At 41.0% G+C, this 108804-nt stretch overlaps 1 protein-coding gene across 1 annotated transcript; it reads left to right on the forward strand.

Moving 5' to 3' along the window:
- The first annotated feature begins 30023 nt into the window (after positions 1-30023).
- Positions 30024-100217, forward strand: stx4 (syntaxin 4). The gene is made up of 10 exons (XM_036533872.1): positions 30024-30217; positions 37372-37485; positions 39554-39653; positions 49061-49135; positions 49913-49983; positions 77184-77292; positions 78763-78836; positions 82550-82687; positions 83268-83378; positions 100020-100217. Exons 1-10 carry the CDS (start codon positions 30188-30190, stop codon positions 100095-100097), a joined length of 900 nt encoding a protein of 299 aa, XP_036389765.1. The 5' UTR covers positions 30024-30187; the 3' UTR covers positions 100098-100217.
- The last annotated feature ends 8587 nt before the right edge of the window (positions 100218-108804 follow it).

Below are 108804 nucleotides of genomic sequence, written 5' to 3' on the forward strand. Positions count from 1 at the left end.
CAGGCCTTCTTCATCCACCACTGGTTCTTTAGGTCCCTGACCCAGCTTTGGACAGCTACCTTTGCTTTTGCCTGGGCTGCTTTTTTCATTCTGCATTGGATGTCATTCTGCCAGATGATAAAGGCTTGCCACTTGATGTTGATGAGCCATTGGATTTCCAGGTCATTCCTATCAAACCAGTCTTGGTGTTTCTTGGTTTTATATCCCAGGGTGTTTTTACAGGTGTTGATGATTGCGGAACTAAGCATATCCCAGCGCGCTTCAGTAAGTGCTGGATACTGCTTGGGCAGTTCCACACTGAGTTCTGCTTGGAAACTGTTGCTAAGTGGTGGTGTCCTCCATTCATGCGAGGTTGAACTTTGGGCAGCTCTGGTTTTTCTGCACCCTTCTTTTCTGCTGGAGACGGATGGACATAGTGGATCAGATAAGGCGGTGGGCAGTCCAGGAGTCATGTGCTCTGGTCATTGCTTTGGTGTGAAGAACCTGACAACGGTCCTTTGTTTGGACGATTACGTAGTCGATAAGGTGCCAAAGGTTAGAGCAAGGATGCCTCCAGGATGCTTTGAATTTGTTCTTTTGGTGAAAGAATGTGTTGATTATGGTCAGGTGGTGCTCTGAGCACTTTGTTAACAGCAAGATTCCATTGGAATTTGTGTTGCCAACTCCTTCTTTGCTAATTACACCTCTCCACAGAATGTAATTTTGACTCACTCTGGAGTTGAAATCACCAAGCAGGATTAGCTTGTCCTCCTTGGGGATGTTGGCTAGGACCTTGTCCAGGTCAGCATAGAAGGTCTCCATGGCTTCGTCATGTGAGTCAAGTGTTGGAGCATACGCACTAATAACAGTGGCGCTTTGGTTGTTGGCAAGTGTCAGGTGTATGGCCATTAGGCGTTCATTAATGCCCACAGGTAACTTGGCAAGGTGGCAGATGAAGCTGTTTTTAATGGCAAAGCCCATTCCAGAAGAAAGTATAACCCCCTTTCTACTCTTTGAGCTGCCCTTTGTCAGCCAGTCGCATTTCAGAGAGTGCAGCAATATGGATCTGGAATCTTCTTAGCTGTTATGTGTGGTGCACTGTGCGTTTGTGGGGTCTGGGCCACCTGTGTCTTGTTTTCCTCCCTCTCTCCTCTCTTGCTACTCTACTGATGCAAGTATGCAGCTGCAAAGCAGGTGTCAGGCCTGGCGTTGTGTCCCGTCTCCTCGCTCTGGCCCGACCAACCAGAGACAGAGTGCCCCAATTTAAAAATGCTGGATTGTGTCTTGGTTTTGTCTGGGATTGTGTCTTGGTTTTGTCGCATTTGGTTGTCATGGGAGGAGGGCAGGTGAGGTGGGGGATCCCCGTGTAGTGTTTCACTCTGTATCGGGTTAGGTTAGAGGCGTGTGCCACTTTTGTATATTTTGTTTTAAGGCAGTTAGTGTAGTTAGGTTTTGTTTGACTCTGCCACCCTTTTGGTTGTGTTTTCCCGTGTATATTTGTCACTGTAAATAGCTAAATATTATAACATATCGCACACCCTTGTACATTGCTTTTCGACTGTGCACCATCCAAGCCAGCAGTGGTTGGTTGTTTTTTTTTTTCTTTTGTGTTGCACCCCTCACACATACCCCTGGACACCATTACACATCTGGTACGTAACATAAATTGGGGGCTGGTCCAAGATATTTTTTTTTTTTGGAATTCTTTGTTTCTTTCTTTTTTCCAGCCCGTGTTTGGTTCTTTTGTGTTTTTGTGGCCTTGCACATTTGCATGTCTGCACCTAGTGGACGGTGTGTTAGTGGTGGGAGCAATGGTCCAGTTAATTGTTGAGGAGTTCCTTAGTAACCCTACTGTGGAAGGGCTAGATACTTGCCGTAAGGATGACCTCTTGTTGCTGGCTGTGCATTTTGGAAACGCAGTTGGGAGGCAGGCACTAAAGATACTAAGATGGCTGTGTTTGTGTTTGGTGGAGCAGGGAGTGCTTGTGCTGGGTGCGCCAGCGCCTGCTGTGGGAGACGTTCCAGCAGCTGGGAAGTCTGAGGTTCAGGGAGTAGCGCAGACTGGGGCTGATGCAGAGGTGGAGGCCAAAGTCACGCTGCCACCCTTTGTGTCCACTGTGACCAAGAACGAAGGCTCCCTGTCCGGTGGTTGCAATGTCCAAGTGGAGCTTAACTAGAGGTTTGCCAGATGGAGTTGGAGGTAAAAAAATACGGCAGCTCAAGCTTGAGGCAATGAAGATTGCTGTGGCTCCTGTTGCGCAGTCCACTCCTGCTGCCTCCCCCGCCACAGACTCTGCCCCAGTGGTTCCCCAGACCGGGTTTGATGTCAGCAAGCATATTAGTTTAGTGCCGCCTTTCCTTGAGACTGAGGTGGATTCCTATTTCAATGCCTTTGAGCGCATTGCAGCTTCACTGCAATGGCCTAGAAAGGTCTTGTCAGTGCTCCCGCCCCCTAGCTATTGTGTTTTTGTTTTTCCCTGTCCATGTGCTTTTGTTTTCCTTGTGTTCTAGCCCTGCCCCATTCTCCGCCCACCCGATCATCTCCACCTGCCTGCCTACACACCTGCTTCCCATCTTCTCATCAGCCCAGCCCTATATCTACCCTGCTTGTCTCTGTCTTGTTGCCAGTTTGTCGCAGTGTGTTTGTACCTGTCTCGGTCCCGCCGTGTTTTCTGCCTGATCGCTGTTCCCCGAATCGACCCTGCCTGCACTTCGACCTTGCTCCTGCCTGCTGTCCTGCCTTGTTCACCTGATCTTCCTGACTACCTGGTTTGACCCTGCCTGTCCCCGGCTTTGATTCTGACTGCACTTGGACTGCCTGCCTGGTCTCTACCCTGCCTGTTTTTTGGTCACAATTTCTGCCCGACGTCCTTATTAAAGGCACTTGGAATCTGGAGTTCTCGTGGTCCGCGCCTGAGTCCTTGCCTGTGCCCTGACAGGTCTGGCCTTTATTGTTTAAGTGCAAATTTGTAGGAAAGGCACAGGAGGTATGTTCTGTGCTGTCACTGGCCGAAAGCGTGCAGTACGACACTGTCAAGGCAGCTGTACTGCACACATATGAATCGGTGCCCATGACTTATAGGCAGTGGTTTAGGAATCATCAGAAGTCATCGAGTCAAACATTTGTTGAGTTTGCAAGAGAGAAGGGGATTCTCTTTGATAAGCGGTGTGCTTCCAGCAAGGTATCTGATTTTGCGACTCTTCAAGAGCTAGTCCTCTTGGAGGAGTTTAAGAATTGTTTGCCTGAGCGTATGGCTTTGTATTTAAATGAACAGAAGTGCAGTCATTGTCTCAAGCAGCTCTGCTGGCTGAGTTTAGCTTGACACACAAGAATGTGTTCGTGTCTGCTCGTGCCCTGACTCAGAGTGGTGAGAAAACACCCACAGTCACCAAACCTGTGTGGGAAGCAGTTCAGCCCTACTTCGTCACGTTCCAAGGCTGAGTGGAAATGTTTTCACTGTCATGGGGCAGGTCATGTAATTACTGACTGTCTGAACCACAAACAGCAATGACAACAGGTGGACCATTCTAAGAGCGTGGGTCTGGTTAAGACGGTCTCTGGGCCTTCTAAAGGTCCAGTCATTGTTAAACCCACACCTTACCCGAGTTACCCTAGTAAATTAATTTATTATTGACCATAAATTCGACATCCTATGTCTGACTGAAACTGTCTGAATGAATTTATTGCTTTAAATGAATCAACGCCTCCCAGTTACAGTAACTACCAGTTCCCTCGTTCAACTGGTAAAGGTGGTGGTGTTGCTGCTGAACATAACTCTAATCTTTGTGCCACTTTCAAATCTGGTCATAACTTTAATTCATTTGAATTGTTATTTCTTAACTTTGCACATCCTTACAAGACTGCATCTCAGATGTTTACCCTTGTAATTGTTTACAGGCCACCTGGCTCTTATACTGTTTTCTTATCCGAATTTGAAGACTTTCTATCTAACCTGGTTGTCAACATAGAAAAGGTTGTGGTAGTAGGCGATTTCAACATTCATATGGACAATGAACATGATCCATTCAGAACAGCATTTTTGTCCATTATTGACTCCATTGGATTCTCTCAGTTTGTGGATAAACCCACTGCACCCATACGCTGGATCTAGCCCTCACTTATGGCACTGAAATTAACAATGTAGTAACTATGCCACAGAATCCCGTACTGTCGGACCATTACCTGGTGACTTTCAACCTTCCGTTAGCTTGTTACTGTTGTGGAAAATTTCTGATTAAGTGTATACCCCATGTGGAAATTGTAAGCATTGCCACTTTCACCCCACCAGAGAAAAGCGGAGCTTGACGTGGTAAGATTAAGCTTGTTACTTGGTGGAGATAAATTATTGCCAGCAAACATTATAAGCATTGCCAATAGATATTAGTTTTTTATTTTAACTGCAGTTATCGATATATTAACTGAAGTTATTGATATATGAGTCATTTACTCTATTAATTAAACAACCTAACACTATAGGCCTTAAATGAATAATAATGTATCCTATTATACTTTGTATGCCTGTGAGCAGAAACTAGAAAGAAGGGTCAAGAGAGTACAGGAGACTGCGGGAGGGGTATGCAGCTGTGAGATACCTGTATGCCTGTTGTGGGGCTGTTAATGAGAGTTGGACACTGTCCAAGCGCTGCTCGGAGGATGGACCTTTAGTGTAAGATAAGAGTTGGACTCTAAAAAAGGGGGGTCGCAAACAGGGATTCTTTATGGAGTATAGCTAAGGCAGAGCAGGTCAAGAAAGGACAGTTATTTTTTATAGATTAGATATGCGCAGTCTTGGAGATAATAGTGTACAGCCAAGGCGGGGTAATTATTTTTAATTAGACAGGTGTGATCTTGGAAAAATAGTGTACAGAATGTGTGTTATGAAGCTGAAGGAGGGGGTCTGAGTCTAAGCTCCAGGAGGGGCTAAGGGAATATGCATAAAAAGGGAGATGCATTTGGGGATGGGGCTGACTGCTTGGGGGGGGGCTGCTTGCCGGACTGCTTGCCTGACTGCTTAGCTGACTGCTTGGGGGGGGCTGCTTGCCGGACTGCTTAGGGGACTGCTTTGGGGGACTGCTTGGGGTTATAACTGATGACGCTACTGCTCCGCGCGGACCAGCCTGGTTTACTGTATGTTATTTTGAACCATGTACAATAAACCTTTTGCATCAGACTTTGAGGAATATTTTGTATTAATTTTTGGAGATTGTTCATTTTTGCATTTGATATAGCTTCCTTGCGGCGCATTAGCAGAAAACGGCGGGGAGTGGTGAGGTCACCACATTACACGAACTCAGAGTGCATATTTTCTCTCAGACGCACCATCTCTTCTGCTACTGCTAAAGCCGTTATTGATGAGCTCCCTGCATCATACAGTCTGCACAGCGAAGAATATTTAAACTTATGCTCAAACCCTAGTTCGGCTAAAATAAATCAACTCACCGAAAATATTGAGTCCACACTACATAATACCCTAGATGCCGTTGCACCCCTTAAAAAGAGGAAAGTCCCAGACAAAAAGCAAGCACCTTGGTATAATGACCAGACCCATGCTATCAAACAAACTGCACGGAAACTTGAAAGAAAATGGCGCTCCACCAAATTACAGGTCTTTCTCCTGGCCTGGAAAGAAAGTCTTCTAAGCTACAAGCATGCGCTCACAGCTGCCAGATCTGCATATTTTTCTACCCTAATAGAGAAAAACAAGGGCAATCCCAGGTATTTGTTCAGCTTCATCACCAGACTAGTTAAGAGCCCTGCATCAGCCAACCCCTGAATTCCACCAATTCATAGTAGCGATGACTACATGAATTTTTTGACAGCAAAATCATAAAGATGCAGGACACAATTCAAAACCTCTCCTCTAATTCTGCCTCCAGCCTGGCCTGTCCAGCCTCAGATAACGTAGAGATGTCCAATAGGGCAGCCACATGCCTAGACTCTTTCACACCCATTAAATTTAGCGACTTCTCCCTAATTAATTCATCTAAAAATGCTACCTGCCTCCTAGACCCTATTCCAACAATTGGCACTCAGGCCCATCTCAAACCTCCCATTCCTTTCGAAAATCTAAGAAAGTTGTAACAAAACAACTTTGCTCCTTTTTACAATAAGATTCTGGAAGTTTTTCAGTCTGGGTTTAGACCGCATCACAGCACAGAAACCGTTCTCCTAAAAGTACTTAATGACCTACTTCTCTCCTCTGACAATGGCTGTATCTCCCTACTTGTGCTCCTAGACCTCAATACCATCAATCATATTATTCTATTAGACCGACTTGAGAACCTGATTGGCATAAGTGGAAAGGCTCTATCCTGATTCAGGTCTTATCTTTCAGAGTGGCATCACTTTGTCTTCATTAACAATAAGTCTTCCAAACTCTCCAGAGTAAGACATGTAATACCACAAGGATCTGTGCTTTGACCTTTGCTCTTTTCATTATACATGGAAATATCATTCGTAAATATGGCATTAATTTCCACTTCTATGCAGATGATACCCAGTTATACATATTGGCCAAACCTGATGTGTCCTTGGAAATATCAAATATGGAAGCCTGTCTCAAAGACATAAAGACATGGATGGCCCAAAATTTCCTCCTTATAAATTCAGACAAAACAGAAATATTGGTTATCTGCCCAAAGTCTATTAGGAGCACACTCACAAATATTACATTAAATCTTGATGGTGTCTCACTGGCCTCAAGTGCAGCTATCAAAGACCTTGGTGTCACGATTGATCCTGAGCTCTCTTTTGACACACATATAAAAAAACACCTCCAGGATTGCTTTCTTTCATTTGAGGAATATTGCCAAAATCAGGAAAATTCTATCAATACACGACATTGAAAAGCTAATCCACGCATTTGTTACATCCAGATTTAACTACTGTAATGCCCTCTTGTCAGGATGTGCATATGCCTCCCTAAAGCCCCTTCAGTTGGTTCAAAATGCAGCTGCTCGTATTCTAACCAGAACAAAGCACTTTGAGCACATCACCCCAGTATTAGCCTCTCTCCACTGGCTACCTATCAAATATCGCATTGATTTCAAAATACTTATCCTCACATTTAAAGTAGGGGTTGACCAATCATCGGCCTGGCCAATTATCAGATCCGATATTTAGCATTTTTACGATTATCAGCATCGTTTTTTTAATCTGATATCCAATAAAATAAATTCATTTTAAAATGCTCTACTTTGGCTCTGATGCAGCTGCCTATCTGTAGTCACCACTCTGTGGTCTCGAGCAATGTCCTGCCCACAGCGCTATCTGATTAGTTACACATCACGAGTAACAGCCTATCAACAGTGAAGACTACTGTGCCACAGACGGGCACAGAGGAACGCATTTGCAGACTGGAGCAGCTGTGGTGAGCCAGCAGAGCTGTGTTTCGAAGGTAAGGCAGCAGATGTTGCCGAAGTTGCAATAAACATCACAATCCTCTATGCTGAAGTAGCAAAAACACCACAACCTTATGATCTATATCTATTATGACAAGCATGCCCAGTTTCCCTGTTACACTGAAAATGCCCGAATAATGCACTTTGTTGCAGTGATATACAGTTAACTATAACGAGATAATAGAGTTTATTTATGTAGCAATAGCTATATCTTGGAGTAACGTTGATGCCAGTGCAATTGGAACTTATTTTAGCTATCATATTGCGAACGTAACATTACTCATCCGTATGAGTTGGTGTTTTCACATGTTATAGGTAGCCGATGGTCATAATAACGTAAGCTAATGTTGAGTCTCATACAGCTAACTTGAATGCGACAGCGAATGTCACCATAATTTAGCCAGCAAAAAAAAAGATATAGCGTTATTTCTTGCACGTCACTTACCAGGGCTGACACTCTCAGTCTCAACCCACTACTAGTAACTACAGATGGATCATGATTTTCGAATAGTCATTAAATTATAAAAAATCGAATAGTTTATGCGACTATCGTCTTGTCTTAACCCTTTTGCACGTAACTTGCTATGTAGCGGGCCTGTCACTTTATATGGTTCGTTCTGTTTTCATTAGCATTATTAAGCTTCTCATAGTTTTCACCGCCGCATTTGCTATATATTTTTTTAATGTTAAATCGCTGTTTCCTCAAAACTGGAATTAGCTAGAATTTTCTTGTGTTCTAATCGCACCGGTGTTAGCATACGCGCTAAACGGCAAATCATGGGGAGAATGGTCGAATAGTTCCCAGTGAATATCGAATAGTATTTTTGCTTGAAATGCCCATCCCTACTAGTAACGTTACTGAAGTGTGTCCTGAAGCTGTCTCTGACTCTTTTTCTTGTAGAGAGGTCCAGGATATTGTTGTTAGAGACTTTAGACGTATTGGAACTGCATCTAAGGCCTGTGTTAATCCATACATGGTGTTAGCGGTGCGGATGGCGGTCTCGACGTCCCAAAGCGCCGCTGCGACAACGCATCGAGCTGGCAGGACGGTGCTGGGCTCCTGGATGTCTTCGGCCGGAGTGTGCTGGCGTGAGAGGGCGTCAGGCTTACCGTTCTTAGAGCCCGGACGGTAGGACAGGGTGAAATCAAAACAGGAGAAAAACAGGGACCAGCGGGCTTGTCGGGGATTTAAGCGCTTAGCCGATCTGACGTACTCAAGGTTTTTGTGGTCAGTCCACACCAGGAATCGGAACACTCGCCCCCTCCAGCCAGTGCCTCCACTCCTCAAGCGCCAGTTTGATGGCCAGTACCTCCCGGTCGCCGATGTCGTAGTTGCGTTCGGTGGGCGTGAGGCGGTGGGAGAAATAGGCGCAGGGGTGGAGCTTGTTGTCGGCAGGCAAACGCTGGGACAGGACAGCCCCCACTCCCACGTCCGAAGCGTCTACCTCCACCACGTACTGGCTAGCAGGGTCGGGTTGGGTCAGGACAGGCGCTGAGGTGAACCAAGCTTTCAAGTCGCGGAACGCCTCCTCGGCAATCGGAGACCAGGTGAACACTCGGTTAATGGATGTAAGGGCGGTGAGGGGAGCTGCTACCGTACCGTAATTGCAGATGAAGTGGCGGTAGAAATTAGCAAGGAATCGCTGCAGCTCTCTGCGGGAGGTGGAACGAGGCCACTCCTCGACTGCGCGAACCTTCTGCCGGTCCATACGGATACTTCCTGCCGTGATAACGAAGCCCAGGAAGGAAGTGGTGCTCTGATGAAAGGCGCACTTCTCCGCTTTCATGTAGAGGTGGTTCTCGGGCAGACGCTGGAGGACGCGGCGGACATGCTGTACGTGCTCAGGCAGGGAGCGGGAGTAAATCAAGATGTCATCCAAGTAGACGAACACGAACCGGTTCAGCATGTCCCTGAGGACGTCGTTGACCAGGGACTGAAACACGGCCGGTGAATTCGTCAATCCAAACAGCATGACCAGATATTCATAGTGACCGGACGGGGCGTTGAACGCTGTCTTCCACTCGTCCCCCTCACGAATCCTGACCAGGTGGTAGGCGTTGCGGAGGTCGAGTCTCGTGAAGATGGTGGCGCCCTGTAGCGACTCAAAGGCGGACGACAGAAGCGACAGGGGGTAGCGGTTCTTTACCGTGATGGCGTTGAGGCCCGATAATCTATGCAGGGACGGAGGGAGCCGTCCTTCTTCCCCACAAGGAAGGAAGGGCGAGGGACTCCTGGATGTATTTATTCATGGCCTCTGTCTCTGGTGGAGACAAGGAAAACAGGCGCCCCCTAGGGGGGGGACGAGCCGGGCAGCAGGTCGATGGCGCAGTCATAAGGGCGATGAGGAGGCAACGAGGTGGCGCGGGACTTACTAAAAACCAGCTTCAGGTCCATGTACTCCGGTGGCAGTGCCGACAGGTCCGGGAAATCCTCAGGAGCTGAAGCAACCGGCGATACAGGGGCCACGGCGTCCCGAAGGCAGTGGGAGTGGCAAAAAGGGCTCTAGCCCAGGATCCGGTTACCCTCCCAATCAATGTGGGGGTTGTGTCAGGCTAGCCAGTGACCCAGGACCACGGTGGCTTGCGGGGAACTGATGACATTAAGCACGATCTCCTCGCGGTGGTTGCCCGAGACGAGGAAGTTCACCGGGGGAGTGGCGTGGGTGACGCGGACCAGAGGGGCCCCGGTGATCGCGTGGGCCTCCAACGGCGAGTGCAGTGGGATGCGGGGCAGGCATAGCCTGCAGCAAATGCTGCAACTGAGCAGCGACCCCGACGAGGCTGGTGGCGAAGCCGTTAAGGGACCAGCTGGCTCTGGTGCCCCCCCAACAGAGCACCTTGAAGCTCCAGGACTGCCCTCAGCTGTGGGAGGTCCGCTGGGTCCATGCTGGCTAGTTCGTTCTGTTAGCGGCGGAGATCGGGACACAAACGCGGACCGCAGGATGTTCCGGCTCCAGGCGATTTATTGAAAGGGACAGGCAGTTCGTAAATCCAGAGACAGGCAGGGTTCGAAACACAGAGAAGCAGTCCGGGGGCAAATCCAAAATCGGGAGTCAGGGAGAACAGGGTCAGGAATCAGGCAGGTGAGTGGCAGCGATCAGATCCAAACGGCAGGCAGGAATCGTGGTCAGGAAACAGGCAGGATCGGCAATGTAGCAATAACTCTCGAAAAACAAAGCGCAGGGACGAGACAGGTGAAACACACTGAAACAAACTAGCAACAAGACAGAGACACGCAGGGAAGATATAGGGCTGGGGTAACGAGGAGATGGGAAGCAGGTGAGCAGGCAGGCAGGTGCAGGCAATGAGGAAATCAGATGGGCGGGGACCAGGCAGGGAGCAGGGCGGAGCTGGAACACAAGGAAAACAAAAGCACAAGGACAGGGAAAACAAAAACACCGCGGCTTAAGGGGGCGGAGCCCTGACACATGGACTGCATAGATGGTGTACAGATGGCTTTGTCTGTCTGTGTCTTTGTCTGTGATTAGAAAAAAACAGCCAACAATTTTTCAAAGAAGATGTAGAAAGTTATCTCTGGAAACCTTAACTATGGGACCATATAAAGAGACAGGACTATGCCTATATAGCTTTTATTTCACACAAAGTAAGTGATGACATAGGCCTACATGGGGGCAGACATAATATTACTACAGTTTGTGTGTAGGAGGTGATGTAGGTCTCCTTCTGCAAATTAGATGTTTTACTCCTTAAACCACCTCAGTGTCAGGTTTAAGCAAATAGGAACAAAAAGTGACATGTAGTAGCTGATATGAAATTTCTTGAAAACACAGCAACTGAGATCAAGCTAAACCTCAGCAGTCGGTTAAAGCACAGATACCAATGACACAACAATAGGGCTTAAGAAGCCACGTGACTTTTTCCGCAATATGCACGTTTTAAACTGTGTTAAACTCTAAACCGCAGCTAAGCTAACAACAGAGCAATTGCCCATAGATATCAATGATGTAATTATGATAATAGGCTAACATGCTAACGTTTCAGTTTCACCAAACACATACCATTTGAAACTAATGTTAGGGAACTAGCTGGCTCACTACACAATTACAAGACTTAAAATTGTATGATTTCTAATGTGTTCTCTTGTTACACAGAATGAAAGGAGCTCTTTTTGTAAAGGCAGGCTGTGGATGATTTCTCCACTGATGTTGATGGTTAAGTGATGTCTAGTGTTTGTTATGGAGAGAGTTATAAAAAAGGCTGACGCAAAGTGGAATGGAATAAACGCCTGAGAAAAGTCTTAAACAACGTTAACACGTCTGAAACAACGTAACCCATCAGAAAGAACAAGTATTACAGTGGTTAGCATTGGAACCGCAACCTATCATGATGATTTCCAGTGCAAATGCCATTAAAATATAGGGTCACATAAAGGGAATGATAGGCAACACTGCAAAAACTCTTGATCCAGCCAAGACTTGCAATCGTATATCTAGCCCTAAAGTCTTATTGATCTTGTTTTGAGAATAATATACTATGCAAGAGCAGATTGTATAAGATTATTAAGATTGTTTTAAGAATATTTGTCTTTTTTAGTAAATCTTAAATTTAACAAGCTGTTATTTAACAAGCACATAAAGCTAAATTACTGTCATTACTGTCACTGTTTGAGGCCACATTGTGTCTTTTAAGACTATTTTTAGCTGTGAGAACTAGTTTGAAGCCTGCCCTGTAACAACTGCTTAATAATCACAACTAGGATTTATTAAGTCATATTATTGTAATTATTCCAAATACTGTTGTGTCAACATCAGCACATTTATTTACAAAGCAGTAAAAAATCATAGGTATCAGCACCAGACGTGCAGCTGCAGCTGCATTTGCCATCAATGTCCAGGAAAAATGCCACCTGTCCCAGGTATTGCACTACCGTAACTCAGTGTCATTAAGGGTGTTTTCACACTTGGTCCCTTTCAGCCCTCATAACGAACTCAGAGCGATTAGTCAGCATTTTTTGTGCAGATGTGAACACTCCAAACGAATTCAGGGTGTTTTCACATATAGTCCTTTTTAAACAAACCAAACTCAGTCCTCTATATATTATGTTAGCATTTTTTAAATTGTAATCAATAGTAAATTTAAATTAAATAAAATTAGATTTATTAAAAGTAAATCTGATCATGCAATGCAATACTGACAATTCTGAATCTATGGATGCATTTTAAAATCAATCCCATTGTCATATTTTGTAACAGGAATACACACAAAAAAGACTCTAAATGAAGACTTCTTACCTTCTATTTCTTCTAGCAATCCATGGTCATGTGGGTGTCCCAATCACAGCAAGGGTCCATCAAAAGAAATCAGTGACAGTTTATATATGTATGGATTAGGCATGTCACGATACCAGAAATTTAGTAGTCGATACCAATACCAGTGAAATTCCACAATTCTCAATACCCAATTTGATACCTTGGTAAAAAAAAAACAAAACATACACTCCTTTATTAAAAATATTTGAACATTACAAAAAAACAACAGTGGCATGTAGCCTTAAAGTAATAAATAAAAAGAAACAACTATTAACATTACAAAAAAGAACAGTGGCGTGTAGCCTTCAATTATTTAAAACAAACAATACTGTGCTTAAATACAAACAATCAACTTTTTATGATGGCACAGCATATATAATATAATATAATATAATAATGTGTCTCTGAAAAGCTTCTGATATGGTTGGCTGTGTATGTATTTGTTGACTTTGCTCCTGCCTCTCCTGGTCGACATCCTCCTCTGGTTGATACTGTGAAAGGAAAATTATGAGATTTCAGTTATCAGGTATAGCTCAAAGGCTGCACACACAATGTACTAACACACACACACCTCTATATACTCAGAGTGCAAAGCAGTAGTTTAAATTTACTGACATGTTGAAAGATTATTAGCCTGGAAATATTTATTTAAAATGTTAACGTTATATTTTGATGACAGATGACACAGACTGAACGGTAAGGACGGTAGCCTACTACTAACTATGGTTACATTATGTTAGCCTAAACACGGTAGCCTTTGGCGCTTAGCCATTGCAAACGTCATATGGAACATAGTTGGCTACACAGCAATATGCCATCTGTCTCAAACAAAAATAATGGTAATGTGTATTTCAGAATAAGGATTACAAGGATAACACTTTGGATACGTTGTTAATGTAACGTTAACATGAATTGAAACTCACTCACCTTGAATTCTTTGAATAAATCTGGACATCTGTCTTTGAGGTGCTTTGCTACATTGGAAGTGTTTCCTCCTTTTGTGTGAAAGGTTTGATGGCACCGTTTGCATACTGGGTTTTGCGAATTTATCATTAATCCCTGATGACCCGCCTCAAAGGCAAAGTAGGCTACTTCTATACACGACTGTTGTGTATCGGTCGCTGCAGCTGCACCCCGGTAGCTACGGTACTGTAGAAAAACGAGTATTGTCACGTTTTCAGAATTTTGGTATCGACTTGGTACCGAAGTATCGGTTCTCGTGACATCCCTAGTATGGATGTATACAACGTCCTTATGTTGAAGTCCATTTTAATTGGTGTAATTCTGGTGCTATTAGGGCTAGGGGTATAATTCAGTATTATTATTTATTGTCTTTCAGTATTTACACTCAATATATAGGCCTACACCTATTACTCTTTGAGTGGTACCTAATGTAATTGTGACCCTTGAACAATAAACTGGTGGTTCTAGGACAGTGACCATTTTGGTTTAAAATCTTGTTCAGGGGACTCTTGTGAAGGTTATGCTAGTTCTTGGTGATGGACAAAAGGGATGTGTCTTATACTTTTTTTAATGTTTCAGAGCATCAACAGTGTTGTCTCTGGAGTCAAGCAGTATCAAACTGCTCTTCTGAATACATTGAGGGACCCAATGAAGATGATCTTCGAAAGACATTCAGACAGTATGGAGCAGCTTCAAGAGGGGGCACTGGTGACATTGGACAATTTTCAGGATCCTTTCTCCATAATGGCCACTACATACATGCAGGTCAGCACCATTCAGAAGCTTTTTAACCCAGTTAAGCCAGTAGAGATAGTGATGTCTCAAAGGGTTTGTAGAGTTAAGAAAGGACAGTCAAGGGTTCTTGCAATCAAAAACAAAAGTTTTTACTACATACCCCTAACTAAGAGTCTTGAACAATTTTTGTCAACAACCACACCACAGAGCTGCCACAAAGATGGGGTTTTGTATGACATTATTGATGGGAGTCTTTTCAAATCCCACCATTGTTTCCAATAAAACCTTCTGCTTTGCAGGTGATTTTGTACACTGATGAAATAGAGATAAGCAATCCCCCAGGGTCCCATACTCCTGTAATTACTGATGGTTTATTATACTTTATGAAACATAGACCCCAAGTTTAGCTCAAAGCTTGCTGCAATCAGACTCCTTGCTATAGCAAAAGATAATGATATTAATGAGTGTGGTGTTAATGTTGTATTATAAAAAAAATGATAAAGACTTACATTTGCTGTGCAATGGTGTCACAATCTAAACAGAATGGTGGAATGGATTTATTTGGTGCTGTAGTTTCAGTATGTGGTGACACACTTGTACAACATGAGCTTGCTAGTTTCAAGGACGGAGTTGGTTTTGCCTACAGTTAGCTTACGTAGTGTACCTTTGAGGAAATGCAAGGGAATTTTGAGTTTTACTAAAAGGACAGTGGAAAAACACATTAGACAGTGCCTTGAAATAGAAAAGGCTAGCAAAGACTTCTTGAAATCAGCCCTCAAAACCACCTATGGAATAAACAGAAGAAGCAAATTGGTTGATTTTCCAGCCTTTGACCTCATTCAGCAAACTCCACAAGATATAATGCACTCATGAGGGAGTTGCACCCATGGAAATAAGTGTTTGTTAAAACACCTTGTTCTCTCTGGACAGATGGAGTTGGACATGTTCAATTCAGCCATGCAGAGTTGTCCTTTGTCACCAATAGGCATATGTGGCAAACCCTGTCCTATTAGCGTTAGTACCTTGGCATCTAATGATAACAAACTTACAGTCCTCTGGGCAAATGCTGAATTTGTTCAAGATCATGCCTTTTCTGTTCAGTTTGTTTTGGACTTAATTGATATAGTTCAGATACTTTTTCCCATTTTATCTGTGAAAAGTGTATCAAGACTGAAAAAAAAGATTGAACAGCATCTGAAACAGTTCAAGCTACTTTTTTCCTGAGCAACATTACATGCTGCATCTCCTTGCTCAAATTCTCTCTCTGTGACCTTTGACAAGGCATATGTGCATGAGATTTGAGTCAAAGCACTGTTTTTTTTTTCAAACAGTGGTCATATAAATTGAACTTCAGAAATGTCTGTAAGCCACTTGTGGACCAAAATCAGCTTTTTGAATGTTGTCAAAATGAAATGGGCACCGAGCATCCCATTTTTATAAGGGAATTGGGTAGAAGGAATTTGGTCCTGTATAAGAAGTGACAAATATGGAAGTACATTACAGCAAAGATTAGATTTTTGGGGGGATTGATGGCATACAACATACAGTCACAGTAAAGTGGCTTTTTTTCTCAATGGTAACAAGTACATCAGTGAAAGGTCTCTGATAATCACCAATGCAAATGAGAAAGTACCTGTCTTTGGACTTATTAAAACATTTATGTGATGGGCTGTTCATTGTATTGTTTCGAACATCAGCTTTATGAGACTCTGGGTTTGAATAGACATCTTTTAGCATGTGAAGTTGCTGTACCTAATCTTGCCCAGGCAAGAGAGTTGATGGATGCTGAAAAGCTAGTTGACCATACATCATATTATCCAATCAGTTTCAAAAACAGTATGTATGTTTTGACAAAATATAACCTTGATGATGTCATTTCACTGAAAAATGGAAATAACAACAATAACCATACTGGATAAGGTTTGGAAGGAGTGTGGTGAGTTGATAGTGCTCAGGGGTTAAAGGAACAAAATTTTCTGAGCCTGAAATAGGACACATGTAAATTTAGCGTTACTACTGTCGGGGAAGTGAGGATTTAATAAAAATGAAATGGTCTGAACCCAGCAGTCTTAGAAATTAATGCCCTTGTTTATCGTCCGGCACTCTGAATACTGAACACAAATGACAATAATTACTAAAACTCCTCACTTAACCAACATGTAAAATAATTATTAAAAATTGATTTAATTTAATAATAAATATTAAATATATTAATTATCAATTAAAATTTGTTGATAGGAAATGAGCAGTCTGGTGGATCAACCTTTGCCAGAAATATATAATCACAACTGGAATAAATTAAAAAGGTTTATTGAGCAGTTACGCTAAGACAAAGGCAAAATGTAGAGTCTGGGCTACAGACCTGGTCCACTACCTTAACAGACACTAAATTATATAAAGACATTCACAAAACAAGAACATGGATGGATCACGGAATGGATGAATGAATGTGTGAAGAGAAAATTACCCAAGCCAATTGTTTGTCTCCCAAGGAAGAACACAGGAACCACTCACAATAGCAGCAAAACTCCAAAAGGAAGAATCCACAAAGCTGCAGGTAACGTGTATTTCTCAATATAGCAGCAAAACCACCATTTTACCAGTTCCTCTAAGCCAACTCTCTCTTCTCAACCCATGCCTATTAATGTTTGGTGTCATTGCGATGCTCATGAAGAGCTGAATGCAAAAATGATAATCTCAAAAATATATCTGGTATTTCCAGATGTTGGAATCTGAAGCACAAAATTAAGTCCTGAAGAAACTTCCAGGCACTCCCCCACCATAACATTAATTAATTGTGGGTCAGGGAGGTGGAGCAAGCTTCAGGTTTCTCAGGTTTAGAACAGGCCTCTTGGCTCAGTTTTTGCCCACACTCAGCCTTGATGTTAAGCCTTATGCTCAGACGACATTGGGTTTTCAAACATTTTACCCATGACATGAGAAGGGCAAAATATCCTAACAATATGCACAAAAAAACACACACACACACGCTGATTGTGAGCAGGGGGAGAAGGCAACCCTCTGCAGTTGTGGTTTATCTGGATGTTACTGTTTTTAAAAAGTAGCTTTAACATTGGCTGAAAAGGCAGAGTTCTTTAAGATTATATTAGAAGTATCTGGCATCTGAACCCCTTTCACATTAAACCAAACATGACTGTGGCCACCATATACCCAAGGATTCTACATCTGAGGGGCAGATTAATGCTTGCCAATACACAAAGTGGGTGTACCACGCCCTACTTCCGCCTCTATCTGGCAGAATCAAATGGAAACCCAAACCGGCAATCATTAGTTTGAGATTTTAAAGTATCTAAGAATAAAGTATTCTTACAATTCTTAAAGCAATGGCTGCTTATCTTAAGTAGGTATGTGACCTGAGGTCACTGATTTAGGGGTATTTATGGTGGTAGGCCATTCGCCCTCTTGGCTACTATGTGTGTGTATTTGTTGACTTATATGCCCTTGGTCTAGTCCTGTGTAATGAAGGGAACCATAAAAACCCAGACCAGGGCAAGGAAGCATAAAATGCCTGGTACTCTCCCAACACCACAACAGCTTAAATTCAAAATTGTAAAAAAAAAAATTAATAATACAATTATTAACACAATTATGTATTGCAGCACTCAAATTAAAAGTGCTTCATTTTTTAAATGCTGTGAAAAATGAAAAATGCAACTTCAATAAAAGTTGGTCGAGTTTCATCTAACCAAGCCTATCGCCATTTATTTTTCATCTCCCATTCTATTGAGCTTGTGTCTGTGCCAACCTTCACAAGTTTTGCTTCCATGCCCCATCTATTTCAATGCATGCTAGCCTATTGTGCAGTAATCAACTGATACAGTCCCCGCAAATACTTCCTGGCACCGGCGCACAGAAAGTTGAAACTAGTTGCCGATTGGATAAGAACAGTACTCTCGTGCCAGAACGTTGCCTAAACAGGCTTGGTTAAAACTCATCTGAAAAAAAACACCACATCGGTGATAGTTTTAAATAGAATTGCGTTCCAATCTGGTATACGCTAGTAATAATTCATTGCCTCATCTACAATCTCTGCATGCTGGATTTACGGTGTGAGGCCGGAGATCTTCAACCCATGCGGTAAGATTCTTACTTAATGCACCAGCTCCTTCCTGTAGACATGTTATGTTAATATACAATTAGAGTTCAGACTAGCTCACATCAAGTGTTACATAGCTGTCTAACATCATCATGCAAGATAACTAGCATTACATCTTACCTGATGATGAGGACATTGAAACTGGAAGTCCTCAAGCTCCTGCTGCGACATTTCATTTGGGTTGACAGGTGTGTTGACTTCACTGCTGGTCCTTTGCATCCCTCTTGTTTGAGTGATACAATCAGAACAAAATTGATATATCAAAATTGTCACCTCCAACCCTATGTGGCTTAGATGTAGCTGCTGTCATGCATCCACTGGGTGGATGCACATGTAAGCTGTAACACTCTGTCACTAGCTGGATACTTAAGATGACCACGATACTCTAATCCGACTCATAGGAGCGAGGGAGGTTAGTACATGAGGTAAACACACAAATGTTTATTCCCACAACAATAACAACTGGGAAATCAGTTCAGATTCAGCGGTAATGATAATAATCCCCAATGCAATAAACAAAAAGAATAAAAATAAAAGAAAGTGTCCTTTGACAGTTTTTTACTGTCTAATAGCAAAGTTCAGTAAGTCAAGTCCAAAGTTCAGTTGGAATCCATGTCAGTGTGCATGTAGTCTACCCGGGTAGTGTACGTGTGTATGTATGTTACTTCGCGCGGTTCAGGCTATCTCCTCCAGGTGCGACCTTCCAGAAAGGTGATGAAGGTGGAGGAATTTGCATCCTCTCCGTTCCTGCCTCGCCTCAGACAGAAACCCCTGGTCCACTCAACGCTGTCTCAATGTAGACTCAGCAACTCAGCATAGAAAAAAACCAATCGGAGTCCTCGGTTGAAAAAACTAAACAAAGCAAAGCAATTTCTCCGGTCACATCTGTCCAGGCACTCTCTCATGACGATTCAAAACACACACGGACTCGTATCTTTGAAAATAACCAGTACTTTTCCATAAAATAACAAAAATCTCGCTGGTTAACAACTCGTGGTAGCATCGATATCGGGCTTTTTTCCTAGCGTCCCTCCTTCCCAGCATGCATGGCGCGCAATCCTAGACTTCCTTCATTTCACATACATGAAGCGCCCTCTTGTGGCTACTCAAAACAACTACAACCATACATTCTCTATGAATTCTCACAAAATTAAACTGTTTAGCAGGAAACCAACAATAAAATACGTTAGTAAACCCAACTGTATTTTCACAGGGGTTACATCCACCCGCCCTTAATTGGCATGCGTCTCTGCATGTCAACCCACGCTTAAATATCAATAACTGGACTAGTATAAGGGGAAGGTGAAGGGCTTGGTACAAGGGGCAAATCAAGGGCTTCGGTGAAAACTTGGTCAAGGCTATGCAATATGGAATGCATGACCAGGGTCAACGGATTTCCAAGATACTTGTATGATAATCTGTCAGGCTCTCTTCTAGTTCTGGTTGGCCATCTGGCCTCTGGTTCCCTTTCATCCTGAACAGAGTTGGTGTCAGTCAGTCCAATCTCCTTTCTGACATTGTCTCCTTTGTTCACCTCTCTCATTTCTCTCTGACTCTGGTCTGCCAGTTCTGTGTTGACAATTTCCTTTTCAGGTTCTCCAGTGACTGATTCGTTAGGTACTGCTGGACCTTCATCGACAGGTACATTAGCAGGTAGGTCTATTTCTTCCACAGGAAAGTTTGTCTCATCCGGTAAAGTATCCAAAGGTAAGTTTACACCATCCACAGATAAGGGGTCAGCAGACAAGTTAACATCCACATCTGCTTCCACACTTGGAACCTGGGATGTGTTTGAATGTTCCTCTTCTTCCACTCGTTGGGGATGGAATTCCCTAGCAGTCGGGTTGAGATGTGACCCTTCAGGGTTCACATTAAATTTCAAGGGAAGCGTAGTCTTTGTCTTGGGGATGTCATGCACGACAGTGAAGGATGGGTAAGTAACTTCATCTTGACTTCTTGATGGATAGTGCAGTTCCACTTCTTCATCACTGTCATGTAGATGTTCTACCTCCTCAACTTTAGGTACCGGATCTCTCCGGGAGGTTCTGGCAGTTTTCTCCTTTCGGTTACTCTGACTGACTTCATCGACTTCAGCTGACTCTGAAGGTGCGAGGAACCCACAAGGTAGGAGCAGATCTCGGTGCAATGTCCTCTCTGGGCCCTCGGAGGTGAGTGGAGCCACCACATACACTGGGGAATCATCAATGTGTTTCACCACCTTGTAGACCGTTTGACTCCACTTATCTGCAATCTTGTGCTTTCCTCGTATCCCCACATTCTTCACAAGGACACGGTCTCCAACTTGTAAAGTGGATTCTCTGACCTTCAAGTCGTACCTTTGTTTGTTGCGGAGAGCCGTCTTATTACTGTGCTCAACAGCCAGTCTGTAACTCTCCTCCAGTGTTTCTCTGAGTTTTTTCACATACTCACTGTGAGTGACTTTCCTCTGTCCTTCAGGATTTAGTCCAAAAGCCACATCAATTGGCAAGTTCGGTTGTCTTCCATACATCAGTTGATATGGGGAAAATCCAGTAGTGTCGTTTTTAGTGCAATTATATGCGTGGACTAATGGCTGCACATGGTCACGCCACCTCACTTTATCTCCTTCTTCGAGGGTTCCGAGCATTGCCAGCAAGGTCCGGTTGAAGCGCTCTACCGGATTGCCACATGGATGGTACGGCGTCGTCCTCGATTTTTTTATCCCCAGGAGTTCACAGAAATTTTTGATGACAGCGGATTCAAAGTTGCGACCTTGATCGCTGTGTAAACGTTCAGGTATGCCATAGTGTACAAGGAAGTTATTCCAAAGTGCTTTGGCTACTGTCTTCTCCTTTTGGTCAGGGGTTGGTACTGCAACCGCATACTTTGTGAAGTGGTCAGTTATCACAAGTATGTTCTTTGTGCCACGGCCGTCTGGCTCCAAGGAGAGATAGTCCATACACACTAACTCAAGTGGCCGACTGGTCTTTATGTTGACAAGGGGAGCTGTTCTCTCTGCCCTTGCCTTGCGTCGAAGGCACCTTTCACATCTTCTGATCATCTCCTCGACCTCCAAACTCATCCTCGGCCAATAGAACCGTGCACGCACCAGATCTACTGTCCTCTCATACCCCAAATGACCAACACCATCATGGAGATTCATCAGTGCCATCTGTCTGTATTTCTTTGGGAGAACAAGCCGGAAGGTAGGTTGATCCTCACCCTTGCACTTTCTGTACAGAACCTCGTCGCTCAATATTAGCTGACCCTGAACTCTGAGCAGTAACTGCACCTCCCTTTCCTCTTTCTGCCGGAGACGGTAAGTGAGGTGTTTACCTGCTCTGATAATGTCTATTACTCTGCTTATTGTTGGATCATTCCTCTGCTCCACAGCCCAATCCTGCTGAGACATTCTGGGAAGTGTGGTGGATCCAGGGAGCAGGTCGGCTTGAGCATACTCAGGACAGATAGCACCTTCACCCATCGCTAGACACTCCACGATGACAGGTAAGTGACCACATTCTTCCCCTATGTCAGTGAATTTGTCCAGCTGATGTCTCTCACAGACGGCTTTGACAGCCTCCTTTGGGAAAACGTCCTCACTTTCCTCTTCCACAAACCTTGACATAAACCGCCGCGCTCGTTCATCCTCAACTGCTGCACTGTCATCAATCTCTGTTGGGACATGCGGATGTCTTGATAGCCCATCTGCATCCTGGTTCTTTTTTCCAGCCCTGTATTTAATGCTGAAATTGAAGTTGGAAAGGTCAGCAAGCCAACGATGGCCACAAGCGTCCAGTTTTGCAGAGGTCAAGACGTAAGTCAAGGGGTTATTGTCAGTTAGCACGCTGAACTCCACTCCATAGAGGTAATCAGCAAATTTATCCGTGATCGCCCACTTGAGACTGAGGAACTCAAGCTTGTGCGTGGGGTACCTGCGTTCACAGTTGGATAACCCCCGACTGGCATATGCAATAACCTTCATTTGACCATTCTGTTCCTGGTACAGCGCGGCGCCAAGTCCATGCAAGCTGGCATCTGTGTGGAGTATGTATGGCTTCTTGGAGTCGGCGAATCCCAGTACAGGTGCTGTCGTTAATCGCTCGATTAGGGTTTTGAATGCCTCCTCACATGAAGATGTCCATTTGTCGGTAAAGGGTTTCTTTAAGTCAACATTAGAGAATGACCTTTGCCCTTTTGATGTGTTCTCGTGTTTCTTTTTCTTTGCGGGGACGTATCCAGCCGTCAGATCGTTTAGAGGCTTTGCAATCTTGGAGTAGTCTCTAACAAACTTCCGATAATATCCTGTGAAGCCGAGGAACGACTTCAACTCGGATATGTTATTCGGGCGGGGCCATGAGGTGAGTGCTGCGATCTTATTTGGGTCTGTTTCCACACCATTTTCAGACACTATATGACCTAAGTATCTCACAGACTTCCTGAAGAAATGACATTTCTCTGGTGACAATTTGAGACCGAACTCTCTCAGTCGGTTCAGCACCCTCAAAAGCCGCTCCTCATGTTCTTCCAGGGTACTGGAGAATACAATAAGATCATCCAGGAATACCAGCACTTCTCTGTGATTTAGAGAGCCCATACACTTTTCCATAACTCGTTGGAAGGTGCTTGGAGCATTGGTTACTCCCTGCGGCATCCTGTTGAACTCCCAAAAACCCATCGGTGTGACAAAGGCGGTCTTATGTTTATCCTCTTCCTCCATTTCCACTTGATAATAGCCTGACTTTAAATCCATGACAGAAAACCACTTTGCTCCTGTCAGAGATGAAAACGCCTCTTCGATGTGTGGCAGAGCATAAGCATCTTTGATTGTCTGGTTGTTTAGTTTTCTGTAATCTACACATAGGCGGATTTGTCCATTTTTCTTTTTCACGACGACGATTGGCGAAGCAAATGGACTCTCTGACTCCCTTATGATGTTCGCATCATACAGCTCTTTCAGATGGAGACGAACCGCCTCGTAATCAGAGGGATGGATGGGCCTTGCCCTCTGTTTGAAAGGCGTCGGGTCAGAGAGGCGAATCTTGTGCTTTACAGCTGTCGTGTGTCCATAGTCCAGATCTCCCCTTGCGAAGACTTCAGGAATCGAATTCAACTTCCTGATAATCCTGTCTTTCCATTCTTCTGACAGAGGGGAATCACCAAACTCAAACTTGATCAAATTTTCAGGATTTACTTGACCAGCTGTGAAACACTGAGCAGTAACGTTGGTCTGGTTTGAGGTTTGTACTTCCGCTTTAATATCTCTGGTGGGGATCAATGGAGAGATGGACAGCGGCACTGAAAGTTCTGCCAGAGTTCGATGGGCTGGAACTACGATGTCGTGCGCAGACTCATTCTTGAGGAGGATGGGGACTTTAAAGGAGGTCTGACGTGGGCTTGCCATGATGTAACTGCAGGATATCAAGCCACCTGGCAGACAGCCATTTGTGGGGGGCTCCACCAGAAGAGGTGCACCGTGAACAGTGGGAACATGTCTTGCACGGCCATTTACTGCCATTTTCTTTCCAGCCGGAATGACTATAGTGCTCTTTGACTGTAATTTCACTCTGCCCACTGTCCCATCTCGTTGTGTCTTGCTTAAGTAAATGCTCTGCAGGTGTCTGACGAGTGAGGCATATTCACAGTCTGGTGAAATTGTTGTTCTCTCTTCGAAACCTTCATACAAGATATCAAGAGTATTTGTGCCTACGAGAACTGGAACCTCTACACTTGTTCTGGGATCGGGGATAACTAGAGCCAGCGTTGTGACCACCTTAGGCTCTCCTGTGAAATGTTCTGAGAAAGCAATGTCAACTTCAATGCAGCCAAGGTAAGGGACTTGTTGGCCTGCAGCTCCCTCTATGTGCAAGAGGTCCTCTATGGGAGTGATGGGATGAGAAGGTAAGTGGGTTTCATGAAAGGATTTGGTGATGGTCGTGACCTGTGAGCCTCCATCCATTAGACAGTTTTGTTGAACTCCGCCAACTGTGACTCGGGCTACATGTCTCGAACCAACCAACCTGCTTGTGAGCCGATGTGCAGTTTCGGCTTGTGCAGTGCAGCTTGTTGACATTTGGTTTCACATCTCCATTTTGACTTGGGACTCTCCTCTGTGTCCTCGGTTCCAGTAGGTCCCATTACTGGAACCCGGTCCAGTTTAAAGGCTGCCTTGCCTTCCACTCGTCCTGCTTGTGTCTGAGTTCTGTGTATTTCTGGTCTACGAGTGCTTTGTTCATGGGCTTGTCACAGTTCCTGGCAATGTGGCCATCCTCTCCACACTTAAAACAGAACCAGGCCTTTGGCTGAGGTCTTGAAGTGGGTGGATTCTGTGGCATCACATGATGAGCCTGTGCTTCAGCTACTGGTGGAGGTGAGTTATTTGTTGATACGGCACCTTTAGATCCCTGTTTTTTATCTTTCTTGTATTTCTTGCTGTTGAGCTGCATCTGTAACTGAGCGACTTGTTTTCTCAGACTTTCAGTTTCAGAGATGTATGACTGCAGTAAGCTGGCGTTGGAATCACAGAGAGAGATGTCAGGCACAGAGTGAATGTTCACTGAAGGCTTTGTCTTGGAGGAGCCAAAGTGATGTTGCATCCTGTCATGTTTTGATGCTCTCCTGTTCTCTTCAGTACGCACCTGTAGTAACAGCTCTGCAAAGTTGGGAGGCGTTTCATTTTTGAGCTCCAGCTGTAAGACCAGGCTGTGGTCCCAGCAACCACGCTTGAACTGCTTCAGTAAGTGTCTGCATTCACCTGTTTTGCACCACCCCTCTTCACAGCAGTGCACAAGAGACTCTGCAGTCGCTGTAAATAATCAGATGACTTCTCCCCTGGATTCTGATTAGTGTTCAAGAACCTGGCAAACACCTCCTCTCCGTCCTCAACAAGTCCATATGCAGAGTCGAGCAGTTGCACATAATGTCTGGGATGTGCAGAGGTGCCAAGTTGCCTTACCACATCTGAAGCTGGGGGAAGCAGGCTCTCTAGTATCTTCTTCCGTTGTACATCGACTGAAAGACTGTCATCATTAAACATTAACTCTGCATGTAACGACCATGTCTCATAATCTGCCTCACCTGGGGGTTTGGGTATTTTACCAGAGAACGTTCTCATCCACTTGGAGTTGCTTGGTTGACTTTTGATCACATGTTCCACCACAACACGTTGGATTTCAGGTGGGTTTGTCACCTCATTACTCAAGTTGGGGCTTGTGGGATTTGTATGTACATTATATTTCTTTTTAACTGTGCTTGAAGAAGTTGGATTGCGTGCCATGGTAGGTGTGAATGGTGGGGGGGGCTTACTATATTCAGATTTCTTCTTGCTTCTCTGCACTAGAGCTGTGGTGCTGTTGTCTGAGTGAGCACCATCATCAGTCACTGCTGTCACAGGAGTCAGTGGATGACGCAGATAAAACGGCTGTGGTCTGATCAGCAGACGAGGTTAGTGTTGGAACATGGCCTACATGCCACTTCACATTTGGGTTGGTCACATTCACTACTTCCATAGGGAGAAGAGGCTCAACATTGGCTCTTGTAGCTCCCGACTTGAATTCCACGATGACTGTTTCCTCATCAGATCCTCCTGTGTTTGGCCCTCTCTTTATTCCAGCTACTGGGCCATATTTCTTAAGGGAATCAATGATGTCCTGATCTGCATCACTACTGGTAACACCAGACACACACACAAACAACTTGTCATTACTGTCTGCCATTGCTCTCAGTTTAAGTCAGGGGGGGCAAAAAAAAAGGAAAAATTAATGATGGGGATAACCACGTAAATCAAATGGCAATTTCTTATGATCAAAATAACAGTTTATATCGTACAGTTAACCTATATAACCCTCGCTCCTGGCTGTCTCGCCAAAACAAGATGTAAGCTGTAACACTCTGTCACTAGCTGGATACTTAAGATGACCACGATACTCTAATCCGACTCATAGGAGCGAGGGAGGTTAGTACATGAGGTAAACACACAAATGTTTATTCCCACAACAATAACAACTGGGAAATCAGTTCAGATTCAGCGGTAATGATAATAATCCCCAATGCAATAAACAAAAAGAATAAAAATAAAAGAAAGTGTCCTTTGACAGTTTTTTACTGTCTAATAGCAAAGTTCAGTAAGTCAAGTCCAAAGTTCAGTTGGAATCCATGTCAGTGTGCATGTAGTCTACCCGGGTAGTGTACGTGTGTATGTATGTTACTTCGCGCGGTTCAGGCTATCTCCTCCAGGTGCGACCTTCCAGAAAGGTGATGAAGGTGGAGGAATTTGCATCCTCTCCGTTCCTGCCTCGCCTCAGACAGAAACCCCTGGTCCACTCAACGCTGTCTCAATGTAGACTCAGCAACTCAGCATAGAAAAAAACCAATCGGAGTCCTCGGTTGAAAAAACAAAACAAAGCAAAGCAATTTCTCCGGTCACATCTGTCCAGGCACTCTCTCATGACGATTCAAAACACACACGGACTCGTATCTTTGAAAATAACCAGTACTTTTCCATAAAATAACAAAAATCTCGCTGGTTAACAACTCGTGGTAGCATCGATATCGGGCTTTTTTCCTAGCGTCCCTCCTTCCCAGCATGCATGGCGCGCAAACCTAGACTTCCTTCATTTCACATACATGAAGCGCCCTCTTGTGGCTACTCAAAACAACTACAACCATACATTCTCTATGAATTCTCACAAAATTAAACTGTTTAGCAGGAAACCAACAATAAAATACGTTAGTAAACCCAACTGTATTTTCACAGGGGTTACACACAGTTGCAAGATACAGAGCATGTGTTCGTCTGATATGGTAGTAGAAGGAGTTGAAGACACTATATTCTTCGGTACAACCATCAATTCCGCATATAACACAGAAATCTGGATTGCGATGTTCTGTGTTAATATGGCTCAAGAGAGACTTCAATGTTAAGCAGTGTGCGAAATATCTGGTGGCAATCGGGGGGTCCCCCCTACTCATATCTGCCAACATTTAGGTTTGAAAATACGGGATGTTTTTTCAGTGGGGTGGGGTGTGTGGATAATAAATAAATAAGTAAATAAATAATTGTATGTAGTGTGTGGATTGCGTGTGTTGATTGTGTTTGTAGCAAAGGGCGAGAGCAGTCACCCACCCGGCCTCGAACCCAGGTCTACGGGGTACCAAACCAGCAGTCAGAGTGCATACACAGCCGTAGTGACAGCGCTCTGTCACACTGCCCTACCCTTCAGGAAGTGCGCCCATGCGCTTCTCACACAGAGGTGTACCTCGCGCATTCCCCCACCGTACTTTTCCCATCCCAGGGTGCCCCACTCACTAGTGCTTCAACCGTCTCTGGGGTCCCTCACACCGGGGTCAACCTAACCTGGGGGTCCCTCATACGGCTCACACATTGGGCACGCCTCCGATGGCCTCACGGCAAGCCATCCCACTTCTCACAGCACATGTAGCGAAGGGCGAGAGCAGTCACCCCACCTGGCCTCGAACATGGTACCAAACCAGCAGCTTAACTGCAACGCCAAACAGCCAAATTTGCAACGCCAAATTTGCCATGCAATGTGCTTTATTTTATGAAACTGAAAACCTGCGCATGTCTTTTGACCACAACTTTTGAATCATTGCAATGAAAAGCAAATACATTACTTTGTTTTTATTTTTCACACAAAGTGGGATGTAATGTCAGCCCTATGTTGGAGACAATGCAGAAATTTGCTGTGATTTCAAAACCAGATTACTTGACACCTCTTTGTTGCAGGGAAAAACAACATCGGAAAGGGTATGTTCTGCTGTTTATTTTGATACGCAGTACGTTGTGAAGCTATAGGGAATTTGCGACTTATTCAACTGAGAAGCAGGAGTGTGAAAATGGGTGAAGAAATTAGTAAAGATATTACTTTGCAGAAGTTTGTACAAATATGTGACTAGCATCATTACAAAGCTCCGGTTCCGCTCTTTTTTGTGAAATGTGTTCCATATCTATGCAATGACGAGATCATGAGTAATTCAAACAAGAGTAATGGGTGTGGAGATGGATGCAGAGCTATATGCAGATTGTAACTATGATTAAATTTGATGTAAATTCAAAATTATTTTTCTCGCCAACACTTCATCTCATAGACAAGCAACTAGCATCATTAGCGATGAATACTTTGTGAGCAATTCAACTGAGAAGAAGGGATGTGAATTTGGACGCAGGCTGTGTCTGTCAAGCTTTAAGGGTTAAAAGATATTTTTAGTGACAATTGCAAATGACAAATAATTTTTTAAAGATTTTTCCAGGGACCCCCCAAAATTTTGCTGTTCAGGCTTTCAGGGGGTCTCAAGTGTCAATCAAGGGGTCTCGGACCCCCCGAGACCCCCCATATTTCGCAGTTATAGGGATTTGATTGCACAAGCAAGAAGCAAAGAGGGGAGTTATAGTAGTCCAGGTGTGAGAGGACCAGAGCCTGAACCAAGAGCTGGTGTTGAATACATAGTGAGGTAAGGGTAGATCTGTCGTATGTTGTATAAAAAGAATCTGCACACCCAACTCATCACTGCGACCTGAGAAGAGAAGGACAGTTGGCTATCAATCATTTCACCAAGGCTTTCAACAGTGCTATTGGTGATAAGGCTTGTAGAGTCTTGACTGAGGGAGAGGTTTTGAAATGTGTTAATTAGACTTAGACAGGATAAAAGGCAAGACAGGACAAATTGTGTGGTGCCAACGTAGGAGTAGCATGAAAAACCGTGGGGGGAGATGACTGAGCTAACAGATTGCATGTAAAGAGAGAAGAGGAGGAGGCTGAGTACAGAGTCTTGAGGGACACCCATAGTCAGTCCATGAGGTCTAGACAACCCACCATTCCAAGACACTCTGAAAGAGCATCCAGAGAAGTAGGACTGAACCCGACGAAGAGTGGTGTCAACGATCCCCCACGTTACCACTTTAGAAAGAAGTAGATTGTTGTCCACTGTGTCAAAGGCTGTCAAAGTTTTATCACATGTTACAATGCTTTTTATTTGTCATTTAATTAGAAGTGTTAATGAATTATTTTTTCATTTTAACTTGATTTTCCTTTTGAGGCACCTTATGCTTTGTCTACATTTTGTATTTGTCTTTTTATATGATAAGAAATTTGAGCTGCAACTGTTGTTTGAAATGTGCTATATGAAAGAGGTTAACCCATGCAATAATAACAATATCCTAAATATTACATGATTGACAGTATTTTCCTGATTGTATACACTTTATACGTCGTTATACCTCATTACAACCCCTTCTTTATATTTGGGGAGGCTTGAATGTAAGTATTGCCGGTTAGCACAATATCACAATAGAGTGTTGACGGCAATAATTTAGAAGAGTAGCGTTACATGTAGTTAATTGTATTATGTGCAAATACTTTTCAGCTGAATAATTTATCTTATTATGTATGTGTATTAGAAAGTATTTTCTAATATTGAGGGTAGATCGTTTTAAAATAAGCATAATCGAAAATCATGAACGGGCGTCTAAAAGCTTTTATTTTGATATCGAAAACCGGAAATGGCTAGTTTTGTCAGCAACAGTTGCTCATATCACAAACATGACGTTAGTTTAACTTAGTTCAGAACTTCCTGTAGGATGCAGGAACACTTGACTTTGAGGAAACTGGATAAGTTTTCATTTTGATCAGAATGTTTATTTTTTAACTTAAATCTTTTATACAGTTTTGTCTGGCTAAATCCTGTCTCACCATAACGTATACACAGAATTCAGGCTGGGCAAAAGATGCGTGACAGAACGAAAGAACTGGGCAATGTGAGTTTCGGAATGTTCCTAGCTAGCCAGCTAGCTAGTTAGCCAAAACTCTTGTGAATGGAGTAGCCTAGCTAGGTATTGAGTGTTTTGGCTATACTTGCTTATTTTATTCTGCTCAGTGAATCATTTTGCGGTGCATTGGGGTTTTTTGAGTTAGCGAACGATGCAAGCTTCGCTCTCAGCTTGTAACTTGGCTACATAATTAGTCAAAATGAAGTGAACGAAGGCATTGGCTATGTAGTAAATAAAACACTCCCTGCATGTTGACCTAGCTAATGAACGTCCGTTAATCAACTGTTTTAGGTGAAGGCAAGAACTACCGTAAATCGAAAAAGGCTGATACTTGAATTTTATTAAATTAGTCGTGCTATGGAAGCTAGCAAAGATTAGCCACTTCCTGAAAAAGGTTTGTTGAAATGACCGCTTTGTTCACAGGTCACGTTTCGCTACCACTCTACTCCTCGGAGTAGACATTCATATTCAGCACGTTCAAATTGTAAAAAATCAAAAGTTAAAGCCACCATTAATGCTTGCTCTACTTCATTTTTGGCCCTTCACAACAGGCCTGAGATCACAGTGACCACAACAATTACTTATCAACTTTCAGTTGAAGTTCATGTACTTCAATGTTCGTTTGTAGTGGTGGTGTGGTTAACGTTTTTGAATAATTAAAATGATGTCAGTAATAGCCTGTCAATAATTATATCCTGGCATTATAGATTTTGTTTTCACTTTTTTGCACCACGTGTGTTTTCCGCAGTGGTTAGAGTCGCTGGGCTTTTTTTGAATCGGGGTTTTGGTGTTTGGTTTATAATGCAGTATAATGGAATTGGTTAATGGTCAGGTGGGCTCACTGTATCTCTTGACGTACCTGCTTAATGCAAAAATATTTCCGAATGTTCTCAGGAATGGTAAATCATTATGTCGAGTTAAATTATTAATAAGACATATAGTGACCCTGTCTTGTCTCTTCCACTCAGATGAGTTCAGATGTCGACCTGCTCTGTTAGTACAGATCCCTCTAGTTCCAAAATGCAATTAAGTGAGGAAAAAAACAATAGAGGTTCTTAATCTTTGTTAGGTCAATGAAGTTGACTTGCAGAACCTCTGACCTACTCTTACCTATGACATTGGTTCCAATGTGAATGGAGACCACAGGGGAGCCACTTGCACTCTGGTTAGGAGCTCACCACATGCTGTGTAAAGGCTTCCAACCTGGGCATCAGGCAGGCAACACGCTGTTCTGGACTTGTTTTCATATGTGCACAGTACGCTTTCTACACCCCTAATGGCTGAAATCCCATTTGTTGGAGGATGTAGCCTCCTGGGCTGGCAGAATTAGAGCCCAGAACCCACAATTTCTGGAGTATTCTATAATTTCCCTTTATGGTGTGTAAGCGTTTTCTTAGGATTTTGGCCTATGGTCATTTCTATGTTCTCTTCATTCTGTGTACCAGCAATCTAGGCATGTTTAAAACGTGACGGTCAGTCTGCTCAGTGTGTATTCGAATTGAGTCTGTTTGTAGTCTTTGCTAGCTTGCTAATACAAAATACATCTAAAGGGCAATTTATTTAGTTAATTTAAAAACATGGTCCATTTAAATGTTGTTTATATAGGATCCAACAGTTTAATTTGTGGTGGTTCAGGCAGCAGTGGCACCATCATTTTACAGTGGTATTCAAATGAGGCTCTATGGTAAAGATATGCTAATGAGCATTCCCTCATGATTTCCTGTGAGCTGCTGTAGTAAAGAATTTCTTTTGGCATCAAGAAATGCTACTGTCGCACAGCCCTCACAAGAATCAACAAACATATGTAAAACTAGTCATTTGCAAAATTAATGATACATTTGTAGGGGGTGTATACCTTCAAGATCCTCAAGTATTACTTTGGTTGCTACTCATAGATAGGATACCCAGATATGAATAATAATGAAAGACAACAAGTGGGAGAGATTCTTCTGGAAATAACTGTAAAATTTTGTTCACATTTTACACAAGTTCGAAATATTAATGCTGGTCCTCTGAAAGTTAGTTTTAGTCTGGTAACAAAACAATGTTATATCTTTGTTAAACTGTTAATTTAAATTCACATTGATTTTATTGTGGACCATGGTGCCAACAGTTTATATGACTCCAAAAAATAAATAAGGTCACACTGCAAATTGTGAACTGTGACTGAATTAAAAGGGAAGACTTGTTCAGTGCAGAGCACTTGAAAAAAATAGGATTTTTTTTTTTACCTTATCAGTGTAAAAACCTCAAGAAACAAAACCTTTCTGCACACCCTTTTTCACACCGTATGAGTGTAAAAGGTTCTCTTGTCTCTTATCTGCGTTCTCTTATTAAGCATTGTCTATGCCATTGTCTGTAGTATTTTTGTTGTGAGAACTATGCTAGAAAGTTATCTTGCATGCCATGATTGTACTCTCAGTGAATTTACTATTGACATATAAAATGTCTATTATCAAAGCACTTGTTTTGGCAAGGATTAATTGTGTTGAGGAAAATGACTCAGTGACAAAGTTTGAACTTTGACTTTGATGATTCAGTTTATTAGACATTCAGGTGATGATCCTTGCTTTTATTGTATTACACTTTTTAAAACTTATGACCGCAGCACAACATCAATGATCATTCTGCAGAAGACTCAGTTGAGCAACTTTTGAGTATCTTCAGAATTTGGTGAGGTTACTTATTATAATTCAACTGCAGTGATGAACTTATACATTTTTGCAAAAGGCATGTCCGTTTGGATTTTGGATGGTGGTGGAAAGTATGCAAGCCTATGTATTGTCTCCTCTCTGAACTAAGTTTTGTAATTACTGTTATGGGGTTAGCTTGCTAGCTGACTTGACTGTGTGCTGCTGTGAGTTTTGATGTTACATGGTCTGTGGTGGTCTATGTTAGTCATTTGTGCCAGTATTATAGTATTCATGGCAAATGATTTTTTTTTTTGGTTTTGTAACATATTGTGTATTCAGCATCTGTTTCCTCAAGAAACCTGAAAAAAAACACTTTTACATTTGCTTTGTAGCCAAAGAACTAAACAGCTGTCCTGAAGTAGCTACCCCTGCAATGCTGCTCTTTGACTCAGCTGTCAACTAATTGTTGTGAATATTTTTCACAGTATACACTATGGTTAGGATTTTCTTTGTACCATACAGTAGATTGAACAGTGCACATATGTTTATCACTCCAGAGGAGATCATTTTCTATTTGTCTTAGTTGAATGCACAACTCATCCATTTTATTATGTTGAATTGTCTTTGTTAATTGTTTAATTATTTTTCCCCATGTCAAAAAATTAAGTTAATCACTGTCTCCTCCATTTAAAGCTGCCACTTTAATGCCACATTTAGAGCAGATTGTCAGAAAACTGAAGTCTTGCCTGAATAATGCAGACACGCTTCTGTGCATGACCAAAAAGGTGTGTGTTAGCTTTCATATAAAGTCTGACTTGACATGAATCATTCCTTGTCAGGTATATAAGGTTTGTAACCTTTATCTCTCAGATATTGTTCATGTGGTTGGTTTTTGGACATGCTGACCTGATACATTACATGGCATGAAAATTGCATGAAAAAGACCTAAAAAAAATTGTCAGTTCATTGCATAAACAGTTTGATGGTCAAGAGATTGCATGGTGGGGTGATCAAGGGGACCAGGGCAGGAATGTCCTGAATTTACAAGACAGAAATGGCCAGGTATCTTTTCTGCTGAGACAACGTAAGCAGGAACCAGGGGTGCTGGAGCACTTGTTGCTGAGGTGATGTAAGACATCTTTAAGACACGCTTCAAGTCTAGAAATGTGGATGTCTCCACCAGGCATATAACTCTAGCTGCCATAGAAATGAAAGTTTGTTCCATGTTTACAGATCACATCTACAAGCAGTACAAATATGATGCAAGAATTGAACCTTGTGGAGAATTTTTGTTAAGAAAAGGGATATTCAAAATAGGCCCAAAGTTCTTGATTTTTAGGGTCTAAATTTAGTTTCTTCAAAATGGGTAACAAGGAGGACCCTCCACCTATTCCCACAAAAATGACTGACTTGAAAAATGTTTACTAGCAACTTTTTCTGCAATGTATATGCCTATTCAAGTAAGCCCCCCCCATTTTCCGCTTCTCGTATTTAACGAAAGTAGTACCCTATCAGTAAATTCCACGTGAAATTGCTTATGTATAATTGTCTAAATCTATGTGATTGAGCAGGCCAGCCAGGGTGAATAACGACTGGAAATAAACTGCATTGTCATTGTGCAGAGTACAGGTACAAAGTGAATGAAATGCAGTTAGCATCTAACCAGAAGTGCAAAAGAATAGTGTTATTTACAGATAAGTGCAGGTGAAAGTAAGTACTACAGCATAGGTGATGCTATATCTTACAGTATGTACAGTGTTATTGACAGTGGAGAGCAACATATATACAGATTATAATATATGTATAATGTATTAGATGTTATACATAGAGGTAAAGTGGACAGAGTTAGAAAGGGGAGTGTATATATAAGGGTTGTATGTACAGTATAGACAAGATATGTACAGTTGGTTGTATGTACAATATAAATAATAGTAATCTGAACAATTTGAGAAGTTCAACCTGTGCTGGAATGAGCAGTACGAATATTAAAGTACTGAGACATTGTAGTAATGAGTGCAATAATGCTTAGTGCTATGGTGTGGAGTTCAGCAGGGACACAGCCTCAGGGAAGAAGCTCTTCCTAAGCCTGCTGGTGCGGGAGCGGAGGCGCCTGTAATGCCTGCCTGATGGGAGGAGAGATAGTCCCTGGCTAGGGTGGGTTGCATCCTTGATAATGCTTTTTGCCCTGCCCAGGCAGTGTTTGTGATAAATGTTCTCAATGGTGGGCAGTTGGGTGCTAAATTTACTTAGATCGATTTAAATTACTGAGAATAAACTTTTAGGTTAGGTTGAGTGCAATGAACAATAACGTTTAGAACACAGACCTCACAAAAGCTGTGATGTGTCATGAGCATTTAACGTAATTTAAATCGATAAATGCCATCCTTGTTAATTAAACAATCTCACGTTGTAGCTTTCGCAAGCACACAAACTACAGACAATCTGCGCTGTTTCACGAGTATCATTTACTCCATTTACACGACTGGTGTCAATTATTCTGTGAATTATTTGTTTTATTGTTAATCAAGGAGGATAAAGGGGAACGGGTTGAAAGTAATGATAGATTTAAAGGTAATGTTTCAGCCTCCCCTGTTTTCAGCTCACCAGCCGCCACTGCTCGGGAATGAGCAGCATCAACGTGCAGGTTGAAATAATTATGTTTTAACTTATGTTTGGTTTTGCATTTTGTGAGCTGAATGTGTCACAAAGCACACACAAGAAATCCAACAGATATTACAAAGGCATGCGGTTTAGATACTGTCCAAACTTGAAGCTGATGCGTTTTCTTATAGACAATAGCAGAATTGTGCATTTTTGTTTAGAATATCCACACACAGAATGTTCTACTGCAAGAGCAGTAAAATATTTTTGTATATTTTCTAGTACATTTCAAATCAAATGTCATGCACACAACAAACACATCTGGGGCCATGAGTCATATAAGCCAGGTTCCTCACACTTAGTTGGAAAGATTTCTCAAACAATGTGTCATTACTGGGGAGAGTTGCTATTAAACAATAGTATTTGAATTTAAATGTACTTTCTTTGTGTTGATTCTACAATAATTCCCTAATTCTGCATTTAAATAAATATCCATAATTACAAGCTTCAGTCTTAAGAAGAAAAGAGAAAAGCGATTAATTGCAATTAATCACAGCAAATTTTGTGATTAATTAGTTAATTTTTTAAATTGATCGACAGCCCTTGCTAATACTGAGCTGGCTAAGCTTGGAGATCAGCTTGGAGGGGATCACAGTGTTGACTGCTGAGCTGAAGTCAATGAACAGCATTCTGATGTAAGTTTGGACTGTCCAGGTGGGTCAGGGCAGAGTGGAGTGCCGTGGAGATGGTGTCCTCTGTTGACCTGTTGGTGCGGTAGGCAAACTGATGGGGGTCCATGGTAGTGGGCAGATAGAACCAGTCTCTCAAAGCACTTTGCAATGATGGGGGTGAGTGCAACTGGGCAGAAGTCATTCAGGGCCGTAGCAGTGGAGTGCTTTGGCACTGGCACAATGATCGCGGTCTTGAAGCTTCTGGGGACAACTGCCTGGGCCAGAGACAGATTGCAAATGTCCGTGAAGACCCCGGCTTGTTGCCCTGCACAGACTCTGAGCACACGGCCAGGTATTCCGTCCGGGCCAGCTGCCTTACGTACATTCACCCTGCTCAGGGTGGCGCAAACATCAGGGGTGGAAAGTGAAAGAGGCAGTTCACCAGGTGGGAAATCCACTTTGTGGGTGACCTCCTTGTTTCCCTGGTTGAAGCGAGCGTAGAAGTGGTTGAGCTCATCAGGGAGGGAGGCTGAGCTGGATGGGGGCACAGTACTGGGTGGTTTGAAGTCTGTGATGCCTTGTCCGAATGCCTTGCCACATGCGCGGGGGTTCGAGGAGTTGAAGTGCTCTTCGATCCACTGTTTGTATATGTGTTTAGCCTGGGAGATTCCCCTCCTCAGGTTGGCCCTGGCTGAGCTGTAAGCCTCCTGGTCTCCAGACATGAAGGCTGCATCCCTGGCTTTGATCAGGAGGTGAACCTCTTTGTTCATCCAGGGTTTTTGATTGGGGAAAGCTTTTATTTGTTTTTGTGTTGTCACTCTGTCCACACACCTGTTGGTGTGATCCAGGACAGATTTGGTATATGAGTCAATGTTAATCTGAGAGACTGTGGTGGCATGGGCAGCAAACATACTCCAGTCTGTGTGCTGGATTTGGTGCTGAAGAGCAGAGTCAGCACCCTTCAACCAGATCTTGATGGTCCTCATTGTGGGTTTCACATGATTTCAAAATGTCGAGATATATATCGTGTATTGCGATATAGGCTAAAAATATTGCGATATTATTTATAGGCCATATCGCCCAGCCCTCGCTACATGTAAAACGAATTAACTCATTGATTAAATTTCATTGTATCATACCATTTGCACTACTTGGATGAAGAAAGTTTCAGCACTTTTTTGTCTAATGTGACCTGTCACATGCCTGATTTTCATGCCAGCTTTGTATTTTTCTGTAGGCTGCAGAAAGCTCAGATGAAGGTGAAGAGAACAGTCCACTCATGATGAAGGCGAAGACTGTGAGGGCATCATTGAAAGAAGGAAAGGTGGACAATGAAGCTTTCTTTCAAAAGGTAAGACACCAATGCTGAGTATCACACCCACCTCCCCATTTTTTCTCACATTCAGTTGTGAGAAATGCTATACAGGTTCATTCCCCTGAAGCAGACTATTAGTCATGCATTTTAATTGAGAACAAATCAAGTATTTGATACATATACACATACATTGCTATCGGTGTACTGCCAGATGTTTTGAACCATTTTTTTAAATTTATTTATTACTTGTCTGTTCAAAAATGTAAATAATTTGGAATTAACTGTTTTTTGAGAGAAACCTGTTTCTGCTAGGATAAAATTAAATGTGTCACATTGAGAGACAGGGCTGAAAATTTTCTGTCATTAAAAAAATCCATTGTCATTTTCTTTGGAAAGCAAATAATTATTTCAACTGTATCAAATAAAGTATCATCAGACAGACAGAATTAAACAGATTTTACAAACCCTTGGCAATTCTGCTATACTGACATGCTCTATATTTCAGTTTGGCTATGGCCATAACATTTATTGAATTTCACAATGAGTCTCACAAGCAATGGCACGCACCACAGTATGGTTCTGAAATGCATAAAAGAAAAATTCAATAATAATAAGTGAATTCAATACTATTCATTTATTTTAGCTCTTTAATTTGTAGAATTCATTCTCAACATCAGTACCTAACTGTTAAGAGGACATTAAAAAGAAATGCCATTCTGTGCAATGTAACATTTAATGTTTTGAATCTATCACAGGCTCTTTGAATTGCTTGAGGCTGTTGTAAGATCATGAAGTCATTGTCCTACTTACCCCTTTTTGTAACTGTTCAGAGTAATAATTAACATGACTGTAGATGTATAGTCTTTGATTTCAGATCTGCTCTTTGACTGTTAATGGTGTCTGTGACATAGTAAGCAACAGAGTGAACTTGAATGGAGGACCAATATGAAACCTAAATGTGAAACATTTAGGTTTTTTTGTCCAGTAAAATGATAGATGGGAATAAAAAAATCTTCAAAGCTTACAAAATTCAGTCAATGAGGGGTGCTTGTCAGTTAACAGAAACCATGGAGAATATTTGCACTTAAGAACAATATTAGGGTCCACGTTGAGCTGCTGTCACTGCCTGATCTGCCTGCATTGTGCTGCTTCAGACAAATATGAACATGATATAATCTCTGCCTTTTCCGAGAGAACAAAATGTTGTGTAGCTATATTGATAACTACTTGGCTAGCCAAGTAGCTAAGGTAAGCTATAAAGCCAGCTGTAAGACTAATTAGGTGGCTCATTAACACCAATAACTTTATGGAAGCCAGTGGATCTCAATGTCATAAATGAATCCTACTCTTACGCAGTGGTAGATATTATTGCTGTTTGGTCACTTGACAGCGTCTTTTTTTGTAAATGACACACGTTTACTTATGATCAGCCAACCGTTAATGTTGAACCCTGACCTTTATTATGCAAATTACTTTGGCCACATTATGTATACCATACAAATCTTGATATGTGCATTGTTTTTGCATTTGTTCCTAATTTGGGATTCACAACATTGTTCCTTGCTTTCTGTCCTCATTTTGATGTCTATTTTTGTGATTGATCAGTTTGTATTGTCCTTCTGTTTGAAGATGTTAGTGCAGTGAATGTAAGGTGGCAGCAAGTCACTGTGCAAAAATAAGATGGAAGACATTGGGACATTAGGATTTGAAGTTTGTTCTACATTCTGCATTCTTTTGATTGTACCATTGCATGAGTTCTGAGAAAAGTCACAAAATTTTTTTGCACAAAAATGTTTATGTGGCCATTATTGCTTACTTGGTATGTTTCCAAATTAGCTTGTACTGTGGTTCAGTGCACTTTGGAGATGCGCAATAACCAAATTATTAACTATTACTGAAAAATGATCAGATATTTTTCTGTACTGTTGGGAGAAAAAATAAGCAAGGGAAAGTGTCATTGGATGTAACAAACTTGCATAAACTGAATGGATGGCACATGAATACTTCAGACTAAGCACAGTTGTAATAGTATTGCCCTTGGTGCAGTTACTGTAACTAAATAATACAGTGCTGAAAGCCCCTTATTTGTCTCCTTTTTTCCAAGGTACATGAGATCTGGGAGGGTCTGGAGTCTCTGAAAAAGAAGGTTTCTGACCTGGAGAACAAACAGAAAATGGTGTTGGGGGTTGCGCTGCCTGAAGATGGTTAGTCCCTATCCTTTGATCACTGTTACCGCCAAATGACACTGGCAATCATGATGGGGTGGTAGGTTCTATGCATGTGGCCTCCAAGCACGTAGAAATGTGAATGCTTTAAACTTTGTGAACGGAGTCCAGTGTCTCCCTTTGGATTTTTCACAGGTTACCTGGGGGTAGTAGATGGAGCCCCCATCCCTAAATAACAACTGACAAAAACTTTTACACTCTCAGAAACACACAATTCCTACTAACAGCAGTCAGCAGAGCACAACAACAAGGATGGAGTTCTTCATTTCTGAGATGGATTTGAATAGTTTGGGCACTATATTTGATTATTGTGTTTGATGCATGATAATCAAACATAAATTCAGTTTTCAGGACACACAGTGGAAGTGGTAGACCCTGCTTTATGGCAGAAAACAATTATAAATCATTTTAAACTAAGCAGATAGTGTGACCTTTTTCCAGTCAACTAGGCTGCGCAGTGGCGTTACCTTTGAGAGCTAAGCTGATTTTAGTGAGTGAAAACGTGGGGCAATGAAAGTTATTTATATTGCAGACATCTAAATAATCACACCAGTAAGTATTACACTACTAAGGGCAGTAATAATATGAAGGATGGAAGTATGATTGTTACCAAACAGATAATATGCTGCCACAGTATCAATTTTAGGGAGCCAAACGCCAAAGAAACAGCAGTGTTTTTAATGACATTTTTTTTACGTTCTGTAATATTTGGGCAAAAAAACAGGCTGTAAAATCCATGTTTTTTGGCACCTTTTTGGGTATATGAAAGTTGTAGGCCTTAAGCCATGAAATTTTTGCAAACATTGATCTGTGAAATGAAAACTATGAAATTTGCAGCATTGAAAGAATAAGCGCTGGTTGTTTTACATAATAACAATTTTTACATAACTACATTTTCAAACATCTTTTCTTGTGAAACCAAAGTCAGTCATTGCGTACCAAGTTTGCTTCTCAAAATTACAGAGGACCTACATTAATGTACGTATACACTGGTTTGTGTACTTTTTTTGGTTTGAAAATTTATATCTGAAATAAAGACAAAGTGAAATTTTGTATTTTGTATTTGGAGGTCTGGCACATATATATAATGTACACTATATGGACAAAAGTATTCGGACGCCTGAACATTACATTGTAATGACATTGTATTCAAATACATATACTTAAATATGGAGTTGGTCCCCCTTTTGCAGCTATAACAGCTTCCACTCTTCTTGGAAGGCTTTCCACAAGATTTTGGAGTGTTTCTGTGGGAATTTGTGCCCATTCATTCTGTAGAGCATTTATGAGGTCAGGCACTGATGTTGGACGAGAAGGCCTGGCTCGCAATCTCCGTTCCAGTTCATCCCAAAGGTGCTCGATGGGGTTGAGGTCAGGGCTCTGTGTGGGCCAGTCAAGTTCTTCCACACCGAGCTCATCAAACCATGTCTTTATAGTCCTTGCTTTGTGCACTGGGGCACAGTCATGTTGGAATAGAAAAGGGCCTTCCCCAAACTGTTTTGCCACAAAGTTAGCATTAGCATAGCATTGTCCAAAATGTCTTGGTATGCTGAAGCATACTAAAATGGCTCAAGGCTCTCTACTACAGTGCACTCTTTTGTGTTTTACTCGTTGCTTGTCTTATTTTGTCATGGAAACTTAACCTACAGTCGTCAGGAATTGATAGGCATTGGACTTCAGCTTAACACCGAAGTCACAAGTGCCTTCACACGGACTCATAACATCCCACTGGAGATAGCGAGACCGCCGGGAGCTCCGTGGATCGTTGCCGGGCACAGCAGGCGACGGAGGAGGCGCAGAGAGAGGAAGCAAAAGCGGGGATGCAGAGCCGGACTGCTAGCTCAGCTAAGGAAGCAACCGCACAAACCTCTGCTACCATCTATTTTCCTCACAAACGCCAGATCCCTCACAAACAAAATGGATGAGTTACAGTCACAAATTGCCTACAGCTGCCTCATCCTGAGTGAGTGTTGTCTGTTGATTGTGACAGAATCCTGGCTGCACTCGCAAATCCCCGACGCTACGGTGGAGCTAGCAGGACGGACCATCCATCGCCACGACCGGAACAAAGCCTCCAGTAAGGCTTTGTAATAATAGACAGCCATTGCTCACCGGACCTAGAGGCCATGTCTGTCCAGTGCAGACCGTTCTATCTGACACAGGAGCTAACTGTAGTCATTGTTACCGCTGTCTATATCCCACCGGATGCTAACGTTAGCACGGCGCTCGGACATCTTCAACACATCTTTAACAAACAACAGAGGACTCATCTCGACGGCGTTCACATAATCGCCAGGGATTTCGACCAAGCATGCTTATAGACTGTGCTCCCCAAACTCCACCAGCATGTCATGTGTCCTACTAGGGGGGAAAATACACTGGATCGTGTCTATACCAACATTAAGCATGCTTACGGAGCAACGCCCCTCCCCCACCTAGGACAATCCAACCATCTCTCTCTGCTCCTCATTCCGGCCTACACCCACCTCAGAAAGCAAACATAACTGAGCACACAAACCATCAGAACCTGGTCTGAAAATCCTCTCCCTCAGCTACAGGGCTGTTTTGCTTGTACAGAATGGAGCATCTTTGAACAGCAGGACCTAGTGGCATACAGAGAAACTGTGCTTTTCTACATAAAGAGCTGTGCAGAAAATGTCATAGTGGACAAATGCATCCGGGTTTTTCCAAACAGGAAACCCTGGATGACAAATGAAGTTCAGGCTCTGATCAGAGCCTTCAAGACGGGAGACGGCTCACTGTACAGCATTACCAGAGCCAACCTGAGAAGAGGCATCCAACATGCCAAGGAGGTCTACAGGAGGAAGATGGAGGGCTACCTCATGAACAACAACCCTTGGCAGATGTGGAGGGGCATCCAGGCTATAACCAACTACAAAGGCCAGAGCCCATCGACCACCGGCAGCAGCAGCCGAACAGGAGCCGAACAGCTTCTTTGCCCTCTTTGAGACCACCACACACCTGCACACACTGCCTCCCCACAACTCCAGCACCCCCCTCTCTCTCTCTCCAGGAGCATGAGGTGAGGAGGACACTGAGAGCAGTGAACCCCAGGAAAGCTGCTGGACCTGACGGCATCCCGGGGACTGTGGTCAAGGCATGCGCAGACCTCACCAAGCTATTCAACCTCTCCCTGATGCATGCCACCGTCCTTTCATGTCTGAAGGCCACCACCATCATCCCCATTCCTAAAAAACCTGCCATAGACAGCCTCAGTGACTACAGACAGATTGCCCTCACGTCTGTAGTCATGAAGTGTTTTGAGCGGCTAGTCTCTCAGCACATCAGAGACTGCCTCCCTCCCTCCTTCGCCCACCACCAGTTCGCTTATAGAGCAAACCGATCTATGGAGGATGCCATTGCCATAACACTTCACAGAGCGCTGAGTCATCTGGAGAACCGGAAGAGCTATGTGAGGATGCTCTTCGTGGATTACAGCTCAGCGTTTAACACAATCATCCCAGACATATTAGTTAACTGTTCAAACTACAGATCCCCCTCCCCACCTTCACCTGGATCAAACATTTTCTGCCCACAACTGCCCACAATCTGTCAGACTTGGCCCCCATCTCTCCTCCATGCTCACACTCAGCACTGGTTCTCCTCAGGGCTGCGTGCTGAGCCCCCTACTGTACGCCCTGTACACTTATGACTGCACTCCGTCCCACCCAACCAACGGCATCAATCGTTCGTGGATGACACCACCGTGATTGGGCTCATCTCCGATGGGGATGAGATGGCATACAGGGCTGAGATAGGGAAACTGTGTGGTGCTCAGAAAATAACCTGTCACTGAACGTCCTTAAAACAAAAGAACTTATCATGGACTTCAGGGAACACAGACAAGACCACGCCCCTCTCCCCATCAATGGAGAACGTGTGGAAACTGTAACCACCTTCAGGTTTCTGGGCACCCACATCTCTGCAGATCTCTCCTGGACACCCAACACCAAGGCCTTAGTGAAGAAGGCTCAGCAGTGGCTGCACTTCCTGCGTGTCCTCAGGAAGAACAACCTGGACAAGAAGCTGCTGCTGGCCTTCTATCACTCCTCTGTGGAGAGCATATTAACATACTCTCTGGGGGTGTGGTACGCAGGCTCCACAGCTGAGGACAGGAAGGCTGTGCGGAGGGTTATTAACACCGCCCAGAAAATTATCGGCTGCCCTCTGCCCTCCCTGGACGACATATCCAGATCCCGCTGCCTCAGTAAAATTAAGGCCATCACAGGAGACCCCTCACATCCCGCCTATCACCTGTTTGACCTGGTGCTTCAGGTCAATCAAGTCCCACACCTCCAGACTAACCAAAAGCTTCTTCCCCTGGGCCATACGGACTGCTAACAAACACTGACACCCCCCCCCCCCCCCCCCAACCGGCTTATCAATACAACTGTGCAATTCCACTGTGCACTTTAAGTAGTTTTTAAAAGGCCATATTATTGCACAAGTTTTTCTTTATATTTAAAATGTGTCTTATTTTTAAATTTGTATTTTATTGTATTTATTGTATATTATTTCTATACCCAATGTCGTGTGCCTTATTTGTATTGTGTTTATATAAATGTTCCACAGTGCACTGTTGTTGCAGACCACCCACAATTTCATTGTACCCCCACTGTGCAATGACAATAAAGTCTATTCTGATTCTGATTCTGATTAAGATTGCCCTTCACTGGAGATAGCCTAAACCCTGAAAAACAGGTGTGGCCAAATACTTTTGTCCATGTATGGTGAAAATGGTGTAACTTCATGCAATTTTGACAAAAGTAAAGCTGTGAGTGGTGCCTGTATTTATAAGTTGAAAGTTTTTTAAAGTGAAACTTTCTGCCTAAAACTCCATCCTTGTCCTTATCCATCTTTAGGCAGGATGGTTCAGTTTGGCAGCAGACATCGTCACAGGTCATAGGGCCTCCGCCACAGGAAGTAAACAAGACATTGACGCTGCGTTAATTGCATCAATTTCAAATTAATCGCAAAAATTAATGCGTTAATTTTGACAGCACTAATATATATATAATGTAAAATCAAGAGGAACACACAAGAAAAGAAAACCATTAAAGATAAAGTAAGTAAATAAATATATGAATATGGGTATAAAGTGAGCCGGAATCTAAAAGATAAACAGACAGTGGAAGTCGTAGCAGCAAATTGTTCAATGGGAAGCAGCAGTTTTTCTGGGAAGCAGCATTATTCTGTGAAATTACAGTCTTAAAGTGCAGAAGTGCAAAGTTTATCAGTACAGCTGGGGAAAATAATCGTTTTTACGATGCATCGCGATGCGAAAGTGAAAGATTCTGCGTCGATTCAGAAAAAGAAAATAATCGATTCTTAAAAACTGTAATTAACCCTTTCGCACGTACAGTCACACCGGTGTGATTAGCTGTTTAGCGCGTATGCTAAAGCCGGTGCAATTAGAACTAGGGACTAGTTCTAAGAACTAGGTTTGGCCGATGGCTGACAGACATCACAATGTTGAGCCGGCATCGTGATTGTGATCGTGATCGTGAGGAAAAACATCTTATTTAATCACACTATACCGCCCAGTGAAAGCATGTTTTAATTTAGGCGCACGCATTTTAAATTATTTTAAAATTATTTTTAAATCTATGTGGTTTGCACCTACCTCAGGAAATCAGGGGGCGAGTCTATTTCTATTGCGAAACCGAGGATTAAAACTTACCTACAGAGCGAACTCTCCCGTTCTCTGCTATTTGTCTTAAACAAATTATTCCTAATCGTTATATTATTATAAACCTTTTTCACCATGTCTCACCCTGCACATTTAACTATATTTCATGTTTAGGAAAAATATAATCAACGAATTATTAATATTGTAATGACTAGAGGAAACTCTTGCTGATTTTTAGCGTTATTAAGCTTCTCACAGTTTTCAGTTAGCATTTGCTATATTTTTATAATGTTAAAGCATTGTTTTCTCAAAGCTGAAGTGTTGTAATTGCACCGGTTTTAGCATACGTGCTAAACGGCAAACCACACCGTTGTGTACATATATGTGCGAAAAGGTTGAAAAAAAAAAAACTTTTAAACAGTGGATTTTCTTGAACTTATAATTCAACTGAAAAACAAATAACCATAACCGCTAATTTACAATGCACTAAAAACAAAAATGTTTTGTGTTACTGTTGACATATACCTTGTGGTAATTTTACTTGAAAAAGATTTTTATGTTGTATGAATCATGATATGATTTTTGAAAACAGCTGTTAAACAAAAAGTTGTAAACTAAAAACAGTTAAAATCTGAGGGCTTGTATTCTAGTATTAAGGAAAAAAACATTGTGATGCATCGAGAATCTTTATGTAATCAAAACACTACCCTTTGAATCGTAATCAAATGGAATCGTGAGACCAGTGAAGATTCACACCTCTATTTATCAGTCAATTGCAGCGATGCCCTGATGTGTAGTGATAATGCCCTGATGTGGAGTAATGCCATAATAATAGTAGCAGCAATTGTTAAGTGAGTCGCAGAGTTTCAGTCTCACAGCGTCTGGGAAGAAGCTATTCCTCAGCCTGGTGGTTCTGGTCTCGATGCTGCATAGGCTTCTGCCTGACGGGAGGGGGGGGCAAACAGCCGGTTAGCAGGGTGTGATGCATGAGGTCTTTTTCCTGCACCTGCTGCTGTAAATATCACCGATGGTGGGTAGGCTGCTGCCGATGATCCTCTTTACTACCCGCTGCAGTGCCTGTCTGTCTGCAGCAGAGCAGTTACTGTACCACACGGTGATGCAGGACATGATGATGCTCTCCACTACACATCTGTAGAAGGAGGAGAGGACTGAGGTGCCAAGGCCAGCACGCTTAAGCCTCCTTAAGAAGTAGAGGCGTTGGTGGGCCTTCTTCACTGTGCTGGTTGTGTTGATGCTCCAGGTGAGGTTGTCAGAGATGTGCAACCCAGGCATATAAAATAAGACAAGCTGCTAAATTCAATGGGTATAAAAGAGTCAAGGCACGAGGCAGGCCTAATAGACATACCTAAGAAGTCGATAATTTTTGTATTGTGTCTCTTATCTTTATGATTTTACTATCAAAGAAGTTCATAGTCATCCCTACTATAAATTGCTGGTATATTAGGGTTAACCAATGCAGGACTCTTAGTTAATCTGGCGATAGTGCTAAACACCTAGGATTGTCCTTATTTTTCTCTACAGCTATGAGGGCATGCTTATAGCTTAGGAGAGTTTTCTTCCACGCCAGGAGAAAAAACTTTGGTGGAGTGCCATTTTCTTTCAAGCTTTCGCATAGCTTGTTTGAGAGCTCGGGTATGGTCGTTGTACCAAGGTGCTAGCTTTTTGTCTGTGATTTTCTTCCTTTTAAGGGGAGCAACAGCATCCAGAGTGTTACGTAAAGTGGAGTCAATACTGTTGATTAATTTCACTTAAACTAGGGTTTGAACTTAACCTAGAGGAGATTTCCCTGTACAGGCTGTATGATGCAGGAAGCTCGGCGATAAAGGCATTAGCTGTAAAAGACGAAAACGTGCGTCTAGAAGAAAATTTGGGCTCTAGCACGTTAGCGGTAAATTGAAAGAGATGAGACAGTAGTTTGATAAAATGGGATTGTGTGGCATAATTTCTGCCAGGTTAATATCTGCTCCATATGTGAGGACTAGATCTAGAGTATGGTTACAGTAATGTGTGGGTTTATCCACAGCTTGATAGAGTCCAATAGATTCGATGATAGACAAAAATGCTGTTCTGAATGAGTCTCGTTCATTATTCATATGCACATTAAAATCGCCTGCGATCACAGCCTTTTCCAGGTTGGATAAAAAGTTGGCAAATTCCAATAAGAAAACACTATAAGGGCCAGGTGGCCTGTAAACGATTACAAGGGTAAATAGCTGAAATGCAGTCTGGAAGTGCAAATCTAAGTACTCACAGATCAAACAAATGAAAGTTATAGCCAGGTTTAACAGTGGCACAGAGTTTGGAGCTGTGTACAGCAGCAACACCGCCACCTCTGCCAGTAGGTCGAGGGACCTGGTGATTACTGTAACTGGGAGGAGTTGATTCATTAAGAGCAATAAAGTCATTAGGTTTAAGCCAAGTTTCAGTCAGGCATAATATATCAAATTGGTGGTCAGTAATCAATTCATTTTCTAACGTAGATTTAGGTTGTAACAACCTAATATTTATTAACCCAATCTTAAGGACCATTTGTCTGCAAGTATTACTTTATATGTAAATATTTGTACATTATGACAAATCAAAAGAAATGCCCAAAACCTTTCAAAAAATTTTGAACAAAAGATAAAACTAAAACTTATGTGTATTAATGTAATTTTATTTTGAATGAATGAATTTGCCCAGTATTTCCAAATTTATCCAAACTATTCAGTAACAGAGCTTTTGCCATCAGTTTCAACTCAGGCAGTGTTTGTGTGCATGCCAATGTGAGCCCGTGCATGGACTGGACAAAATATGATTGACCACACCTTATAATTAAGACCAGGTGATAAAAAAGTTGTAAGGAGGGAGAGCATGGGCAGAACAGGAAGGTAATTTTGTGCTCCTTGTTTTAAAACATTTTGGTCCCTATTTTTACCATTATATCCCTTACATCTAGGCCATGTTTATCAAGTTAGAGCTACTCAGAGGGCAAAGGCCATTCTGGCAGACACTCATGCAGAATTTTGTCTCCTGCCATCAGGGAGGAGGTACACTTTCCCTAGGAGGGCCAAATCAAACAGATATCTGAGATCATTTGTTCCATCAGCTGTTGGATTTTTAAACAAGCTGTAGGTCTACTTGCTATTGCACACACATTTTAACAATGGACTAATGGACTCTTAGTGTTTTTAATATGATGACCATCTACTGTATGTTATATGTATTTATGCTCTTTATTTATTCATATTTTATTTATTTAATGATGTGTGTTGGTTGTGTTGACTACTGTTTGGAAACCAAATTGCCCCTCGGGGACAGTAAAGACTATCCAATCCAATCCAATCCAACATTTGTCCCTTTGTGCCTTTTGTCTCATTTGTTTTTAGCCTCTCTGACTTATTTATAATATACGAACTTCAATTTTTTTGTGGCCCTGATTTTTGAAGAAATTCTATTTATGTCTGAAGTAATTGGCCACCTCCATCACAGTGGAACCGTTTAAACAGAACTGTGGTCTGTTTTCACCAATCCAAGCCTTGAAATCAGTTGTCACACTCTGTCATACCCTCTTCACACAAGCACAAAGATAAGCAAGGTGAAAAACGGCAATTTCTGCACAGCTAAATAAACATTATTTACTGTACCTTACTATTCCATTTTGTCTTAATAACCAGAAGCTTAGTAATTGTGTTCACCATGATGGTAATGTTTTTATTGTGTCTGTCTGATTCAGGTATGAAGAAGGATCTTCAGATCCTAAGGGATGAGATCAAAACAATAGCAAACCAAATTCAGAAGAAACTGAAAGGTAAGGGATATCAGAGAGCTACCATAGGGCATCCATTTTTATTTCAGCTTCCTCTCTTCCTTTCTCTCTCTCTTGCCCCTTCGTACACACAGTCACTTCTTTAGTAAAATCTACTTTTTATGACATTCATAGAAATGGCACCAGTAATTGTTTTGTGGCAAAAAAATCCAGATTTACGACAAACAACACAGGAAAGAAAGGTCTGAATGAGATTTTTTTTTCTTTCTACAAGCATCACGTTAGAGCTTGTGATTTGCAGGTCATTTTGTCTGTATTGTCAGCATGCTCTGATAGTGGACACGGATAAGAACATTAACACATCCATATAATGAAATATTATTTTATGGCAGAAATTCTAAAATTTCTGGTCTTGGTTTAGAATTATAACTCAATAACATTGCATGTTTGGGAAAGTAAGATTCAGTTCCAGACAATCCAGTTTAAAATAAAGATCCTGGGAACATTTTGGGTCCTAAATGTTCCAGCTGTCCATACTCTGGTTCCCTTAATGTTATCTCCAACCAGTCTTTCCCATATTCAAATCTCTGTTCAAATCCTGTGGAAGAAAGAAAGGTACTGTAGTGGCAGCCACTCAGACAAGTTTCATCTTATGTAAATTGATTTTGGCATCATTAGATTGTACTAGTCATATGCATTATATATTAGCTGGTTGAACAGTGCATGACATGTATAAAACATGGTATTTTATTGCTGCTCATTGAAAGATTGAGAAAGATTGAATGAACAAAATGAGACATTTTTGTATTCGTTTTACAGTTATTGAACCTAAGAAAGAGGAGGAGGATGGGAACTATGTCCCTATTAACGTAAGGATGCAAAGAACACAGGTGAATCTCTTAAACAGCTAACTCTACTGTCTGTCACTGATAACACAATGCAGTTGTGAGGTCTGTCATACCACATCTGATAAGTGGGGCTGGTTTTATGTCAGCTGTCTGCTCTCTCACAATTATTAATTAAAACTGTCATATTATTTTGTATAGCAGTTTTCAAAAACGGTTCAATGAGAGGAAATTAAAAATGCATTGTAGATAATACTTTGAAGTGTGTCTCTGAACTGAACATGTTTTTGGAATTAACAGGATTTGTAACAGAACTGTTGCTATTTCACACCTGAAACTTTGCTAAATAATACGACTGACATTATTTAGTGCATTACAGCACTTTGTTCAGTTTTTAGGACTGCTTCTCCAATGCAGCATCAAATTCACTGTGAATATTAAAATAATGTTGGTTGTAGTTGGGCTGGGGGACTTCCTAGTTATAAATAGTTTAACACAGTTAAATACAGTTTTTGATCAAGGTCATGATTCCTACTTATTAGGAGAAATGCTTAGGAGTATAAAGTGTTTGTATGAACAGATTTTTCTGCTGTTAACACTGTGACTGCCAGTAGTTAAGCACAAACTATGAAGGAAGAATAGAGCAAATGAAGAGGAGGAGTAGGGGTGGGTACTTGTCTCACTGGTCTCAGGCACCCTCCAGTTTTTCAGGCACCTGTAAATTGCTTGGATGATGCCAGTGGCGCACTGCCTATTAGTGATGGAGAAAACAAACCTTTATGACGCAATTAACAATTTGCATCAGTTGTTTCAAGATAGATTCACTGTATCAAGCTACTTGAAGCTTCCATGCCACATTGACATCTACTGGTGTATGGAACTCAGGGCAACCAGCCCTCTTGTTCTGAACAAATGTCGTGACTTCACTTAAATGCTGTATTTACTGTTTTACAGAGATCCTGTCTGTTTGTGCTTAGATATGTTTGAGCTCCTTGCAAAACATTGGATAATAGTTAAGCTACAATGCTGATACTCTGCAGTTATGATCAGGTTAAATATGTTTTAATATGAAGAGAGAGGGAAAATCGAAGACCCTTAGTCATAACCATTTTTATGTCATGATTATTTTACTAATTTAACACATCAGAATCATGATGTTCATGCTAACTGCATTAAATGCAAATAATGATTTAGTCCTCATTTAAAGGATTGATCCCCTTTAGAGATATATTCAATATTAAGGAAAAATTAATGAAAAATTCTCTTTATCATGATATAACCACTTATCACAAAATACAGGTTTGTGAATATGTGGATTTCTGTCTAGCTCTCCAGCTGTTGATGAAACACAGTGGATTTGAGGAGTAATGCCTGCTTTAACACATTTTAACGTTTGGTCCTGCTGGAGTGTCAGTGAAACAACACATTTGTTTCAGGAGAGTGTTAACATGTGAACTTCCTGCAAGACATTTGTCCAGAGTCACTGAAACATAATGTTGAACTGAAAATGTAATCTATGGCAGTGCAGTAACAGTCGAACGTTTGGGGATAAATTTTAATTAAAGTCATACTGGAGAAACTCATCAGAGGACACAGCTGCATTTTCTTTTTTCTGGGCACACTGACTTGTAATATATCATGGATGTCAATACTTGTCATATAATTCAAAGTCGAGAATGTGTTAACTTTAACAGAAGTTATAATGTACAGTGTGTGAAACACTGCGCATTAGATTAATTGTGTAGTTAATGGTCAATATCTATTGACAGAATGGGCTACTCATTGTTTGTGCAAATTTATTTTGTTTATGTATTCAACTGTTGTAGAATTAATATTGGCAGTTGTTGCTCTTAATTTGGAAGTATAGTAATCGTTGGATAATTTACTGCATTTAGAAAAAATTACCTGTAGCAGTTTCGAACATCTAGTCAATTTGCTAAACTGCGTTTGAGATGAGCACTTTACTTATTAAACTATTCATCAGCTATGAAATGTGTGGCTGAGTGAGGGGAAATACTACATATATACCTTAAAACTTCTAATAATAGCCGAGTCTCCAATAAACGCAGGTCTCATAATCGGCGGTACATTTACATTTACATTTATTTATTTAGCAGATGCTTTTATCCAAAGCGACATACAAAAGTGCATACAGTAAGTATAGCGACCAGGGTTCCCACACCTTGGTTAACTTCAAATTCAAGGACCTTTCAAGGACTTTCCAGGTCCAATACCCTCAAATTCAAGGACTTAATGTGGTGATACATTTCAAGTGAGAGCAAGGTTACATCGTGTTACCTTGTCAGACCAAGGATACCTTGTCACAGTTTTCATGTGTTGAACACAACTATGCAAAAAAGCTTTTTATTTTTGGTCATATGACAGAGATGAGGTATTCTATTTGGCCAAAAAAGGACTAGGCTAACTGTGATAATTCAATAACCATGCATGATCACACCACAGTATCTCTGGAATTTCTGCTAACTGTACTGTTGTTATTTTTATCATTTAGCCTATATTATAGTGATATTTAGTTAATTGATCTCAATGATAACATGGTATATCTGCCCCTAATGCGTTCATGATTAATTGTTGTTATTGTTACAACCAGAAGGGGGCAACTTAAAACCCCAGAAACATCCACAACAGAGCTTTGATTGATGGTTTTGGGAGGTCAGGTGAGCATGATGTGTCTTGTGACATGTTAGCTGTCAACTGCACCGTCGTCATTTACGCCGTTATTATTCTTGTGAAAGCTTGGCACACTGACGTTAGCAACTCATAACTGTGCACTTTCTAACATTAGCAAACTCTTTTATGTTCACTCTTCAACTCAACTCAACAGTCAGCCTTCGTGACTGACATTTCACAGCAAGACATTCAAATAACAGCAAAAACAGCTAGCAGCTAACATTCACTACGATGGGACTAGACAATTTGGCAGGCTGATCCTTCTTAGCAAGTACATGGGGTTCTGTACCTTTCTATGTCAGATGCAGGCTATGGTAGGACCAGAGAATTTGGTAGGACCTACTGCTTTCAATTTACGAAGTGCCCTCTTGTGTGTTGACCCAGCTGCATGGCTTGAAAGAGCCCATACTATCCACTTTGATTTACAGCAGGCTCTGCACCTGGCCATGTGATGGTCCTTTGGATCTTTGGCAAGCCATTCTTTAAAATCCTCTTTGGTGAGCCAAATATCTTGAAATTTACATTTTCCAAGCATCACGCCAATCAGCCAATGGTGTGTGTGAAACAAACGTTGAGGTACCGTCGTAGCTTCGCGCGCGCATGAACGTCATGGCAACGTAGAACACAAAGTAGCAAAGTAGCCGCGTAACCAGGGCTCAAGTTATGATTTCATCTCTGTGGGGGTCTCCAAACTCTTAAAAAAAAAAAAAACACTTGTACAACACTTGCACACACACACTCAGATTTTTGGTTGAAAATATTGTTTGTGGTATTTTCCTACAGCCCACGCAACATACTTTAAACAGAGAGAGGATGCATTCTAGTAGAAAGTAAAAGCCATCTCTTACCATTACGCAGACAAAATAGACCAAAAGGTGCACCTATTTAACTTATTGATCTTTGTCTTGAAAACGTATCCAAGGAATGAAAGCATCTTCTTCGGATTAATGTTTGCGAGCTCACAAATTGATAGTTTGCACGCATAGTGGCATGGGGCGTCGTGGTGAAGTGCAGCCATGCTGCATTCACGATTCTTTATTCTACACGTTTACTCTTATTACTTGTCAAGACTATTTATCTATCTTTAACGTAAATATTACTCCGTATATGGAAGGAAAATGAGCTTTATTTGTGACTAAAATATAATGCTGTATTTTCAGAGACCCCCACAGATATTTGACTTTACTGCTTTCATGGGAGCCAGTCCTCACTCTATGGGAGCTCAGCTCCCACTGGCTCCTACGTAACTCGAACACTGCGCGTAACCAACGTAAATCAGCAACCTATGCATACGAAGTGGTGGTGAAATAATGGAGACACATTAGTGGAGGGAATCATATGGAAAATATTCCAAAAGCACTTTCAAGGACCTGTATCTGTTTATGTCTATTTTCAAAAACTTTCCAGGGCCTTGAAAATTTTTTTTCAGAATCACAAACTTTCAAGGATTTCAAGGATCTGTGGGAACCCAGAGCTACAGTATGGGGACGGGATGTGTACAGTTCCACAATGAGACAGTAGTTCTCAGCTGAGAGCAAGGTCTGTTTGAGGACACAGTATTATCTGATTTGTACGACTACAGCATATAGGGCAACTAATACGATGCAGCTTCAAACTTCAAACAGCAAACTTCAACAACTTCAAACCGTGCAATGAGTGTCAGAGTAAAGGCGGCGACAAAAAACAATTCAAAAATCACACAGTAATTTACAACAGCACTGATTGGGGGTTGGGGGGGGGCAGCAATTGTGTGCTGGGTCAGTCCAGGTAGAGTCTGAAGATGTGCGTCTTCAGACCCCGTCTTAAGGAATGGGGTGATGGAGCTGTCCGTAGCAGGACAGGGAGTTCGTTCCACCACTGGGGAGCAATGTAGGTGAAACGCCGATGCCTAGCAGAACGAGTACCTCCTGCCTTGACCATGCAAGGAGCACAGGGGTTGGGCTGGTGTGTAGGGTTGGATGAGTTCTTGGTGGTAGGTAGGGGCTGTCCTGTTGATTGCAGAGAAGGTGAGGGTCAGGGTCTTGAATCTGATCCTGGCAGTGACAGGAAGCCAGTGGAGGGATTTAAGCAGGGGAGTAACATGGGACAATTTGGGGAGGTTGAAGATTAGTTGGGCAGCTGCGTTCTGGATGAGCTGCAGAGGCTGGGTGGTACGGAGAGAGTTACAGTAGTCCAGGCGAGGGAGAACTGTGGCCTGGATAAGGAGCTGCATCGCGTATGTTGTCAGGAAGGGACGACTCCTCCTGATGTTGTGGAGGAGGAATCGGCAGGCCCGTGACATGCGAGCAATGTGCTCCTTGAAGTCCAGGTTGCTGTCGAGGATGACGCCCAAGCTCTTTGCTGACTGAGAGGATGGTATTGTGGTGCCATCAACGGTGATGGAGAGGTCTTGCAGGGGGGAAGGGCCGGCTGGGATGAAGAGCAGTTCTGTTTTTCTGAGGTTCAGCTTCAGATGGTGGGATGACATCCATTTGGAGATGTCAGCCAGGAATGCAGAAATTCTTTCGTTGACTTGGGGGGTAGAGGGAGGGAAAGAGAAAAAGAGTTGGATGTCGTCAGCATAGCAGTGATAGGAGAAGCCATGTGATTTGATAACTGAGCCAGGTGAGTTGATATAAATTGAGAAGAGTAGGGGTCCCAGTACTGAACCCTGTGGAACTCCTGTAGTGAGAGGGGTTGGTGCAGAGGTGGAGCCTTTCCAGTAGATCTGGGAGGATCTACCAGTCAGTTAAGACTTGTACCAAGAGAGGGCGGTCCCAGAGATGCCCATCTCAGGCAGCTTTGATATTAGTGTCTGGTGGTTGACTGAGTCAAAAACAGCGGAGAGGTCGAGGAGGATGAGGATAGATGACAGGTCGGAGGCTCTAGCAGTGTCTAGAGCCTCTGTCATGGCCAGGAGTGCGGTTTCTGTTGAGTGGCCAGCTCTGAAACCTGACTGATGGGGGTCCAGGAGGTTGTTCCTGAGAAGAAAAGGTTACAGTTGGTTAAGTACTGCATGTTCCAGGGTTTTAGATAGAAATGAGAGGAGAGATACTGGTCGGTAGTTCGTAACATCTGATGGGTCTGTAGATGGTTTCTTCAGGAGTGGTGTGACCAGAGCTTTCTTGAAGTCTGTGGGGACAGTACCAGAGATTAGTGAAGCATTGATGAATGAGGAAAGAAATGGGGCGATCTCACCGGATATAGATTGGAGCAGAGTAAAGGGGATGAGGTCCAGAGGGCAGGTTGTGGCATGGTGGTCTGTGATGAGTTGAAGCACTTCCAAGTCTTTGAGTGGCATGAAGGAAGACAGCTGGTTGATGCAGTTGGTCATGGTGGTCAAGTGTGTTGTTGAGGGGGTGAAGGAGTCCTGGATGCTGGTCACCTTTTCCTCGAAGTAAACCCTGAAATCATTGGCAGAGAGGAGAGAGGGAGAGGGAGGAGGAGGAGGGTGGAGAAGGTGGAGAAAAGTTTTTGTGGGTTAGTTATGTTAGCGTTAATTTTGGATTGGAAGAAAGAGGACTTAGCTGATGTTGTTGTGGTTGTAAATGCTGTTAGCAGAGAGTGACAGGTAGCCAGGTCCACAGAGGATCTGGATCTCCTCCACTTCCTCTCAGCAGCTTGCAGTGTGTCCTGTCAGAGCGGAGGGAGTCAGCCAGCCATGGACAGGAAGGTGATGGTCGCAATGGCCTGGAGACAGTAAGGTGGAGAGCACCTAAAGATTGAGAGAGACATGTGTTAAGGACTGATGTAATAGACTCAGCAGGCATGATGGAGAAGGAGGGAAGGGGAGGGCAGGTAGAGAGAACAGCGGAGGTGAATGCGGAGTGGGAGAGTGTGTGGAAGTTTCTTCTGAAAGTGAAGGGGGGGATCAGTAGGGGGGTTGAGGGTGGAGGGGAGAGTGAGGGAGAATGATACAAAGTAGTGGTCCGATACGTGGAGGGGAGTCACCGTGAGGTGGGTTGTGGCAAAGCTCCTGGTGAACACAAGGTCGAGCTGGTTGCCGGCCTTGTGGGTCACAGGTGATGGCGAGAGGTTGAGGGCGAAGGACTGGAGGAGGGAGATTATGCTGGCCATCAGGGAGGTTGCAGATGGAATACTGAAGTCTCCCAGTAGAGTCAGTGGGGTGTCATCAGGGAGGGAGCTCAGAAGAGTGTCGAGCTCGTCAATGAAGAAGCCGAGGGGACCTGGGGGGCGGTAAAGAACAGCAATGGTGAGGTTTAGAGGATGAGATACAGATATGGCATGGAATTCAAATGAGTTAATGGAGAGAGTGTGGAGGGGCAGAGGGGAGTATCTCCAGGATGGGGAGATAAGCAGCCCCATGCCACCTCCTCTGCCTGAGGCCCGTGGAGTGTGAGTGAAGGAGTATGAGGAGTACAGGGCAGCAGGGGTCGCGGTGTTGTCTGGGGAAATCCAGGTCTCGGTGAGTGCCAGGAATTGGAGTGACATGGTCTCAGCGTAGGCTGTGATGAATTCAGCCTTTTGAACCGATGACTGGCAGTTCCATAGTCCACCCACCACTGAGAGCACCTCGGAGGAGGACAGAGGGGGATAAACCAGGTTAGCCAGGTTGCGTTTAAGGGAGATGTATCTCCTGGAACGAGAGGAAGAGTGGATGAGGATAGGAAGGCAGCACATGGTGTGATGAGTGAAGGGTCTGGTGGTAGAGTGAGAAGAGGATTCAGAGAAAAACGCAAAAATTCAGAGGAGAAAAATTCAGAGGAAATGACGACGAGGCTGCCGTACTGACAGCCTCTGTGTTAACTAAATACCTGTAATGCTAATTAGCTTGATATGTGCGACCCTTTCAGTGAAATAAACGCCTGCCTCAAAAAACGCCGGGGAAAATTATATTTATTTTTCATGACTATAAAACGGAAGAACAGTGGGTTAAAATGCTTACAGTAGTCCTGTTTATTTTTGTGGCTAAAAAACGAAATAACAAATAATTTTTTACACTAAATGAGGTTGTTTTAGTGAATTCAATTTTCCTTATGCGTTCATCTGTTCACAAATTAGATTAAACACAAATGAACAAAACGAGCTGTCTTTCGGATCATGGTAGCCTAAATTCACAATGATACTGCTATTCTTTTTGCTTTGCTTGCTTGTGGTTGTCCATTGTATCCGATGATGACGTCCACGTCTTTATTGGTTAGTTTTTTGGTGGCTGAAAAGTCCTATCCTGGATCCACAGGTTCTATTGCAAATGTTGCATGTGTATGAGGTGTTTGGGACAACCGTGGCTGTGCCTCCCCTGAGTCCCCTCTTGAGTCCCTTGACACTTGAGTCCCCTCCAGGCACAGTTGCCGCCAGGTGTCGCGGTCAGTAGCAAGGTCTTCCAGGTCCCCAGGTCTGATTTTACATTTCTACAAGGCAATCCTTAGCTGGTCTTTATAACGCTTCTTCTGCCCTCCGGCAGAGCGTCGCCCAAGATTTAGCTGGCCATACAGCACTCTGCGGGGTTGGAGGCATTCTTACAACGTACCCCGGCCATCGTAGCTGATGTTGGGTGATCATGGCTTCAACGCTATGGGAGTTTGTTCTTCTGAGTATCTCGGAATGAGGTACACAATCCCGCCAGGTGATGCCGAGGATGCACTGTAGGCAGCGTATATGGAATTGTTCCAGGCACTTAATGTGTCGACTGCTATTCTTACAGACTGTGCTCTCCCATCATCATGCAATGACAGTGATTCCTGTTTGAGTTGCTACCAAAGAGCGCTGTATAATGTTTGTTCAGTAGGCTACTTGGGGGGGGGAAACATGGTGAATTTTCCTGGTCAGTTCAGCTACCAATAACTTTCAGAAGCCTGAGGGCTTTCAGTGAAATAAACGCAGGTCTCTTATTATCGCCGAGTCTCCAATAAATGCCGGTAAAGTTAAGTGATTAAAGCAAATAAACGCCTCAGCGTTTATTGGAAGTTTAATGGAATGTAGGTATATAGTTGGAAAAAACAGACATGTGAGTTACATTTAAAGAAATGTAATGTATAATGGATATTTGGAAAGATGCTGCAGTAATACTTTTTGCTAATTGGGTAATATCCTTTATTGCTACTTTACAACACAAGGAATAAATATATGACAACAGAGTGCCTTAGATTCACACATGTTCAAGCAGCAGCATGCAGATGAGTGTAGATTGGTTTAAATAATTATCTCACTGAAGTGTCAAAGAAATGCTATGTTAAATAATGAACAGACACACCTCTGGTTGTGTCAGGACACTTCCTGTCCTTCAACACAAAATAGTATTAATGAATTCAGACTGTGACATAACACTTTTGAACAACCAAAATCTCACAACTCGTCAAACCTTAACACAGGCCAGTCTTTTATACATTAATTATCATTCATAATGTAAGGCAGTACTTAAACATTCACTAATTCAATTGATCTCATAATTTAGGCCAATGTAATCTTGAGTTCTTGTTGGATGTTAGGATCAAAGTTTACTTGTCTGTGAGTAAATTAGAGCAAATTCAAGGAGTACCAGAATAGAGGGAGAACCACAGCTGGAAGGTATAAGTAAATAATTTAACACGTGCACTTTCAGTGCTATGAAGTTGGAAATTCAGAAAGAAAAACACTGGATGCACCAGGAGGTCTATATATGTTTATTAAAACAAAAGATTGTTAGGTCGAGACTTTTTGAAAAATGACAATCAGAATTTCAGCAGAAGAGAACTTAGTCAGAAAACTTATAGAAATACTCTCAAAACAATATTCACATACTGAATGTTTCTTAAATGTGGCAAAACACTGTTGGTCACTAGCTGTATACTGTGATCTCTAAAGAAACTTTGATAGAACTTGCTACTGACTCTGGAAAACAAAATGGGCTTTATTAAATACATTTTATTAAAACATTACAGGGTGTAACATTCCTTAGCCAGCTAGTCATAAACAAATTACATATGTTTACAATCAAACAGAAAACATCCCAGGAAACATGAACACAGCTTTCTGAAATGTGGTCTGTTTGCTATGGAAAAATGTCACTGAATGAAAGTGTCTAGAAACTAGATGACTAGCCATCTAGGCATTTCAGGAAGAGAAATGTTTCAACATTCTTTGGTCTCAGACAAGACCTGAATTTGCGAAGTGAATGTAATTGTGAAACAGTGAATGTAATTGCCGATCTCAGAGTTACACTTACAGCAGAGCGGAGAAACATTAGCATCCATCTTGTTTTATAGGTGTTATATCTATATGATGTAAAATTTTAAACTGTGTGGATTTGGTTCGATTACAGATAGGTATTTCCATAGCATGGGTCTACACTTCCTGCCAGTCTAGATTGTCAATCAAGATGCCCAAGTCTCTCTCCCAGACGTGCTTAATAGCTTGGGAAGTTGGAGATGAGTTGGAATTTAGGGCTCTATAAAATACACTAATGCGTTTCTTGGACACTTGTGAAGACAAAGCCCTTTCTACATGTAAGGTGGCACTAATGGTTGTCAGTGTGGTATCTTTAGTGATGTAGTGTCTGATTTGCAAATATCTAAAAAATTCACCTTTCTGTAAGCCATATTGCTGCTGCAGCTGCTGAAGTGATAGCTAAGTCTGGCCATCGAATAGATCTCCTAGCTTTGTTAGCCCCTGGCTGTACCATGCTTTAAAGCCCCGGTCTTGGCAGCCTGGCAGAAAATCTGGGCCATCCAGAATAGGAGTAAGAGGGGATGTTAAATGAGCACGGCCCTCTGTAGTAGGGATGTACCTACTACAGTGATAGGTTTAGGACAGAGGTCCTTGACAGACTCAAAGTTATTCACAAACAGCAAATTCCACAAAGGGCATTTGGACTGAGAGGATTCAAAGTCAAGCCAAATTGAGGCTGGGTCATATTTGAGCCAATCTGTTATCACCCGGTGTGCTGCCAACTGACAGAGTCTTACATTTGGTACATCTAAGCCCCCATCAGAGCCAGCCATTTGGAGTTGTGCCATCTTCAGTCAGGGCTTCCTTTTGCTCCAGATAAAGGAACTCAGCCAGCCTTTGAGCACTTTGATAACCTTATTAGATAACAAAATGGGGATCATTTGCAATGGGTTGAGTAGTCTGGGCAGGATGTTCATTTTAATGAGGGCAATCCTTCCAAGCCAGGAAAGAGGTAAGGGGGCCCAGCGATCTAAATCTGCCATTATGGTATCCAGAAGAGGAGGGAAATTGGCCTTAAACATCTGACCATATGTGGGTTATATACACTCCCAAGTAAACAAAACCAGAGGGTGACCAATGGAAAGGAGTGGGCTCTGACAGGCCTGGGACAGACGTTAGAGACCCCAGCGGCATGACCTCAGACTTTGCTAAATTAATTTTGTACCCTGAAAAAGTGCCAAATGTTGAAATGGCTTGGGTCAGGCAGGGAATAGACGTTTGTGGTCTTGATAAAAATATCAACACGTCATCTGCGTAAATGGTAATTTTATGCTTCCTCTCTCCAAGAATACCAGATATTAGAGCATTCTGCCTTATTGCTTGAGCCAGTGGCTCGATAGTAACATCGAAAAGCAATGGGTCAAGAGAGTCACCCTGTCTGTTCCCACGGTGAAGGGGAAACTTGCTAGATCTCATCCCATTAGTCAGAACTGCTGTCATTGGAGTGTTGTAAAGAACCCTGACCAATTGACAAAATTATCACGCAAGCCAAATTTCTCCAGTGTATAAAACAAATAAGACCACTCGACCCAGTCAAATGCCTTCTTGGCATCAAGAGAAACACAAGGGCAGGGTTCTTGCAGCCCTGGGATAGCTGAATGATATAAAGGAGCCTTCTCATATTATCACAGTAGTTCAGGAGGTCTCAGGCCTGGGAAAAATGTAAAGCTGCTTTGTGACAACTTGTAAAAAGCACTATGCAAATAAAATTGAAATGAATTGAATTGAATAGTTCCGACCCTTAATAAAACCGGTCTGGTCCTCCTCAATAATGTAAGGTAACACTTTTTCCAAACGCATGGCTAGTATTTTGGAAAGCAATTTTTGGTCAGAGTTAAGTAGGGCAAGAGGCCTATAGGAGGCGCAACTGTTGGGGCACTTTCCTTTTTTAAGGATAAGGGAGATATTGGCCTCCCTGAGTGATTGAGGTAGGATCCCATTTTCAAAAGAATGGTTAAACATAGCCAGTAATGGGTCTAAGAGAATATTATAAAACTCACAACCAAATCCATCTGGCCCAGAGGCCTTCCCCTGATGACATAGATTTCAAAGCAAGCAATGCTTCCTCACTTGTAATTGGGGCATTTAACTGTAGTTTTTGTGCTTCTCTAGCCTTTGGGAGTCTCAGGTCTGAGAAAAATAAGTGCATAAGGGCTAGGGCATTGTCAGGCTGTTCCGACTTATATAAATTGGAAAAAAATAATGCAAATTCTTTATTAATAGTTTTGGTATCAAATGATCTGACACCATTGGAATCTGTAATTGAGACAATAGTTTGAGAGTCTGCCCTCTTTTTAACAAGATTGGCAAGATATCTGCCGGGTTTTTCCCCGAACTCATACAGCTTCTGTCTGGCGAATTTGAGGGAGTGCTCAGAGTCCTGCATCAGCAGAGTATTCAGTGCCGCACGTGTGGCTGTCAACTCCGTGAGTGAATTTGGGCTTCGGCTAGATATGTAATGTTTCTCCAAGTCGGCTAATCTAGATTCAAGGAGCTTATGCTGTTCATTCTTTCGACGTCTATGGGATGCTACAAAAGACATGATCAAGCCCCGGGAGTAAGCTTTACACGTCTCCCAAAGGATAGAGGGATATGTCTGTAGATAGTGAGGTAATTGAATAAAACATCTTCAATTCTGAGGTAAAACAGGAAGTGAAATTATCATCTTTGAGAGATGATTGAAGTCTCCAGGGCCTTGACAATGCCCTTTCGTCAGAAAGAGAATAAACCATATATAAAGGGGTGTGGTCAGATAAGATGATGCTACGTATGGTACATGACAGAACCAAAAACATTTTTGATGAAGGAATGAAAAGGTTATCAATTCTACTGTAAAAAAGTAAACTCTGAGTCAGTGAATGGAACTCCCTCCATACATCTGAATACCCAATGTCATGACATATAGAAGTGAGCACCCCTGGCTTGCTTTGGTGGAGGGGAGAAGCCAGGTGGAAGTTTTATAAAGAGAGGGATTAAGATGGCAGTTGAAATCTCCTCCCACAAAGGAATTCTCAGATGCCAGTTCAGCAAACTCTGCAAAGGCCTTAGAGGGAAAATCAGAGGAATAGCCAGGAGGGCAATAGAGATCCATAGGTGTAACAGCCTTACCTGAGAGTACTCCCCTGACAGTCACACAGCGGCCTTGACTATCTTCAACACAGCTAAGGGACCTAAATGCAAGATTTTTACTGACCAAGACGGCCACACCCCTACTAAAAGAAGAATATGATGTTGCAAAAACCTGCCCCACCCAGTTCCTTTGCAGTTTTACATTGTCCTTGTCCTCCAAGTGAGTCTCTTGGAAGAAAGCAATAGAAACATCCTCTTTTTTCAGAAATGTTAATACTGCCATTCTCTTGGCAATGTTTTTGAAGACCCCAGATGTTCTAAGAACAGAGCTTAATGGTGTTTAAATTAGACATGGCCACGAGACATTGTAGTAGCTATGTTGGCAAAATGATCAGCCCAGACTCATGGCACAATCCCATCCTCTTTAGTATGTGCATCATGTGACCCATGTTATCAGAGTCCCAGGCCAGTTAAAGTCAGAGGGACTGGAAAATGCCTCACTAATATGCAATTCAAACGTTAGACATGTGTGTCCTGAGCTAGACAAAAAAAAACTTAACTAAACAAGCATGACAGCAACTGTATAAAAAACAAAAACAAATTGAGGGCTTTTCCCCAAATTAACAGGGACTGTTCACCATACCAACAACTTTCAAGCTCACAACAAAGAGCGAACTGGCAGTGCAAAAAGTAAAACATTTGCAGACAACTAAAGAAGTCCTCTCTGTGGGAATGACCGATATAAGATTGAAAAGTAATATTTTTCAAATTTCGAGCAGCCACGCCACTTGGTAAGAAAATGTTCAGAGTGTTCACAATGGTATCTGGACAACTAGACAAGTCCAATCAGCATGAGTGGGAGAACAACCAGGACTATAGTAAAAAAAAAAAAGTTAAAGATGACAACCTGTGCATTTTGTCCATGCTCCAGGAGATTATGATCCAGACAGGAACACAGAATCAAAGGCTTTGGTGAGATCTGTGAAGGCCATGTACAGTGGTTGATTTTGTTCCTGGGATTTTTCTTGGAGCTGGTGAGCAGCGAAAATCAAGTTCATGGTGGCTCTGTTGGGACGAAAACTGTTTTGGGATTCTGGTAGTGTTTTTTTCAGACAGGGCCAGGAGTCTATTGGCCAAAACCTTAGCCAGAACTTTCCCTGTAGTGGAGAGAAGGGAAATGCCACGGTAATTTCCACAGTCTGCTTTGTCCCCTTTCTCGAAAATTGAGACAATTAGGGCATCCCTGAGTTGTGCAGGGATGTCCTCATTGTTCCATATCTTACATAACAGGTCATGGATATGCCTGAGGAGGTCTGGTCCGCCTGCCTTTAGGACTTCAGCCGGGATTCCATCAGGGCCAGCGGCCTTGTGTTTTTTCATCTTCCTGATGTTATCCTGATCTTCTCTCTGACTGGGTGGAGCTGCCATGTCCTCCTCAATTGGATGCTGTGGGAGTTGGCGAAGAGCCTCCATCTCAGGGGTGGAGTTCTTATTCAGGAGGACCTCATAGTGTTCTTTCCAATTTTTTTTGATTGACTCCTTGTCCAGCAGCATTAGCCCATCCTTGGAATGAAGGGGAGGAAGATATTGATAACTGGGCCCAATTTTGGCTCTTGTGGCATCAAAGAAGCCTCGAGTGTCCCTGGAGTCTGCAAGATGCTGGATCTCTCAGGCCTTCTTCATCCACCACTGGTTCTTTAGGTCCCTGACCCAGCTTTGGACAGCTGCCTTTGCTTTTGCATGGGCTGCTCTTTTCCTTCTGCATTGGATGTCATTCTGCCAGATGATAAAGGCTTGCCTTTTGATGTTGATGAGCCATTGCATTTCCAGGTCATTCTCATCAGACCAGTCTTGGTTTTTCTTGTTTTTTGCAGAACTAAGCATATCCCTGCATGCTTCAGTAAGTGCTGGATACTGCTCGGGCAGTTCCGCACTGAGCACTGCTTGGAACTGTTGCTGAACGGTGGTGTCATCCAGTTGTTTGAGGTTGAACTTTGGGCAGCTCTGGTTTTTCTGCACCCTTCTTTTCCACGGAAGACGGATGGACATAGTGGACCGGGTAAGGCGGTGGTCAGTCCAGCAGTCATCTGCTCTGGTCATTGCTCTGGTGAGAAGAACCTCACAACAGTCCTTTGTGTGGACGATTACGTAGTCGATAAGGTGCCAAAGGTTAGAGCGAGGATGCCTCCAGGATGCTTTGAATTTGTTCTTTTGGCGAAAGAATGTGTTGGTTATGGTCAGGTGGTGCTCTGAGCACTTTAACAGCAAGATTCCATTGGAATTTGTGTTGCCAACTCCTTCTTTGCTAATTACACCTCTCCACAGAATGTAATTTTGACTCACTCTGGAGTTGAAATCACCAAGCAGGATTAGCTTGTCCTCCTTGGGGATGTTGGTTAGGACCTTGTCCAGGTCAGCATAGAAGGTCTCCATGGCTTTGTCATGTGAGTCAAGTGTTGGAGCATACGCACTAATAACAGTGGCGCTTTGCTTGTTGGCAAGTGTCAGGTGTATGGTCATTAGGCGTTCATTATTGCCCACAGGTAACTTGGCAAGGTGGCAGATGAGGCTGTTTTTAATGGCAAAGCCCACACCATGGATCCTTGGCTTGAGCTGCCCTTCGTCAGCTATTCAAATTTCAGAGAGTGCAGCAATATCGATCTGGAATCTTCTCAGCCCTCTGGCAATGATGGCAGTTCATCTTTCAGGTTGGTCGCTGGATTGGCTGTCCATAAGAGTCCTTAGTTTCCAGGCTCCAAAATATAAGTGTTTCTGTTTGTTTCTGACCGCATAGTGGTGATACCTCTGGATGCAGTAGTCCAGATAGGAAGTTTGAGGCAGGCTATGTTTAGGGCACCTTTTCTAGCCCCCTCCCCGGCTGGGGTGAGCAGAACGGATCCTGAATAGGGCTGGAAGTAAGTTATGGGGCAGTGCGGCATTAGGTAGCTATTAAGTTACTCATAAATGGCCATCTATACAAATAAATTTCCCTAGGTACCTGTTAGCATCATACAAAGATAAATTGTAAAGTCAGCTTTCAAAAGAAATGTCAGTGTAATCCTTTTTTAGTTGATATACAAGATGACATGTTTATTTTGTGCCATACCAAGGACTACAAAGATGAAATTAATCAACAAATAAGAAAGAAAGAGAAACATTTTGCAGAGTCAGCAAGTCCTCCAGTCTTCCTGAATGTGTCATATGCTGTTAGTTGGTTGTAGTTTTGTCATGTTATCAAAAATGATAAATTTGTCTGATTTGATATCAGTCTGTAAAATTTATGGATCAATCTTTTAGGCTAATTATGCATTTTTTCTGGGTTTCTAGGTTCATTTCTGAAATGGCTAAACATAGCCAGAGAATTAAATAGATGTGCTCATTAGATGTCGCGCTCTCGTTTAACTTTTAACGTTTAACAACCTGCGAACGCATAGAGTAAAAATTGTTACATCAATTTTTTTACTGTGATACGACCTGTCAGTGTTCACCATGGCTAACCCTATGGTCACACGGACGACACAGGAGAGAGACAAAGCGACCGGCTGCCATTCATTTTCAATGATAGTTGGCCTTTGGCTTTGCAACTAGGTGGGGCTAAAATAGACTAGACACGAGGTCTGTTTTATGCAAGTACTGAGCAATGCGACATGGCAAAGGCAGCGTGACACATAATAATCCCAACATTTTGGTTCCAGTCAAACATGGTGGAGAAGCTTATCGTGGCAGTGTCGGGTTTCCCCATAATCTACAATTTGTCTCTTGATACGTACAGAGATATAAATAAAAAATGATGTGTGGAGAAGGGTGTCCAAAATCATGGAGATGCCTGGTATACATATTCGTATATATTTGGCACTGCAGTCACAGCTTTTTAGCTTTAACTTTAATACAGTGCACAACCAATACCTCGCTACCTAGCTAAACTGAACAGCAACACTTGCTCACGAATGCAGTGCAATTTAGCGCAATTTAAGAGAAACGTAGTTGTTCATGTTAGTTTTCTAGGTTGCTAGCTAGCTAGCTAGCTAGTTGTTCATATTAGGCTAGCAAGAAAATGTTCACAATTGCAAAGTTGCTACTGGCGGTCAGCTATGTTTTGTCAGTCATTGTAGCTACCTTACAAACCAGCTTTCCCTGAGCTAACTGATGCAAACACATTGCTGCTTCGTGTCATTAATAAGTAGGCAATGATACAGGTTAGTTTTGTTTTTAAGGAACTATACCCATGTGTTCCTCAAATAGAAGGATTTTGGTATACAGCCATGCATTGCTTAACGTCCACGATACATTCTGTGAAATAGGACGTTATGTGATTTGGACGTTGAACGAACACCATACTGTATACTTAGCAAACCTATATGGAATAGGCACAAGATTGGATGCAGCATAACAGCATACACTGTTATACGGTAAACTTTTTCATTGTAAGTATGCAAAGTTCACATTAAAACAACAATAGAAAGTACAGTGGGTTAGCCTACAGTACATACATAAGACATGAGCATAGGCGTTTATTATGACTACCAAGACATACAGTATGTGTTGTATGGTATACTATGTATTGTACCATTATACGCCTGGCAGTGCAATCGCTTTATTTCCATGAGACATGAGATACACGTGTGCGGGAAGCGTGCCTTCACTACGTCTGGTTACGTCTGCTACATCCCGTTCTGCGATCGGGATTTTTAAATTTTATTATAACCTTATGGGACTATGGACGTATATGCGAACAGACGTTGTCCTAATGGATGTTAAGTGGCGCATGACTTTGGCCTTTTCTTTAGTGATTTTCACAATTTGTTTCCAGTGACTCTGCATTTGTAAATTTGTGTTCCCTTTCCAGCGTTTTAAACATTTCTCCAAATATGGAAGGCTGCTATAGTATTTCATATCTCATTCCTATCGAATCGATATCGAATTGTTATCGTTACCTTGTGAATCAGAACTGAATTCAGTTGGGGCATCTGTGCCAATACCCAGCCCTAGACAGCAAGGCAGTTGTCTGAAGTGCACGCCGACCCCTTTGGCTCATATTCACATCCAGCCTTATCTGCTAAAAATGCCAGGAAGAGTAGGAAAAATGTGCTTTGTTCTGCCAGGAATAAGGGTAGTTAGGTTGACAAGGATTTCCTTGTCTCGTCATTCTCAAGTTCCCTGTGATTTTTCAGTCACCTGTAGGTTGCTCAGATGACCTCAGGATAGGATACTCAGAAGTATCTGTTGTCCAAATCTGTGCCCACTTCACTGTGTAATGGCACTGTGTAGCTCTGCTGAGTGGGAAAAATAGCTGATGGCTGTTTGCAAGTATATGAGAGAATTTCATTTGTCTTGCTTCAGTGCCCTTGCACTAGTTGTCACCATGAGATGAGACTAATGTGTAAATGGTAATTCCAAACATGGTTGCAAAAAGGGGAAAATGTTAAAAGTACTTTAATGGATATGAAGGAATACATTTATTTAATGAAATGTGTGGATGTAATAAGAAGGTCAACTCACATTCTTGGTAAAATTTCAGTGAAACTATACTCATACTTGAAACGTCACTAAAGAAAAAAAAAATAATTCATTGAAGTTAGTTTAACTGCAGGTTCCACAAAATCATCCAAAATGTATTGTTGACAAGACCTTTATTTAAATTTGGTTACCTCTGGATAAAGACAAACAGGCTGTGATGTGGTTTGAGTTGACAGGGATATCCAGAACTGGCTGCATGTAATTGTTAAGGCTGTTGTGTTGGTATTTCCTTCAGTTCATTGACCTGGAGATCTTCTCCAGGTGTCACTGATCCATGTAACTGTGTGTCACTGGCATAGAAATGAAAAAGTATTGAAAAACATCTGCTGATCTGTTGTGTGGCACAGAAAAGTGGCACTGTGATCAAAAAGGATACTGAGTGACAGGTGTGATCAGATGACAGGATTATATCATTGACCACTGTGTTGAGAGCTGTCTCATTGCTATGGCTGGGTATGAAACCTGACTGAAAGATCTTAAAAATATTTCCAGAGTTTTAGGAACATTACAGACTGTTTAGCTATGGCTTTCTTTACAAATCTTACTACAGTTTTTTTTTTTTTTTTTCAGAAAGGGAGATTCATTATAGGCCTGGAATTCTTAAAAATCGTAGGGTATTTAATTATGGTCTAAATGGGCTTCATCATGTAGCCTGATGGTGAAGACTCATTATCAATATTTACCATGACAAAACACACACAGCTCACAAGCCTGTCTGTAATTGGATCTGGTAGTTGTAGTGTGACAGTACTGCAAGTCCAATGAGTAGTAATGGCTAAATAAATTTGTATGCTGATTTGACTTACAGCTGGAGGAACAGTACAATTGAAAGAGTGCAGTTTAAGTATTTGAGCAGTGCTTTATTAATTATGCATCCACAATCAAGTAATAACCAATAACTAATAATGGCTAAGGAGCACCAACATCTTGAAATCCCTTATTTTCCAATAGAAGTCAGCCCATGGAAACTGGGTTTCCTGTTGAAATCTGTTCAAAACATGGCCAAATTGGTCAATAGCGGCTTTATGACAAGAATTTAGCCTTGCTTGGAAGCATCTACTTGTACAGAGCTCTGTCTGCAGAAGCATTAACTTAGGACCCAGTGATAACCAATTGATCTTGTCCAAGTCCAGTTATATTGTAGACAACTAATCATACCTTTTGATGAATAGTGTCTCCATCACTTAAATCTCCAGTGTAAGCCTTGTACAAGGGTCGCAAATTGAAACAACCTCTGGAGTTAGCTACACGAGAATTAGGGCTGTGCGATATGACGATACATATCATGTGACGATTGAAAAATGTCTGTTGTTTCATATCATGCTCTATTGTTTATTTTGTTGTGTTGCAAATCACACACTTTACGGCAATATTTTTCGCAAATTGCATGACGGTTTGCGTTCCTCCACACGGCACGGATGCAGGCAGGAAATTTGCACGAGTGCACATGTGCAGAATGGATCAGGTAGCAGGCACAGATCAGGTAATGACAGCCAACACAAACAAACATGGAGGAGAGTGAATGTGACTCAGAACTGTAGTTGAAAAGTGTTTTCTATTAACATCTTTATATTTTATACATTAATATATTCATGCTTAACCCTTTCGCACGTAACTTATTTTTATGTTGTGTGTTATGTTACATGATTTGTTATGTTTTCATTAGCGTTATTAAGCTTCTCATAGTTTTCAGTTAGCATTTGCTGTTTTTTAACATTAAATCGCTGTTTCCCCAAAGCTAAAATTAGCTAGAATTTTTCCAATCTAGTGTTTTAATCACAGCGGTTTTAGCATACGCACTAAACTGCTAATCACACTGGAGTGACCGTACGTGTGAAAGGGTTAATTGAAAATTTGCACAAAGGTTCCAAACAAAAGGAGAAAAATTATCAAATATGAGTAAGTTCCTTTTATTTGTCAAGAAATAGGCCTTTGCATGTGGTCATTTTATATAAATTATTTATTCATTGAATTCATGGAAAATGTGCTGTATCGTGATATGTATCGTTATTGGGATATGCAATGACCTATATCGGGATATGAGATTTTGGTCATATCGCACAGCCCTAATGAGAATGAGCCTAAATAGTAGAGTTTACATTACATTTACATTTATTCATTTAGCAGACGCTTTTATCCAAAGCGACTTACATAGGTTACAGTTCTTTACAATGTTATCCATTTATACAGCTGGATATTTACTGAGGCAATTGTGGGTTAAGTACCTTGCCCAAGGGTACAGCAGTGTCCCAGCGGGGATCGAACCGGCAGCCTTTTGGTTACGAGTCCTGCTCCTAGAGTTTAAATCTTTGTTTTATTCTTTTTAACTCAGAAGATCAAAAGATTGGTGTGTGTTGCCTTTTGTTTCTGTTTTTTCCAATAACACTTATTTTGGCTAATAAGAAACAGATAGCCAGCTATTTTGGCCAGCAGATGAATGATCATTAGCAAATTGCCTACGTAGCAGTGGATTACATTGTGGATCAGATTTTATGTCAGTTGAATCCTTTGGTTATGATGAAAAAAAGTCACTTTAAATCAGAGCATACCCGTAAACATGTTATTGATGTGATTCAAAGGCCAGGATGTAGAAATCATTTTTTTCCCAGTGTGTCTAGTTTGAGAAGTAGTTTGAGGAGTCATGTACCAGCATGTTTGCTAAATGTTAGCTATGTCTGCTGTTCAGTCCTGCAGGTGGCTGTCTGACATGCTCAGAAATTTAATTTGATGATCTCTGTGGTTTTGACAGCTTCCAAAAAACAGGAGAATTCAAAAGGTATGTTAGTGTCTTTGCACTATGGGCAGAAAAATCTACTCACACCCAGCTCACCATTGTCCTACATTTTATAGATGTTATGGAAATCATTCAAAATGTTTTTTTTTTTTTTTTTTTTGAAGGGATGTCCTTAGTTTTTTCCTATCTGTTAAGTACTTCACAGTGTACAGAATGTTTTCAAGTTCTTTAAGTTCATTAAATTTGAATTATAAGCAGTGGGCTTATATTACGATTCATTTGTTGCCTAAGAGATGGTAGAATTGAGTAATATATTACTCACCATTTTAGAGACCAGATGCAAACCAGCATGATAGCGCACCAGCCACCATTCATACCTGTCTTAAAATACAAATACAGAAATTGACAGCTGTCAGGTTTCAGACAAGATTAATCTTTTGGTTGGTGTGGTATCTTCTGCATCTGACAGTTACATGACTCTCAAACCAACGCTTGTGACAATTATTTTTGTGATAACCATGATTTTTGCAGGGTTTCATACAAACACATCATAACATGAATGCTACATGAGAGGTGTTGTGATATTCTGGCATTTCTGAGAGGGTGTTATTCCGTTTATAAAGGTAGAAGTGCTCCAGGTCCTTCAGGTCTTGTGGTTTTTGTGGATGAGGTGCTTTTTTGAGTTCAGATCACAGTTGTTTGTTTGGATTGAGGTTTGGAGATTACTCTTAGGTTTGGATGAATTGTTTGCATCGTGGAATGTGAAGTTTGAGCTTCTTTGCATAGGGTACCATTTCATCTGACTATAAGACAGGCATATAAATTATTTATCTGTCCATCCTGGGTACAATTTTAAATGTTCCTAATTAGTCTAAATTATTTCTCTAAATAATGTAAATTTGGACAAAAGACTATTTGCTCAGTAAATTTCATTTGTTTAATTAATTCTTTATTAGTTCAGATACATACATTTAAATAATTTATTTTTACATTCTGAAAGAGACTCAAAAAATGGATGAATTGCTTACTTCCTGCAAAATAAAATGTCTTTATAAAAATATTAGGTAGCATTGTAGTATTTCCCTGGTGGAACATGTATTCATATTTGCAGGGGATGGTTTAGCATCTCGTTGCTGTGCATAGCTTCATATTTTTTAAAAATTTGTGGTTTTCTGCAAATAGAAAGGTAAAGTGTTAATATGCAATTGTATGGATTTACAAAACACACATGTAACTACAACAGTAATTAAAAACTTACAAATGAAAATTTAAAATCAGTCGTGTATTAAATAGGGAACTGTTCATTCATTGTATGCGATTATCTAGTTATTTAAATAACTTAAGTAATTTAAATGTAGCATTACTGACTGACTGTGTTAGAAATTGAGGGAATGAGAAAACCATTTAAGGCCTCTGTATAGTTCCAAAAGGTTCAAATGAATATCCTAAAATGATTTTAAAATTTAAAGATTGCTTAATTGTATAATTAATGTGGCCGCCTTGTTTTCTAAAATAAAGGTAGTAATTTCTGAATATGATTTGTTTGTGTTGTCAAAAGTATAACATTTACAAAAAAACTTAACCACTATGCTACACTGCTGCCCAATTATCCAATACATTCATTTTTGTGTTGTGTGTTTTGTTCTTGTTTATTCATAGGTATGAATAAGTATGAAGGGATCTATACATTTAACCTGTATAATCAGCCAAAAAGAACACATGCCAGCAAATTTCCCTAGTTAACTAGCCTGTTCCTTGGCCTTGTAATGACGATTCACGTGAAATACCAATTGAGTGCAATAAAAGCTGAGAAGCTTGTCAGATGTCAAAAGCTTGTGAGAAAATTTCTTTTTTCTTTTTTTGTGTTTAAGTGTACATACATTATACTAGTGGTGCACCTTCTCACACATACCATTAGTCAACAGTAGGTACACACAACAAAGAGACAACAAATATTGGAAATTGAGTTAGTTACATAAAAGAACAAAGACTTGACTGAAAATTGTGATGTTGATGAGAAAACCAAAATATGAACAATGCAGTACAGCAGGTCAAGACAAAACATTAGGTAATACAGATAAGAACACAGGGCAAGCAATTAAGTAGCAAATGGAGTCTTCAGGAATATAGGTTTATAAATTATATGAAATAGAAATAATAGTAGAAATAATATATGAAATATTAAAGCTGATAACAGACAAAAATAGACAGGCGGACACTGCCAAAAGAGAATATATGGTTCACTTTCTGATGTTGAATAGTGTTGGCAGTGTATCTTTTGTAATCCAACATCCCAGGCTGAGGTCCATCGATGGCCACCCGGCAGCAAACTTCCAGGTGACCATCAGTCAGCCTGGTTCTCAGTAGGATCTTGACCTAAAAATGAAACTGATTTTAAAGCTGTAGTCCTCAATCCTGGCTAAAGATTGTTGATAACCTAAGAGTTTCTGCTTGGTGTTTGTGTTTATTTCAGTCGCTAGCAAAACTAGCCTGCTACCTAATGTTTTTTTATTTATTTAACCTTTATTTAACCAGAATAAAAACCCGTTGAGATATAAAATCTCTTTTGCAAGGGTGACTTGGCCAAGAGGACAGCAGGGAACATTAAAACAGTGACATGACATTACATTACAAGTAAGACATTACAGCATGAAAATATACAGCAGCATAACATCAATTAACCGGTCCAGACGAAAGGAAACATTTACACTCCTCCTGCACAGCATTGTGAAGCAAACATTTAAACTCACCAAGGGGCACTATATGGCTAAATGTAGCATACTTTGTAGACTATTCCACGCCTCTGGTGCACAATAAGAAAAAGCAGTCTTGCCTTATTCTGTAACAGCCCTGGGGACTCGAAGTAGTAACCACCTAGCAGACCTCGTTAAATAACTGTTAGTCGTGAAAGACAGAAGACTACAGAGGTAAAGGGGTAGTGTACCCAACAGGCCTTTGTATATGAAAACAGACCAATGTAGCTGTCTGTGTAGGGACAGCGATGTCCAGCCCACTAATTCGTATAAGGTGCAATGATGGGTGAGTGACTTGGCATTTGTAATAAAGCGCAGGGATGCATGGTAGACTGAATCCAGTCTATGCAGCACAGAGGAGGCTGCATGCATATATATTATATTATATAGATTGTCAATATGGGTTTTGTAGGACAGTTTCTCATCTAACCATATACCCAGATATTTATAAACTGGCACCTTTTCAATGGACGTACCCTGCGAAGTAACAATGCTAAAAGACTCTGCCTGAGAATAAGCTCTGGTGAAAGTCATGAATTTTGTGTGCATTCAGGACTAGCCTGAGACCATGTAACGAGGTCAATAGTGACAGAAATGAAGTCTGGAGCTCTTCAGTGTCTTTAGTCACAGAAGGAGCAATTGTGTAGATGACTGTATCATCTGCATACATGTGCAATTTAGCTGGATGCATCCCATTGCCTAGGTCATTGATAAAAATGGAGAATAAAACAGGAGCTAAAATTGAACCCTGGGGTACACCTCTTGATATATTGAGAGAACTTTACTTATAATTCTCAGCAACAACGCACTGTGTTCTGTCTGTAAGATAATTTTTAAACCAGTTTACAGCCCCTTCACATAGGCCAATATTATGAAGTCTAGCTAACAACAGCTGATGATCAACTGAATCAAATGCCTTTGATAGGTCAACAAATAATGCAGCTCGTCCTAATAGCTCATCCCTGAAGCAGACGATCATTAAAATTTATAGCCAGAGAGGACCTCTATTTTGGGTTTTATTAACAAAGCGTCTGCAGTGCTGTGTGTGGGTTACGAGATTTTGGCTTTTAAAAATCCCTTTTAATAAAATGGTTTCATTTGATTTTTTAAAATTTTTGTTCATCAATACATGAATGTGCCAAATGTATTATTATTATTATTATTATTATTGTTATTATTTTCTTTCTTCCATCCTGTAATACATCCATAGAACCGGGTCCAAGCAGTGGTCCTTGGGTGCTATAGGATAGATTGTGTTTCATGTAATGGAGAGCACCCTCCGCAGAATGTGTGCTGTTCCTGGGAGGGTTATCTTCTGTACTGTATTATTACTGTATTATTATTCTTCTAGCTTTAATGCAGCCTAAACTGTTCGCTCTACGGACACCAAACTAATGCCAAATCGACCGGGAATGAGTGTTAACACGTTAACGTTGACAGCCCTAATACAAACACAAAAGTTCATCAACCGTCTCTGCTGTGTTGCCTTCTTCACGCGCTTTTATGATGTCACGCTACTTACCTAGCTGACACAGCAATCGCTATCCAGCATACGCCCCGCCTATTAAGTAGGGTATGGTTGGCAGTGGAGACACAAGCCATACCAGGGTTTACCGTACCAAACCGTTATGTGATGAACCGAACTGTACTGTACTGCTTGGTGGAAACGCACCATTACTATCTTGTTTCTGTAAGTGATACGGATAATTGGTAGCTGTGTTTGGTGCTTATATAGGGCAGATTATGGTTGGTTGAGGCACATACAGCACATGTCTACTCCATCTGGCTGGCAGTACAACTGTGATGGGTAATTTGGTTGGATGAATTTCACTTTGACATCCATATTTTCAACATTCACAGCATCAGCAACTCCTATCCAGTACTCACCATCACAGCAGCAAAGAAAACATGACATCTCAACATCCACCAAAAGCTGATCTACCAGTTTCCACAAGATCAAAGTAAATTTAGTATTTAAAATCTGTGTCACTGGAAAAACTTAACAGCGATAACTTTTTCAAAGAATGACACAAAGTGGGGGAAGCTGTGAGTTCTGGCAAACCTTTCCTTACCTTTCCCTTCCTTACCTAACCGTTCTTTTTGTAAGATTTCTTCGTCATCTTGTGTAATGCAAAGCACTTAATACCTTTGATTTCCTCTCAGCAGTACTCATACATTTTTCTTGTTTGTGTGTACTCGATTTTCTAGAGGTCTTCAGAGGTTTACTGTAGGTTTTATGCATTTGATTGTTCTCCCAATCCATGACTTACTGATTTGGCATAGCTTGTAAGAAAAAAAGACTGCTTACGTGTTACCTGTTTAGGAGGAAAGAACTCATTCTCACCCTTTGTGCCCTGGGTCTTCCCAAAAAAGACTTTGTTTTGTTGAACCTTTGAGCTGAATTTTCCAATTTGTGTTTACTTGTACAGACTTGTACAGACTTTCACATTACAGTACATTGTTTTCCCAAGGATGTCAGACTGTATTGTGTTTATTTGATATGCTGCTGTGTGCTATGTTGTGTTTTTATGGAATTTATATGGACAGTGTGCTGTGTTTTACCCAAAAGGAGGGGTTTCGGTAAGGTAATTTTGGTGCATGTAAGCTCCTGAATGTGATTTTGATTTTCTTTAATTACTATCAGGAAAATGAGCCTGTCTAAATCCAGTGGCGTCAAAAACTCTTATCATAATGTCTTTTGTCATGGAATGAGTCATATCACAAAAAAATCTTTTGAGTAACTGGGACTGGTCCAAAATGCAGCACTCAGATAACTAACAAGGACAAGAAAAAGAGCCCATGTAACTACTAAACTTTTGTTCCTACATTAACTACCTGTGACATTTCGAATTGATTTTAAGGTTCTTTTACTGTTTTTTAAAGTATGCATGGGCTCAGAAAGACATACATTTCTAATATGCTATGTAGCTGCTAGCTACAGTGCAGCCTTTGGCTCATTGAACATTTTGAAAGCAAGTGGGAAAATTCACTTTTTTTGGTTTGGTTGTGGTGATCACAAGGCACAAGTATTTTGTCAAATTTGCAGTTTTTGTGTCATCCATTGTTTATAAATTCTGTGTTTAAATGATCTAAGCTGCCTTTTACTTTGCTTTTTAATATATTTTTTATCTATGTTTATGTGATGCACTTAGGGCTGTTTTTCTGTATGACAATACAATGTACAAATAAAGATTATTATGAGTTAATGTTTTTACACTTGTACAAATAGGTAACAGAATAAGAAAATTGTAATGTGCAGAGCAAAACAAACTGTGAAAGTGCTATTTGTGTTGCCACTGTGATACTAACTTTTCTCTCTGTCTCTCTCTCTCTAGCATGGTGTGCTGTCTCGGGAGTTTGTGGAATTGATGGGTCGATGTAATAGTATTCAAGCTCAATACAGAGATCGCAATGTGGAAAGGATACAGAGGCAGCTCAAAATCAGTCAGTCTGTGATTGACATATTGCATGTGATAACCCATTTGTATGTATTGTAATTTCTTTGGTATGTCAGGCTCAGTACTATGTCTGCATTTGTTATATGAGGTGTATTTTGAGGTTACAAAATAATTTATATGAGATGCTGGTTTAAGAATGGTTAAATAATTTATTTTAACAATGTATATATTGCATTTAGGCATTTAGAAATCTGGTCAGTATGTATATTTGAATTCTATGGAATAGCCTTGATTAATCAAATTCACACATTATTATTATATGGCAGCTAGGAACTGAAGGCGGTCCAACCTTATTGTAATTAGTTTGATTGTTAATATCCTGCCCTAATTTTTTTTTTTTTTTTTGAAACGCTATGACTTCTTTTGCTAAAATATGACAAAATTTGACCAAATTGCAGGTAGCAATGGGTCAGTGACAAATAAGGGTTGGCAAGATGAGCAATTCAAAAATCTTTTCAAATCTTTTAAAAGCATGCATCAGGTTTGTTAAAATGTACATTTTGTATTTATGTTGGTTTCATGTCCAACATACCAACAAGAGATACCAAATAGTACAGTGTGACAAGAGGGACACCTGCCTGTTACATTTAGAACTCTTGCATTATGGGTAGTAAGGAGTGCAGACAAAGTCCACAGTGGAAATAAATGGAACATATCCCTTTTTCTCATATTAATTGTGCCTTAAGCATTACTGATCCTCACAAGTTTTAAAATAAACCTACCTCACAACTCAATAGCTATTTCATTGTGATGGATATTGTTGATCAGTCAGCATGCAGGATTTTAGGAATCTCTCTTTTTAATCACATATGAAAGGTTTGCACAATTCTAAAGGAAAATTTTCATATGATGCAATGCAAACTCTCCCAAAAGTTCAGAAAGATCTTGGTGATTTTGTTAAAAAACATGGCAATTGAATTTTACCCATTTAAGGCAACGTAATTATTGATTTTACACACAGCACTTGAAGTCACATCCTCCCCAAACAGAAATGGACTGTTGGTAAATGATGTCATTGTACAAGCCTTAATAAAGCCCATTTTAAAACAATATGATCTCCATGAGATTGAGCTTTATGATTTTTGTTAGATATAAAAATGAAATAAAGATAACTCATGAAACTTGGTTTAATCTTTGGTAAATCATATGAAAATAACTAAGGATACAGTATTAGCTTTGATCAGATCTATATTTCATGGAACATTACATTTTTCTAGCTAACTAACAAGCTAATGTTGTTAATGTACTGTTCTGTACCTGTCATTGGCAATTTTCCAGTTATCTCACTACGCTGTATTGCAGTAATTCCATTGAAAGAGTCATTAGGCATTTATCATGCATGCATGTCTTTGTGCGCAGCTCTGATTTATTTTATTTTTGCTATATATTCTGTTCAAAATTATACTCTATTAATTGGCCAAATTAAGTTCACATAATCACCTCTTTTCCCTCCTAGCGGGCACCAATGTGACAGACGAAGAGTTGGACAGGATGCTTGAAAGTGGACAAACTGATGTCTTCACACAGAATGTAAGTACTTTCTTAATAAACTTGGGATGCATATCTGTTGAAACAGGGCAATGTTGGAACCATGTTCTAATAGTGGAACCCAAAAGTGACCAGTGACCCATCACAAAAGTGTAGCTACGGTAACTTACTATGGCATTGAGTGGTATATTTTCTTAATATAGCTCATTAATAAGTATTTGAATATTCTTGAAGTAACATTATATTGTCATATTTATTCATTCATTTATATCACATATTCATCCATTTATTTTTTTATTCAAATTTGCCTTACAATTACATGGGAATAATAACCATTTATCTTTCAACAATTAAAAAAAAACACAGCCAAACTCTGAGCTCTGATGTTGAACTAAATTGAAAACTTTGCCAACCTTTGTTTGCAGTTACTTGCTTGTCAAAGCCTCCCTGGATGAAATGCAATATAGAAACACTTCCAGAACAACTCTGTGAACAATGAGCAACAAACCTTGATTTGCACCTCACCATGCTCCCAGCCCCATCAGTGCAGATACCTATAGAATCATCCAAAAAATGCAGGATGAAGTTGCCCATAACTGCTTGTCTAAGATCCAATTTGACTCCCCACATTAACTCTTGACTGACTGAAAAATAATGGGCTTGGGACACCTCGTCCTACACCATTCTGTGCTGGTGCTGGCACAGCATGCAGTGATGATGGTGTAGTGACATTAGCTAATGGCTAGCTAGCCACAGCACAATTAATTCAACCAATATGAAACTAGAAAGCTACCTATACATCAATCAAGAGAAAAACCTAACAACCTTGTACTTTCCGACTTGCTGGCCTGCAGCCGGTTGCACCAGCAGAGCATAAGTTCGATCTTTACCTAGTTCAAACGTAAATTGGCACTACGTTCGAAGTTATAAAAGTTATACTGTTGCACTAAATCACATATGTTCAACGTAGACTTAAGTTATATCTTAAAACTTAAAAAAAGTAAAAAACGTAGCGTTTATAGTCTCCGTGATATCCTCCCATGTTTGCTGTTTCCTTTTGTTGGTGGCGAAGTTATTAAATTTTGGCACTTATGCTCCTTGTATATGACTAGCAAAATGACAATTTCGTCATGAGTAAAATTCTTTTTTCTTGGTCAATGTTCACCAGACATGGCCAAGCCTGAAATATATAATAACACCATGGTCCGTTATACATTGAATGAAAAGCGAAGCATATGCTTGACAGGCAGGTTGACAGGCTAGCATAACACATTTTTGTTATCGCCAACTTGAATAATGTTACACTAAAGATTATGGTAAGTCAGCTAAAGGTGAACCTTGATAACTTTCTGTTACTATTGTTATGACATTAACTTACCTCTTATTGTTTTTTCGTTCCTATATAGTTTTAATGTGGTTTGCAACTCCAGTTGGCTCTTTTGTTAGTTGTTCAGTGTTAATTCCGTTAATATTTGTTGCTAGACAACATTCAGCACCTCCAGAGAAAGCGCACTCCACAAACATTTACATTTATTCATTTAGCAGACGCTTTTATCCAAAGCGACTTACATAGGTTACAGTTCTTTACGATGTCATCTATTTATACAGCTGGATATTTACTGAGGCAATTGTGGGTTAAGTACCTTGCCCAAGGGTACAGCAGCAGTGTCCCAGCGGCAACCTTTTGGTTACAAGTCCTGCTCCTTAACCACTAAGCTACACTGCCGCCAATTCAAGCAGAAACACTCCAAAATCTTGTGGAAAGCCTTCCAAGAAGAGTGGAAGCTGTTATAGCTGCAAAAGGGGGACCAACTCCATATTAAAGTATATGTATTTGAATACAATGTCATTACAGTCCCTTTTGGTGTAATGGTCAGGCATCCGAATCCGAGACACACACACATTTATAGATAGGTGCCGCATAATTTAAAAATGGTCTGTCTTCCCAACACATTCTCTCCTTATGGAGCCGTGGTATTTATTTTGAAGAATTTTACAGAAAATGTTATTTGCTGTCCAGTGTTGTTGTGTAAGTGTACAAACACAAAAATTACGTGGCGCCCTCTGTTCCAGTCCCAAAGCACGAACTCGGTGATCGCGGGTTGTCTTGTTTTATTTCCCATCACATTCTCTACTTACCGAGCCACAATATTAAACAATGGTCTCACGCCCCTCCAGAAGCAAATAGAAGCTTAGCAGCACACAGCTAGCATCCTCCCTGGGTGAGAAACCTAGCTAGGGGTTCAGTAGAAACCATTAGGACCTCAGCTCAAGTCCCAAAGTACGGTGATCTCGGGCTGTCGTGTTTCATTTCAAATCGCATTCTCTACTTACCAAGCTGCTTTTCATATCTGCCGATGCCGATAATTAACTTCTTAAGTATTTATCGGCCAATACCGATGTCGTGCCGATATCGTCGTGCATCCCTATTTGAAATCAGTCTATAACTCTTTTTTAGATCTAGATTTGTTTTCTTCAGAATACAGAATTCTTCAGAAGTTTGAATATGGCTGTTTTAGGGGGGTAAACATGTAGCCTGATGATAAAGATCCGTTAACAATAGGCTCACAAAACACAGGCAGGAGATATTTCATTAGTCTGATCAGAACTGGATCATGTGGACATACAGATGATTTTGATGATATAATTAGTCTCTCCAGTTCATGGTGCTCAATAAAGGAAGAAGACTAAAGAAGTTGAATCACTTTAGGTAAGGTGTCAGGCACTTGCGAAGGAGAATCTGAGGGAGTGGATGGATATGTAATTGGTCATTTGTTCATTTTTTATCAAAAAAGTTCATGAAACAGTTTTCACTATAAACTATTTCACAAGGTGCAGACTGAGTTAATTCAGGGGGTGTACCCAAGGTGAGGTTTAGACATAGAGTATTCGTGAAAACACCCGAAAAGTCCTCTAATTAGGTTAGACTATCTAGGTCTTCTTCCTTTGGAAGGAAAATTGGAAGTTCATTTGTGAAGTTTGACAGATTTTAACAGGTGGCTAAAGGACATATTTGGCTGTAAATATTTATTGGACAAGAGAAAATAATTTTAAATATTGAAAATGGCAAGAATTAAATAGGGATGTTTTTACATCCATTTCAAAGGTAATAAGGAGATCTAATGTGGCATCTACACATCTAATTGTTTTCTTACAGCATAATGATGCTTGTTACACTGTAGATGTTATAGTGGCAGCGGGCTCAGCTGTCTTAGCTGAGCTATTATCCTGTTTTCTAGGCACTCTGTGTTATAATATTAACTTCATACCTTGCCTAGCTAGTGACTGCTGTGAATACATGGTGTCCTGGTTGGAACCCCTTCAGAATGTACTGTATGTGCGGACAAGCTCCTGTAAGAACTTCAAAAAAAAAAAAAAAAAAAACCCAAATGTCATGGGCAGTTTTGCCCCATTTTCAGAAAGAATGGCCCTTGAACATCTGATTCATGTATACCTGACTAGACACTCATTTTGTATTACTTTTATAAAAAAAAATAAAGTAAGGTTCCTGAGTGGCTCAACTGGTAAAAGCGCTTGAGCAGCATAGAAAGGTTTGATCTCAGTGGTGTCATCAACAATCATCGACAATGGCCGGGAGTCCACAACAGTAGAAAAAAAAAAAAAAAAAACATTGGCTTTGTTGTGGCTTTGTGGACCACCTTTTGAGTGTACAAAGACCATAAGACTAGTTTCAGGTTACCTGATCTCATCATAAAGCATCTTGTGTTCTTACACTATTATCAAATCTGTCTCAGATCCTGAGTGATGCCAAAGCCACTAAACAGGCCCTGAATGAGATTGAGTCTCGACATGATGAGATCCTTAAACTCGAGAGAAGCATCAGAGAACTCCATGATATGTTCCAGTACCTTGCCATGGAGGTAGAGGCACAGGTAAGAGGAGCAACAATGAAAAGAGAAAAAAGTCTGACTGATATCAGTTAATGTTAATGATTCAATAAATGAACAAATAAAAGTGAACCTGAATGAACATGAAACCTGAAATGTGTTGGTCTGCTGGCTAATGATAGCCTGTTAGTGATTGCTTGGTTGAGAACTTCTCTCTTAAAATTTGACTATCAAACATGTAAACATGAAGCAGCGTAACATACAGTCATACAGTAAGGATGGAGGGTGTCGCAAAGTGACCATTTTAAAACTCTGTCCTTACTGTTCAGAGTCTCTGACCCATGTGCAATATTGTTCATATGATTTATATGAAATATGAGTTCTGCAACTGAAGATTATCTATTCAGTATGCTGAGAAAAACTGCACATAAAAAAGTGACTTTAATGACACTGAGAGACACTACAAAATGCATTCATAGATCCTCTTTCCCAGAAATGTTAAATTTTTTTTTTCCTCACACAGTGACTATCACTCTAATTTGTAATATTTATAGGAATATAGGAAGCATGTTCAGTGGTCAGGGGTTTTCTTCTCATTTATTTTAATCACTTTGTGTGTGTACAGGGGGAGATGGTGGACCGCATTGAAGCCAATATCATGAACTCTTCCAACTATGTGGAGAAAGCTGTAGCAGACACCCAGCAAGCTGCTATCTACCAAAATAAAGCCCGCAAGGTAGGAGGCTGTAGGACCAGAATGGCCTGTCCTTTAGAAAGAGCCTGTGAATTTTTACAAATTTGTAGCCCCACGGCACACACCTAACAAGGAAACAACTGCATCAGGAAAGAGTAACAGTGGTCGTAAGACAAAGCTCACTGATGGACAGGAACGTAAAATGTTTTCTCGTCAAGATGTTCCCATATTTCATGATGATAACACCCCTGTACACATACTGCAAAATATTCAAAAGTAGTTTCAAGAACACCAGGATAAAGTCACGCCTTTCATAGCCTCCCCAGTCACCAGATCTAAACATTGCATTTGCTAATTTGCTGTGCTGATAGCACTGTGTGAAAATCAGTTGTACAAGCACAATAGTGTTTTGTTACTCAGCGATATGTACTAACGGTGCATCCATTTTTTTGAACACACACGCCTAACTCAGATCAACATAATTTTGTTTTCCCATATATATTTGGTTTAAATTTAAATGTTTAATGTTTAACTAGGTTGTCAGACAGTACCAAGAGGTACTTTTTTAATGAATTTCAGTTTCACAGTGGCAGCTTCAACTTTCTGGGGATTATATTCTTGTTTTGGAGGAAAGCCTCACTATTCTGCTGTCATAGCTTTATAGATTAGAATAGTATGGCCCGCGGTCCAAATGTGGCCCAGGGGCAGATTTTAAATGGCCCGTGGCCTCTCTCCTGAAATATAGTGCGAGTGGCCCGCCACGGTGCCAGCACTACAGAACAATATTAGGCTATGTGGTGAAGATGTGAAATGTGCTATTCAAGTGGCCCACCACACGATGGCAGCACTAACAGTCTGTAGACCTGCAAAATATTGAAGAAGAAATTAAACTTGTCCCTTAATAACAAACTGATTGGTTATTCAGTCAATAGCCTACCAGTCATTTGCTATGGCTGCAAAGAAGCTGTTGATAGCGAGGGCCACCACGTTCAAGAGATATGGAAAACGGAGTACTTTAAAGCCGAAATAATTGCGTCTGTCTCATTTTCCAAGAGACTGTCGTTGTTATGAAAGAATTCAATGTGAAGAGACATTACGAAACTAAGCATAGTTTGTACCAGAAACTGTCCAGCAGTGAAAGGACTAACAAAGTGAGGCAACTGGAAGCTAGCTTGGCCTCCCAGCAACAACTCTACGCATGGGCAAAAGATTCAAAGAAAAAAGGTACCAGAGCTAGCCACGAAGTGGCAATGCTAATTGCGAAGCGGCTACGTCACTCCCCGAGACCTGGTTAAGTAGCGTTGTTGCCGACAAGTAGCGTTGTGTGCTTGCGAAAACTAAAGCATGAGATTGTTTAATTAACAAGGATGGCAATTTGAATAATTAAGGGACAAGTAATTCCAAAGCTTTCTCTTAAATGTTTCACATCATAGCTTTCTTGTTTTACAAAATTCAAATTACAAAACGGAGCTAAATTTAGTTAAATCGATTTAAATTACTGACAATAAACTTTTAGGTTAGGCTGAGTGCAATGAACAAAAATGTTTAGAACACAGACCTCACAAAATAAATGAAATAAAATGTCTGATTAAGTATAGTAGACACCTACATACACTACTATATGTTAATGGATCTGAATAAAACTTAATAGATTTGTATTTTGAAGATTTTATATAATGAATATTTTGAAGGTAATACAATATAAATTATTCAACAAACAGAACAAACATTAAAAATGTGTTGTTTTCATTGCTATCTTACGTTTTCATAATTCATTAAAAACTGCACAGTCCATTTTGAATTTTACTAAGAATTCAGTGTAAGAAGATGTGAAGGCAAGGCTTGCTATATTGCTGATTACAGCCCATTTAATTGTTGATTTATTATTACACTGAAAATAAAAGCTTTTAGAACGCATATGTAAAATTAAAAACAACGAGCTGGCCCTAGGGTATTTTCACAAGATGTAATCTGGCCCCCATTGAAAAAAGTTTGGCCACCCCTGGATTAGAACCTTTGTGGACCTGCTCTCCAGGGAGCAAGCAGCGGTGAAGCACCCCCAAATAATTATAAACTGGGAGAATACCATTTTACATCACCGAGCAGCAATAAGCATGGAACACCTTGGTTGTGTTATTAATGAGTAATTTACATTTATTTTAATCTAACCCAGTTAAATTATGTATGTTATGGGAAGGGTCTATTGTTTGTAATAATGTTTTTGAAGGGTTTTAAATAGTTTATAGTAATGTTTAAAAAGTTAGAATTTTGATGTGTGAGATATGGCATAGATTTAGGTACTGTATGTTACGTATGACAGTAGTTGAAAGGAACTTGTAGTCCACAAATATGATTGATTTTCTTCTAATATTGAGTTACTCATTTTTAATAAATTGTATCTGTACTGGCCCCACTGAATGTGGATCATAGGATGGGTCATATTTATTTATCATTGCTCCAACTAATGTTCCAAAGTACAAAGTACAGGACCACCACAGTGTTCTTCTCTGTAGTATATAGAATTTTACTTGGATGAATTTCTTTGTGAAACTGAAAATACAAGCGTAATCTTTATATATGGTGGTAAGCATATGCCAATCCAGCATACAACATTACTGTAGATATCTTCAATCGCCATATAACAGTGCTATGCCTGAACAATCAATGTTATGCATGTACACTGATGAGCCAAAACATGACCACCTGCCTAATATGCTGTTGGTCCTTCGTGTGCCGCCAAAACAGCACCGACCCACTGAGGCATGGACTCTACAAGACCCCTGAAGGTGTCCTGTGGTATCTGGCACCAAAACATTAGCAGCAGATCCTTCAAGTCCTGTAAATTGCGAGGTGGAGCTGCCGTGGATTGGATTTGTCGGTCCAGCACATCCCACAGGTGCTCAATCGGACTGAGATCTGGAGAATTTGGAGGCCAGGGCAACACCTTGAACACTTCATCATGTTCCTCAGACCATTCTTGAACAATATGGAGTTAGATTAGTTTCTTTATTCACAAATAAATGTCACACAATTTACAAATATATTTCGTGATTCACAAACAAATGCAACACGATTCACAAATATATTTCATGGCTTACAAATTAATGTCACAATTTACTAATCCATTTCTCGAATCATAAATAAATGTTACGCGACTCACAAATGTTAAAGTAGTTACATTTATTTACAAACTGACGAATCTGCATTTACAAGCCACTACAAGTCATTTTATTATCAAAAAGTAGTTTTATTATCTAAAGTCAAAATTTTCCCAAGTAAGATGTTACCTGGCCAGGTAGCAAACCTTCCTATATTAGCATAGCCAACATACCATTTGACATAATGACTGAATCGACAAGTCTGTTACTGTCATTGACATTGACTGACATTAGCTAACTTGCTAGCCTGCAAGTCAAAATGACTTTTTGCTGACTATTGCTCCAACTAACTGAACAAATGTCAGAACTAAACAAATTAAAATACTCATAGTACAAGCATGTCTAGTCACGAATGACGGAGTTTATCAAGGTAAACAAGTTATACTTACACTTGTTGGACCGCCGCCTGATGCCATTTTCTCTTGCACATTGCGCAGATGTAACGCAGTGTGGTCAAATCATAACTTCGAATTTACGTTCATGTGATTGGCTGGAATTGTTAGAGACATCTGATTGGCTACAGAAAATGACCTTTTGAAAAAAATGCCATGTCAGGGAAGTTTCAAAAATCTGCAAACAAATGCAGCGATATTCACAAATGTCAGGTGGCTTGTAAATGCAGATTCGTCAGTTTGTAAATAAATGTAACTGCGTTAACATTTGTGAGTCGCGTAACATTTATTTATGATTCAAGAAATGGATTAGTAAATTGTGTGACATTAATTTGTAAGCCATGAAATATATTTGTGAATCGTGTTGCATTTGTTTGTGAATCACAAAATATATTTGTACATTGTGTGACATTTATTTGTGAATAAAGAAACTAATCTAACTCCATAGAACAATGTGTGCAGTGTTGCAGGGCGCATTATCCTGCTGAAAGAGGCCACTGCCATCAGGGAATACCATCGCCATGAAGGGGTGTACTTGGTCTGCAACAATGTTTAGGTAGGTGGCTCGTGTCAAATCCACATGAGTGCCCGGACCCAGAGTTTCCCAGCAGAACATAGTCCAGAGCATCACACTCCCTCCACCGGCTTGTTGTCTTTCCACAGTGCATCCTGGTGCCATCAGTTGCCCAGGTAAACGGCGCACACGTACACGGCCATCCACATGATCTAAAAGAAAACGAGACTCATTGGATCAGGCGACCTTCTTCCACTGCTCCAAGGTCCAGTTCTGACACTCACGTGCGCTTTTGATGGTGGACAGGGGTCATCATGGGCACTCTGACCAGTCTGTGGCTACGCAGCAGGGTGCGATGCACTGTGTGTTGTGACACATTCCTCCCGTAACCATCATTAAAATTTTCTGTGACTTGTGCCACAGTAGACCTTCTGTCGGTTTGGACCCGATGGGATAGCCTTCATTGCTCTCGCGCATTGATGAGCCTTGGGCACCCAACACCCTGTCACCGATTTGTAGTTTGTCCCTCTTCAGACCACTGTCGGTAGGTACTCACCACTGCTGCCCGGGAGCACCCCACAAGCCTTGCCGTTTCAGAGATTCTCTGACTCAGTTGTCTGGCCATAAGAATTTGGCCCTTGTCAAAGTCGCTCAGGTCTTTGCTCCTGCCCATTTCTCCTGCATCCAACACATTGACCACGGGAATAGATTGTTCGCTTACCATCTAACCTACCCAGACCTTGACATGTGCCCTTGTTTGGAGATGATCAAAGTTATTCGGTTCACCTGTGAGTGGTCATAATGTTTTGGCTCATCAGTGTATAAGCTGGTACGTATATGGTATGATATTAGCTAAATATTTCTACATGAACATAACTGACTGTGTGATTAATAGCAGTAATATCAATAAAACATGAATAGCAATGCACCTGTGATAACGTACAAATCCGTATTGAAGTATAGCTAGCTAACTAGCACCACAAAAAAGTGTTACATGCTAGCTAGCAATATGAAAATGCCAATCATTTAAATAACATGCTCATTATAATATATTGCCAGATAATATATGAACTCATGGATTTTTCTTTCCAAAGAGTTTACATGGAAAGATGGTAGATGATTTTAAAACACTTGTCTGAACAATTTGTCTGCATACACTGACTTCTTGTTTATGACTACTTCTATGTAACTGTCAATAAGAGATGAGTAGTTAATTGGAGCTGCTGCCTCCAAGGGGAACTAAAACATAAACAATATCTTATATTTCAGCTCCTTTAGTGTCATCCATAACCATAATTGTATACAGTATTTTCACAAAAAAAAATCAGCATCAAAAATACCATGTTACTCACACATACAAAATACTCTCTCTCTGCATATGAATATAAGTACATTCAAAAATAAGTCTGACATTAGATTTAATATCAGCATGAAGCTACCCTACACAATCTGTGCCACATTGTTGCACACATACTGAAGAAGCACTCCCCCATAACAAACCTATCAAATGTTTCCAGTGTTATTTTGTGAAACTGGTACATCCAAATATGGATATCAGTACCTGTCATTTTATCAGGTTGTTACTGTGTTTGTCAGTGGTGTGGTATTTCAGAACTTCTGCAGTCTTTCCTATTGTGTGTCTGATATCTTTGTGTTTTAATGATATACATTATCCTTTTTGTTGTAATATGATGTCGTGTATACTGTATCTTTGCTGGGACTGTGTATACTATTACACATATTAATGGTAGTGGTAGAACGTTAACTAGCATAATGTATCAAAATTTATATATTATTACAATCTTGACAAGAATTACCCTACAGAATAGATATAGCGCGTATGTTTACTTGTACAATGCTTTATAATTACTGTAAAATTAAATTGTTAAAATAACAGTATCACAAACCAAATTTGTTTACTATTTCTGTGTGCTGAAAGTGTTTTTTTTTTGTGGAGATAAAATTTATTTTTTAGTACATGTTATAAGTTAGAGTGATATTCATATCAAACTGAGAATATTTTTGTGGAGAATAAATACATAAATGAATAAATAATAAGAGAAATGTTGAGAATAAATGTACATATACGTGAATAAATGTGGAGAGTCCCATTGTAGCAAAAGCTCAATACACTGACTTTGTATTGTTGATTAATATCGAATGTGGTTTCACACTTCATTAGCTGCTTTATACAGGCATGCTGTGGGTGCCTGACTGGACAGTGGGGGCTGCTAATGGGCTATGGTACAGAGAAGCCCCTGCTGTCCCCTGTATCCCTGGTGGAAACCAGTTTTCCACTGCAATGGCCCTTGGGTCATTGTCAGCTAACGTCGTGGCTATGATCAAACCTTGCTCTGACCAAGCTGCTCGGGAGCCCCAGAAAGCTATTTTGATATTTTTTAGAATTGGCAGTAAGACACCATTATTTGGTGAATATAGACTCTTAACAACTCCCACAGAGTGGTCTTATTTGCTTACTTAAATTTGGCTAATCTTTATGAAGTCATCAATATGAGGTTAAGGAAAATCAACATACTCCTTTCTCCGTGATAACAGATGCTTGAGTATAAGCTTGCTGTATGTAAAGAAATAGTCTAAGCTTGAGTACGAATGGTGGACTAACTACCTAGTTAGCTACTTGTGAATATCTAATATTGAGTCTTTGCTGGGCTGATTCTAGGTTGCTGCCTAACAATAAATGTATTTTATTTATGTTGATAAAGGGAATGAGATATCAAAGCCACAAATTATGGAAGCCAGTTTCTGTATTTTCACAATGATGTGAGCATCCGACTCTGTAGTGTGAGTTTCATGTCCTAGAATCTTACTAACTGCATGCCAGGCACCTCTGCAGTCCTAAGTTATCATCATGTAATGTGCTGTGAAACTTGTAAAAAGTAAAATGGCCATTAGCTGTAGGCATTGGCTGTAGAGCAAGAGGATTTGTAATCTCAAAGTCTTGGTGAAATATGAAAAAGCAGACAAGAGACATCTTTCAAGACATTCCACCTCACATTAAGCAATCCTCACTTTCAAAAATTCTCACCTGCCTGATGAGCTACATATGAACTGATTATAACTTGACCATGTGAGTGCAGTTTGTTTCAGGCAATTTTCAACATTTCAAGGGGAGTTGATGAGAATGCACTGTCTATGACTGTCATTTTAACTGCTAATTAGTTGGTAGTTTAGGTTTCTCCCTCTCCAGTGGCTGTATAACAACCATCAATGAGGGCGTGTAGTTCAGGATGCATGCAATTTGGATAGCGTGAACTTCCTTACCTCTGCAGGACTAAAATAAGTTCCACTTGTATAGCTTGTTATTGCATTTAAATGTGTTGTATTTTAAGTGTGTTGCTTAGCACTGCAAGGATTCATGTAGTATCACATTATCACATAGCAATCGTGTTTTTGCCTTGGTTAGTTTTGCAAAAGCATTTTAATTGCTAATTAGTCATTAGTGGCTTCCGTCTCATAGCTGGCTGCTCATATGTTAGTTAATTGAGGAGGGAATTTATTATTGGGTTTGTTTGCAGGAGCAGCATCCTTGTTTCAACTTTGTCATACAAAGACAAGGGAGTCTGTCTATCAGTCTGTCTAGGGAAGCCACTAGGGAGAGGTTCTGTCACATCACTGTCTCATTTTGTTATTTTTAATTAACTTAAGTAACTTAACTATGTGCATCTAATCACATCCACTATGTGTGGAATTGTTATTGTTACTCTTGTATTGTTTTTGAATGATATAGTCCTGTCGGGTTATGTTGTGTTGCACTTGTGTGTGCATTTTTGGACTTGGCCCTCTGGCACTGGTGCTTATTTATGTATGGATGGTGGTGTCCTTGTTCATGTAATGTTTCATTTAATTTTGTTAAATTCTCTTTGTGGTCAATGTTGAGAGTTGCTCTGGATAAGAGTGTCTGCTGAATGTCAAAAATGTGAATGTAATGTTAAATGTAATTATGGTAGCTTTAGAAAGTATTCAGACCCTTTCACTTTTGCACACTTTGTTGTGTTATAGATGATCTAAAATTGATTAAATGTATTCTTTTGGCTGTCAATCTACACACAATAACCCATAATAACAAAGCAGAATTTGGCAGCAATCACAGCTTTGAGCCTTCTGGAGTAAGTGTGTACTCACGCTAGGCAATCTGTACCGTGCCCGAACACGTTTGACCCCCAAAGTCCAGTTAGTTTGACTAGTGTGATCGCTCCGTACCGTGCCCGGGCACAGTACACTGAACTGTGCCCGGGCCTGCTTGAAGAGGTGGGCTCGGGCACGGTTCAGTTGGACTCGGGCACGGTACGCATCAGTGTGATCGCTAACCGTGCCCAAGCACGGAACTCGAACATGATGTTAATGATGTAACTCTCCCATTTAATAAATATTATCCGTTATAGCAACAGTTAGCTGGGTATCTGTTACACGCCCAATCATAATAAATCCTTTAAACCATCATTTGATTAACTAGCTGACTTTCTTAAATATATCTGGCTACCTCCAAAATGATCTTTGGTTAGTTCTGTAGATCTATGCTTAAAAATAACTCTGTGGATCCCCACATTAGCTTGATTACTAGCAAGCGAAATAAAACTAACCATAATTTATGTGGCAATGTAAGCATTGCTGTTGTCAGGTCAAATTCTGGGCTTAGTCAGAATTTGGAGCTTTACTCGCAGACTACAATTCACGTTCATCAATAAGGTGAGAACTAGACCTGTTATTAATGCAAATACTCTCGAATTAATTGAAAAGTGTACTATCCAAGTAGTACCTAATAGAAGATGTTTGTTGTTGTAAAGATGACAGTAGCGCACACACAAGTAGTAGCCCTAACTGGTTAACATTAGCTAACATTATTATGATTAGGCTGCTGTAATCTGACACAGCATAATGACTGAAATATCAGCTGCCTCCGTAAAAATGTTATTATACGTGCAGGACGATTAACTGAAAATCGCTGTGTCGCGTCGATAACCATCTATAAGGCATGTGAAATGTGTCACCGCGCCCAAAACGACTCCAAATAAGCCACAAAGTACAATCATGAACTCCATTGCGTTGTGCGAGAGCTCCTTTCTTCAACACAAAAAGTTCACATCGTGATAACGTAAGCATGCTCGGGCCCAGACCATTAAGGGCAATGTGAGCGCAGGCCAGTGGGGGAGTGGGGAGGGGGGTGCTCAGGCAGGGTACAAGGCAACGGGCCTAGTGTGAGTACGCCCTAAGTCTCTACAAGCTTTGTGCATCTGGATTTGGGCAGTTTCTCCCATTTTTCCTGGCAGATCCTCTCAACCTCAGTCAAATTGGATGGGTAGTGTCTGCAAATTGCCATCCTCAGGTCTCTCCACAGATGTGTTGTGCGGTTCAAGTCCGTTCTTTCGCCTGAAGCCACTCCAGCATTGTCTTGGCTATATGTGACCGCACGCAGGATTTAGGGGCACATTCGCAAAATTGCCATTTTTGTTTTATCACAAGATAATAAAGTACAGATTCAGAGCTACAAAATGAAGCATCACTTGCCAAGATTGACCAAATATTTTGGCCGTAATGCTCAATAGAATATCATGACTTTGCAAACCACACTTCTGAGAAATCAGCCCTTTTCTCTTCTGTCATTCTCACCTACCCAGCTGTGACAGACAAGCTATCCCAGTATGCAATTGACTATGAAAGGCTGGAGGACTAATGGCTGCTGATGGTTGGAAAATCCTTGCCATTGTTCATTGTAGGTGTTCATTTGCATTTGAATAGTTGGATGACTACCTTGGAGGAATACATGGAGTTTACCGATTGTTTCAGCCACAGTGTTTCTCTAGTCGCATGAAAGAAGAGCTATGATACTCTGAAACTTTTATTGAAATCATAAAGCAGTTTCACAACATACATGATATAAAATACAAAATACACTACATCCATACAGTACAATAGTATACTCTTGGTGGCATTTCGTTTGTTGTCGTTCATCATGTCACTCCTTCTCCCATTACTGAAAAGTTGTTCCATGATGAACATGTCCTTTTCCGACTGTGACAACGCGTTGATCATACTGCATAGTTTGTATATGCGTTCGTAAGACAGTTTCTTTGTACAGGATTCATATCCGAGTTTTGAGTTTTCTTTTCGCCTTCGACCACAACCGCAGTTGAAATTGAGGATTGCTTCCATTTTTTGGTCACACTCAGAGTCAATGAAGTCAACAAACTTGATGGCATCTTCAGCTTCGTCAGTCACAACAGTGAACGGTACATCCTCTGATGGTGTTTCGAAATCCGCTTCGTGATCACTTTCACAAACCATACTTTTGTCCAAGTCCGGAATGCTTTCTTCGTCATTGCTGTCCTCACCTTCCGAGTCAGACAGGACAAGGTGCATCTGATCAAGAACCAATGAATGCTCAGCATTGTGTTACGACACCACAAAAGAAGAAAGCAATCGAAACTCCCACCACAGGAGAAGAAAGCTGTCAACATTCCCACCATAGAAGAAGGCCATTCTTTCTGGTTTCAGTCATAAATCCAGTATTGTTTAAATTACATTTTTATCAAAATGGCTTTGTGTTGCAAATTGACACCACAGCGAATGTAAGAGGGTGATCTTAAACTGCATGACTGTATTAAAAGACGGAAGCATACGATATGCCAGCGCTTGTTTTAATAATGCAACATAATAGGAAATTGACAACGTTTTCTCCCCTGTCAGTTCTCGGAGGACCAACTTGCCTTGATATTTATTGTTTTTTTTTCATATTTACAGATCACTTTCAGTTTCAAAAAGAAGGGGGATTATAGATAAGCACTTAAGGAATTTGAATCCACCACTATCTCATTTTTCACGAAAAATGGTTTTTTGACCGTTTTTGTGGTCTCCTGTAAAGTTGACGCGGCCTCGATGTGGAGGGTTTACTCGCGTCGGGTCACATATGCTTTGGGGTGTTGTTGTGCTGAAAAGTGAACCTTCACCCCCAGTCTGAGGTTGTTTGCACTCTGGAGTTTTCTTCAAGGACCTCTCTGGATTTGGCTGCAGTCATCCTTCCTTCAATTCTGTCTCCCCATTCCAGCCAATGAGAAGCACTCCCACAGCATGATGCTGTCACCACCATGCTTCATCGTTGGGATGGTATTAGTGAGGTGATGAGCAGTACCTGGTTTTCAGCAGATGCAGCGCTTGGAGTTCAGCCCAGTTTTCAGTTCATTAGACCAGACCATCTTTTTTCCTCATGCCCTCAGAGTCCTTTAAGTGCTGTTTGGCAAACTCCAGACGTGGCTTCCGGTTATCCACTCTACCTCTGATTGACTCTGGGCTGATTGACCGAGTGTTTCTGAGATGGTTGTCCTCCTTGCAGGTTCTCCCATCTCTGCAGAGGTCCTCTGAAGCTCTATTAGAGTGCCCATTGGGTTCTTGGTCACCTCCCTGACCAATGCCCTTCTTGCCCAATTACTGAGTTTGGGCAGATGGAAGCTCTAGGAAGAGTCCTGGTGGTTCTAAACTTCTTCCATTTCACAATGATGGAGACCAGAAATGGTTTTATACCCTTGCCCAGATCTGTGTGACAAAATGTGATTTGGAGGTCAACAGAGTCCTTGGGTTGTTGGACTTCATGGCTTGTTTTTTGATCTGACCTGTGCTATGAATTGTGAGACACAGGTGTGTGCCTTTCTAAATCATTTACAATAAATTTAGTTTGCTTGAAGTTGACTTGAATCATGTTCTAGAGACATCGCAAAGATATTCAAAGCAAACAGGATGCAGCTGAGCTTAATGTGGAATGCCATAGCAGAGGGTGTGAGTACTTATGTAAATGAGATATTTCAGTTTTTGATTTTTAATAAATTTGGAAAACTTTATAATACTGATACATACACAGAACTTGCACTGCATATGGTGGCACAAAGTGGGGTGATGTCCCACATGGCTGGTATGCAAAAAAGGAAAGACTGGAGATGGAATTAGACCCCGGGGCTGCAATTTCATTAATTCCAGCTGAGTTGTATAAAACTCAGTTAAAGGACTTATCATGATGGCCCACTGATATTGTGCTTAAAATATACTTATATTTCAGTGGAACTAAAGCTCAAAAAGTTGGCAGCGGAAGCACAGCTCCCCTTGTATGTGGTCAAGAGTAGTTCATCACTGCTTTTCAGTAGGGAGTGGCTGAAGCAGATAAAGCTAAACTGGCAGGATATTCAAAAAGCAAGTCTGGACACCCTAGAGGCAGTGTTACAGAGACATGCTAAAAAAAGAAAAACGCACTGAAAGACATTGAAGCTGCTATGTCATCGAAGCCACAGTGCTAGCCAAAGTTTTATCACCCATGTAGAAACTCATATGCATTAAGCATAAAGGTGGAGGCGGAACTAAAGCATGTGGTGGAGGTAGATGGTATATTACCTATACAATACAGTGATAGGGCGCCACCTGTGGTACCAATTGTTAAGACGGATGGTTAATTTGTGTGGACTTTAAATTTTAAGGATTAAGGACTTTAGCACTGCACTGTGAGTGGAATGTTACCCTATTCCATGCATGGAGAACCTTTTTGTATCAGTTGCTCAGGTTTAACACTTCAGCAAGCTGGACCTTTTGCATGCCCACCTTCAGATACAGGTGGAAGAAAAACACAAACTCCTGACAATCATGACACAGAAAGGATTATTCTGTTACAATAAACTACCCTTGGGAATAGCCTCGGTCTCTGTCATGTTGCAAAGGGCCATGGACCAGGTGTTACAGGGCTTTATCAACATGCAGCGCTACCTGGATGACATTTTGGTGACTGGACAGCACAGCGTGGAACACCCAAGGAACTCAGTTACTGTTTTAGGATGATTGAAGATTTTGACTTTGCGTCCAGAAAGGTGAGTGTGAATTCTTCAAAAACTCTGGTGAATTCTTCACAGTACTTAGGACATACTATTGACTCAGTAGAGCTACACAAATCACCAGAGAAGGTCAGAGCGATTGTGAAGGCCCCTGCACTGATTATTCCATCAGTATCTCTATGGATGGAAATTCACACTCTTGACAGCCAGACAATCTGCCAACCAGAATACAGTGATGGACTTTTCTTATTGTCAGCTAATAACTACTTCATTGAGTACAAGATGCAGACAGGCTCTCCCAACCTCTTCTGCCTGTGTCACAAAAAGACAAAGTTTAAACAATGGATGTCTTCTACATCAAGCAGCTGGAGACACTGCCTGTCAGCAGCCCAGATATCTCCAAGGACACCTGGATTGATGCCGCACGGTCTTAAAACATGCAAATGGTGACAACTGGATGTGTTCCTGCAGACACACACATGAAGAGTACATCGTCACCCTTCTTGAACAGACAGCTCAGCTGAGGCTTTTGGGGGGTATCTGTGTCATTTTTCCACCCAAGCTGCACCCCAGTGTTTTGTTACATGCAGGACACCCAGGTATGGCAAGAATAAAGGCTCTCACTATGTCCCTCACCTCTAAACCTACGGATTTGGCCAGGTCAAAGGATACGTGTTGATTTTGCTGGTCTGTTCAAACATCACATGGTAGTCATCGCATATGGTCGTACGTGCCTGCTGTACGTGCCCCAAAGTACACTTGATGGACACTACCACTACTGCAAGGACAGTTTTATTATTAGGGTTTCAGTCTGTAGTTCAGTAGTCCTTGTAAGTGACAGTGGCCTCCAGTTTACCTGGGGGGGTTGCAACAACTACATGAAAGGGAAAAAGTGGGCTCTACAGTTTCAAGCAGGACAGTGACCTGTATGGTGGATATTGGATCATCTGAGCAATGGAGACCTCATGCTGATCAGATGCTGGCTTGTCAGGACCACTCTGACTCAGATCCATCTGCAGTGTGCGATGTTTCCATCCTGTTTCACCACCTCCTGCAGAATGTGCAGCACACCTCACCTGTTCTTGGAGATCAACAAGGGCAGGATGTCTCTGTTGTTGCACAATGTTGTGAATTAATTGTGTTGTTAAAGTTTTAAGAATAACTCAGAATGTCAGTTCTGCTGCTAGTAGCCTTAATCTGAGTGTTGAAAACTGGCCTAGAATGTTTCTACATGGTGACTCAATAATGAGTACATGTTGTGTGATGTAATCCAGAATAACTAGAGTATAATAGAATGTGTCAGATCAGTGAATAAAAGTGAATATAAGAGTATTTTTTGGTTTACAAATTACATTAAGACTACCATACTGATAGAGAGGATTTCTTGTCCAGGGGACACACTGACTCCATAGCTAGATCATATTTAGGCATTTTTTATGTTGCCATATTTTCAGTAAAACAAACAATGCCCTTGTATTGCAGTATGTGTTTCAAGTTGACCCATTCCTTTTATTTCAGCTATTCTATTGTTGTTACCAGTACATTTGGCAGAGTGAGAGGTGTTTCGATAATGCCATGATGCCAGAAAGGGGAGCAAACTTCTATCCTTGACATTACCTAGATTTAGTTAATAACATTCAAAAATGAAATACAATGTAGCTAGCTGGCCGGAGGAGGGGCCTTCACCTGTCCCCAGAAACTGAGATATGTTAATAATATTATTAAATGTTTGTATAAATATTAATTGAAACCCTGTGTAAATCATCAGTTCACTAATTCACCAGTAACAGATCTGCATTCCATCAGCATTATTTAAAACAGACTTCAAGGCTTTAATTTGGCTGGTGTTTTTTTTTGTTTTTTGTTTTTTTTTTAATAAATGTTTTGTTTATGGTAAATGTGAGAAGCATCAGCCAGCTTCCTCACAAGATGCTCCTGAAATGCCAATTAACATCAAAAGTCGAAAAAAAAAGAATGATAGATTAACTCTTTGCAAGTTCCTCTCTCCTGTAACATTAATTCGCCCAATATAACATTTATCCGGCCTTGTCAAATTTAAGGCAGACGTGTGATAGGTTGCCTAGTAATTAGCTGGCAAAGTTACTAGCTGACTAAGTCCTAGCTACTGATTGTGAGCTAGCTACCAAGCTAATTAACTGAGTGAACAAGCTTTCAAAAAGGAAGATAGCCATGCTGTTAAAGATTATTTTAGCCAACAAACCAATAAAAAGTAACTTTCCATATTGTGATTTATGTGTTCTACTGAACTGATGTCGAAGGGAAGAATGTTAGGTCTATGTGTTTAGCAGTAGACTTTACAACAACATGGCAGAGATTAGAGAGAGGCATTATGGCAGGGTGTACTATTTCCCCATTACATTTCGTTACATTATTGGCACTTAGCCGATGCTCTTATCCAGAGTGACTTGCATCAATTACAGGTTTTTACAATGTTATCCATTTATACAGCCGGATATTTACTGAGGCAATTGTGGGATAAGTATATTGCCCAAGTGTACACCAGCAGTACCCCCTGTGGGGAATCGAACTGGCAACCTTTTGGTTACTGTCCTGCTCTTTAACCACAATGCTACACTACTGTCCATCAGCAGGTTTATCTGGAATCTATCTGATGGAATTTATCTGGAATTTATCTGATGTCGTCTAGCTAATACACATGAACTCAAAATGTAATATTTCGTCATTCCTTTAAGAATAATTTTGGGGGCTTTTTTTGTCCTCATCAAATGATTTTGGGAGCGTATTTGCTTTGGCAGATTAGCCCCCAAGCCCCTGTGTATTTCTGACACTGCATACTAGAAGATTTTTGCATGAGAATTGTGTGTATTATCCATTTAGCAACTTTTATATGGTATATGAAAAGGAGGGTATTCAACAACCACTTTTCCTCATAAAAGAATTGCATTTGTCCAGAAGGATTTGGTTCTTAGTTGTCCAGTAAGGTCTTATCAGCTGTTCATTCATAAAAGTAGAATTCCAAATGAATAGATAGAACTCAGGTATATGTTTTAAGGATGGTTCTCAAATTCAGCTGAGAAATTAAATCCTTCAGACATGGGACAAAACATGTTTGAATGCAGTGGTTTTGCAGTCCTTTATCAACTGGAATACAGATAAATTATTTGAATGCCACCATGCAAATTCATGTAACTGTGGTCAGGAACATCATGCTGCAGTAAATGCACACTGAAATCAAAATAATTTAAATGCACTTAATTTGTTTATTAGAAAGAATACAGGATACAGGGTAGCATTCATTTGGAATAGTGCTTTATGACTGTATTGAAGACAATTCGGGTTAACATTTTGTTGTAAGATGGCTTCCTACTGACATCTGTCCTTGGAGCGGACCTATTTTGGCAGACCTATTTTTGGAAATGTGTGTGTGTACCAACATATGAAGGACAATCTGTATCCACGAGTAACCCAACATTGACTGAATGTACAACACTAGAAAATTTCATAATGGAATCATCACAGAATGTTTAAATAACCAGAAATAGCCAACTAGATTGCCAGTGCCAGAGCAGAACATGACCAAAAATAGTTACATAAAAATAAACACCTATTTAATTAGAGTAATTGGTTAACTGGATGACTTGAATGATGGAGTACCTATCCTCCAATGAGCACCCACTTCTGGTGCACTATGTGACCTGTTTTTCAGAAAAAAATATGCAGGCCACAGGAACACAGGTTCAGTGGATGTCTGTATAGCTGCATAACTTTATGAATTTACACATAACTCTCTTTCTCTTGCTTTTTCCCTGCAGAAAAAGTTGTGGATTGCACTTTGCTGCTTCATTCTCCTGATCATCGTGGCCATTACCCTGGCTGTCTCCTTCTCTTGAGATGTGAGTTCACTTTTTTGCCCACCAACTGGACAAACAGAAAAGTTTTAAAATTGATTTTATCCCAGGCTCTGGCCATTTATATATTTCATCATACTCAAGCATATCTGATAAATCTCTGTGCCACTTCTCTGTCATTTTTGTAACCTGAATTGAAAATGGAAATGGTTAAAAGTTAAAAAGTATCTTAGCACATATACTTTTAATTCAAGTACTTGGAACTGTTAAAAGTAAATGTCCTTTTCGTTATCTACAAGAGTCATTGGTCAATAGTTGTATTTGTTAAACTTTTGTTTTGTGATAAAAATAAGTTAATTGATTAAAGCAATGGGAAAATGCACTTAAGAGAAAATTGTTGTCAATTTATTTAATAAAGCAACCACTGTTGTGCATGGTGCATTCTATATAGAATTATTTACCAAGCTTGAAAAGCTTTTTCGTGTGTTTGTGCGTGCAGGTCCATGGATGTGGGTGTGTGGGTGTATATAATACAGTATATATAATATGTATAATGAATGTGAAAGATATAGGTTTTGGACTTTGAATCAATCTGAAAAAACTAATATCACTGAGTGTGATGTGCTCCAATAAAGTAAGTGAAGTAAATGGAGTAAATAAATGCTTTTAAATGCCATAATGGCCATAGCACAACAATTAGAGGATATGTTTTACTGTATACTTTAGATATATGCTGAACTAAATTGCCAGTGTGAACTGCCCACATCTGAGGACATTTGTTGGTGTCTTCTCTGTATGTGAGATCTACTTATCAAATCTAGCATGTAGATTTAAATTTGATGTCACAGCTTTAAAAAATGCAGACAGGTTGTGGCTAGAGTTTAAAACCAGGCAAGTCATCTGCTGACAATGACCAGGAACTCACAGGGGTAGAACAAATTGACTGTGTTCTGCTGGGGATAGGAGTGGGTCAGGCTTTCAGAAATTTGTCAGGCACCTACAAGCTGCTTGGAAGACATCAACAGAGTCATACCTATTCTTCAATGAATGCCCATTCGATTGTAGTGTGCTGTGGGACTTGTGTGAAAAAATAGGTGTTGGATGCATGTGGAGTGTATCGGAGAATTACATCCATCTTGTCTCAGCTCTCCTATGTGCAGAGTGCAGAGGTTGCCATGGTGAGACAAACCTAATATAAAATTGGGAATTCCAAATACTTACATAATTATGTCCTTTATTCCTCTGAAGACTTTGTATTTTCACTGTTTGAGATAAAGTTTGAATCTTCAGTAGTCTGCCCAGTGGTAAGTACATGTTGTGGGAAGTAATCAAATACAGTTAAAGTATGATAGCGTATATCAAATCACTGTGCTGAACAGCCTTAGCAGATCAAGTTTAATGCTGAGGTAATCTCATGAATTCCCCCACTTTTGTAGTCTTAACCTCAAATATAAACGTAGTTATTTCCCCTTTTTACCCAACTTTAACAGGTGCCGGGTATACGTTTGTTCGTATATCATCATATAAACCTTTAAGAATTACAGCAATTTTTATACATAGTCGCTCCACGTTATTTCATTAACAATTAAGCAGTTCTTTAAGCTCTAGAGTTGATTCCAAATGTGGAAGTTGCATTTGGAAGCTGTTGCTGTGAACTCTCAATATGAGGTCCAAAGAGCTGTCAATGCAAGTAAAGCAGGCCATCATTAGGCTGAAAAAACAAAACAAACCCATGAGAGAGATAGCAGAAACATTAGGAGTGGCCAAATCAACAAATTTGGTACATTCTTAAAAAGAAGGAATGCACTGGTGAGCTCAGCAACACCAAAAGGCCTGGACGATCACAGAAGACAACTGTGGTGGATGATTGCAAAATTCTTTCCTTGGTGAAGAAAAACCCCTTCACAACATCTAGTTGTGAAGTCAAGAACACTTTCCAGGAGGTAGGCGTATCATTGGCAAAGTCTACAATCAAGAGAAGACTTCATGAAAGTAAATACAGAGGGTCTACCACAAGGTGAAAACCATTAGTAAGCCTCAAGAATAGGAAGGCCAGATTAGACTTTGCCAGAAAACATATAAAAAAGACTGCCCAGTTCTGGAACAATATTCTTTGGACAGATGAAACTAAGATTAACCTGTACCAGAATGATGGGAAAGAGAAGAGCATGGAGAAGGGAAGGAATGGCTCACATCATCTGTGAAACATGATGGAGGCATGGTTACGGCATGGGCATGTATAGCTGCCAGTGGAACTGGGTCACTAGTGTTTATTGATGACATGACTGCTGACAGAAGCAGCAGGATGAATTCTGAAGTGTATAGGGCCATATTCAGCCAAATGCTGCAAAACTGATAGGATGCCACTTCACAGTACAGTTGGACAGTGACCCAAAACATACTGCGGCCAAGAAGTGGAATATTCTTCAATGGCCGAGTCAGTTACCTGACCTCAACCCAATTGAACATACATTCACTTGCTGAAGGCAGAAAGACCCACAAACAAGCAGCAACTTAAGACAGCTGCTGTAAAGGCCTGGCAAAGCATCACCAGGGAGCAAACCCAGAATTTGGTGATGTCCATGGTTTCCAGACTTCAGGCAGTCATTCAGTGCAAAGGATTTTCAACCAAGTATTAAGAATGATCATTTTATTTATGAATATGTTACTTTGTCCAATTTCTTTTGAGCCCCTGAAAATGGAGGGACTGTGTATAAAAATTGCTTAATGGTTCTTAATGGTTTATATGATTTTTTTGTTAAACCCCTTGAATTAAATCTGAAAGTCAGCACTTCAGTCACATTTTGATCACTTCATTTCAAATCCATTGTGGTGGCATACAGAGCCAAAATCATGAAAATTGTGTCACTGTCCAAATACTTATTGACCTTAACTATACTACAGATGTGCACACACAAACATACAGACAGACAGACAGACAGACAGAGACTCATTCAATACAACCCTTCTGTCTCACTCAGTACCCCTACAACCTTCTCAGGCAGTGAGGTTATTTTCTAAAATAATTATTGTAAATATGAAAAGCACTGAAAAGACTGAGAAAGGACCTAAACTGAAAATTGTTCATAGAAGTCAAAAAGTCTTGTTAAAAAGATCTTGATCCATTGAGTTTTATTGTTTTATTATGTTTACATCCAAAATGAATATCACACTTCTGCTTCAGGAGTGGACACTGTTATTTTTAACCACATTCACTTTTCTGAATTGTCAAATTTTCATTTAGGGAGTTTTGGTTTAAGAAGTGGTTTTTAGTCCATGCATCCATTGGGCACCCACCATCCTCTACAGAAATTTGCACTGAGATTCCTTTTGCACTGTAGTATCCTGTGTCATAAGGTGGACTGCTGTATAAAAAATAAAACCCTTCCCTCCAGTTAAAACTTAATCAAAACTACATAGGATATTGATGGAGTATGTTTTTTATTTGAGTCAGTGGCAGCTTGTAAAATCTGTCTAATCTATGTCACTTTGCTGCAGAATGTGTTTTATGCCTGTATGCGTTTGTGTTACCCTTGTGTATTAGGTGACTCCTCATTTCCATCTGGCTGTTTATTTGCACTTTCAACAGAATAGTTTAGGATTTGGACTGTGTCTATAGACATGTAACAATGCATTCTATATCCATGGGAGTGATTTTTGCCCCACTTCTGACTGAACCAAGTGCACATCCACTCATAATTTTTGTTGTTTATTTTATAAGTTTGGTGGGTAAAACTTCCCATAGAATCATCTGGGTTTTTAATGCAGGGGAATTAGACTGAGTGGGTTTTTTGAGCACAATGGAGTGGTACAACTGCCATGAAATGGGACATGTGTCATTTAAAATTCACACAGCTGTTAAACCAACAAACCCTCTAATCTGATATTCTAATCCTTCAATGCAGTTTCTTTAAAGTTGTTTTTTCAGTAAAATACTGTATCCATCATATTGCTCACTTTCTTTTGAATAGCATTGTGAACAGATATTCAGAGGTTAATGCTTCATAGTACAGTACTATAAAATTCAAACCAAAAATGTAACAGCATTCAAAATTATGAAGGTAATGCTGCAAGATGAATAATATTGCAGTCAGAGCCCAGTAAAAGTGCAGCAATTGTCAATAAAATTGCAAATGAGGAAATCTCAATCAGCTTTAAGCTAGTAAGAGCTACCAAACCACATCTGACTTGCAAAGTTTGTGGGCCATACCAATGTGGAACACAGTCCATTACAATATGAATATAAAACACTTCCATTGTGATGTATAGCTTACATTGGACATCAAATGTGACATGGAGCTTAAAAGGGAATGAGATTGCTGTGTCCAATAACAATTGGGCTCATAACTGAAAAACCTTTCAAACATTTGTCCCGAATGACTCACAAGGCCAGTATTACATGATACATTAAATAAACTCAATAGACATGAAGGTGAACAACAGAGCTAAAATAATAATAAAACCGCACAGGAATAGTGCTTCACAATTATCAACAGAAACATTATTTCTCTACATTATACTAAAATGAATGTAGAAGCAAATAATGATCTATGGGAGCAACATTAACTTAAGGCATTGTTTTTTATGGTACCAAGGGATGATAATTAAAAGCAACATTGATGTGTACCCTACTATCCTACATTGCATACTATGTGACCCACTATGTGAGATGAGCATTGCTAATCTATAAAAGAATTCATTCAAGTGAGGACTGATGAGATTTGAAATGTTATCTGTCAAACTGGTCTAAATTTGGTAAATCAAACTGGAGTATGTATAGCTGTGTTTATTGTACTGTACTTTTTTCCTTTGTAAACCTGAATAATCATCTTCCCTTAGGAAGGACTACATGAAGGCTTACCAGTACATTTAAAAACCTGTAAAACAGTCACTTTTTAGTCCTGTGCCTTAGAATGACAGTCATTCATTTTATATGACATCTGCATGACTAGCTACAAAATAAATGCAGAAAAAAAAATGTATGTGTTCTGTTAGAAAATGCGTGTTTCCTATTTTCTGCCTAGTTTGTTCCAGGGCAATTCGAGTAGTGGTAGTGATGTCAGCATTTCATTGTCACATGACAAGGAAGTTGTTAGACGTCTTGATGGTTCGTTGCTCTTCTATTATACAAGTTAATGTTGATTTTTTTATACTCCTTTGATAGCATCGTTGGTAAGTGATATCATTTTTCACATTTGTTTCATTAAGACATATATTGGTGCATTAAGTCATTCATATTGTTTTTAATACATGATTCTGTTGTCCGCGAAGGTAGCTATATGATACATAATTACGCTACATATTAGCTGGCTACGCTAATGAGATTGCCATGGTTACAAACGGAAATAAATGGAACTCATCTTACTCGATATGGTGACATTATATGTGGTTCATCTCCTTACATTTGTTACTGTAGCAAAGGGCGAGAGCAGTCACCCCACCCGGCCTCGAACCCGGGTCTACGTCGCAGTCAAAGTGGCATGGTTGGTACCCCGTAGACCCGGGTTCTAGGCCGGGTGGGGTGACTGCTCTCGCCCTTCGCTATAAATGGTGTTAGAAGTGGGATGGCTTGCCGCAAGGCCATCGGAGGCGTGCCCGGTGTGTGAGCTGTATGAGGGACCCCCAGGTTCGGTTGACCCCAGTGTGTGAGGAACCCCAGAGATGGGTGAAGCACAGTGTGAGGGACTCCAGAGATGGGTGAAGTACCGGTGAGTGGGGCACCCTGGGATGGGAGAAGTACGGCAGCGGAATGCGTGAGGGACACCATGGTGCATGAAGTGTGATGGAGTGCTGTCACTACGGTTGAGTATGCGCTCTGACTGCCATACCAAAGAGCCAGGCTTTTTGGCGTCGTGGTCAAAGTTGCATGGTTGGTACCCTGTGGACCCGGGTTCAAGGCCAGGGGTGACTGCTCTCGCCCTTCGCTACAGTTACCTCTTGACCAATGCAATGCATACTATTAGGTTTATGGTATGACCGATGTATGTTTATGTATTTTTATCTTCAGTTTCACTTTGTCCCATTGTCAATAAACTGTCAATGTTTTTGGTAACGTCTCTGGTGAAGTGATTGGGGGAGGAGTTTAGCTGTCTGTCAAATTATGCTACAAACAGCATGTTAAGACGTGACGTATCGACCTTCCGGATAATACTGTTTCCAGGTCCAAGCCTCTACTACAGAAGCCTCTACCACAGAAGTTTTGTTATCTCGAGATAACGAAATAATTAACTTGTGATCTCGAGATAAAGCTCGTTTTCTCGTGATAACGGGTTAATTTATCTCGTCATGAGAAAACAAAAGATTGCTTCCTCTTATTGCTTATAATGTTAATTCAGAGATCAGAAGTGCCATGCCAGCATGCATAGATGACATCTTGGGGGGGGGCTGCAAATAGGCTACAGTTACTTTGACAATTTACACAATTTATTTATCTTACACTGACTTTACTAACATTTGACTTATCAAAATGTGCTTCCTATCACTAACGTTACTGTTTCTATAACATGTCAAAATCATGTGAAAGTTGGTGCCTTCCGCTAGCATTTTTTAACAAGGTAGCAATAGTTTATAGACTACGCAAAATCTGGACACACTGGTCCATTTCTTTTTCTTGGTGGAACAGTATGGAAACACTCTCAATTGTGCATCTAGGCTACTGAATAATTTAAAAAACGATAGATTTAAATTTTAAAAACTGATTTTTAAAAAAAAACTTTTTTAATACATTCAGACAGAAAATCATCTGGAGACCCGTCTCATTTTTTGGCGAACCCCCAAGGGGTCGCGCCCCCCAGTTTAGGAACTGCTGCTCTACTGCATTGGCTGAGGCACGCCGCAGTGCTGTGTCCATTGTCGTTTGAATAGATCTGAGTACAAAAAAACTATTCAATTGTCATTCTACTGCTTTCCTTGCGATGAGAAAGAGAAGAGGAAATGGCTGCTGTTGATAACAACTGATTACAATTTTTAAACAAATGAAGGAAAACAAAGTTTGAATCTTCGGTTTAGAAAACCATTGACTCTGAACCCGGCTAGGTTTGCTAGTGGAAGGCACAGTAGTAGAGACGATGACAGTTGGTAGTTGGCTAGCTAACAAACAACCGTAATCGTTATAAAATGGTTCAGTTCTTGGCTGCCGGACTGCAGCCACCGTACATACACTATATGTAGAAAAGTATTTGGCCACACCTGTTTTTCAGGGTTTGGGCTAGGCCCCTTATCCCCAGTGAAGGGCAATATTAATGCTTCAGCATACCAAGACATTTTGGACAATGCTATGCTTCCAACTTTGTGGCAACAGCTTGGGGAAGGCCCTTTTCTATTCCAACATGACTGTGCCCCAGTGCACAAAGCAAGGACTGTAAAGACATGGTTTGATGAGTTCAGTGTGGAAGAACTTGACTGGCCCGCACAGAGCCCTGACCTCAACCCCATCGAGCACCTTTGGGATGAACTGGAACGGAGATTGCGAGCCAGGCCTTCTCGTCCAACATCAGTGCCTGACCTCATAAATGCTCTGCAGAATGAATGGGCACAAATTCCCACAGAAACACTCCAAAATCTTGTGGAAAGCCTTCCAAGAAGAGTGGAAGCTGTTATAGCTACAAAAGGGGGACCAACTCCATATTAAAGTATATGTATTTGAATACAATGTCATTACAGTTCCTGTTGGTGTAATGGTCAGGCGTCTGAATACTTTTGTCCATTTAGTGTATGTGAACGACTGCAAATTTTTCAGGTTTCCAAAATGCCCCACAGCAGAGTTTTACATTTACAACTGAATGTGCATTTTCATTCAAGTTGAGTGCCCAAATGTACATGTGTAAGCAAGAATGATCTTTTTGCTTAAACATCAAGGTGTTTCTGACTCTGTAGATATGTCTCAAAAGCAAGCTTGATGGGTGATGATGTGGTAACATGACTTTGCTTGTTAGCTAGCTGATTAGCTATACTGCCTAATGTTACACTGGGCTACACTCACTGACACCCTGTAGGTCTTATCCCTCATGCTCACCCTGACCAAATCGGCGATATGGTCTTCAAAACAACTGAATTCCTCCACATACCCTGATTTATAATGGTTTTCGCCCCGCTGAAAACTTCAGGTCTCAGACTTAAAGAAGAGGAGAATATGGCTAAGCGACACCATTGCTGCTAACGATGAGCTTGCTGTTGCTGATAGCGATGACTGCTAAAGATGAGCTTGCAAGTTAGCTGCCATAGCGATAGCTGACAGCGATGATTAGCCCCAGAGGCTCTGATTAGCCCACACTCTAGCTAGCAAGGCTGGAGAGCGGTAACGAGAAAGCTCCGTGGTTTCATGGGACATGTAGTTTTTAGCTTGTGGTTGTACTAGCATATAAGATAAAAAATTAAATTACATAAAATTTAGCTCAAAACAATTAAAATAAACAATATAAGTTGCAATATATATAATCCGGAAATCTATGGTAAGCTATAAATCACTAGAAGTACTTTAAAAGTGTGTTTTAAAAAAATGTCTATGACTAAAATGAATGGGGAATTTCACTTCCGACACCAGTGACGTAGCCACCTCGGTACTCTATTGCTGCCACTTAGTTATTTTCAGTGTGATCTCCGCCTTAGGGGACATTCTAAAACACTTAACATGGCTTGATGTACCTAAACGTCGATCAAAGAAGACCAAATTTCTCTCACACGTCTCTTGTCATAAACACTCTCACAAAAAATCAAAACAGAAATCCAATGAAAGGGGTAACTATCTTAC

This window comes from Megalops cyprinoides, chromosome 1 (assembly GCF_013368585.1).
Source record: "Megalops cyprinoides isolate fMegCyp1 chromosome 1, fMegCyp1.pri, whole genome shotgun sequence".
NCBI lineage: Eukaryota > Metazoa > Chordata > Actinopteri > Elopiformes > Megalopidae > Megalops > Megalops cyprinoides.

What these genes read in the sequence shown, in the direction of transcription:
- stx4 (XM_036533872.1), top strand. Translation starts at nt 30,188, where the DNA reads ATGCGTGACAGAACGAAAGAACTGGGCAAT. An exon ending in TAAGGATGCAAAGAACACAG is followed by an intron (nt 49,984 to 77,183) that starts GTGAATCTCTTA and finishes CTCTCTCTCTAG; the next exon opens with CATGGTGTGCTGTCTCGGGA. An exon ending in ACCAAAATAAAGCCCGCAAG is followed by an intron (nt 83,379 to 100,019) that starts GTAGGAGGCTGT and finishes TTTTCCCTGCAG; the next exon opens with AAAAAGTTGTGGATTGCACT.